Source organism: Ascaphus truei, chromosome 3 (genome assembly GCF_040206685.1).
Source record: "Ascaphus truei isolate aAscTru1 chromosome 3, aAscTru1.hap1, whole genome shotgun sequence".
Classification (NCBI taxonomy): domain Eukaryota; kingdom Metazoa; phylum Chordata; class Amphibia; order Anura; family Ascaphidae; genus Ascaphus; species Ascaphus truei.
Genome location: NC_134485.1, coordinates 99694991 through 99804897, shown reverse-complemented (window position 1 = coordinate 99804897; position 109907 = coordinate 99694991). Strand labels below are relative to the sequence as shown.

General features: G+C 45.0%; 1 protein-coding gene across 5 annotated transcripts; it reads right to left on the bottom strand.

Annotated features, from left to right (window-relative positions):
- Positions 1-5881: 5881 nt before the first annotated feature.
- Positions 5882-100334, bottom strand: LOC142491670 (arylsulfatase D-like). 5 transcript variants are annotated; one of them, XM_075594576.1, is made up of 11 exons: positions 95314-95451; positions 94667-94815; positions 60794-60940; positions 59525-59646; positions 53725-53847; positions 48454-48877; positions 35961-36097; positions 35012-35146; positions 27416-27578; positions 23341-23462; positions 5882-7241 (listed from the first exon to the last, which is right to left on the bottom strand). In XM_075594576.1, the coding sequence occupies exons 1-11, from the start codon at positions 95338-95340 to the stop codon at positions 6889-6891; spliced, it is 1902 nt and encodes a 633-aa protein (XP_075450691.1). In that variant the 5' UTR covers positions 95341-95451; the 3' UTR covers positions 5882-6888. The 5 variants fall into 5 exon arrangements, with proteins under 5 accessions (XP_075450691.1, XP_075450694.1, XP_075450693.1 ...); XM_075594579.1 differs by lacking the exons at positions 94667-94815; positions 95314-95451 and adding an exon at positions 100257-100334; XM_075594578.1 differs by lacking the exons at positions 94667-94815; positions 95314-95451 and adding an exon at positions 90356-90409.
- Between the last annotated feature and the right edge of the window lie 9573 nt (positions 100335-109907).

Sequence of the window (109907 nt, the reverse complement as noted above, 5' to 3'; positions counted from 1 at the left end):
GCGGCCGTGCGTGCGCGTGCCGCACACGTTTTGTGTGTATACTGTGCGCGAGTATATGAGTGTATGACTGTATGTATGTGTGTGTATGTGTATGTATACAGACATACCCCGGTTTATGCACACTCACTTTAAGTACACTTGCGAGTAAGGACATAGAGCCCAATAGGCAAACGGCAGCTCACGCATGTGCCTGTCAGCACGTCCTGAACAGCAATACCGGGTCCCTATCTGTACCGAAGCTGTACACAAGCGGGGAGACTATAGAGCCTGTTACAAATGTGTTATTTACATCAGTTATGCACGTATAGGACGATTGCAGTACAGTACATGCATCGATACGTGGAAAAAAGGTAGTGCTTCACTTTAAGTACATTTTCGCTTTAAATACATGCTCTGGTCCCATTGTGCAGGTTAATGCGGGTATGCCTGTATGTGTGTGTATGTGTATGTATATGTGTGTGTATATATGTGTGTGTGTTTAAATACGTTTTCAAATAAATAAATCCTTTAATAATTTTTTTAATAACATTGTACATACATACACACATATACACACATATACTTACATTTTCAGCGGCGGTAGCAGCGCGAATTCATTTTTTTACTTATCTTCCCCCCTGCCTAACCCTTCCCACTTTACTCAAACATCAATCCTTACACTTGTAGCTGTGACCCCTGATTCACCCCAAAGAGCGGGAGGTTGCGCTTGCAAAGAGTAGTTGCAAAAGTTCGCGAAGGAGGAGAGTGCATTTGGCGGGAGGGAGCAGTCCCTTGACCCAGCAGCCCTGCGGGGAGGGTCAGGTGAGAGAGTCGAGCCAATGGCTGAGGAGGTGCCGGAGATATAGGCAAGTGGTTGCGCGCACGTGGGGTTAGAGATGATTGGAGAGGAGACGGAGAGTCTGTGAGGGGAGGTAGAACCGCCCCGGCGCAGGCCAGGTGCCCCAGGCCCAGTTAGCCCTGAGTCACCTTAGAGACAAGCTGAGCTAGGGATCGCCTTAGTGAAGTTCCTGTTCCCATAGTATCTCTACGCCTTGACCGGGACTATACTGTCGAGAGGGAGGTCTGGGCTCAGACCCCCCCACTGGTGTTGCCGGAGTCCGGGTGGGAGCGCCCCGGACCCTAGAGAGAGAGAGATAGATCGGTTTCAACGTACCGAGACCCTTTTTGAAGATCGTAGCAGTCCCGAGCACCGGAGTGCTCGGCAGGTATTTCATCAGGTGCACCAACGGTACCATTCATTCACCCGAGACACAGTGGCTGCGCAGTCACCCCTATACACACATAGGGCCTGCTGTGAGCGGGAGGACTAATCCGTAAGGATCGGACACGGGGTGGGATCACCCGGTGGCGGGTGTGGGAAGCATTGTTGGCGTCCGCCGTGGCGCATGATATGGGGCGTCAGCCGTGGCGCTAGGTAATGTTGGCGTCCGCCGTGTCGTGCTATATAACGTATGTATATATATGTAGGAATGTTATGGCATGTTATGTACTGTGAGTTTGGTCTGCAAGTAAAAGAGATTGGTTTTAGAACTTCGCTGTGTAAGTGTAATTCTTGCATATACGTCTTGCGAAGACCCACTCCCCCTTTGGCGGGAGCTGTCGCAGGTGGAGGCGCTGCACCCGTTATAAATATTGCGCGCACCCCAGGATCTCTGTGGCAGAGACTTAGGCCCTGTGAGCCGGCAGGTAATACAGCACATAGTAGCGGCTTGCTAGTGATAGGAAGCAGGGCTACACACTCTATTACCACATTGAATATCACCACAATAAACCACAAACCCTCTCATCCTCTTGCACCTAGATGAATAGCATAGAATTGGAAACCAGAAATAAGACTTTGGCTGCGACCAAAGCACTGCCAGCTGTGCACCGCCTCTTGAAATCACCGGGCAGGTCGCCGCTTGACATTTCGCATCAGAAATGGATGTGTGGCTTCCCTGCCTGCAGTTGAAGCATTGTAAGCCGAGTGACTATGGGGAAAGGCAGGTTTGTGGTCCTGTCTGAGTAGGGTGACCAGATTTTCAAAATGAAAAACCGGGACACTTAAAAAAATTATTTATAAAACAATGTACATCACGTCACGCCCCCGTTGCCATGACAACGACACACTAACGTCAGGCGGTGACATGTTGAAATGACAAAGTGGCATCACGTGATGCCTCGTCACCATAATGCATCCTGTTGTCATGTCAACTTGGAAGTCGCTGGAAGTCACTTCAATTTGAATTCCAGTGACCACAGCATGACGTCAGCGTCGCCGGCACTATAAGCGCGGCCTTAGGCTGCGCTTATAGTGTTGGCGACGCGACAAAACAAATGTATTGCCGCCGTCGTGTGCGTTTATAGTAAGCACAACGGGAGCAACGCTGGTGGCGCAAATTTCTGAAGCCGGTCAAATTTGATTTTTCAGAGGTTGTCGCCACGTGACAGCCTATGAACCAATCAAGGACCTGGTCCTCGTGACGTCGCTGGAAAGCGAATTACAACTTTCGCTAGCGGTGACGGGTGATGTCAACCGTCGCGCGCACTATAATTGCGGACTTAGGTTAATTTCACACCTCAGGAGCCCCCTCTATTTCCCCCCCTCTACCCATGAATTTCTCTCTCCCCTCCGTCTCACTCACTCCCCCCCTCCCCCTCTCCCCTGTCTTACTCCCTCTTTCCCCAACTCACTCCCCCTCTCTCCTCTCACTCGCCCCTACCTTCCATCAACTACCCCACTCTGCTCACTCAATCCTCCCACAAAATAAATACCAAAAAACCCCACCCGCAATACATAATAAAAATTCCCGCCCCGTCAATACATATTAAAAAGACCCTCGCCACCTCAATAAATTTTTAAAAGATCCCCCCCCTCCACACATATTTTAAAAAATTGAGCCGCACAGGTAAAAACATCATCATCTTCATCCCCATATACCCACCCCCACATCTCCCATCTCTCTCCCCCCCAGCATCTCCCTACTCTCTGCCCCCCTGCATCTTCCATCTCTCCCCCCTTGCATCTTCCATCTCTCCCCCCTGCATCTCCCATCTCTCTCCCCCCCTGCATCTCCCATCTCTCTCCCCCCTGCATCTCCCATCTCTCTCCCCCCTGCATCTCCCATCTCTCTCCCCACCTGCATCTCCCATCTCCCCCCCCTGCATCTCCCATCTCTCTCCCCCCCTGCATCTCCCATCTCTCTCCCCCCTGCATCTCCCATCTCTCTCCCCCCCTGCATCTCCCATCACTCTCCCCCCCTGCATCTCCCATCTCTCTCCCCCCTGCATCTCCCATCTCTCTCCCCCCTGCATCTCCCATATCTCTCCCCCCTGCAGCTCCCATCTCTCTCCCCTGAAGCTCCCATCTCTCCCCCCCTCCTGCAGCTCCCATCTCTCTCCCCCCGAAGCTCCCATCTCTCCCCCCCTGCAGCTCTCATCTCTTCCCCCCCACCCCCAGCAGCTCATTTCTTCCCTCCCACCCCCTGCAGCTCTCATCTCTTCCCCCCACCCCCTGCAGCTCTCATCTCTTCCTCCCCTGCAGCTCTCATCTCTTCCCCCCCACCCCCTGCAGCTCTCATCTCTTCCCCCCTGCAACTCTCATCTCTTCCCCCCCACCCCCTGCAGCTCTCATCTCTTCCTCCCTGCAGCTTTCATCTCTTCCCCCCCTGCAGCTCTCATCTCTTCCCCCCCTGCAGCTCTCATCTCTTCCCCCCCTGCAGCTCTCATCTCTTCCCCCCGACCCCCTACAGCTCTAATCTCTTCCCCCCACCCCCTGCAGCTCTCATCTCTTCCCCCACACCCCTGCAGCTCTCATCTCTTCCCCCCACCCCCTGCAGCTCTCATCTCTTCCCCCCACCCACTGCAGCTCTCATCTCTTCCCCCCACCCCTGCAGCTCTCATCTCTTCCCCCCACCCCCTGCAGCTCTCATCTCTTCCCCCCCTTGCAGCTCCCATCTCTCCCCCCCCTTGCAGCTCCCATCTCCCCCCCCCTTGCAGCTCCCATCTCCCCCCCTTGCAGCTCCCATTTCTCCCCCCCCCTCCCTACCTTTGCAGCTCCCATCTCTCCTACCTCAGGTGGCTGCGGGTTCGGCGAAGGCAGCGCTCACTAGCAGCAGGCACAGGAAGTGCCGTGAGTGGCTGTGAGCGGGCTCTGGGTGGGGGAGAGTGAGCCGGGGACCGAGTGCCGGAGGGAGGGTGGAGGGAGTGCTGGCGTGCCAGAGGGAGTGCTGGGGTGCCGGATGGAGAGCCAGAGTGCTGGGGGGAGGGAGAGCCGGAGACTCGTGCCGGAGTGAGGAAGAGCCAGAGACTAGTGCCGGGGTGCCGGGAGGAGGGGAAGGGAGAGCCGGAGACTAGTACTGGGGTGCCGAGGGAGGGAAAGCCGAGGAGAATCTGAGACTGGTGCCGGAGGGAGGGCCGGGGTGCCGAGGGAGGGAAAGCTGGGGGGAGGGAAAGCTCCTACTTTTATCCAATCCCCTGATGGCCAGCATTCTAAAGCCCCGCCCCCGGCATCCTCCACCAATCCCCTGCGGCCCGGCATGTTCAACTAAGAAGCCCAACCCCTTGCATTCAGGCCGCCGCATCCTCCTCTTCACCGCCGCCGACTCGCGCACCGCCGCATCCGTGCACCGCCGCAGACCCAACTAAAAAACGGGGCCAGGGAGAAAATCCGGGACATTTCCGGGACAGACAGTCAACCGGGACAGGAACGAAAAACGGGACTGTCCCGGCAAAACCAGGACGGCTTGTCACCCTATGTCTGAGTAATGTGAATGTGCTCATATGTGCTTTTATATTTACTGTACAGTGGAGGGGTTGTGTCACTGTATGTGCTCACCATAACTTAGTTTGTGTACCTGCATTAAGACAAAAAAAATCGTATGAAATGTTTAAGAAATGTGCAAACTCACAAAACCTTAGCCTGCATTTAAATCTTATTTTAACATAAGGAAACTTTCACAGTATTTCAGAACTTTGGCGGCAATGGATATTTTGAAAACAAGCTAAATTGTGTGAAATGCAAAAAAAAAAAAACCCCTATTTAAAAACAAAAAGGTCACAAAGTTGCCATAAAACTAGCAAATTCACATACTGTAGCCATGTGGGCATATTTTAAGACATTAATGCCCCAAATGTCCAACATTCCGGTTCTGTGAATTTTCATGAATGTTTCACATCTGTATACAGTACATGAGCGTTCTAGAAATCAGTTCTCATCTAGACTCTAGACATACTAGGATTTTCTTCTTTGGGAATTTACAGGTGAAAATGTATATGCACTTTCCCAAGTTTCAGCCCCTCAATCCACAAGCGCTCCACGATAAGAAAACCAACAGATATGTGTTTCAAGTATCTGCAAAATGTATGAACCAGAGTTTTCCCACATTATGATTGAGTTCCTCAAAACATGGACATCAATGCACAATAATTTCCTGTCCACATTCAACAATGGTTTTAGAGTTTGCTATTTGCGGGGTGTGAGAACATTCTAGTTTAATATTGATATGAATGCTGGCATTCTTGAGTAGGCACAATGACAATACTTTATTCTTACATACCATTTCTAGTGAACGCAACATGTTACACTGCAAAACAATGAATACCCTGCCCAGATAGTTTACAAACAATTTTTTTGGAGTCAGATATAATGCTTTGCCCAAAGTCACATGAAACAGTCAATGAATGTTGACCTGTGGGTCTCCTAATTAGAATGAAGTAGCTAATATGCCGAGAAATGAATAATGTCATTCCCAAGTGAAAGCAAATCTGAAAATAAGGAGCAAACTTTTCCAAGGAGGTAGTAAATCTTCACAAAGTAAAGTTCTAACGTGATGCAGAGTGAAATTACCTTTTAACTATTCTTGAAGTCAGGAATCGTAATATGTCAATAAGCAAGATCGCATGGATCAAATTTTTTTTTATTTTTGTCTCATACAAAAACAGTACATGAACAATCATTTGTTTTCCCTTCCTGTTACAAAAACAAAACAAAATTACGTTAAGGATAATATCAGACATATTGCACGTAAAAACGTTTTCCTTTTTAATGCAGCTCTCTGAGGATTAGCGGTAATTACCTCCGTAATGCTTTGGTAAATTTGCAAACTGGAAATATTTAGCGCGGATTTAAAAATATATATTTTATGCATAAAGACTATGGGGGATATTCTCACAGCTACGAGAATAGGCCTCAGTGTCGTTATAACCTGATGTATTCCCGCGGGGAAGGACAAAAAGATGGAGGCTGGATCGCAAAGAAAGGTCATCTTTACTCTATCATAGCAACAGGATAAAAATCAGGGAACGCTTAGAACACTAACGCGTTTCACGCTGTCAAGTGCTTTGTCAAAGAGCTTGACAGCGCAAAACACATTAGGTGTTCTCTACCATTCCCTGATTATCGTGTTACCTTTCTTTGAGATCCAGTCTCCATCTTTTTTGGCAGTGCACCACCTTGTCCTTCCCCTGTGGGAATACATCTGGTTATTCGTTTCCTTCAGCCGTGTGCACACCTTCCAGAGAAGCATCAAGCCGAAACATGGAGGTCATGAGTTCTTGATTGCCATCAATAATATTTCCAAAGTTTACATATTAAAGACTGCCTATACTCCAGGTGACAGGGGCCTTTAGTCCAGTTGTGGTCTATCCTTGTCTCATGGCTGTGATTGAACGACATATCCACAGGGCAACTCAATGGGGCTGGTGTTCTACCCACAATAAGAGTTAACAGTGCATGTCATTACCAAACCACAAGTCTCTGGTACTACATTATTTACTTTTATTGCAGCAATATCTGCTTGGTTATACTATACAATATGATTGTGGACCCACAGTTTGTGAATCCTTCTGAGCACTGATTCTGGACTCATTTATTCTGGGACTTCCTCAGTGTCGTTATAGGTTAACAGATTAATTGTCAACTTCTTTGTCACACCAACACAATGGAAATGTCCCACAGCATAATTGTAACCAAGGATTCCACATGTTGTTTAACCCATATAACTGTTGTGGGACAGTATATAAAGTCATGTTATGTTCTGCCACAGCTTTCTCTATTATTTGCAGAACTCCATTATATGGTTCCAAATTATGTGAGAGAGTGTTTTTCTCTGAGGGATCTATGGAGAGATCAAAGAGGAGTGGTGGAACATGGTAGTTGACACGATCACCAGAACATTTACAAATTTTGGATCCATAACATGCTCCTGCTCCTTCTGGATTGAACTTTGGAGTTATATAGTGGACTTTCCAAATTGCACCACCTAAAATAATAGATACACAAGAATTAGTGGTTATATTGTTACATGACCGCATACATGGATGATCTTGACTATTCTCATTCATTTCAAAGCCAAATAAAAATAGTACACACACAAAAAAATCATACTGTACACATTAAAATCTCACTATCAACCTTAACAAATATTTTAAAAGATTGACCACTTACAAGCAGTAGAATTTCCAAGATGAATTAGGGCGTGGATAATCTCAGGGTATAGAAAAATGAGGAAGAGAAAAATATAGTGTAATACAGTATGTCACCACATAAAAAACTGTGATTGAAAACAATTTTCAGCTCACTCACAAGTGTAAGACCAAGTCAAGGCTTTTGAAGGGTCAAGAACATCACCTTGTCTGCAGCCTAAGGTATGTCTTCTATAAACACTTTTTTTTTAAAAATCAGAAAAGAAAGAAAAGTCCATAGTGTAGAACAGTTTATATGCGTAAACAAACATAAAACTCAAACTCAAAAGCATTGTGACGGACAAAGCCTCCAGTCGATTTAGTTGTGGTATCAGCATTTCTCTCCCGGGACTTGTTACAGTGCTTCCGCTCCGATCTCCTACAAATCCCTGGTCAGCGTCCACTGGCATTCTTGGTTTGAAATCCTCAGCGCCCCCTCAGAATTCTCATCCACTCTAATTGCCCTACGCATTTCACTGTGATTGGTCAGCTTCTTCAGGGCTTCCTGGCTCTCTTTAGTTACAGTCAAAGTTTTAAAAGAATTTGCCTTGAGGAAGCAGCAAAATGTCAGTGAAACACGTAGGGCGATTGGAGTGGAGTGGACGGGAATTCTGAGGCAGCATTGACACCGAAGATTCGATAAGACCCAGGAAGGCCAGTGTATGCTTACTGTGGAGTTCTAGGTTCCAGCGGAAGCACTAAACCGAGTGCCCGGAGAGCAAACACCGACACCACAACTACACAGATTGGAGGCCAAGAGCAACCTTGATCCATCCCAATGCTTTTGGCTCACATATGTTTGCGAATTTGTTACGCAAGTTTTATATACACGAATAAACTGTTCTACACTATGGGATTTTTTATTTTTTAAAGTGTTCATAGACATACCTCATGCTGTAGACAACGTGATGTCCTTCACCCTTGACAAGGCTCGACTTAAGTCCTACAGGTGAGTGAACTGAAAATTGCTTTCAAGCACAATTTTGTGGTGAAATTACACTATTTTTATCTCTCTCAAAATTTTCTATACCCAGAGATTATCCGCGCCTTAATTCATCTTGGACATTCTTCTACAGACCATTGGAAAATCTGACTATTTGGAGCTGCATTCAATCTATGGTTTGTATACTAATATTGATTATTCCAACACATGAGATATTCATGCTGGGAAGTCTATTTGCACTAAATCTTTCCTTTATAGTTACAAACATTACCGTAATATGTTTTGCAAAACAATATTTACACACACACACATTTAATCTTATTGATCATATCATGAAAACTTTGGAGGTAATTCTATATGTGCCAAAGGCAGTTTTTGTTGGGTGAAAAATCCATAGATTTCAAAGAAGATTTTAAGCCACGAACAACTCGAAAGGACACTCCGGTGTATATCGAATATGATCCTGTGCTGCTATCTCATCTATAAGAAACTTGACTATGAGCTTTCACTCCAAATTAAGGGCAGTGACCACATTAAACTGGAATTTAAATTACATCCGATTCCATTCGGATGTTTTCTAATGCAGGGCAGCAAAAAATTTTCAATGGAAGTTCTCACACTTGGTCAAGTTTAAGGAAGTTTGGGAAAGGTCTGCAATAAAATGTGAAGAAATTCTCTTTCAAAAGTTTAAAGGATTTTTTTCCTTCAATTTAAGGGCTTTGTACCTCTACCCCAATACTACAAATCAATGCATTTCTGTCCTCTCAGGCAGCAAATGGGATTAATGAATACACAAAGAAAAATGGTTCAAATAAAACAGACATACACCCATGATGGCAAAAATGTGTAGTCTGAGGCATACAACATGATCAGCAAGGACGTGTGACATGTACATGTGAAGATTTTTTTTTAATGATGGAAGATTGATTCATCTTACATTATACTATCAGCTTTGTTACTTGTGCTATGGGCAGTTTGGTTGTTTGCCTTTTAGGATATTATTGGATGGCCTTTTTGTATCATGTGTATTGCCGGTGGCATTCTCAACAAAGTCCAAAAGGAAAGAATACTGACCAACATGTAAAAACTCTTAAGGAGATTTGGTTGAAAATGTTGGAAATATTTTCAGTTCCCATAGTGGTGGATTCACAAAGCTCCTATACTGTAACTGGTATCGAAGTTTAAATCAGCATTAGCTACCACTGACTTGAATAACAGTTAATGGTGATCAATCGCCGATATCCATTATCATAGCTTTGCAAATCCCCCGTAGCCCCCCGCCACCCCTCCACCCCAAAGACTTGCATTAGGATGAAGGATTTTTATTTCAGGGAGAAAAGAAATATACATTTTCAGCATATTATAAAGGGAGTATCCCATACACATACGGATAGTTGGCCAGTATGAAAGTAAAGTATCTTTCTGAAATAAACTCTATAAACATCCTAACACAGTTCCAGTTTGAATGATTGCAATGTTCTGTATAGTAACAGAACTCCACTACACAAAGAATAGAAGTTGTGGGTAGGATAGGGGAACTACCATAGCTTCTCATTATCCCAAAAATGTATCTCCTTTCCCCTTTTTATGCGTTACTACCAAGAGAAATACACACGACAGACTCCATGCAAGAATTATTCACTTTCAATCCTTCCGATCTGTGTAAGAATCTACCAACTATTATTGTATTATACTTGTAGCGGATGTACCCCTGGGGTACGGTACTACTGGTACTGCTGTCACCTATGAGGCTAACAAGAGGCCTGAGCCTCTGCCATTGGGAGCCTGGGGTGTACTTACACTCGGTGCAGCGCCTCCACTGGTGAGGGATCCCAACATGGTGGGAGTGTGCCCCCACCAGACAACCATACAGTAAATACACACATGGCTGTATGAAACAATATTTACTAATCAGCATACTATCCTTGGCATATCAATGGCACAGCATCACATAACATTGCATAACATTACATAACATTGCATACACTGGCGACACACTTTATTCGAGCTCGGCTAGTCCCACGAATTCGGGTATACCCGGGTGTATTGAGGTTTGTGACTGTTTTCTGCCCGAGTGCATTGAGGTATTTTCCAGGCAGGGATTGAAGCATTTTATTCCCTCTGGCTGCAATACTGCACAGTATATATATATATACTGCATTACAATTCATGAATTTATGCCATCTGGTAGACACGCGAAGCATTGCAGCCTATTAAATCCTAATCATTATCATTTAACAGATCAGCCGCCCGTCAGCCAGGCATGAACCCAGGCTGGGAAGGCAAACGCAACGGGGCTTGTCAGAGGTGAGGAGCGGCGCATTCCAGGTATCTGCCAGGTACATACTGGGTATTTGCTCGAATAAAGTGTGTCGGTGCAGTAACATCCACACCAGCCCACGTGTCCATCCTGGCATCACCCTCTGTCCTTAGTGTACCAATGTGCCAGGGCACTTAACCTCTCAGTGTCCACCAGCTCTGAAGTTAGTGTGTGTGTAAGGGACAGCGCTTCCCTGTGTTGGGGCCCGTTGGTGCACTTATTATACTACCTCCCTGATCACTGCTCCTGATCAGCATTTTCCTTGGAACTCAGCAACACCGCACAGTGATCCCTCGCTGCAATGTGCTGCTCTGTGCAGAGATGAATCCCTTGTCTGTCTCCCCAGGGGAGGGATCTCCAGCCGGATGATCATTGACTGACTGTCTCTTTAAGGACTCAGCGTCTGTTTCAGCATTCAGGCTGCACAGCCCTCAGGCAATGTCCTGCAGCATACACTTCTCTAATGCTATATGAAAGGGTCCCTGCATTAAGGCCTTCCTTATAGCAAGTTCTCTCAGCACCTCTACAGTGACTCAGGGGACTAACTGGGCCCTGGGGGTTTGACCTCTAGCCTAGTCCCTGGAGCGCTGCTCCGTGGACCAACCTGCAACTTCAGGCTCATGGTCTTCACTGACTCCTTCCTCTCCCAGCAGGCAATAGTCCTTCCTGCTCCTTCGGCAGAATCCTGCAGCCTTACTGGCTCCCTGGTATCAGGTGGTGTCACTGCTCCTGAGCATCATGGGGATTGTAGTCCCGCCTGCAGCCTTTAACATAGGGAGCCTCGTGCTCTCCCTCTAATGGCCGCCGCTCCGCACCTCGCGCTATTGCAACTCCTGTAATGGCCGCTGTGTGTCTGCCCTGCGCAGGCGCAACCTCTCAGGCACTCTGCCGCTTCTCGCTGCTTCCGCGCATGCGCGATTCAGCATTCGTGCGCTCTCCCGCCCAACATGGCAGCGCCCTGCTGCGGGAGACGCCGGCAACTGTATCGCCCTGCCTGCACTCTGAAGGTAGGGGGGAAACCGGAACACGGGGAGCCTGATGGGGGTATCTGGCTACATCCTCCCCCTGGTGGAAAACTCAGCGACCCCGCTTGAACCAAAAATGCAGATCAACATTATATAATAAAATATAGTGTTAAAATACAACTTAACAATTACTCTAAACGAGATTGTATTGTATTGTATTGTATGTCTTTATTTATATAGCGCCATTAATGTACATAGCGCTTCACAGTAGTAATACACATGGTAATCAAATAAATAACAGATAATATAAATAAGAGATCATAGGAATAAGTGCTTTAGACAAAAAGTAACATTAAGCAAGAGGAGTCCCTGCCCCGAGGAGCTTACAGTTTAATTGGTAGGTAGGGAGAACGTACAGAGACAGTAGGAGGGAGTCCTGGTAAGTGCGTCTGCAGGGGGCCAAGCTTTATGTATCATGTGTTCAGAATATCCACAGTGCTATTCATATGCTTCTTTAAGCAAGTGTGTCTTAAGTTGGGTCTTAAAGGTGGATAGAGAGGGTGCTAGTCGGGTACTGAGGGGAAGGGAATTCCAGAGGTGTGGGGCAGTCAGTGAAAAAGGTTTAAGGCGGGAGAGGGCTTTAGATACAAAGGGGGTAGAAAGAAGACATCCTTGAGAAGAACGCAAGATTGTACATTTCAACAAACATATTTATAACTGAGGCTAGTTTGGCTTTAGCTTGCTGCTCAGACTCATAGTGAGGTGCCCCTAATAAATCATAAGCCACTCTGGTGGGAGGGCATCTCGCTCGCTGACTTCTGTGAGTCTCAGTCCCCAACTCTTCATCTTGAGAGATACCATCGTAGGCTTGAGGCCTAGACACTCTGGCAGAGGGTGAACCAGTTTGGGAAAAGTCTCTTTGTAATTGAACATTGTCTCTTTGGGGCACAAAACTCAGAGTGTTAGGATTTAACGGTTGATTACTTGGTGAACTTTCTGATGATGGTGCTTGAATCGCAGACCCATTACCCGTTGCTCCTTCAGGAGGTGCCCACCAATCTCTATTGGATGTACCCTCCGCAGGGTCTTGCATCATTTCATTGGTGGCCCCCGATGTCTCAGTGGACTCTTCAGTCCCACTGTCATTTGCTACTGTCTCTGTTTCTGGATCACCTTTGCCCAATTGTGGGATAGGTAACAAATGGTTTCGGTGCCAGACCTTTACCCTGCCATTCGCATCACGTATGTGATAGACAGGGAGACCCGGCATTTGGGACTCTACTTGAAAGGGTCCCTCTCTCCAGTGATCGGATAATTTGTGCTTGCCGGGGATCCCTAAGTTGCGTAGGAGAACTACGTCTCCCGGTTGGAGTTCTCGGTAACGTTCTTTGTGATCGTACCTCCTTTTGTTATTGGCGTTCAGTCTAGCGGTAGCTCTTTCTGCTAACTGATAGGCATGGTGCAGACTATCCTGGAGTCTTTTCACATAGCGATAGTGAGCCATCATATTGGGTACCCCATCGGTAGATACCCGCATGCATATGTCAATCAGCAATCTAGCTTCTCTTCCAAACATCATAAGGTATGGTGTGTACCCTGTGGACTCGTGCCTAGTGCAATTGTAGGCATGCATCACAAGGCCTCTACATGCTTGCTCCATTCTCCTTTTTGGGCGTCTTTCAGAGTACCTAACATGTCCAGCAATGTCCTATTAAATCTTTCAGGGAGCGCATCTCCCTCTGGATGATAGGGGGTAGTCCTTGATTTCTGAATATTCAACAGGGTCAACTTTGATCAGTTAACTCTCGAAATCTCGTCACTGGTCGGAGTGCATCCTATTGAGCAGACCATAATGCACAAAATACTTCTCCCACAGCACTTTAGCCACTGTGGTAGCTTTCTGATCTTTCGTGGGAAAGGCTTGAGAGTATCGAGTGTAGTGATCTGTCACTACTAGCACTTTTCCTATACCCTTTGAATCCGGCTCTATGCACAAAAAGTCCATACATACTAAATACATAGTCCCGGAGCTTTTGAGATGGCCCATTGGGGCAGCGCGGGTGGAAAGTGTCTGTCTATGGATGCACCGAAGACATTTCCTGCAGTGTTGTTCAATGGACTCCTCATTCTAGGCCAGAAAAATCGGTCTCTGACTAAACCCAGAGTCTTATCCACCCCCAAATGTTCATGATCATCATGTAGTGATCGTAAAACTAGGCCTTGCAAATGCTGGGGTAGAAATAGTTGTCGACGGTCAGGATCATTATGAAACTGAACAACCCTATAGAGTAAGCCGTTATCCATCTCAAACTTATCCCATTCACTCATGAGGAGACTCACATCATCGGGTGGCTTTCGTTTCACTTGAGACGAATCATTTTGTGTAGAGCTTCTAGGACAGCTTTGGCCACAGGATCATGTATCTGAGCTAGTACCAGTTCCTTCCTGGTGAAGATAACGTTTTGGGTTACCCCCATACCATCCGGGTGGCAGTAAGCTTGTGGGAGGGCTTGCGGCCGACACCCCAAGGAATCCGCAACTCGCAGCTCGGAGAATGCCACTCGATCGTTCACAATGGCAGCAGTGGAACACATAGCTCTCATCCCTGGCCCGGGAATCTCTTCCCAAGGACCATCGTCGGCGGTCTCACCCAGTCCTGATCTCCTAGATAGAGCATCGGCTCCTATATTGAGAGGTCCAGGCTTATATTTCAAAGAAAACTGGTAGTTGGCGAGGGTGGCCAACCATCTATGACCTGTCGCATCTAACTTGGCCGTGGTTTGTACATAGGTCAGCGGATTGTTGGCTGTTTGGACTTCGAAGGTGACCCCGTATACACTAGCGACACACTTTATTCGAGCTCGGCTAGTCCCACGAATTCGGGTATACCCGGGTGTATTGAGGTTTGTGACTGTTTTCTGCCCGAGTGCATTGAGGTATTTTCCAAGCAGGGATTGAAGCATTTTATTCCCGCTGGCTGCAATACTGCACAGTATATATATATATACTGCATTACAATTCATGAATTTATGCCATCTGGTAGACACGCGAAGCATTGCTGCCTATTAAATCCTAATCATTATCATTTAACAGATCAGCCGCCCGTCAGCCAGGCATGAACCCAGGCTGGGAAGGCAAACGCAACGGGGCTTGTCAGAGGTGAGGAGCGGCGCATTCCAGGTATCTGCCAGGTACATACTGGGTATTTGCTCGAATAAAGTGTGTCGGTGCAGTAGATAGTCATGTAGTTTTTCGGATATGGCCCATTTGAGGGCGAGGAACTCCAATTTGTGAACAGGATAGTTCTTTTCACTTGGAGTCAAACTGCTACTTGCATAGGCCACAGGCCGAAGTCCAGTTGAAATTGAATCAGAGATTATCTCTGTGTCTCGGCAACTGTACCTCGGCATCCTGCCTTCACTTCCCCTTACCTTTGGACCGAGTGGAGCGGCTACGGATGCGCACTGCAGTTTAAGCTAAGTGTAGTACCTCATTAGCCTTGCCGTGTGGATCCTCCACGGACACAGCGTGTCACTATGCTAGGTAGAGGCATTATGTCCTCTTTACACTGTTGTATCAGCTATTGCTCCACCGCGTGATTGGGCACCACTATGATTCATTAATATCTACATGTGGTACCACAGTGCTATTCCCATAGTCCTTACCAGTTAGGGGCTACTATTGATTTAAGAGTCTGGGCATTTATACTCGTGTTGACTATAAGATTATATTCACTGAGATATGTATGCATGATCCATTTATGGCGACATAATATTGTACCCTATTCAGTATACCGTATACACTGATTTTTACGCATTGTGACCAATAACATTTGTCACCTCAATACGCAGTATCATTAGCTATATTTGCCATGAGACTCTTTCTCAGCGGTCCTATGTAAGGAGATAATTTGTGATTTTTGTGCAACATATTATTGCATTGCAGAGGCCCTAACTGGATACGGTCACTGAACCGTGCCTCAGGGCATTAACATCGCACACTTTGTGCTTGCCCTCTACAGAAATCTATATTAACACGCTAGGAATTTTTTCCTCATCTGTAGCAACGTTTATTAATGAATATCGTTCTGCGTGTGGTAACATGTTCATTAAGTGCACTATTCAGTTCTTATTTGATTTTGTGATTTTCACACCATTTTGTTCTGTATTACATCCTCACATTGGGTGGGCCATTGACATTGTGTAGGTCTTTATCATTTGACCTTTTTGCTTTAAGCTATTCACCCCTTCAGATTCAGCATCAGCAGCCTTTATTATACTAAGACTGTTGATTTTTTAGTCAAAAGGGCATCCATAGTTTGGATGAGCACCTTACTCTGTAGGTATCTGTGTGTGATTTCCTTAGCAATTTGGCCCACGGCTAGTTGATGTATTATACTTTGTTTTATCTTCCGTTTATTAGTGTATAGGAAGATACTTTGGTTTGTCATTAGGGGCTGGCCCTGGACTTTTTTGTACCATGCCGTTCTTTACAAGTACTATTTTATAAGTATATGTGTGATTAAATTTTTTTTAATGTATCAATCATATCACATTCACTGATCCATCTGAGTGCATTCAAGGGGGAACCTTTTGTTTGTTTGTTTGTATTTACCTTAGTCCTCTTTTGCACCGGAATACGATCTTACTGACTTGTCCAAAATTGATTATTGTATTTTAGCTGATGCGGGAGCCTCCCTTGCCCCTTTCCCCTTCCCTCTTTCCCCTCCTTGATTTATATACTTCTGGTGTAGTACCGCTCCCAATCCGTTGAGGCTGGCATCCACGTGCAGGATGTTAGGCTTCTCCGGATCAGCATAAGCTAGGACGGGAGCCTCTGTCAGACTCTTTTTCAATCCCTTAAATGCTTCTTCACAAGCGGACGTCCATCGATCCCCGAAGGTTGTTTTTGGGGTGGTCTTCTTCTGTTTGGGTTCCTCGGGATAGATCTTCAACAGTTGGTTCAGCACCACAGCCTTCTTGGAGTACCCATCCACAAACTGCCTTTAGTATCCACGGAACCCGAGAAAGGACTTCAGCTCCATCACATTCTCCGGTCTTGGCCAATTCACCACCACCTCTACCTTAGCCGGGTCGGTGGCCACTCCATCTGCAGACACTATATGGCCCACATAAGTGACCGATGTTCGACAGAAGCGGCACTTATCCAGGGAAAGCTTCAGGCCTTCTTTCCCTAAGCGATCCAGCACTTTCATCAGCCAAGTCTCATGTTCTTCCAGTGTGGTTCCGAGTACAATTATGTCGTCTAGGTAGACCAGACACTCTCGAGGACACATATCTCCAATCGTCTTCTCCATAAGTGGTTGGAAAGTGGCCGGAGCACCGCAGATACCTCGGGGCATCCAGGTAAATTGATAAAATCCCAGAGGACAGACGAACGCCGTCTTCTCTTGATCAGCTGGGCTCATAGGAACCTGATAATACCCAGATCGAAGGTCCAGCACGCTAAACTACTGGCTTCCGGACAGTGCACTGAGGATGTCCTCTATTCGGGATAGCGTATATTCACATCTCAGGGGGCTATACGACGAGACCTTTCTCTAAACTGAGTCTCATCATTCAGACGAATGGTGTGCTGGGCGCTTCTACTGCATCCCACATCCATCTCACTAGTGGAGAACACTTCCCGTCGCTCTCTCAACTGAGCACGTAGCCTCTCCTTCCATTCTTCCTCCAGGGGAGACTCTCCAAAGTCAAATTGTAGGTCCTCGAGCTCTTCTCCCACACGGGCAGCATGGACTGTCACTGTGTCATCTACAGGATCCACCGGGTAAACTCTACCCAGCCGTTGTCCTCGTTCAAGCGACACTGTATGGAGCGACATGTTCTGGATAGACACCGTAACCTTCCTGGGGACTTTAGATGTCCACTCTTGTACTTCAAGTATCATCCGATATACCCAATGGAGCTCAGACTCGGGAAGGGTCTCTAGCGAAAAGTATCTGTCCTGTTCATACCGCTTGGGGTACGCGATCAGCGCCGTCACACAGTGCACTCTCCCTGGCGGAATCTCCAATAACCCTTGCTCTAGATTAAATATATCGCCATACTCTTCTTCATACGCCACTCTATAGCATTCCTCCCGTAGGCCAGGGGCTATATTCAGGGATGCCAACGGTAGCTCACCGGCTTCTTGCAGGAATGAGCGAATCACCGCCCTTACTATATCTGCATTCGTGCCCAATATGATGGGGGCACTGGGATGTTCTCGAGCCACCGGACAGACGAGGGCTTCCACCAACATGGGGTGTGACTTGTTGGTGTTCAACTGCAGGATGTCTTGCTTGACCGCCACTATTCCATCTATGGGGTAATCGTCCTTACTCAGCCCCCACAACGTCATCTTTCCGGCTGACTGCAAAGGAAGATGGCTGAGGTGCTGGTCATAGAATGGACGGTAGATGATGGTCACCTGTGACCCAGTGTCCATCAGTGCTGAAGAATATATCCCCTCCACGACGACTCTTATTATTGCGGTGGGCCCTACTCGGCAATAGGCGTCCGGTGATGGATTCTCCCTTGATTCTCCTTCTACATCCTCGGGTAGTGCCGGGAAGGAAGTGAGTGCTTGTTGTACTTGTGCCGTGTAAGTCTTGGCCACTGTATGAGGGTTCTTGGGGTTGGAGCAGACCCTGGCGACGTGTCCTAATTCACCACAATTGTAACAGCGTAGGTCCGGACGAGATCGAGAACTGCCAGGTGATCGGGGCGGGGACCTAGACACCTCAGTAGGGTACATATCTTTCTCTCTTTTGCTTTCTTTCTCTCGGGGCAATCCATTGCGGGAGTCCTTGTTCTTTGGAGACGTAGGTACTCTGGGACGGGCAGCCGTGTCAGGGGTCTTCACGGTTGAGTGCAGCAAAGTATGGGCTTCATGTACCTTCACCTGTTGTAGCAATCCGGTGAAAGTGGGAGGGGTCCCTTGCATAAGGTTGCTGCGTATCATGTTGGTAATAGGGTGGGTGGGGCTTGAGCCCCGTAAATACTGCTTGCGAAGAGCTTCGTTCATCTCGGCGACGGAAACCAACTTGCGATTGAGTAGGATCCCTAGGACCAGTTGTATGCAGTGGATAAACCCCGACAGCTCTTCTCCTTCCTTCTGATAGAGAGTATAGTACTTTGTCCAAAGGGTTCCAGCATCTTCCTGCAATCCATAAGCTTCCTGCAAGAAGTCCACCAATAGCCTAGAGGTCAGGTCGGGGTATTGTTCCCTATGAATACCTACGATAGTGGAAGCTGGAGGTCGAAGGCATTCCATAATGTGCTGTTTTTTCACTACATCCGTACATGGCCACTCCTCCAATACCTTCAGAGTATGTTCCTTCCATACGTCGATCCCTTCTTCTCCCACAGGAACTGGTAGCGTTCCGGAAAAGGCCTTCAGCTTCCTATAATTTTGGGATTGAGACGACATGGGTATGGTTTTCATTAACTGAGGAAAAGTCAGATTCAACGAAGGCCCTTCATTGACACGGCTATTATAAGGCCCAAGCTTAATGCTGGGAATGTGCGGGAGGTTCGTAGATAGTCTATTAGGAGCGGGAGTCATGGGTAAGCTCTCGGTCCAGTTGGTGGCTCCTTCTAAAGCACTTGGAGTAAAACCGCCACTCACTGGCAAGGGCCCCGTCCGAACCCAATTCAGCGGTCGGAGAGTTTGGGGAAGTAAACATCACTCTGATTACAGGTAATTCAGCTAATATTAAGGGGTAGCCCTCAGGTGGAGCATCCGGGGCTTGTAGAACTCTAGGAGCAGTTTCCCTACATATTTCCTTGCCTGCCGTAAATAGCATGGTACTCCAATGGTAAGTGGTATCATATTCCCTTCCTCTTGGCCACAGGGTTTTTAGGCCCAAGAGTTTCTCTAAGGAGTCCCGTATGTCACTCATGGAATCTAGTGCAGGAACATTCCCTATGGCTACCACATGACTGGGTGGTTCCCCGACATTGAAGGCCCAGGCCTGGACTTCCTGACTTGACGCGGTTAACATAATGGACAATTTGGATATTTTGTGATACAGAAATTCTTGGGCACCCCAGGTCTAATCTCAGCAGCGCCTCCAAATGTAGAGGGTGTAACCCTGGGGTACGGTACTACTGGTACTGCTGTCACTTGTGAGGATAACCTGAGGCCTGAGCCTCTGCCATTGGGAGCCTGGGGTGTACTTACACTCGGTGCAGCGCCTCCACTGGTGAGGGATCCCAACGTGGTGGGAGTGTGCCTCCACAGACAACCATACAGTAAATACACACACGGCTGTATGAAACAGTATTTACTAATCAGCATACTATCCTTGGCATATCAATGGCACAGCATCACATAACATTGCATAACATTACATAACATTGCATAACATCCACACCAGCCCACGTGTCCATCCTGGCATCACCCTCTGTCCTTAGTGTACCAATGTGCCAGGGCACTTAACCTCTCAGTGTCCACCAGCTCTGAAGTTAGTGTGTGTGTAAGGGACAGCGCTTCCCTGTGTTGGGGCCCGTTGATGCACTTATTATACTACCTCCCTGATCACTGCTCCTGATCAGGATTTTCCTTGGAACTCAGCAACACCGCACAGTGATCCCTCGCTGCAATATGCTGCTCTGTGCAGAGATGAATCCCTTGTCTGTCTCCCCAGGGGATGATCCAGCTGGATGATCCTTGACTGACTGTCTCTTTAAGGGCTCAGTGTCTGTTTCAGCATTCAGGCTGCACAGCCCTCAGGCAATGTCCTGCAGCATACACTTCTCTAATGCTATATGACTCAGGGGACTAACTGGGCCCTGGAGGTTTGACCTCTGGCCTAGTCCCTGGAGCACTGCTCCGTGGACAACCTGCAACTACAGGCTCCTGGTCTTCACTGACTCCTTCCTCTCCCAGCAGGCAATAGTCTCAATATGTGAAATTACATCTTAAGTGATATTAAAAAGAAGTACATCTATAAAATTAATAAGTGAAGTATAAGTATTAATAAGTAATAATAATCATAATAATAATAAGTGGCTCACCACTTTGTTAGCTATTTCGTTCTGCATATGTGTGGGAGTGAGCGGAGTATGCCTATGTGGGCTAAATGTATGAACCATAACAAGAGTTACCATTCTTTTAGCCATAATACTCACCAAGAAATGGACTGAGCAACTCCAAACCTGTACATCTGTACACTTCCAGAAGTTAAAGAAAATGTACATATACATATATATATATATATAATTATGGTAAGAGTTTTGTGTGTGTACTTTGGGATTTACGCTCTGTTTCTCTATGAGCATCTTAAGTTTGACAATGGGGGTGTCAGGCAATGTGCTTAAACAAATAACAAAATATCATATGTCACTGTTGCAAAGAGATATATGTCACTGTTCTGTGCCAAGAGGCACGTTTAGCATCTAAAAATAACAGGGCATTTGCTTGCGCTACTCTAGTATAATGCCGCATCCATAGTCCCTGCAACCATGATGAAGAGTGCGGCACGAACAAAAGGCTGTGTGTGAAGCGGCGTCTCCCCCACCCGGTGGGAGATTTGGCCATTACTACTGTACATGTGTGGTGCATGCTAACTGTTGGTAAACAGGAGGTCTGAGTCATCCACTGGTGTTTGTGGGGACACAAGACCAGGTTCTGGGGTACATACCCCACATGATTCTCTAGCAGTGCAGCTCCTCCATCTGCCGCAGGCTCCAGATAAAAATTTAAATTTTACCAGGAAGTAATACATTAAGAGTTGCCTCTCGTTTTCAAGTATGTCCTGGGCACAGAGTAGATGGATGGAGGAGATCTCCTACAGTAGAAACTTTCCCTCTCCTTCACCAGTAAGATCATACACCAGGCAAGAGGTATAAGAAACAGGAACAGCTTTATTCTGTCCAGTACAATGCAATCACAGACGGCATCTGCCCTATGTAGTCTATGGTGGTCTATTCAGCTGTAGGATGGTTCCTGGACATCCACTACATGTCAAGGGCACCCGCAGCAGTCCTAGCTCTTCCCAAACCCTCTATGAGGAGCCGAGGTATGGTCTACACTCACTCTCCCCCAAGGGGAAGAGGAACAGAGAAGGCCCCAATCTCAGACACTCTGCTGTGTGACCTGCCTCTCTCAAGTGGGGAGGGGCACTGCCAAAATTTGGGCGGAAATCTCTCAGTAAAACCAAGAGGAGGGTACCAGGTCTGACCCAGGATTGGACAGACAGGCCTAGTTCCACCTCCTCCCCTGTCACTCAAGGGCACTGCAGGGAGTGGGGAAAACCCATGATTAGTACTGGCAGGCCTGCTCTTACCTGGGCTTACTACCAGCGAGGGCAGACTGGCAGCCAAAAACCAGTGCTGGCTACATGTGTATATGCAACATATAAAATCGTGAAGTCATTTATTGTGCCTTTGTACCATGAAGTCCGTGTATTGTACAACAAAACGTGCATTGTGCAAAACTATTTTATAGGCTAGAAAACAAAAAAGTAACTTTTTTTATTGCAAAACAAATAACGCAATGGTGCATGATGTGCACTTTTGCCATATTTATTTTGATTTTACAGTTATTGAAAAACGCTGCGTATTTTATATCTTCATTCTAAAACATGATTTTCACGTTGATTATAAAAGGAATTTTTTTTAGTGCAGCTGTATCTGTTTCTTCTATTTTGAAGTGCAAAATAGTGGGTGCACAAATTGAAGTCAAATATTTGCACAGCATACTGGAGATAGATCTGAACATCAAATAGAATATGATGCCAACATTGTTGCACATACAATGAATTTCCAAATAGCAGCAGCTTCAAAGGGTGCCTCCTTATTTGTACAACTGTATGTCCTGAGGAACGTTGAATTTCTAGTTAACTAAAATTCATTAAGTAACATATATAAAAAGTCTATCAGCTGCAAAACTATGGTACGCAGTGCAAAAACATTTATTTTTTGAATAAAAGGAATGTAATTAAAAACACTTACATTAGAAAAGAGGAGAGTAAGAGGGGATATTATAACTATATACAAATATATTCGGGGACAATACAAGAAGCTTTCAAAATAACTATTCATCTCAAGGGCAGTACAAATACACAAGGACATCCCTTAAGGTTGGAGGAAAGGCGATTTCACCAGCAACAAAGGAAAGGGCTCTTTACACTAAGGGCAGTTAAAATGTGGAATTCATTACCCATGGAGACTGTGATGGCAGATACAATAGATATCTTCAAAAAAAGGCAGGACATCTTTTTAGAGAGGAAAGTTATACAGGGATATACCAAATAAGTAAACATGATGTTGATCCAGGGAGAAATCCGATTGCTATTACTGGAGACAGGAAGAAATTTAATTTTCCCCTTTACAAGACGGCATTTGATATTTTACGGAGGTTTTTGTTTGCCTTCCTCTGGATCAAAATACTGTAAATACAAATATAGGATAAGCATCTGGTCTAAATTTAGCTTAGAGATTGAACTTGGACATGTCTGTAACCCTAGTATGCGACAATTGGTTTTGGGTTTCCTTTGCTAAATCTGGTGCAATTCTTTTCCATTGGTATTGCAGTTGATAGGCTGTAGTAAATAACACAAACACTAAACAATAACACAAATAACTATCATCAAACACATTAAAAAAAGATTATGAGGCAAACCATACTTCTGAAATAATTCTTTTTACTGAAACACTTACTGTTCTTTTGATGCCAACGAACTGCATGCAAGTAATCCCCACAGTAATGAAACATGAACTCATGGTTTGAGTTTGAAACCATTCCTTGCATCAGAGGCATTAGGTCTTTGCCATCAATGATCCTAATATGATGAAACAGATAATGTTATATAAATTCTAGATATTCTGACTTTGAAATGCATATGTTTAAATTACTGTAATGCATATAAAGTAGAAGGTTGTAAATTAAATGACAAGCAAAAAAGTTCATAATTTGGATTTTTTTTTCTTTTAGTTTATTTTCTGACATAGTATCTAAACAAAAAAACCTAAATAACTGGTGAAAAGAAATTTAAAAAATGTTGTAGTTGCACGAGTTACTAGAAGAGCAATCACAAACTAGGACTTTCTGAAAGTTTTTTGATTCTTAGTACATGTATATTTCTATTACAGTGGTAAGGCTTCTTTTTTACATCAATTGCATCATAACTACTGTACTGTATACTGCCCACGAGCACAACAGATTTCCCAATAGTCTCAGCACAGTGGTAGAGGGAAAGCTTTAGCGAAATGCAGGTTCAATTCACTACTGAGAGAGCGTCTGATAAGACTCTTGATAAAGGGCAGTTTTCGTCCCGAAATATTGAGTCTCACTCACTCACTCACTCACTCACCAGGGTGTCCGCCCGTTATGCTTTCCTTATTTGTAGTAAGATTTTTGATATTATACCGTATGCATTACATTTTTCTATATACTGTACCTGTACACATATGTATACTATTGTTATCATTTGAGTCTACTATGATCTTACTGTTGTATTGGCATCAATATACATTTATCTTGGTCTTATTTATTCTACTGTTTATTGCTCATCCTTCCTGTTTATAGTATTTTTGGGTGGGAATTACATACCACCTTGAGAAATACATTATTTTTCATATATTTAAATGTAATTATTTTCTAGGTTTGTTCCTTTACATTTCTGTAGAGAACTCTGATGTTGCAGCTTATTTCTTATCTTAAGATTTGATGGCCAAGTACAGATGCCGCGTCCGTTATCCGAAAATTTTGCGGCTTATATTCCTTGGCATACCCAGTCATGGTGCGTGATTTCTTGAATTTTTCCCACGCTAGGACGCGAGTTTACTCGTGTTTTGATAGAGTGCAGAGAATTGCATTTTAGCATTGTCTGCAATACCGCCGAGAAACTCAAGTGGGCAATCGCAAGTTGTCTTAAAAATCTAATTGCAATTCAACCTGTATTTTATTGCCGTAGAGTACTTCAAGTGTGTGTAATTGTAATTTGAAGATTAACGTTACGAGTTTATACTGTATAGTGTACATGGGAAAAAAGTCCGGAGGCTCCTTAGCCATACACAAATACTCAAACTTTAGAAAATTAAAAATATGAACACAAACAACAAAAAGTATCTTTAACGAATTAAATGTTTTATTTGTACAGGATAATAAAGTTAAAATACAAAAATACAAAGTCGCCTGTTCTTCCGAATGTAAAATATTTATTCCGCGCATGCGTGTAAGTCAAATTGGAACATTTTTGTTGCGTGTCATCACATTTTTGCACGTGTGTCATTATGTTCCTAATTAAATGACTGTACAGTAAGATACAGTGCATTTCCTCACGGAGTCGCTAGATACTGTATCTGCTAGACAGTAGTAGTTAGTGTATCTACTGTAAATAGTAGAAACCACTTATTTTCTGTAGTGTCATTGGGAATTAAAGTTAATACTGTACTGTATAGTGTAATACAGTATAGTACATTATAGTTACCTTCATTATAAACTTTGCCAACTGAGTGGAGATGAGTAAATGTCAGGTGTGTTGTGTATGCAAGCTGGGGTCACTCCTGTAGTCTGCATTATAGTTGACAGGTGCCTGTTGAAGCTAGTAATCAAGCTGGTAATCAGGAGGGGCCAGGTAGCAAGGATTGCGGTTCACCAGGTTTTCAGTGGCGGTCAGCCCCGTTATTGGAAGTACGAATCTTAAATGGATTAAACCTGACCTTTCTCCATTTGAAGTTGCCATGAGCAAACATACCGGCAAAAGATGGGAGCAGAGACCAATAACCTCTGCTATCTCCCGAAGGAGGGGCTGTGTGAAAAATGCAATCCTCATTAGTTAAAGTTTGCCTTATCGAATGCTTCCACCCACAATGGTTTGGTGAAAATTAAAAAAAAAAAAAAAATCATAGTTCTGAATGATATGATGATATATCTCTGCTAAAGTCACCTTCTTATCCAGCATTAATTGCAGAAAATATTAAATATGCATAACTACAGTTTGGTTTAGTATAAGGACTTCACATGATGTTGAGTGTCTGTCTATTCAGCAATTGTGCGGGCATAGCAATTGAGAATAATGTACTAAACATTGTGCTTAGATACTTACATTAGGAAAACGCCTAAATTTGATAACGTCTTCAGCGACCAAGGTCAATTTACAATGGATCACTGTGGTAGACTGTTTTTATCTGGTTTTGAAACACCTGAAAATTGACTACAGTACATAACTGTATTATCCATCTGGCGGATACGCGAAGAACTGCACCAAACAAATCAGAATCCAAGTAATTCAAAGATATCAACAACAGTAAACACAGATGTAATTGGCAGCATTCACGGAAGAATAACAAGTGAATCCCGCAGACTTAACAAAAACGGCTCTGAGAAAAGGTTGGACAACGGCCTCTGCATCTGTACCACTCTGAACTATTGATATAGGTTCCTTCTTAAAAATCACAAAATAATAAGCATGTGCCAAATGGCAAAATGTTTGTTTTACATTTTGGGGGCAAACACTACTGATGATAACCAATTGAAATACAAACATTACATTGAAATACAAACATTGTATACTTTCACTTTTCTCCGCTCAAAGATTACAAAAGTTGGTAAATTAGGTCTCTATGGCATGTCACCCTTTGGAATTTCAGGCATGTGTAGAGACACACACACACAAACACACACACACACACCTTGTATATACAAATGTCGCTTCTCGTATCTCAAAGGACATTACCACATTACTTACACAGGGTAAACAAATGCAGAAAGTGCCAGTACAGCTTTATGGAAGTAAAGTACAAGTCTATAGAAGGTAAACCCAGATCAGGTGCATTAATCTGTTCCAGCCCTTGATGAATCTGCCCCAAAGTATGAGGTCAAAACTTGGGTTTCTTAGGTAACAGTTGTTATGGTAGACCAGGACAATTTACACGGGGTCGCAAAGGCCAGACAGAATGAAGGAGTTAAATAAAACAGGTTTCATTTAAGTTAGAACTAACAGGAGCAATACAATGAACATTTTCAGGATTATTCAACATAACAGGGATTATGGGGGAATTCTAGCCTTGCTAGGTGCCACTTCAGGAGGCTTACCCATGATGTCTTCTAAAAGCCACATTTCTGGCTACCATGGTACTGGAAGGATGCCATTTGCGTCCTAGTAAGTTTAAAAGTCCTGCTCGTCTATACTACCGAGACATTCTGAATTTGTATGTTTTCAGCAAAAACCCAGAGGAACACAAATGGTCTCCCAGAGTCTGGATCTAATCTGACCAATTGATCGGCTGGGGTTTACATAGTTTCCTGGCCTCTATCTGAAACCACTGGGTGCAGAGAAAATCAGAGCTCTGATGCAACATCGGCCAATCACAGAGCGAGAGAACGTCTGTGATGGGCCAATCAGGGCCGTGGGAGTCGGTTGGGGCTAGAACCCAGGCTTCAGTTTCCAATTTCAGCCTGATACCTAGATGTATAGACGGGTTGATATACTTCAATTGATTATCATCAATAGATCTTTTTTACCCACAAAAGTGAAAATGCATATTTTGCCATTTAGCACATTTGGATTCATTACTTTGTAATTTTTTGAGAAGGAATTTCTATCAATTGTTTGATATGTGGCCAAAAATGTTTAAAATGTACTATACTTAAAAAAAAAAAAAAAAAACCTTAAAAAAAAAAAAAAAAAAATTGTGGCAAATTTAAAAACAAGCCATTTTTCCTTTGACGCAATGGAGTTAGAAAAAAAGTACAGCTATTACAGGCATTATTCTATAAGCATAATCATACCTGTCTTGTGGTAGTTTGCCTCCTGAAAGCTGGATGACTGTGGTGAATATATCCATGAGACTTGTAGGTTCATCAATAATAGTGTTGGCAGGCAGCACACCTGGCCATCGAAATATTCCTGGCACTCTTATCCCACCTTCCAGGCCTCCCATGCCTTTCCCACCTGTAAGATGCAAACAGTAGAAAGAAAGCAAAGGATCATAAATGAACATTGTGATGGTAGGATCAGCCTGAAGAGCACATTAAAGGTTGAGCTCGCTGATTGTCCCCACCAGTCAAGATGGTGACTCGGGTATTGCGTCAGAATGGCCATCTAAGTGTAGCCAAAATGGCTGCCAGGTACTGTGTAGGTGCGTTCCCAAAATTAGTTCTCTAAATCCAGTTTATTTGGTGTTTGTGTTCACTATGTATTTTCTGTGGGATTCAGTCTATATTCTACCCTGGAGTCTCTTAACGAGGCCAGCATATAACTTCAAAGTCTGTATTATGTTGGGCCAGGTGCAGTGTGTTGAGACAAAGGGAAGTTGGATTGGGATGTGCCAGTCACTTGAAGGCAGAGTGTTCTCACCCCATCAGTGAGTCACCTCATCCTGCCAGTGCTGGATTAAGGGGCGGGCTGGCCAGGCACTTGTCCGGGCCACCAAGCAAAAAGGGGTGCCACCTTGAAATGTCCTGCACAGCCTCATCAATGACAAAGGATATTTAAAGATGTGTTGGAGTGGTGGGCACATGTGGGAGTCAGTGGCGGCAGCATCAGCAAAGGACATTGATGAGCGAGATCGGCCCTGCAGGACATTGATGTATCAATGACGCGGGACCGGTCCTGTGTGCCCTGTCCCGAACCATCAATTTCCTGTGTGACCAAGCTCCCTTGTCGATGACCCTTAATGCTTCTGCTGTGAGTCACACACGATCGCCACTCTGGCACCACCTTTAAATGTCCTGCAACATTGACAAGGCTGTGCAGGTCATTTAAAGATGGCACCGGGTCAGTGCACGCACATACACATTTTTTCACCTCCTCTTTCAACGTCCCTTGGTCCAGCACCGCACCATGAAGGAAATATGGAGCAATGCCTAGGTCCTAGCACCGTTGGCTCATTCCCGATTGGCCAGTTCATATTGCCCTCTCCTAGGGGTCTTGTCTACATCACTACCAGCCTCCAGTCCTTATTGCTCTGTCCAGGGCAAGCCCTCAGCCTCTGATCGGCACCTGGGTTTCCATGCTTTGAGATGCAAGCCGGGAGTTCTATGTAAACTGATGTCGACCAGAGTTCCACAGTTAGTCTCTAGTCACATGAACAACTGGAAATATGAACTTTGACCTGAGAAGCCATGATACCAAGTAATTGGGATACACTGAAATGGACGGATCATAGAGACATCCTGGTTAATCTTGCTCCAGCAGCACCAAGCACCAACTTTAGTTAGCTAGAAGTCTCTGGAACTTCTGTTTCCTAGCGAGATCAAACAGTGTTTTTATACCATGTTGCTCCCTCTAGGCTTCAGCCAAAATAAACCTTGTTTTAATCAACTCCTACATTCTGTCTGGTAATTTCAATCCTGGGGCAATATAGTCTTGTCTACCATGAGAAACTTATTATTCTGGTAGCAAAGGTGGGATACCTTGACTCAGTTCTGGAATTCTTGCTGGCCGTTCAGCACAGAGATGATTTAGAGATCCTAGAATGAGGAGTTACAGGAGCACCATGCCAAGCAAGCGTTCCAACTTTCCACCCCTCCAATCAGTTATAGTCTGACGATCGATGGCGAAATTGTAGCCGGGTATCGTATGTAGCTCAAAGAGCAAGACACCATTGCAGAGTTTGGATTGCCCACTGAGGGGCTCTGCAAACACGAGCTCGTCGAGGACCTCGTACAGTATGAGGACGAGGTGTGTGCAGAACCTAGGGAGCATCTAGTCACTGCATAATCCCCTTCAGCTGCTTCCATGTCATAGCTCCGGGAGTGAGCCTATGGGATGAGTGGCTCTGCAAAACCTTGGAGATGTTGGCCGCCCTCTGGCCCTCAGCTATGGCAAAGGAATGTATCCACTTTAGGGCTTCGAGGCTTGGCCTTAACAACCGCTGGATATCTGAGACTTAAGCAGAATTTCTCACAATAGAACATCCCAAATGCCCATTGTTTTATACCCTCCCAAAAATACATAAAAATCTCCAGTCACCTCCAGGGCGACCAATAATAGCAGCTATACATTCACTTAATCAACCATTAGCCATATATGTTGACACATTCCTCAACCCCATAGCACAGAAAGCACGCTCATACGTGAAGGATACCTTTGACTTTTTAACCAAACTCAAAGATATCCCACGCAATGGTACTGACCACATAATGGTCAGTATGGACGTCTACAGCTTGTATACAATTATACCTCACGAGGATGGCTTAAATATAGTAAAAACTGCTTTATCTGCCCACTACCAGGCGACAGTCCCCACTGAATATATTTTGCTCCTATTACATTTCATCCTTCATAAAAACTATTTTAAATTTGAAAAGGAGCATTTTTTGCAAATTAAGGGAACTGCGATGGGCAGCAACATGGCACCCACGTATGCCAACCTGTATATGGTAGATTTTGAGGAGAAGTATATATACGCATCATTATACTTTAAATACATAATTGGGTATTATAGGTATATTGACGATCTGTTCTTTGTGTGGACAGGTACTGAGGACCAGTTACTGTCATTTTTTGATTATTTACACAATCTCCCTTCTCCTGTACAGCTTACTAATGTCTGGAGCTCTAAGCAGTTAACCTTTCTAGATGTCCTGATTTCCCAAGAAAATGGTGAGTTCCACACAGACCTTTACAGAAAAGATACTGACAGTAATGCCCTGTTACGTGCTGACAGTCACCATCCCCCATCCCTCATCAATGCCCTGCCTTTCTCACAAAAAGTGAGGGTTTCTAGGATCACTAGTCGACAGGACAAACTAGCACCGGCTATGGATGACCTTCGTGAGAGGTTCACTAAAAGGGGATATACAGTACCCCGGCAGTGCTTGATGCAGCCCTTAACAAAGAGGTGATTCCTAATAGGGCAACTAAGGATAAGAAACGTATTGTATTTACCACCACATACAATAGGGCTAGTAATTTTGTTAGATTTACTATCAGGAAACATTGGCACCTGCTGCAGAATGATGAGGTGTTAGCAGATAGTTGTCAGACACCCCCCTTGGTTGCTTATAGGAGAGGGAGAAATCTGTCAGACAACTTGATACATGCTGACAACAAAGACAACTACCATACGCCCCACTTCCTAGAAGGCGGTAAACAGGGTAACTTCCGGTGTATGAATTGTTCTGTGTGTAACAGTCTTATTACCGGGGACGTATTTTGTCATGCACATAGTGGTAAAAAAATCACTATTCATAATCGTATAACATGTAGATCTACATTTGTGGTGTACATTATCAGGTTCCCATGTGGTCTTGTCTATGTAGGCAAGACTACACGCATGCTTAAAGTGAGATACATTGAACACAAAAGTGTGATACGTAAGGGTACGGACCCTACTGTACTGGTACAGCACTGTGTTGAATACAGACACACTGTGGCATCCCTTAGAGTGATGGGGATTGAACAAATAGCACCAAGACAGGGATACCCTGATAGAGAAACCTTTTTACTGAGGCGTGAGGCTTATTGGATCCAAACACTGCAGACAAGTAATGGCAGGGGTCTTAATGAACAACAAAATTTCAAATGCTTTCTCGACAGGAGGTAGCTGAAGAACATCTGTAAGGCTCTGTGCGTCTCGCCATGGACCCCTGCGAATCATTATGAACACTATGCTCCTCTAAGGATTGCTGTATATGCATTAATCTATATGTGTCATGTATCCTTTCAGGTTCTCATTCTATACATAATGCTGCTAGCATAAATACAGTTCTACACCATTTTTAGACACTTTATTAGGTGACACTGTGGTTATACAATTAGCTTGTACACTTTATTTACTTTTGTTCTTTTATAATATATTAAAGTCTCACTACACTTGTTTGTTTATGTAAGGGCTCTCACCCCTGCACGATCATTCAGGTCTCCTTGGGCATCAGGCTGTCTTTTTCCACTCCAGGGCAGGTCTGATGCCTGGGGCCCGCCCCCCCCCCCCCCGGACGTCTGACGTCATCGCGTCACGTCGTGAGGGCACTCTGACATCACCGGAGGAGCCTCTGCTGCCAGTAAGGGGGCTGCTCCCTGAGTGTCCAGCATCCTGCAGGACAGCATCTTTTCCTACTACAGGCATTGGGGAGGCTGTCTCCTCGTGGAGCCCTGGGATCCTCCCCTGGTGGCGCATGACGTCATCATGCCACGTCGGGCCGGTGCTCTGACGTCATGATGGGGGCGTCGACATCCAAGAGCAAGGCAGCAGTGATCGTGGAGGGGTGAGTACCCATTTGTGTATAAATAGTGGTATGTTTAGTATGTTCTGTAGCCCTCTCCTTGATAAAGGCAATCTATTGCCGAAACGTTGGACCTTTGGTGGCACAATAAACTGCACCTTTAGCAAGACCGTGTGCCTGCTTCCATTCCTTTGCTCAAGTACCTCTGGGATGTCTGGACCTCCCTGGACACAGCGCACCGGCAGATAAGTACCCCCCTCCAGCACCTACCAGCGGTGTGCATGTGCTTCTATATGTGACTGAGTACCAGTTTAGGCAGACGACGTACCACATCAATATACTGAAGGCATATTATTCGAGTGGGCCAGTGGTGATGGCAGTGTGTAACCCTCCACTGAAGGATCTGGCATGCCAAACTCTGAGCTACACCAGTAGTCCTGGTGCCCAAAGCTACTACATGGACTACAGGCAGCACAATGTCCAAACAGTCAATGATGCCTATCCTATGACTGGCATGGATAAACTCTTAAGATGAGCTTGCAGGGATAGCTATCTGACTGACGGATCTGGGCGTATCGACGACTTAGTCTATAGTTGGACTTTGGAATAACACCTGGGGCAACAACAGTAGGTACACGTTCCCCTTCTCCCCATTTTCTGGCAAGTTGTAACAGTTTTTTTTTTTACTGTGTTGCGCCCAATGTGCTTCAGTCGAAATAAACCTTTTGTTTTTTTCCCCACATTCTGTCTGGTGATTGTGATCCCAGTGTAACAGTCTGATCTACCGTTTCAAACACTATTAGCACAGATACAATGTAGTTGACTCATTGTTACATTTAATGCAAATAGAAATTTGAGCAAAGTGTTTCTTACATTTAGCTGCAAAATTATTAGCCAATAAAGTTTGCCACTTCAGACCTTGTGGATTTTTTAAAACCCAAAAACAAGATATACAGAAGAAGCCATTATGGGAGACGTAGAGTTTGATACTAGAGATAAGTGATTTAGTTTGGAAAATTTGAGCAGATCGGAAAAAATGCGCCCCCGCCAAAAATAAATAAATGTTCCTTTACACACATGCATCCATCTATCCATCTATCTCAATGTCTTGTCTCACGCCAAAGAGAGCAATCCCTGGTGCTATGAGCTTTTTAAAACGCCAAAAAGGTGGAACGAAGAATGTATCTGGATTCAGAAAGACTTTCAAATAATGAAGCCTTGAGCCGTATTCTGAAAGGTGGGATGGCTTTGATGTTTTTAATATGCAAAACATTATGTATTCTGGCTGTAGAATTTCACAGTTTACTCCAAACGCAGATTGAGGTTTCAACTTTAAGAGAAATAGGCCCAAATGCACTATGATCTGTGTGACTATTTAATCCAACATTAACGTAAATTAATATTAGGTTTATCATCATGCATATCACTAAATAGAATAACCAAGCTTTAACTCCGTGTTAACCCTTGAAATAACTTCTGGTTAAATTCTTCTGTCTGTAGATAACCTCTGTTAAATCAGAGCAAATAACATCAGGTTAGTAAATCTGGCCGTATGGGTTTATTTACTAGTGCCCTGGGTGTGGAACTGGGAGGAGGATCACAGAAAAAACAGTCCAATCTTAATGAAAAGGGTCTCGTATTGGAAGCAATCTTTTTCCTTTGATAACCATGGTGTTGCAACCACCAGAATTGAGTAAATAACCCTCCTCCGTATGGTAGTTGATTTGTTGAATTTAATCAGAAATTACAAGTTAAATAGGGAATCTCTCACAAGCTAAAACAATCCCTCCCAAACATTTTTTTTTTACCTTGTATGAGCCAGTCTCCTCTGAGCTAAACTATGGCACTCAAAGCTACAAGAACTACTCAAATTGAAGCAAGCCACTATGTACTGTAATCTCATGGCTTTCTATTTGTCGTCAGAGTGAAGCTGATCCCAGTGACCAAATTGTTTTACCTGGACAAGAATTCTTCTAAAGGAACCCAAACAACTATTTGTGCTACCACAATGTGCATTTGTTGTTGCTCTATACAGTTTTTAGGCAAGGTGAAAAAAAGATTTATATTGTCACCAAGAAATTAAAATGTAAAGGTGCGGTCATAAGAAAACATAACGAATGGCACTGATATATCTTGGACATTACAAAGTTTGGACCAATTTAACATATTTCATACATTCCTTTTTAAGACGTAAATATGTTCCTTTATTTACCGTTACAATCATGTTTCTCTGACCATACAGTAGGGGGGAAGGGTAGGTTCTAAGTTTTGTTTGCTTCATCCCACGACAAGATACTTAAAGTTGTGAATGCCAATACTGTCTTAGAGCCAATTACAATAGGGGACAGTGCTAAGAGCGAAATTGGGCTGCGACACCCACCGTGAATCTCAGATATTATTTTCAAACATTGGTTAAACTTTCAAAATATGGTATGAAATACTTACGTTTGACAATTTTTCTTTTAAGAGTTTCCGTAACATGGGAATAAATCCTTAAATAAATAGTTATCCTACTGTATACAATTAATCTAATGCTTACTGTGATATTTTATACACATATTTTCTATATAAGTAGGACAGCAATCAATATATAAACAATATATATATATTCAGCACTTAATAGGTTAAAATGTTTTAAGTTGCTTTTCTCACGAAGGATCTTATGGGCAGTTTGAAACAAATAGTATACAATGTTATTCGTATCAGGGGTGACTTGAAACTGAGTGACAGGATGTATGTATATATATTATTGATGAGAGTTGCTTTCCCAGTTTTAAACTCTTTCCCACACATTGTACTGTATTCTGCTGATACTACAGTATGCGCTAACTTATATTCCTGATAGGTGTGACCTGCTCTCGGCTTTGGTCCCAGGATTCATGTCTCTGCTTTACATCCTCTGATGTGTCTTTCTTCCTACCTTTAATATATATTTTTCTTATTTTCTTATCTTCATGAGAAACCAGTATGTTTAGTCAGCAAAGTTAGTCAAGACAAGTGATTTATATCTCTTTGTTCTGAGGGTATAAGTCACTACCTTCTTCAGATGATTTTTACATTGAATAGAAGCATCTAATAATCTAATATGTATCCTTGCTACATAAAATCTCTGAAGCGGATTGAAGAATAATAAAGACTGCCGATTTGGACATGAAACCTGATTCCTGAGTATTACATCGCAAAGACTTTCCAACATACTGGACCCTCAGTTCTCACCTCTATAAATTCCATTAGGGTTTACTACTTCAGAATTTCTTTCCATGCCTTCCAAATATCCACCATGGTCAGAAGTGAAATAAGTGAGTGTATTGTTCACCAAACCTTCCTGATCAATAGCATTAAGTATTTCTCCTGGAATTGCAATAAAAATATCCAATTATAAATGTTACACATCACCCTCCTCCACCCGCACATTCGAATTGGGAAGTGGGAACCTAAACAAAACCCAGGAAGTATGAAATTATGTATCAAGAGCAGTTATGCCTTTTTACTGTCAAAAGTCTGATTCCTGCAACTCTGCAAGTGCTGTAACATAATTTTCTCTGTAATAAATAGGCCAATAACAAGGACTTGGAGAAACCATAATGCATAATATATTTTGTGACTTTTGCTTTGCATTTTGCAATTAGGCTTAAAATTAGGATAGGAACCAACTCATAAAATATGTAGCAGATATGGCAGGTCACCCACACTATATGAGCAAAGGACATTACAGAGTGTAGATACTGCTTAAAACAGCAATACCCCCTCCCCCCCCCCATAATCAAAACCAGGGACCAACAGAGCTGAGTCATTCTATGCTCAACTCTGTGGACACCCCATTCCCAGAGAACAGTACCTTTCAATGTGCTGGTAGAAAATATAAAGATGACTGGCCTGGTCATCCAATAGAAAGCAGTGACATCATGCCTTGGCCTGTGGGGGTGAGGTACAGTGGCCATTTTGATTTCCCACAAAGGGAACAAAAAGAATGTCACATAAAAAAGTTAGATTCGGTTCAGCTCCAGAGGTACCCCCAGTCTGAATCCGGATTAAAATGCCAATTAAAAAAGTGGGGGGGCCGGGGAGAGGTACCTTGTTTACCGAGCTTCAAAGATTAGTGGAGCAGGTAAACTGTGGTCCATCTTTGACATTGTATGGTATGAAACATGGAAAATTCCCTTACCAACCATCCAGTCCATCTCTTCAACATTATCCCCATATAATCCAATCTTGCTCTTTCCAATAAAATTCGGTGAGGTAGCATGGGGAGTGTGGACATGTAGAAAAGATACAAAGAGAAGAAAAGGACCGTCTCTGTTCCTAAAATCAAACAAACATGCTTCTGTTGGTAACATACAGTATGACTGGTGTTTGCTTGGCAAGGTAAAAATGAGAGGAATTCAAATATAAAGTCACTTTATTATGTTCAATAGAAAACAAATGCATTATAAACTGGAAAAATATTGTGATAAGGCTTAGGATATTGAATCCATTACAAAAATAAACAAACATTTTATTTTGTGTTCTTAAATGGAAACAAGGGTGCTTTTTTACACAAAGACAAAAGATTGTAAGCTCTAACGAATGGGGTCCTAATTAGCTTTTTGTATCGATCTGTGAATGCAAGTTTATATATGTATGCAAGAGTTTATGTAATTAGCAAATTTCTGTACCATGTTGCAGAATATGTTGGTGCTTTACGAATAAAAAAAATAATAAGTTCATCCAAGTTAATTATAGCTATCATATTTACTGAGCATTTGAAACACATGTTAACAAGCAACCAAACGAAATACAAATGTAAAAAAATTTTTTTTTTTACTGAAACTTAGACTAAGAAAATTTACTGGTTGGTTAACCACAGAAAAACAAAGTTATTAGTGATGGCAAAGACATTAACATTCTTTTTTTTAAATGGTTTCTCACGTTTGAGAATAGATCAGTTTGTAGCTTTTTGTTATGTGTGCTATTAGTATAAAAAAAACTAATATTGAATACCATTGAATCAATCATTCTAAGGAAAATAAACCGATGCAAGAATGTCAATCAGCAGTAATACCTAATTTTCCTTTTAACTGTAATCCTATAAAGTGATGGTCAACGAGATGTGAAAGTCTTGCATATCCTCCTTAAACCGGTGTTCACATGATACAGTTACAACTTTGCCTTATCCTCTTCTCTTGATCTACATGCCCCACTTTCTCACTGCCGTTCTCGCCCTTCTAACCCCAGACCCTGGCTAAATTTCCACACACGCATGCTGTTCTCGTGCACTCGTTCCTCTGAACATCTCTGGAGGAAATCTCACACTCTCGCAGACTTCCTTCACTACAACTTTATATTATCCTGTTTCAATTCTGCCCTCTCAGGCTAAACAAACCTACTTTTCTTCACTAATCAACATGCACAAGTCTAACCCACACAGAATCTTCCCTGTCTTAGACTCCCATACACAAAAAGGAAACGCAAAAAAGGAAAAACCATCAGTCAAAATTGAAAAAACTCTTTTTTCACCCTGAAATTTTCCATATATAGTTCTGAAGGGGTTGTGAATTGGGAATACTCCTTTAGTGCATAGATAGTGTGGATCTTAGATCTGTTCGGATCTTTTTATTATATCATGTAATATATTTGTGTGATTTTTATGTACTATTTAGTCAATTTATAAAGTTTTTCAATTTTGACTGATGGTTTTTCCTTTTTGCGCTTCCTTTGTGTGTATGTATGCCGGTTTGACCCCGCTGATCACGGGAGAGTAGAAGCAGCAGAGGGATACCATCGTTTTCTGAATACAGAGGGATTTTTGGGACTGTGCATACTTTTCTTTTTGTCTTAAACTCCCTATTCAGACCACCCTCTGCTCCCTGTTCTTCCTCCATCTCACCGCAGGACTATTTCAAGGAAAAGGTTAAATCCATACGTCAGGACATTCCCACTGTACCCTTTCATCCTACTCCTCTTCCGAACTCTCCTTCTGCCTTCCTCGACTCTTTCCGCTGTCACAGGAGGATGATGTGTCGTTGCTTATTGCCTCTTCTCCCTCTACCACCTGCCCTCATGACCCCATTCCTTCCCATGTCTTAAAAAAACTCTTGGTCCTACTATAATCCCTACACTCGCACACATATTTAACACCTCCCTCTACTCTGATACCTTTCCCTCCTTCTTCAAACATGCAACAGTCATACCATTACTCAAAAACAGCAAGCTTGACACTACCGTTTTTTAACTATTGACCTGTCTCCCTCCTGCCTTTTGTCTCTAAACTCCTTAAATGTCTTGTATTCTCTCGCTTGCTCCATTTTCTAAACACCTATTCTCTCATAGACCCTCTACAATCTGGCTTCCGCACTGCTAACACCACTGAAACAGCCCTCACTAAAATAACTGACGACCTCCATGCTGCCAAATACAGGGGTCATTATACTCTGCTCATATTACTTGACCTCTCTGCAGCATTTGATAGTGTGGACCACCCGCTTTGCCTTCACATTCTCCAAACACTTGGTATGTGTAACAAAGCTCTATCCTGGATCTCCTCTTACCTTTCCCATCGTACTTTCAGTGTCTCTTTTGCCAACACATCCTCCTCTATCGATCTCTCTGTGGGGGCACCCAAGGGCTCTGGCCTGGGACCTCTCCTCTTTTCTCTTTACACACGCTCTCTAGGTGACCAAATCACATAACTTGGGTTCAAATATCACCTCCATAGTGATGACACACAAATTTACTTTTGAACCCCTGATCTTACACCTGATGTACATACCAAAGTTTCTGAATGTCTGCTATATCATCCTGGATGGCCCTCCAAAGATTAAACATGTCAAAAACAGAGCTCCTCATATTTCCTCCCAAACCTGGCCCTATTACCTCCTTCCACATTACTGCTGGAAGTACTATCATACACCCAGTACTATCATACACCCATACTCTTCTCCTCTCTCACATTCAAAAGGTAGCCAAAACCGGTAGTTTTTTCCTCTGCAATATTACAAAGATACACCCTCTTCTCTGTTGCTTTACTGCTAAAACTGACACAAGCCCCCATTCTCTCACGTCTCAATTATTGTAACTTCCTGATGTCTGACCTTCCTGCCTCTCCCCTACAATCTATCCGAAACACTGTTGCCAGAATCACTCTACTCTTTCCTAAATCTCACAAAACCGAAAAAGAATATACCACTGACTGATGAATATTTGAAATAAGTGTTAGTAAATATGGTTGTCGCCTAAAGTGTCTAGAGTGGCACTGGGTGCTACCTATGTGCTGGAATGAAATGTATTTTCAAAAATAGAGATAAGGTTGTGTTAAAAAACAATCTCTAGCAAGAAGCACATTATTGGTGCACACCTAGAGTTGTTTAAAACTTAGCATTTAAAATAACTACAGCTCAGCGCCACCCGATCCGACCGCTATAACCTGGGTCGCGTTAATTGTTTTTAAAAATGGCCGCCGTGCGCCCGATCGTGAGATGGGGGGGAGGAGGGGGGAAGAGGTGGAGTGAGGCGCCTTTAGCATTACACGTCCCCAAGCAGCCACGGTAATTCTCCCAGCATTCCCCTCGCAGCCTCACTTCCACCAGCAGCTCCACATTGATACCCCCCCAGCCCCGCACCGATCCCGATGCCCCACGATGCCCCAGCAGCTCCACATCGATCCCGATCCAGCAGCTTCACTTCCCCCAGCAGCTCCACATTGATCCCCCCCCCCAGCCCCGCACCAATCCCAATCCAACAGCCCCACGATGCCCCAGCAGCTGACACCAAAGGTAAGGGGGTGGGGGGGGCTGTGTGTGTGCAGTGTGCTGTGAGAGTGTGCTGTGTGTGCTGGTGCTGTGTGCGCACTGTGCTGCGAGTGTGTGAAGTGTGCTGTGAGTGTGTGCAGTGTGTGCAATGTGTGTGTGCACAAAAACACAACTTTAAATTTTTTTTTCGGGGTCCTCGCTCAAACCGCGTTATAAGTGGATCCGCGTTATAAGCGGATCCGCGTTATAGCGGATCGCGCTATAACGGGGTTGTGCTGTATAATTAATATAAATTTACACGTGCAAATAAGTTGTAATTTAATTATTGTGTATATTTGTATTTATTAAAAACTCAGTATATCAGGAGGGTGAGATACAAATTTATTATTATATATATATCTCCCACTTCTTATTAATTTTGTGATCTGCTATAACATTTCTGCGAGTGTGTACTTGAAATTACTTTGAGAAGCAGCTGGTTGCTTAATCTATGCAGCGTTCAAAGGGCACGTTAACATAGAACCCATTATCAATCCCTGCTATTATGGTCACTCATCCGCCCCTGATGAAGCTCCTAAATCTGTCTCAGCATCTTCCCTGCTGAAATTACTCTCCTGGCTTCCCATCAAATCCCGCATCACACATTCAATTCTCACTTAAAGCTTTACATTCTTCTGCTCCTCCTTACATCTCAGCTCTAATTTCTCGCTATACACCACCCCGACACTTGTGTTCTGCTCAAGGATATCTTATCTCTACTCCTTTTGTTTCTTAAGTCCTCTCCCGCATTAAACCTCTCTCCCTGCCCCACACATCTGGAATGCCCTTCATGTCAATATCCGACTAACACCCTCTCTATCGACCTTTAAGACCCACCTTAAAACACCTGCTTAATGAAGCATATGAGTAGCTCCGTGTCTAATACTATACACGATGCATGAAGCTCGGCCCCCTACAGACGCACTTACCAGAACACCCTCCTATGGTTTCTGTATGTTCTTCCTACTAATTAGATTGTAAGCTCTTCCGAGCAGGGGACTCCTTTTCCTAAATGTTACTTTTATTTCTGAAGCACTTCTTCCCTTTTTGTTATTTGTATTACTTGTTATTTATATGATTGTCATGTGTATTACTGCTGTGAAGCGCTATGTACATTAATGGCGCTATATAAAGACATACGTACCTATAGTAGGTACTACTTGAGGGTGTAATAAAATATGCCAAAGGAATGATTGGTGTACCATAGGTGAGGAGAAATAAATGACGATAAAATTGTTGATACAATGTACCACTATTGCACATTTCATAGGCATCTTTATTTGCTTTGCTAAAAGTTTCTTGCAGTTTATGTCTTTCTTTCAGATGACAATAAACAAAGGACCCTATTTACACCATATACAAGACCTATTGGTGCTGGAAAACATATGATAGCCTATTGACTTGAATGGGCTGTGCGGGTTCTTCCAGCCCTGGAAAGTGAATCAGAAAGGAGGGGGGGAAGGAGAACACAAATTGGGTGTGTCTCCTAAAAGAATTCACTATGCTGCACTCCTACATTACTTAAAATTTAACTTTTAATGGATTTACATAAAACATATATTACCAAAATGCCGTGTACTGTATGGTGAATTAAAAATAAATTTAATTGACAATACCACGCATCCTTGTCAATGAATAAGCGTTGGAATAGTCTCAAACAACTGAATATAGTTGAGACTGCAAGACAAAGGACGCTAGTAGTCAGGGTATGAACCCCTCTGGGACACCTATGAGACCAAGTTAGTATATATATATATATGTATGGCCTACTCAATGTGTGATCATATACTGGAAGTTCGGCAGTCCTGCTTTAACATATAAACCACATAGCACTTAAGGATAATAGTATATTACCATCCAGTAAATGTAATAGTGCAAATGATATTGTGGTATTGAGGGGAGGATGATTCACAGCATAGTGAAACAAATGTTCACAGCCTTTAAATCAGTGAATCATTATGCAGCACACTCCTCAATGCTGTATCATATAGAGAGCAGGAAAGCTGACACACAGAGTATTGATAAAATATATAGCCAGTGGTAGGTCTACATAGATAGAGCCAGGAGATTACAAAGCACTACATAAAAGCAGCTCCAAATAGGAGACTGACAACATTGTGCGTCCAACACGCGTTTCCCTCCAGCAAAGGAGCTTCCTCAGGGACAAATTTGTCCCTGAGGAAGCTCCTTTGCTGGAGGGAAACGCGTGTTGGACGCACAATGTTGTCAGTCTCCTATTTGGAGCTGCTTTTATGTAGTGCTTTGTAGTCTCCTGGCTCTATCTATGTAGATCTACTACTGGCTATATATTTTATCAATACTCTGTGTGTCAGCTTTCCTGCTCTCTATATGATACAGCATTGAGGAGTGTGCTGCATAATGATTCACTGATTTAAAGGCTGTGAACATTTGTTTCACTATGCTGTGAATCATCCTCCCCTCAATACCACAATATCATTTGCACTATTACATTTACTGGATAGTAATATACTATTATCCTTAAGTGCTATGTGGTTTATATGTTAAAGCAGGACTGCCGAACTTCCAGTATATGATCACACATTGAGTAGGCCATACATATATATATATATACTAACTTGGTCTCATAGGTGTCCCAGAGGGGTTCATACCCTGACTACTAGCGTCCTTTGTCTTGCAGTCTCAACTATATTCAGTTGTTTGAGACTATTCCAACGCTTATTCATTGACAAGGATGCGTGGTATTGTCAATTTAATTTATTTTTAATTCACCATACACGGCGTTTTGGTAATATATGTTTTATGTAAATCCATTAAAAGTTAAATTTTAAGTAATGTAGGAGTGCAGCATAGTGAATTCTTTTAGGAGACACACCCAATTTGTGTTCTCCTTCCCCCCCCTTTCTGATTCACTTTCAGTTCACAGTTTTGCACCCGCATATTTGATTACCATTATTATCCATTTATACCCTTTCAATTTGTGTGGCTCTGTGATCACTCCCTAACTCCCGCGTTTTCTCTAAGCCCTGGAAAGTGCCTTGTGATTGGATTACTTGTGACAAGAGACTTTCGTAAATATGGTACAAAATGTTTGGAGGTTTTACTACCAGAATTACTTGACAGCCTGCATCTGATAAAGGTCCTTCTGTGAGCCGAAATGTTGATCCATACTAATAGATCTTTTTATATATTTTGAGAAGAATTGATCCACATTAATATTTTTGTACATTCTAACTAACCTACGTATCTCAACAAATAACTACTGCACCGACACACTTTATTCGAGCAAATACCCGGTATGTACCTGGCAGATACCTGGAATGCGCCACTCCTCACCTCTGACAAGCCCCGTTGCATTTGCCTTCCCAGCCTGGGTTCATGCCTGGCTGATGGGCGGCTGATCTGTTAAATGATAATGATTAGGATTTAATAGGCTGCAATGCTTCGCGTGTCTACCAGATGGCATAAATTCATGAATTGTAATGCAGTATATATATATATACTGTGCAGTATTGCAGCCAGCGGGAATAAAATGCTTCAATCCCTGCTTGGAAAATAACTCAATGCACTCGGGCAGAAAACAGTCACAAACCTCAATACACCCGGGTATACCTGAATGCGTGGGACTAGCCAAGCTCGAATAAAGTGTGTCGCCAGTGTAGTATTGGAGTTCATTATCACCTTTTCAAAATATGCTGTATGTATATTATACATTGTGAGATCTCTTACCTTTTTAATATTTTTCTATGTGCACACATTTTGCTGCCTACATGTACGTAGGTCATAATATACGACTTTAATGGAAGCATGTCCACGGCACTACACACTTAGATAAAAAAAAAGTGGCTTTATTTAATCAATTAAAATACAAGGATACCTTGTGGGGGAATGGGTCAACTTGTGCCGTAATTATGGTGCCCAAATAAACACTGCTACCATCCCGACTATGAAAGCTTTAGACTGATGAACAAAAGGCCTACCTCGACCAATGGCTATGGTGTCCTATAGAGAAGAATTTAGTGTGCATGATGATCACTTATTTAGTGCAGACCATGATCCCTTTAGGTATGGTAAACAGCGGTAGTACAGTGGCTCCATGTGGAAAACCTGGAAAATATAGCGCATGCATCTGTCACTGTGGTTGCTATGGATGCTTTCGGGCATAGAAACTTGCATGCACTGTTTGACGCCAAGTTGACCTTGCCCTCATGAGCTATTTAGAGCAGTCTGAATCATGACAGCAATAGGTGCTTCACAAAGGGCATGTTCGATCCAAAACCATCACCGTAAACAATGGTTTATGCATCTCCTTGTGTGTTAATGGATTGAATCAAGCATCACTTTATCTACAGTACATGTGGAGTGCCATGGACATCCTTCCATTAAAGTTGTATTTTCCTCATAATTTTTGGTTGACCATGACTATCTATCTGGTACCTGGATAACATAAATTACACTTTTAATTTGAAGCACTAGATCTATTCCGCCCCCCTAAAGCCCCTCTACAATCCCTGACTGATATCACCCAGTTTCTTGGCTCCATTTCCTCTCTGAATGAGAAGAGTGAACTGCTAGTTCTTGGGGATTTCAACTTCAATTGGCTTGACCCTAAAAACCACAAAATCCAGATACAACTCAAGTCACTTAACCTATCGCAACTCATTTCCCAACCCACACGGATAAACCTGAAATCGCATAACCATTCCTTGCTAGACTGGATTCTCTCCTCAAACCCCAGCAGAATCCAATCCTCTAGCATCCTTCCTGATATTTTCAGTGACCATGCAATAGTGTACTGTGTAAGGAAAATTAAACCGCCCCATTCAAGCCCTAAAGTTCTCCTCACTAGAACATTTAGAAACTTTAACCCACAACAGTTTCTGGATGACCTTACCAACTGCCCATGGCACAGAATCGATTTAATTCCCGACCCTGATTCTGTGGTCGACTATTTCCAATCCGAGCTCTTAAAACTCTGTGATACCCATGCTCCACTACGCAAAATAAGGGTACGGGGGGCCCATCTTCCATGGGTTACAACTGACCTTATAGCACTGTACCAGTTCAGGGATACCTTATGGAAAAGCTACAAAGTAACTGGCACTACCAAGGATCTCAATCACTACAGATGCCTGCGAAACATGTGCACAAGGCAAACAAGGCACGCAAAAGCACAATATTACTCGGACAATCTCCACTAGAATACATCAAACCCAGCTAACTTCTAGAAGGTTATCAACAATATATTCCAGCCTTCTAACCATCAACAACCAAGTAATATCACTAAGGGGGATATTACTCTGACAAACCCCACTGACATTGCAAATGCATTCAATTATTACTTTATGGGGTGTGCCACTAACTTATTAGCGAAACGCAGCCCAAACCAGAAACCTTAATCTCATCCTGGGAGTACCCACATAGCCCCACTCCCTCCAAACACTGCCCACAATTTTCAATTTGGCCCAGTATCCAAAGAGGAGATTAAACAAGCGCTCCTCAAATTAAAACTAAGCAGCCAATGTGGACCTGACTTACTACAATCTAGGTTCCTACGATTTGGTGCCCCAGCCATTGCCAAACCAATTGCTTCCATAGTCAACTCTATCCTGTCTAAGACCTGGAAAACTGCCAGAGTTGTCCCAATCTTCAAAAGTGGGGACAAAAACACTGTCTCAAACTACAGGCCAATCTCCCTTCTCCCAATTCTATCCAAAGTCATGGAAAAATGTGTCCACTCCCAATTAAGCGATTACTATACCAAGACAAATTTCCCTAGCCAATTCCAATCTGGCTTTCGCCCCAAACACTCCACCGTAACTACCCTGCTAAAAGTTTGAAATGAAATCCAGTGTGGAATGGAACGGGGACAACTCACTGGTGCAGTATTCCTAGATTTTGCAAAGGCTTTTGATACTGTTGATCATGCTATCCTGCTATCATGCTATCCTGCTTAACAAACTCCAGAGCTCTGGAATAGGGAAGCATGCTTTAAACTGGATATCACCTGTGGTGTCCCGCAAGGCTCTGTTCTGGGGCCCCTACTCTTCTCAGTGTTCATCAATGATCTTCCCACAGCTTGTAAGGAAGCCTCAATACACATATATGCAGATGACACAATCCTATATGCACACAGCAATAGCCTCTCTGACCTTCAACACATACTTCAGTCTGACTTTTGAGACTCGAAAACTGGATTTCCCAAAACAAACTGTTTTTAAACACTGACAAGACTGTAACAATAGTATTTGGGACCAAGACTAAATTTTTAAAGCTTCCAGCGACTGAGCTCCAGATTAGAACCAACGCTACCACCACCCTAACCCCTGTCACTAGTTTTAAAAACGTGGGCATATGGTTTGACTCCAATTTAAAATTCGGGATGCACATTGATACCCTGACAACCAAGACCTATGCCAAACTAGGTGTACTTTATAGGAACCAATCCTCCCTAAGTCTCCTGGTCAGAAAGCGTATTGCACAGCAGATGCTAATGCCAATTATTGACTATGGAGACATAGTATATGGCTCGGCACCTCAAACCCATCTTAGCAAACTTGACACCCTCTACAATTCAATTTGTCGTTTTGTTCTCCAATGCAACTACACTGGCGACACACTTTATTCGAGCTTGGCTAGTGCCACGAATTCGGGTATACCCGGGTGTATTGAGGTTTGTGACTGTTTTCTGCCCGAGTACATTGAGTTATTTTCCAAGCAGGGATTGAAGCATTTTATTCCCGCTGGCTGCAATACTGCACAGTATATATATATAAACTGCATTACAATTCATGAATTTATGCCATCTGGTAGACACGCGAAGCATTGCAGCCTATTAAATCCTAATCATTATCATTTAACAGATCAGCCGCCCATCAGCCAGGCATGAACCCAGGCTGGGAAGGCAAATGCAACGGGGCTTGTCAGAGGTTAGGAGTGGCGCATTCCAGGTATCTGCCAGGTACATACCGGGTATTTGCTCGAATAAAGTGTGTCGGTGCAGTATAACACACATCACTGCGAAATGCTCAAAGAACTAGATTGGTCATCACTTGAGTCTAGGCGCAAAGTTCACCTTTCCTGTCTTGCCTTTAAATTCTTTATGGGCAAGCTACCCAGCTATCTGAACAAGCTCCTCACCCCTACCACAGGCAGCACTTATCATCTGAGATCAGATTCCAAAAGACTGTTCATGGTCCCAAGGCTCAACAAAGTATCCGGCCGTTCCTCCTTCTCTTACCGTGCACCCCAAAAGTGGAAAACTTACCGGAGACTCTCACATCCACCACCAGTTTAAGTTCTTTCAAATCTAAGGCTGTCTCACATTTTAATCTGGTTTGTAACTGTTTCATACGCCCATAAAATATATTTTCTTTAACTGTGCATGCAATGTCTTGTATATAATGTATACCCTGTTCATTTATGTAGCTGTATTTGTAACCATGTATTATTTGTCTTAACTCTGTGCCCAGGACATACTAGAAAACGAGAGGTAACTCTCAATGTATTACTTCCTGGTAAAATATTTTATAAATAAATAAATATTCCTCTGCCTCCGACCATTAGATGGTTTCCTTATTGGTTATACCAGCGGTGTGCAAACTGGGGTGCGTGAGATTTTTCTGGGGGAAGCGGGCAGTTGCAGAGGCCCCGCGCTCTTCCACAAGGCATTAAAATGAAATACCGTGGGATCGCGTGAGGCCTCTGGAACCTAAACTTACCTTGCTTCAGCCGGCGTCTGGAAATGTCTCCATAGCAACGCGGCATCAAATGACGCTGCGGGTCACGTGACATGACCCAGCCCGTCATCTGATGCCAGAGAACGAAGGGAGAGGGGGGGGAGCACGAGCACCAGAGAACAAGAAGCAGGGGGCGCAGGTGCAAAAATTGCGCACCCCTGGGTTATAACATTGTTAAAAGTCATATCATAACACAGGTTTTGAAATCTGTAAATGTAATGGTTTTAAGCCTACGAACTTTAGAAGTCATAACAAAATGGTAATGTTTGTTATTTAATAAGCATAAACCAATAATTAAATGTTGTCTAAATGGATTTTTTTTTTTTACAGCTTGTCAAAGATGCTAAACTGCACAGCAGCCTAGTTCAGAGAACTCGGTCATATATTAGAATAGGCAAAACATATTACTATGAGGCCTATGAAAGCATGACCTTTATTTTGACCATTTCCAAAATACTAAAAAAAAAAAATGGCTAAAGATATAGGTTTGTCCAAAACTATGCCACTCATGTGCAAAACAAAGATACGTGGCTGTGTAGCACACCAAAATAATGCAAATAGATGCAAACAAATGCGATACTTGCGCACAATGCCGGAGCACCTGGTTCAGGGATGGCCTATCTGCAGCAATCCAGGTATACAGCAATAATAGAGATGGCTCCACGGATTTTTAGCAAAAGAATTTATTCATTCTACACAACGTTTCGGCCTCACTTAGGCCTTTGTCATTACCAGTCACTTGACAAAGGCCTAAGTGAGGCCGAAACATTGTGTACTATGAATAAATTCTTTTGCTAAAAATACGTGGAGTCCTGGATCATCTCTATTGTTACTCATGTGCAAAAGCCATTTTTATAAAAACAAAAACAAATTGTATATCAAGTAACCGGTCAGAGTTGATTTTCCAGAAAGGCACAAAATGGAAACATACTTTGTATGTTCGGTACATTTACAAGAGCACCAAAAGTCAATATTTTCCAATCATTAATATAGGTCACACATGTCATGAAGACGAAAGGGGTGAAATGTCATGATAAAATACATGCTGTACTACATTTATTGACCCATAACTATTTCTACAAGATTGCAGTAGGTCAGATACTTTTTGCCTGCATCCATTATTAATCCCCCCCTAGTGAGTCCCTCACGGTAGTTACATTTATTCTACATTTACCTGTTAATGAAGGTCTTTGCTTCTCTTACTATGTGCCCAGCTGTTTTTTCTATGTTCATTGGCTGTTCAGTGATGTCATAGTTCCTCATCAATATGCAATTCCAGTATCTATAGAATCGATAAGCTGCATACCAGTACGTGAAAAAAATAATACCAAAAGAGGCAAAAATGATAATGATCTTCCAGGGAACTGGGATTAAATTGAATAGCTTTCCAGCAATGAGAGTTATCAGTGTGATCGCAAATAACTGTGCGTAAAACCACAGTTTTTCTTTAAAAACCAAATCCACTTCACTTACTATGGATAGCTGACAGTCATTTACAAGAGTTAAAGGCATACCATAAAAATAATCAAAGCCATGGTTTAATGGATGATGACAAAAATCACTGATTGATTCACAGTTTACACCAAGGTGCCATTTTCCTGGGAGGAAAAAAAAAAGAAAACAGTTATTGCTCAGTAGACTCGTTATGAGAGAAATTCACTATGCTCCAATAATGGGTATTGCATCGCGATAACTGCCATTCAAGTCAATGGCAGTTAATGCGAGACTAAATGGTCTCAGTGACCATTTAACAACGCCAAAAGATACTAACTAAATAAATCCTAGCTTCTGTACCAAAACCTGGCAATACATTCAATGTATGGCACAATGAATGACAGCAATGATATTTACTACATAATAATAATAAAAATAATAATAATAGCATGTTCTTGTATAGCGCTGCTAATTGTACGCTGCGCTTTACAGAGACATTTTGCAGGCACAGGTCCCTGTCCTGTAGAGCTTACAATCTATGTTTTTGGTGCCTGAGGCACAGGGAGATAAAGTGACTTGCCCAAGGTCACAAGGATCCGACACCGGGAATTGAACCAGGCTTCCCTGCAGCAATCTCAGTGTCAGTCAGTGTCTTTACTCACTTTAACTACATTTTTAATACTCAAAATATGCTAAAAATAGAGCGACTACTGACTTGCTGCCTACAGCACATTTACATAAACTGATTATAATGCAAAATGCTCCTAGAGGGCAACACTACTATGGTGTAATTTAATATATTTAGCCAATCACCTGCAACTGCTTATTGAGCAGTTTGTGGCAGGCCAGCCCCTCCTCTTCTAGGTATATAATCCCAAAGCAAGGTCCCATTATTTCACTTCACGTGCAGACATGTGAGTATCTGTACTGGTATTTACCAGTTTTTAACTGCACTTGGTTATATAAGCATATGCTTTGATATTTTAACCCCTTCTGGGCTTATTTCACATAACACTAGTATGGATTTAGCGTAGCGACCTGCTATTGAGACTTACCTTGACGTGGTTAGCAGGCTTGGCATTATTTGATGTATACCATCACCGTCAATGTGATGACGTCACTATAGCCCGACGATCGTTTTGCGCGATCAAGCGCTTCTTCTTCCCCCCCATGAAGAAGCGCGTGATCGCGTGAAACGATCGTCGGGCTATAGTGACGTCATCACGTTGACGGTCACGTGGGCAGCGACGGAGCGTGTTTGCATCTCCCATCATTGGGAGAACTTTAGGAACGCTGGACACATAACTATACACACTGGGCACCAACCATATTGCTGTTCTTGCAGCAGCAGCCACCAGGTTGTATTTTTCCTGCTTGTATTTGCAGGTTTTTTATCTCTGTATACTTTCCCTAAGATACTCGGTTACCAATGACATCAGATGCATTTTAAACTTACCCGATTCTACTTATAGTAATCACCATGGTTATAATACCAAGTATTTGAGTTGTGATATAGCAATATCATTTATCAATGTGTTCTGACTTCCTTAATGTGGGATTTTCCCATGCTCTATAGTCACTATTTTGCATGTAGGTAAGGTGAGGCTACTTAGCCGGGTAAACATATTTTGGACCTCTTCTCCATATATATACCTCATGGGGATATCAATATAGGTCATATTTACCCCTATTCTCACCGTACTGCTCCCAACTCGCCCACAAGGGGATCTTTTTAGTTTTTGTATATTATTTGTAATTTTATGCGTTTCGTCTTGTTTTAATATGTATTAAAGTTGTTATAATTGTTGTCTAGCTATAGATTAGATTTTGTGGTTATTCTCCTAGTTGGTCTACTTATTCATCACCATATTATTGGTACCAGTTATTTAATTGGTACTTTTGGATTTATATTTGACTATAGAATGAGTGCAATCATTAGGGACTTTTAGTGACCTCTATTGGCCACTTATGTGTTTTTGATTCAAACCATATGCCCAGATATTTAAAACTACAGCTCAACCCCGTTATAACGCGATCCGTTAAAACACGAATCCACTTATAACGCGATGCAAGCATGGCTCCCAATTTTCGTATTAATGAATACTTTACAACACGATTATTGGTATCTTAAATACTATGTTGTACAATGCATACAATTGTACATTATGTCTAACGCGATCCGCTTATAGCGCAATGTGATTCCTTGGACCCAAAGCACAGCGTTATAAGGGGATTGAGCTGTAGTAGCAGGGGCTAGGAGGGTATTGAGCTAGTTCTGATCTGAAGCTCTGTCATTGGTAGCTTTAGAAATGTAGCCTTGGTCCCAAATACCATTGTTACAGTCTTGTCATTGCTTAAAAAACAGTTTGTTTGGGGAATCCAATTTTCAAGTCTCCAAAAATCAAATTGAAGTATGTGTTGAAGGTCAGTGAGGCCAGGGTTGTGTGCATATAATATTGTGTCATCCGCATACATGTGTATTGAAGTTCACTTACAAGCTGTAGGAAGATCATTGATGAACACTGAGAAGAGCAGAGCCCCCAGAACAGAGCCTTGCGGGACACCACAGGTGAGATCCAAGGGGTTGTAGTTACTGTAGTGCCAGAGATAGACATGTTTGGATCTATCTGATAGGTAGGAAGGAAACCAGTTTGAAAACATGTTTCCCTATTCCAGAGCATTGAAGTTTGTTTAGCAAGATAGCATGAACAGTATCAAAATCCTTTTCAAAATCTAGGAATATTGCACCAGTAAATTGTCTATTCCACACTGGATTTCATTGCAAAGTTTTAGCAGGGTAGTTACCGTGGGGTGTTTGGGATGAAAGCCAGATTGGAATTGGCTAGGGAAATTGGTCTTGGTATAGTAATCGCTTAATGGAGAGTGAACACAATTTCCAGGACTTTGGATAGTATTGGGAGAAGAGAGATTGGCCTGTAGTTTGAGACAGTATTTTTGTCCCCACTTTTGAAGATTGGGAAAACTCTGGCAGTTTTCCAGGTCTCAACAGAGCAGAGTCCACAATTGTGGCTTGTAGCATATCCATTGATCTGCTGTATGATCAACAATTTACCCTCTTTGACTGGAGAGTGAATATTATTTTATGTATGCAACACCCTTTCTCCCGCCCCCCTCCTTAAGGGAGATTTGATAGTACATGAGACTGCCGTAGTGTTAGGCCGAGTTCAGGGTGGATGCTATGGGCGCGAGCTTCCATGCGCGCCTCCGCCGCGTGCTCCTGTAGGTCAGCTGTGACTTAGCTGCAGGAGTTGGGTCGCGGCCAACGTGTCACAGAGCTGGTTCGCTGAACCAGCTCACGTGATGCGACTGTAGCGGCAAAATGCAGCAGCGTCAAAGCTGAAATTGTGACGGACGTGCGCGCATCCATCCTGAACTCAGCCTTAGAGTGCTGTAGCTTAACTTGCAGTCTTCCAGGAGGCCTGAGTCTCCACAGATGGTAGAGGGAGCAGCAACAGGACAGGCTTTTGGGCTTATTGTTACAACGCCTCTCTCCAGCAGGGCTCTGTGAAAGGCAGGGAGTATGCCCTACAGGAACCTCTTCCATAAACTCACACGCAGGCAAGGAAACAGTTCACCATTTATTGGCAGGTCAGTCCTGATCCTTCCCTCATGCAAGAGAGGTACTTAACACATAGCACAGAACACTTCCCTCGCAGCTTGCATAGTGATCACTCCTTGACTAGGCCCCTCAGGGGTTTGAGGCCTCTGAGGCTAGTCTCAACCCCCTTAGCCCCCGATGGGGCAAGGTAGAAATATTGCCCTACTCCCTAAGGAGCAGGCTACACTGGAACACTCTCAATTTGATAGGGAGCCATCTTTTATACCAGGGGAGGGTCCCACTACTAAGCGCCAGTAACTGGGCAGCACTCCTCCAGTGAGCTTATCCCACCCTCCACCCCCCCCACCCCCCCGGCACATGCTCCAAATGTTTCCAAACGGCACCTGGAAACGATACAAATTAACTCCTTACTGAGGGAACTCACATGCTGGCCCATGAGAGAGGGACGGACGTAACCCTAAAACTGCCTGCTCCTTACCAGGACTTACAGTGCTAGGGCCAGGAAACACATAGCCAGGGGCACTGGGCTACATTTATATTTCTCCAGTTTAATAAATGTATGTACTTTTTTTGCTCTCTAGGTTTCGCTTTCCATAATGTATTTGAAGAATTCGTGTATTCTTGGGATTAGCCTTTTTTTTCCCTTTTATGGACGTTTGAGAAATTATATACATATATAGTTTTGTAATGTATGGAACACGAAGACATTTATTCTCCTGTAATCTTGTGGTTATTTGTATTTACTCTTTGGTCTTAAGTTTGTGCCTTCTTATCTTTGTCACAACTGTGGTTTTAACATTGGTATAATCTTCTAAGCCAGGGGAGTGCAAACTGCACCCCCTGCCTGCTCCCCACAGGTGCTTGCTCCCCCCTTACTTTTTTTTTTACCGGCGTCAAATGACACAGTGGGTGATATCACATGAACCTGTGGCCATGGCGACTGGCGTCAAATGACGCCACAAGGTCATGTGACATTACATGGCCCCATTGCCATGGCGATGCGGCCCAACAAGTCTTCTGAATCCCGGTAAGTAGGTCCCGGCATTTAATTTAAATGCCTTGGGGAAGAGTGTGGGGCCTCTGCAACCACCACACGTCCCACCCAACCCCCCTCCCCAATTTTTTTTTCTTTTTGCACCATTAAGAGCACAAGTTTTTCATCATAGATGCATTGGATATGTACAGTATATTCCTATGTATAAGGGATTTCTTTTAATTGTGCTATTGTGTTAGCTCAGGGTACCTGTCCAGCCTTCTGCTACAAAGCTAATGTATATCACTAAATTGTATTTAAAAAAAAAGCAGTTACAGTTTCAATTTTGAAAAGCTACACATCTGTCTAGTTAAATACTACATAGTTCATCCTGAGGAGAAACATCTATTATGTGTTAGAGTTGAAGAAATAATAAATATGCCCACATTAAAACATACCTATGATACCAGTGGTGTAACCTTGATCCTTCAATATTTTGGGAAATGTTGTTTCATTTGCTGGGAGGCCTCCAGATGCAGTAGTCCACAACAGTACATTATAGGGTGCAATACTATTCATGCCTAAATTAGGTCAAAGAATCAGAACAGAAGTAAATAGTATAGTTTAACCTTGTTCAGCACAATTCATGCAACAGGAGTGAATGCTATGCTGCACGATGACATTCCTAGTATCATTAACATTAGTAAAGCAAAACTGATAAGTTACTATTTTTTTCCCATTTTAACTTCCATTATTTGTATTTTTGCGTTATACTGTGTTTTACAGTGCAACATGTATGGTTTTGCAAAAATAAAAAAAAAGTGTATTAAAGGCCATATTTACTAAACCGTACTAACCAGTAATGCGCCTTACAGCCTACTCAAGTGAATTTCCAGTAACTGGCCATTGATTATGAGACTTTGCAGAACTTAATTAACATCATTCTTGTGTTTGGATGGCATATAAAAGGGAGAGAGATTGGTAGAAGGAAGACGAATGAGAAAGAATAAAAGAGAATTCAGTCTTTACTAGGAATGGGTAGAACAGTCCAAATCAGTTTCCCGCAATTCCGCGGATAATTGGAAAAAGCCATGGATTGGATGCTAAAAAATCCAGACGGATTCATTAAAATCAGTCAGTGAATACAATTCAGACAGATTTGTAAGATTCTGTTGCGGGATTGAGGGGAGTAGGGAAGGGGTGACTTAGAGTGTACTGTATATTATAAAACAAGACTTCTTTTTCCACGCTAAACCCAATTATAGGAGCAATCCATGCAATATTCACCATGAGATTTAAAAAAAATAAATGTATTAGATCAGGGCTGCACAACATACGGCCCACCCCGTGCGGCCCACGATGGACCCCCTTCACCCCCCCTTCTTCAACCCCCCTTCAACCGCCCTTCTTCACCCCCCTCAACGCGCTCCAGTAGGAGCGCGTTCCAGCCCTGTCTGTGCGCGCTCTCCCCTAACCTCCTTCCTCCCTCCTCCAGCACGGGGACGCGCTCTAGCAGGGTAGCGCGACCCGGAACTTCCGGGTTTGCTGCTAGAGCGCGCATCCCTCGCGCTTCCCTGCCATCACCAGGTAAGCATGGGGGAGGGAGGCTGCTGACATTGGGAGGGGGGTGGAGGGCTGCTGACATGGGAGGGGGTGGTGTGACGGGGAGGAAAGGGTTAATACCTGATTTGTCATGCATTACTGTTGTTGCCCTGTCAACGCCATTTTTATTCCCCATGTGCAGGCCATTCCCTGTCTGCGAGGGTAAAAGACAAGATGCATTGCTTGCCATACCCTCTAACCAACACATGATAGCAGATCTTAAATGTAAGGCAGGATGTATTTTTTTGTAAGTCCAAGCAGGAATTACTTGGACCTCCAGCTTTGATATGGGTGAATGAGCTTCGGTATTTTTATGACCAAGCCTCAAAGGGTTGTAATTATTTTTATGATGGAGCCTCAAAAGGCTCCCACAGATTGAGAGTCCCCCTGTCTAAAATTGCAAGGCTATGAGTTTCAGGGTGGGTTTGACAGAGAAACTCTTTACAGAGTGTGGCTATGTAGCGGGGTTCCCGAGTTACAGGATACCCCAAAGATGTATCCGGGAATCAGGTAAGATTCTCAGATACATGAAAGTACAATGCTCTGGTCAAACTCCTACCCTGAAAATGTTCTTGCGACTCATCACTAGGGTTCCTGCTGCAGCCCAGCCCAGAAAGGTAAATGGGGCATTGTGACGGTAAGGGGGTACTCAGGCCAGTAAATAAAGGTATTATGCTCGGCTGGGTGCCCCTGAGCCATATTGTGAAATTGTAGAGTGTCAGCTCTGCAGCCCAGTAATAGCTGCAACACTGTAAATGTATTAAAAATGTCTGTGTGTGTCCCGCTAGGTATAAGGGGACTACATCAATATCCTGAGTGGAAATGTATAAGTATTGCAACAGTTATGTACCAACTATGAGTATTGCAACAGTGTTTCCCTGCAGACCGCAGAAAGGAAAAAAGGTTTTTAAATTCCAGCGGCCCTCGTGCAAAGCAAATAAGCGGTAAGCTAACTTTGGCAAGGAATGCCCTAGCGCTTTGAATTTTACTGTGCGTGCGGCTGGGGGTAAATCATTAAAACGGTTATATTTTACTTTTTATAAACTTTCATGAAAAGTCATGAATGAAAGTCCCCCTCTTTTAAGTGTATTAATATTGTAAGAGCAGAGGAGTTTGCATTCATGCGGCTGGAGCAGCGTAAATACTTGTTTCACAAGTAGTGACCAAAAGGTGTATGGCAGGATATTCCTGTGAGTGAGTCATGAATAATGTAACCCTGTGACTTGCAAGGTATCACGCTGGCATGGTTCCAGCATGTCTGCAAAAGTCCAGCGTTAAAAAGGTTCCGACCGTTAAAGGTGTTAAGCGGGCAGAGGAAAAATAAGTGCTGGCATCCTAGCAGATGTCCAGGTGGAGTAGACTACCCGGCGCCAGGGAAGGGGGCTTGGCCGGGTATGCCAAGTGGCGAAGGTGCAAGTTTGCTCATGCCTTTGGCATACTATGAAGCCCCTGCCTGGTGCTGGGCGCTACTGGCAAGACCTGGGGATTGGTGGGCTGTTCAGTTCCCACGCAACGATTTGCTGCAGAGTATAGAGATAGGGGTTTTTATTGTTTAAAGGTCCCTGCAGCCGATCGGGAAAATAGTTTCATCATGCAGTGAAAGATTCATTGTGCGGTACAAAATTGTAACATCGTAACCAAGATTTGTATCCAGCTTCAAGGGTTCGTAAGAACTAAGGACTTCCAAACCAATTCTACAATGGTAGAACAAAGCGAGCAGTCCCGGTGGAGAAAAAGTGGTTGCGAGCGGCGCCACTAGCCAAAGACTGTTTTTGCAGCTTTGCGGTTGCACAATCCCAGCTCCTAGGAGATTGTGCTCAGACTATTTCTAAAGATTTCGTTCTGGAAGTAGAATATTTTGTTTTAACCCATCCCAGTAAGTGTATTTTCTTAATATTTTTTAAATCAAGCTGTGTATGTTCATTGTGTAAATGACAATTTATTTTATATCTCTTGCTTTGCTCAATCAAAGGATCTGGGTAATTGTGGTGTTAAAAGTTGTGGTCTCCCATGACATGCATAAGGGGTTAATGTATCCCTGCAACATACATGGGGCCCTTTGTAAAAAGGTGGGATGTAAGTTATATGCCCAGGTCACCCTGTATCCAGTATAGGGGTTCAGGGGGATACTCCAGCTAAGTTACAAAGCTGAGAGGTTTAGGTAAAATAACAGGTCAGGTTTTTACAGAGTGTTAGGGATAAAGCTAGTGAGTAAACCTTCTCATTCTATCCCTCGCACCAGAAAATACTTTGTTATTTTAGCCAAGTAAAGTGTAAAAGCATATCTTATTAAAGTGTACATTTAATAAAAGGTATATATGTTTGATTCACTTTATATGAGCTGAGGGATTTCCAAGTCACTGACCCCAGAGACCAGATGGCTACCATGCCACCCTGTCTGCTGAGGTCCGTACATGAGACCCAGAGGATGTCCCAGGTGTGAAAGCAATTTAGAAAGGAGGGTGTGATTCCAGTCCACATCCTCAGATCACACGGATACAATATGCATGTCAATTTGGTTGTCCTGCCTGGACGGAGCCCTCTCACCAAGGGGGGGGGAAGCAGGGGGGAGAGGCCATATGTCACCTGCCCCTGTGATCAGTTAGATGTTCAAGAAACCCCGTTTATGATACAGGGTTGTCTGAATGGTAGCTAGGGAAAACTCATGCTCCTGAAATGACACATACATGAGAGGTTTTAAAAACCCTTACTCAGCTCAGATTTTTTCAGTTCTTTACGTCCTCTGAGAGTTCTTTAAGTCTCTCTAAAAGTTTTTAAGGTTCTCTCAAGATTCTAAAGTGTTTCCAGCAAGAAAGAGGCAAGGCTCTGCTTCAGCAAAATGTGCCTGGAATCTTTGCAGTTTCAGGACTATTGAGGGTAAACTTTGTGATATTGTAGACTCTGCACCTAGGAAAGTATAGTTCTGTTCCCCTAGTCCCAAGTAAATGTGCTTGTATCTGTATTTTGTGTAACATTGTGTGTTTGCCTATTTTAAGTGAATAAATTACTATTTATTTCTTTACGCGTTTTGCTCAATGAAATGATCCTGGTTCTAAAGGTGTAATTGCCTGGTCTCCCGTGACAATGCATGTCGATTACATTTAGGGGTTTGGCAAACCCATATACTTTAGATTATTTTACTGCCAAATAGCAGCCTCTAAAGTTGCCAACGAATTTGAATTGCCTTTGTTTAAAAAAAAAGTTTTGTTATAGTTTAACATGCTCAGCAACTAAATGTTTGCTATAGGTAACTTATCTACTTTTAATAAGTAAGATGTTGCTGAAATACATGCATCTTTGGCTTCCTACCAGGTTGAAACATAGGATGAATAGAACGTTAAAGGAGCAGCTCCATCTGCTTTCTTTTCATTTTGATCCCCATCCCCTCTTTTTTTCCCTTTCACATTAGTGGGCAGCACCGGAGCCAGCGGCAGATTTTGAAATCCGCCGCCCCATGGCACTTACATATGCCGGCCGCCTCCTTTCCGCCAGCTCTCATCTTTCTCCTCCTCCTCCTCCTTCTGTTTAGCAGCGTCAAATGACGCCGTCACACGGTGTCTTGTTGCCATGGTAACGCGACATCACGAGGTAATTTGACGCCACATTGTCATAGCAACGTGACGTCGTGTGATGCCACGTTGGTGACGTCCGTGTGTCATTTGATGCAGCGAATCGAAAGGAGGAGGAGGGTGGCAGAAAGGAGAAAGCAAAGAGGCGCCCGGCTTATGCAAGCGACTTCCCATCAGACCCAAGAGCGCCGCAAATGTATATGGGGCGTACATTTTTGCCTCCCTCAAATTTTGCTGCCCTAGGCCCGGGCCACTGACCAGGTCTGAAAATCAGTAGTTTAAGCTTCGGCAACCCCCTAGTTCCTAACATGCATACCTGGAAAGATACCAGTACAGTCCCCTGCAGTGGAAACCTATCTCCCGTGTTACATGGGCCAATAGGAAGCAACGACATCGGTAGCAGCTTCAAATTGGCCAACATGATGCATGTGTTTTAAATATGCAGAAGTACCCGGTGTAATTTCCCAGTATGGGTCCCAGAAAAGAGGGAGTCCCCATAGCTGAAATTAATGCGGTCCAGATCTGGGGACCCCCGGCTTCCCATCCTATGTAAAAAAATAATAATAATAATTAGGGGCAGGGTAAGGACTGCTGCATTAAATGAATAAAAATATAGACCCTGAAAAAAAAAAGGTGCCACTTAGGTATGAAACGCGTGTGAGTTTTTGCTTGGACCATTACTATTTTGTATATGTTGTAATAAAGAACTTTCATATTCCGGGTTCCCGTACTATTTCCAGTATTGGATATCCGGCTTGCTGCTGTGCTTTCTATTCATGCTCTTTACTGTAATCCGGAAGCATGCACCTTGGGACACACAGAAGGCTATGTATAACTGTACTCATAGTTGCTATAAACCCCCATCAAGCAGATACAGTACTGTACTGTAGCTGCAAACACCAATAACCCTGGGTTCTTCACAGGAGAAAGATCATTACTTTCCTCATAGGGCCAGAGTAGGTGTTAAGGGTTAAATGTGATGTATCCATATCCCAACCTAATGATGTATACTTAAGTACATACAGTACCTACTACAACCCATCTCCTGAGCACAACAGTTTATTTTTTAATAATATAGAGATCCAACCTGATCTAATAGGGTATCGTCCGGTCAAAAAAGCTGCTCTACTTGGGGTGCATAACGGGGCAGCAGATATGTGTTGTGTAAGCATTACTCCGTCCTTTGCCAATCTATCAATGTTAGGAGTCCTGAAAAGGAATAAAAGATAAAAAAAAAAGTTATATTCACTTAATTAAAAATGTTAGTTCTTGAGTAGTAACAGAATAAGACGTATAGCCCATGCTCCCCCCCCTAATCGCAGATCAGGTCCCCTAAGGTGTTCTGGGGTCTGGCTATATGTCTCTGTGTGGTGCATACCAGCTGTCAACAGGATGGCCTGAGTCTCCCGCGATGACATGGGGGACAACAGGAACAGGTTACTGGGGTGGATGCCTTCGTCTTGGTTCAATGGTGCAGCGCCTCCATCTGCAGTAAGCCCCAGGGATGCGGGGTGGAATCCCTACCACAGAATCCCCTCCATAGGGATGAGAGATTCCAGTCTCACAACACTCAGTAGTTTTATCAGCAGGCTCTTTATTCTCGCAGCAACAGCAGGTACAGTTAATCAATATAGTACACTAGCTGTTCTCCCTTCAGATGTTCCCTGCTTCCACTCTGGACCCCAAGGGCCATCCAGAGTGGGGCTAACTCTTCCCTCACCCCCTAAGCAGGGTGAGAGGTATTTGGTCCACCTATAACTCACTAGGCCCTACTCCTCAGGAACCTAACTCACTCTAACTACTGTCAGACTGACAGAACACACACTTCTTGTGCTCCTTGTGCCCACTAAATAGGGAGTGCACTGCTCTTTTATGATATCAGCAGGCACTGCCCCTGTGTCTCTTGCTTTGACACAGGGTCAGGTGACCTACCTCCACCACTCAGGACAAGTGCTTGAAGTGGGGGAAACCCACGATAACTCCTGGCAACCTGCCCTTACCAGGGATTATACCAGGAGGAGGATAGAACTATAGCTCCATTTCTTACCAGGGCTACAGACGTGTTTAAATCTTGCTATGCAGAACCACTGGGATAAATATACAATTCTACTTTTCATTACTACATGTATGCACAGACAGTATGTAGGGTACTGTATATTAGCAGCATAATGGTTATATTTGTAACAATTATATGGTTCATTTACAGTAACTGGCAGAATTGGTTGTTCCATCAATAACAGTCTTTGAGCTCCTAGCCTGTGCTGTTATTTTGATGCAAAGGAAGGCAAAATAACTAGCAACAAGAATACAAATCAAATAAATTCATATTTTTACTTATTTAATTTATTCACATTACCTTATTATATCATTTCCATAACAACCAACATCTCCAATTCCAAGATCATCTGCCATTATAAGTACAATATTAGGCTTGGGGTCATTTATTGCACTTGTATATGACCAAAGTAGCAGAAGTAAAGCAGGATAAATGGCCATATAGTTTCTAAAATATAATATAAAAAGTGACATTAACACACCTTTATGAAACAAAATGATAAATTATTAATTATGTATTACATCGCTATGCTTGCCTTGGTAAATGGGTTGGAAGTCAAACTTTGAGTTCCTATCTAATGTGTACATACGTTTAGAATGAGAACCAAGTCTGTGTTTTTTTAAAAAGCAAGAGTTAGCATTTCATTCCTCTGCATTCCTCTTTCAAAAATACGATATTGAATAGGAGAGTCTGCAAATAATGTGTAACAGGTTGACATGACCTTGTTAATGATCTCTTAACTTCCAATCAGTTGTATTATTAACTGGATGTCATTGGCTTGCATAATATTGAAAAATTGCATTTTTTGTGGGCCTCCATTTTCACACTGGAGATATTGTGCAGAATTTGATGTACAATAAAATGATCAGTGTAACACATTTCAAAAGTAAAAATCAGATTGACGAATTGTAAAGATTCAAATGTAACGGAGGAGGAGGACGTTCCAATTTAGTAATGTCTAAATGTTATACGGTATATCCCCTCAAACCACCCTACAAATAAATTAAGGAAAGATGTCTGTACTGAAAAAGGAGCACAGCTGAGGTACTCAATGAGATACGGTAATGGCAATGCAAAGTATATTTAAATGAGCCACTTTCCACACTTCCTAAAAATGGTCAGACCTAATTTTTCCTCATTTTGTTATGTGTTGCGTGCACAGCCTCGCCTCATGTTGCCTCATGTTGCACGCCCACCCACCTGACCGGGCGTCGCACGTGCAGCCGCGCCACATTGTGTGTGTGTTATATTTTGTGTGTGGCAGGGGGGAGATTGTGAGGGCATCAGGGTGGGGAGAAGTGTGTGCTCAGTGGGGTAGGGGGGAATGAGTGTGAAGAGGGGGGGATTGAGGGAGCAGGTTGAAGGGGTAATTAAGTGATAGAGGTAGGAGAGAGAGGAGAGAAATACACGGGGAAAGGAGGGAGAATAGAGGAGGTGGCTAAAGTGTATGAAGGGGGGGTCTCGCAAGGTCGCCGACACGTGAGGGGGCCCCCGGTCAAAACTCTAGTTTTGGTCCCGAGGAAATCGGTCGGCAGCATGCCCCAGTCCATTACCTCTTTACAATATATCCCTCCCTCTGCTCATACCCACCCCTTTTCCCCCTCCCCCAGTGCACCAGGAGGACCCAGATTCTTAGATTTCTGTTGGCGACTCTATACAGGCAGTCCTCGGTTATCCGACACAATGCGTTACTCAAAATGGCATTGGATAGCAAAATGTCTTAAAGTGAAACACGTTTTCCCATAGGAACACTGTTTAAATGAAAGGTTCCATTCCTGAAGGCATTTTTAACACTAAAGTACACCAAATATTTTACGCAGGCAATAAGATATGCAACACACACAAATTATATAGTGAATGTACTGTATTATATATATAATATAACATAACATATAATATAATAAATTATATAGTATAATATAATATTATAATTATATTATATATACTATATACACAAACAACTTTGCACTTTGGATAAGCCGTTTTGACATTGTAAAAATGAACATAGGTATGCATTGCATAGTGTTGGATAAGCCATTCGTTGTAAAACTAAGCGTTGTAAAACGAGGACTGCCCATATATGATTACCTTGCCCTAGTCCCACCAAGCAGAAATAAGTGTATGGGCCATTCAGCATTGTACAGACTTTCTGTGATCGTGACCGCAAGGTGCGAGATCACAGCCACGTGAGCACTTTGTTCACTGCGTTTCAGTTACATTATTTGTGCGGTTATTTATGCAATTGTAAGGGGGTCACCCCCGGTTCCCCTGATCTTCCTTTGCCCCCTGCCTTACCCATGTGGCACTGGGGGAAGGGGACTGCAACTTCTCCCGGCGGGCACCGCCATCTTGGTTGCGGCGCGAGGTTCGCGCAATGCGCAGAGGTTGGTCAGGGTAGCGGTGGCCATCGCCAGTGGGCCGGATCTCTGGGAGGTTGCCCAAGCATAGTTAAGCGTAACGGCTGCCATTACAGCGTCGCACATGCGCAGTAAAGATCGCGCACGCGATCCCCATAGGAAAGAGCTGTGCCAAGGACTACAATTCCCAGCAGCCTCTGGGGACTGCACTTTCACCCTGGTCACAGGCAGCATTGAAGCCAATAGAGCTGGCAGATTCTTATGCTGCAGAGTTGCAACAATGTTGTGTGCAGACAGGGTTTTGTCAGTTGGATCCAGGAAGAGATTGGGGAAGGTAGTGTACACAGAGCAGGGCTCTGCTATTCTAGGCCAGAGAAACCCCAGACCCCAGGTAGGCCCCACTCCCCACTAGGTTAGTGGGTAAGTTCATAGGGAAGGCCCCTAGGTTAGGGACCCTGCCCTTAGGTGCGTGTGAGGTGCAGCCTTGTCAGTATCATGGCTGTCAGTGCTGTGAGTGCCGACAAGTAGGCATAGTGTGTGTGCAGCCGTTTGCTGCAGGTACCAAGCAGGTTGCAGTGCGTTGGTTGCAGTGCGTTGCTGCAGGTACAGTTAGTGCAGTGGGTTGCTGCAGGTGCTAGAAATATTAGTTAGCAGTCAGTACCGGGAGGAGCTAGGGGAACGGATTAGGCCAGTAACCCCCTAGGCCCCAGATAGGTCTTCACTCCCCAGCTTGTGGTGCTACAGGGACAGGCCCTAGGTTAGGGACCCTGTCACAGTAGTACTAGTGATAGATAGGGACACAGCGGACGCTGCGCTTCCTGAGAAGAGACTTGGGCTCAAGTCTGTGCCCCCAGAGACAGAGACTATCTCCAGGGTGGGATCGCCCCTGGTGGACCCATGCGAGGAAACATCGGATCAGACGGGATCACCAAGCGGCAGATCCTTTTTGAAGTCGCTTGCAGGCCTGAGTGCAGGAGCGCTCGGCAGGTACCCCCATAAGTGCACCAACGTATCCTAACATATCACAACTACACATTGTGGCAGCGCTGACCACGGGACAAGGGGGTTGGGCTATGGACCCAGTGTGGGGATATACGGTGACTGTGGAGTTACTCTCTAGGGGGGAGTGTTAGTAGTGTTTGTTATTAAGTGTGTTATTTCCTGCATATATAAACTGGTTATATACATTCCTGTGTATGTGGTTATTGTATATGCGGGTCCTGTGTAGGCAACCTTCTACATCCCTAGAACCCTACACAGGTGGAGGCGCTGAAACCGAGAAGCTCCAGAGGATTCACCCCAGGCTCTCACTGGCGGAGGCTCAGACCTCCTGTGAGCCTGTTAGGTATAACGCGCCACACCTGGTAACATATAGGGTTCCCCCACATTCACTGTAGCTGCGATTGGGGGTGGGGGTAAACCTGTTACATTTGGAGGCGCTGCTGAGATCAGACCTGGGGTGCCCTATTCTATTTTTGTGTCAAATTGTGCCAGTTAAGTCCCAACCATGTTGTGTGCCCTCAAGCCATGAGATCCACAAATGGGCCTGGTGGACAAAAGTATCCCCGCGACATGTGGTAGTAGTAGGGAATGTTCCCACTAGTGCAGTGAAGTTGAAGGAAATTTGTGAGGTCCTAAGAGAACTCCTGGGTCTAGATCAAAGGTGGAGGAGGATAGAGCAGCGGTACGACACCACTGAACAGTGGAGTAGACTATGGCTAGTGGCGGATCAGGAAATATGCCGGGAAAATGCCCCAATGACTTTACATTTCCCAGAGGCCCCACAAGAAGGCTACCCTCTTATATACGCAGAGAGCCCTAGTGAAATTAACAGAACTGTGATCAAAATGGAGGCTCCCTCATCCAGTGAGTCACACCTAAAATGGCATCTCCTGCCAAATCAGGAGAGCACACATGCTGCTGACTGCAAGCCTGCACTAAATTGTGTTGCAAAAATCTGCATAGGACTGGCGGGAAAACCAGAGCTCTGCCCCCACAATGTGAGTGACTCAGTGCAGAGCCAGAACCACTCAGTGATAGAGCGTGCCCCTCCATTAAATTCCACCAGGGGGAGCAAGCACAGTGAACAGCAATCAGCAACGGCTGTTCCCACTAAAGAAAGTACAGAATGCAGAGAAACTCACCCTCAGTTGTATGGAGTATGGCGATCAAAAGGAGGGAAAGTATCCTTTCTTGTGTGCCCGTGCCTACAAAAGGACTTGAATCTGTCTGGTGGTATGGACTTTGACCATATTAGGCTACCAATAGAATACTTGGTGGCAGTGGTGGATGAAGAGGGGTGCATAAGATGTGTTTGTAACCAGTGTGACTTCCCAGGTGGCAAACCGACCTGGGGTCCCAAGTGTGCCTGCTGCGTGGCACAGTTCCTAAAGCCCGTGCTGCTGTGGTCTGCAGAACCAGCAGAGACCGAGGATCCCGACCTATCCACTAAAGTGAGTCACACTGCTAATCAGTCTGCCTTAATCCCAGAGGCTCCATGGGGCCGGTGTGTCCAAAGTGATGTTCCAGACACTGTTGCAAAAACAGATTATTCTCCCCCTGGAAATGAAATAGACTGCAAGGGGTTACACTCTGAAGTGTATGTGGGCCGTCAATTGCCAGGAATAGAGGCACTCGTGCTAATGTGTCGCTGCCTTCAGGAAGCCTGTGACCTGGGAATCGACCTATTCCAGTTCTCGTTAGACTTCAAGACAACCGAGGTGGATGGAGAAACGTGTATACAATGTTTTAGTGCCATCTGTGACTGTTCTAGAGGCAAACTAGCGTGGGAGCCCGAATGTGCCTGCTGCGGGATATGTTTCTTGAAGCCTATTATGCCCCAGCCTGCAGAATCCGCCGGGGAAGAAGCGGTCAATTTTAATATGGAGCCGGTCAGTATATATAACCAATCTAACCTTCTCAATGAAATTTCAGAGGGCCCGTGCGCCCTAACCGCGGTTCCAGATTCGGTTATAATGCCGGAACCACAGATGGAATCACAGAGAACAAGTGAAGCTGAGGACAAAGAGTCGTTTGCCTCGCCTGCTGTGGGCCCGTGTGCCCTACTACGGCCAGTCCGGCCTAAGATGATGGTACCGTCAGTCCTAGGCTTGGGATCAGTACCTAACAGCGACAAGGGCGAGTTGACTGCCCCAGGGGTGTCAGGTGTGAGCCTCCAGGTGACCGCGGAGCACGGTAGCTCCTTAAGTCTGGCCACCAGGGCAATTGGCTCCACTCGGCATTGCGTCCTGGCGGAGGTGCTCCCCTTAGCAGACCGCTGTTCTGTAGTGCGAGTGGACCAGTACCCACCACCTATCGTCCAGGTGAAGAGGAAACACAGCAGCCAACCAGCCGTGGTGATGCGCCAGCCGGCGGACCACTCACGGGACGCTGAAGCATCAGCGACGGACCCTGCTGTGGACACGCTGCGCATCGACATCCATCGACAGCAAGTGCTGGTGCGGCCGGAACGCGGAAGAGTTTCCCGGCTGTGGCGACTCCCAGTGTGTCGGAGGGACATCCAGAGACAGGACCGGAGGAAGAGGAACCAATCGCAAGCCAGCAGAGTGGTGGGGAACCTCATAACTCCCCACAGGCTCCGATGGAGGTGGCCGTGAAAGAGGCCCGAACTAAGGCTCCTGACCTGAGTGTGAGCCTGTGCGCTCCAACCCAAATAGTCCCAGGACTGGGATCCAACGCTCCCGAGTTTCAAGACAGTGAGTGGACTGCCCCAGAAGTGTCGGGGACAGGTCTCCAGACTGTCGCGGTGGGAACTGACAGCGTCCCCGAGGACCTGTTGGCCACCATGAATCACCGCAGTGGTAAGGTATCAACCCTTTACCGCTTTCAGGATGAAACAGAGACATTGTCAATTGCTCACTTCCCAGTGGAAGCCTCGCAAGTACGTAGGGACAAGGACTGTGTGGTGAGGGATTTAGTAAAAATTGCCTCCTTTAAGCCCAAAAAGGAGCGCTCCATTCACCATGTGGTGGACCGCGGAAAAGGTTAAGGCCTCCTGGCCTACTGCATCCATGTCGTGGATGGCCTGGTAAAGGTCTGGCAAGAGACACTGTGCTATTCCTTCCACCAGGGGGAGGAAGTAGTACAGAACCGGTGACTGTTACCCCAGAGCGTGCTCGCCCAGAGATTCTCCTGGGGAGGCTCACAAACGTAAAAGTGAGGTACCCCCACATGATCAGTTAGGGGCACCCCGCCATTGGTCTCAGCAAACAGCTAAAATTCAGCTGGCCTCGGGTATTACTGTGTGTGATATGCCATGTATCAGTGATGTTAAAGTCAACATGTTAAGTTGTACAGTTTATGCAATGCATTTTTATTGTGTAACTTTCTGTAATGTGATGCTGTTCTCCAAGCGGGGTCGTTGGTATTTTCACCAGGGGGAGAGTGTAAGGTGGTCACCCCCGGTTCTCCTGATTTTCCTTTGCCCCCTGCCTTACCCCTGTGGCAGTGGGGAAACGGAAACGGCGACTTTTCCCGGCGGGCACCGCCATCTTGGTTGCGGCGCTAGGTTCGCGCAATGCGCAGAGGTTGGCCAGGGTAGCGGTGGCCATCGCCAGTGTGCTGGAGCTCTGGGAGGTTGCGCAGGTGCAGTTAAGCGTAGCGGCGGCCATTACAGCGTCGCACATGTACAGTAAAGATTGCGCACACGGTCCCCAAAGGAAAGAGCTGTGCCAAGGACTACAATTCCCAGCAGCCTCTGGGGACTGCACTTTCACCCTGGTCACAGACAGCATTTAAGCAATAGAGCTGGCAGATTCTCATACTGCAGAGTTGCAACAATGTTGTGTGCAGACAGGGTTTTTGTCAGTTGGATCCAGGAAGAGATTGGGGAAGGTAGTGTACACAGAGCAGGGCTCTGCTGTACTAGGCCAGAGAAACCCCAGGCCCCAGGTAGGCCCCACTCCCCACTAGGTTAGTGGGTAAGTTCATAGGGAAGGCCCCTAGGTTAGGGACCCTGCCCTTAGGTGTGTGTGAGGTGCAGCCTTGTCAGTGTCACGGCTGTCAGTGCTGTGAGTGCTGACAAGAAGGCATAGTGTGTGTGCAGCCATTTGCTGCAGGTACCAAGCAGGTTGCAGTGCGTTGGTTGCAGTGCGTTGCTGCAGGTACAGTTAGTGCAGTGGGTTGCTGCAGGTGATGGGAGTATTAGTTAACTTTCAGGACCGGGAAGAGCTAGGGGAATGGATTAGGCCAGTAACCCCCTAGGCCCCAGATAGGTCTTCACTCCCCAGCTTGTGGTGCAACAGGGACAGGCCCTAGGTTAGGGACCCTGTCACAGTAGTACTAGTGATAGATAGGGACACAGCGGATGCTGCGCTTCCTGAGAAGAGACTTGGGCTCAAGTCTGTGCCCCCAGAGACAGAGACTATCTCCAGGGTGGGATCGCCCCTGGTGGACCCATGCGAGGAAACATCGGATCAGACGTTATCACCAAGCGGCAGATCCTTTTTGAAGTCGCTTGCAGGCCCGAGTGCAGGAGCGCTCAGGCAGGTACCCCCATAAGTGCACCAACGTATCCTAACATATCACAACTACACCTAGTGGCAGCGCTGACCACGGGACAAGGGGGTTGGGCTTTGGACCCAGTGTGGGGATATACGGTGACTGTGGAGTTACTCTCTAGGGGGGAGTGTTAGTAGTGTACACTACCGACACACTTTATTAAAGTGTGGCCGGTACCGCAAGCCGGGAGATTTCCCGGCTTGCTAGTGGCCGCCCCTCGGCGTGCCGCGCGTCATAGACGCGCGGTCACGCGTCTTCGGGAGCCTGCGCCCCCTGCACGCGCGTCCAGGGCTCCCCGAGGGAGCCCTGGTGTCCCGCGATCGCGGGACGGCGGCAGGGGGTTCCGGGGGACCCGGCGGACCCGGCAGCGGTAGGGAGAGCGCCCCGATCGGAGGGCGCTCTTCCGCTGCTTCGGCGTGCGCCCGTCACCCTCGGGCGCGCGCCAGGCTACTGCTGCGGCCAAGAACGGGCAAATGCTCGAATAAACTTGGCCGCAGCAGTATGCTATTAAGTGTGTTATTTCCTGCATATATAAACTGGTTATATACATTCCTTTGTATGTGGTTATTGTATATGCGGGTCCTGTGTAGGCAACCTTCTACATCCCTAGAACCCTACACAGGTGGAGGCGCTGAAACCGAGAACGCTCCAGAGGATTCACCTCAGGCTCTCACTGGCGGAGGCTCAGACCTCCTGTGAGCCTGACACGTATAACGCACCACACCTGGTAACATATAGGTTTCCCCCACATTCACTGTATCTGCGATTGGAGGTGGGGGAATAGTAAAAATTAGTATGTGTGTGTTTGGCAGATGGCACACTGAATATGTTCACCTATGGTACTCCGTAGCAGTAAGGGTGCTGCAAGGGAGTTGCAAATTGCAAATAAATGCTGGAGATTTACCCTTTATTTTATGCAGCATGAAAAAAGTAAGGCTGAGTTTAGGGTGGATGCTACGGCCACGAGCGTCTGTGGGAGCCTCCGCCGTGCGCTCCTGCAGCCCAGCGATCTGTGCGTTGGCTGCAGGAGTTGGGACGCGGCGTTTGGGGGCGTGCAAACATGTCGCGGAGCTGGTTCGCTGAACCAGCTCACGTGACGCGACTGTAGCCCAAAATATCATTTTAGGTTGTAGCGGCAAAAAGTAGCAGCGTCAACGCTGCACTTTGCCGCCGGTGGAATTTTCAGTATGAAAACTCCCACCGAACAACCAGAAATTGCGACAGATGTGCGTGCACATGTAAGCGCACGTCGCATAGCATCCACTCTGAACTTGGCCATAGTCTTGCTACATTTGCACAGTAGGATTAATTTAATGCAAAAGGCATCCATTATTATTTAGATACATGCCAACTTCACACGTCTTTCAATACAAGATACAATGTAGAAATGTCTCGCATCAAACTCACCCTTTCATTGACCTTGTACTTTTCATAAAAAGTAGCAGGTTGACGCTTTATTCAGAACACTATGCATAAAGGAAATTTGTCTCAGGCTGTGTTTAAGATGGCACATAAATGCCAGGCGAGACCTCCTGCAGCTGTGTTTATTTTACAGTATATAATCTGCCATTCAAGACAGTACAGACAAGAGGGTAAATCTCTCGCAGATCTACAGTATCAGTATATCGCTACGAAGTACCCATTATACGACAACAGCAAAAAAGGCAGGAACAATTCTAATTTATACAACTTTAGCATTAATGATTACTTAATTAGAATAGCTCGCCCTGGCATGAGGAGCGGGAACTGGGCACTACACACGTCATGGATGTATGTTCGATTACTTCAACTTTCAAAAGGAGAAAGAGATTCAAGACACCTTTCCGAGCCCTCTGATCTGCTCACATCTGATTAGCTGCTCTCATGTCTGTATGGAGATCCATTGTAGGCTGGTATATTAAATAATCCCCATATTCTGAAATCATTCCTCAAACCAGCCATTACAATATATCAATTTAAACTGAATAAGGGAAGAGGTATTTTAAGAATATTTTTTGCATCAGAACCCCGATTGCCTTTTAAGAAATGTAATTTAATTTGCTTAGAATTTCAAAACCTCTTCAATTAGATGCATACTGTATAAATAAATATTTGTGAAAAACATTTTTAAGCCCGATATTTAATATAGGAGCAGTGTGTCATATACCTTTAAGTGTACATATCAAATTGAAAATGGATTATAGCAGCAGAGAAAGTTGATCTTTTAGCAGCTGTAATCTGAGCAAAAACCCTTTTGAAGTTTTATCTGCAAATCACAACAGAGTGTTCCTAAAAACATACCAAGTGTGATATTCAATATGCCTCTATAAATGCCTTCAACATGTCAAACTGCCCTGAAGATCCCTCAAATACAATTACTGCATAAATAATGCTGACAGACAGAACTTGCATTAACCCATGCAATAGGAGCCGGAACTACAGGTGCCCCTGTCAACCTGAAACTAATATATCAAACTTAAATGAATAAGGCTGAGTCCTCGCTGGCGCTGAGCGCACTCATGCTTGGAGAGTGCCAGGTGTCCTGCTTTTACGAGCGCGTGCGCAGTGGAGGGCGGGGGGGCATTGCGGGTATTTGAGCATGCGGATAAGTATAGTTTTTTTGTTTACCCGAGCGCGGGTGAGCATGTGTGTCCGCGCACGAGCGCCGCGCGCACCGTGTGAACGGGGAAGTACATATATCTATACATGTAAGTAACTGCCGCAAGAGAACAGCCTAAGGGAAGCCGCATTAAAAGGACAGTGTGCCATTTTTATAAGAAATTACTTTAATTTGCTTTAAGTCTCAACATTACTCCCTTTACATGAATATAAAGAAATATTTGGGGAAAAAGACTTTGTAAGCCCGACATTTAGTTAGTGAGCAGTGTGATCATAGCAGCAGAGGAAGAGGCTTATCTCTTAGGCTGAGCTCAAACAGAAGGCGCCCGTTGCAAATTTGGGTTGTGCAGTGGGAGTTTTCAAACCGAAAACTCCACCGGCGGCAAAGTGCAGCATTGTCGCTGCAACATTTTGCCGGCACAACCCAAATTGTAATTTGGGGCTACAGTCATGTGACGTGAGCTGGTTCAGCCAATAGAGGCGAACCAGCTCCGTGACGCGTTCGTTACACGCCCCCGCCACGACATCAAACGCCGCGATCTGGCTCCTTCTGTGTGAGCACAGATCGCTGTACTGCAGGAGCGCGTGGCGGGGCGCGAACGCTAGCAAGCTGCCATAGCAGCTTGTCTGAGCGAGCCCTTAGTGGCTGCACTCTGAACACTTGAGCAGTAAACAGTCTGAACTCTTACTTAACCCAAGTTATCCGCAAATCCCAACAGTGAAAAAACATACCCAATGTTAGACCCAAAATGTCTCTATAAATACCTTCAGCTTTTAAACTGCACCGAAGATCCCTCAAATGCACGAATAATGCTGCCATCCACAACCGGGATTAAACACAAGTGCCCCACTTAATGAGTGCTGAAACAAAATTACCCCTGCCACAATTAAGCGAATATACTGTATGTGTGTTAATGCTGTCTTATCTCCATCACCACAACCACAGCTCTTAACCTCCTGGTCCACTGTACTTACCCAGCTCGCCCATGGTACCCTGCATTGCTCATCAACCAGCTCATGGTAAGGAAGCTACTGCTGTTTTCTCCTCAGCTGTCAGTTTCAACAATGCCAACCAGATCTCTGAGCAACGAGTTCCCCCCCAACCTTGTTGGCAGTGTGGCTGAAGTGAAAGAACAACCTATTGTAGAACCACAGGCAAATGGAAAGGCCCCACATACCCCCAGGGCAAGCATGCAGTGCCTCCTTTATAACTTGCCTCACAAGCTCCCCTCCACTTTAGAAAGTAGGACATCCTCCAGGACTGCCCCTAAGCTACTATAACATTAACCCCCTCCCCCCCACTCCCTCTGACCAAGGGTTAGCTCCTTCTGGTCAAAGTCATGTGACCATTCACTGAAGGTTCAGGGGCTTATTTGATGGAGGTTTTTTTTTTTTGAGTACATCTGTAGTTCATTGACATTCAATACATTGCAAAAAATAAAACTAAATCAGAATCATCAAAGTTAGTTATTAACAGCAATACAACTACAGGTAAGACAAGTTATTGGAGGGAATAGGACAAAAGTGATTTCATCGTAGTGGTATGTTTAATAGGTTATATGTAGCTGACTGACACCATATAAGATAAAAATAAGTACTTTGAATTAATGTTTTATATCTAATTAATATTTTTTTACATATTGGAAAGAATAGATAGAAATGGTATTTCGGTATGAATGTAATTAAGACAGTATACTGTATGTACAGTACAAAGATTATATTAGCAGTTTACAACCAGACACAAAGTGTAGGGAAGGTATACCAAGAAAAATAGGTAGGAAAGCAAATCTGGGAGAATATATACAGTATATATAAAAGACAAAAAGAAGTGCAAGCTCCATAGCATAACCCTGTTAAGATTGAAGGTTTAATGTTAAGAAAGAGAGAAAGACACGGCCCATTGGACCTGCACTCACAAGAGTATAAAATTCAAGCATTTGAGAGAAATTCTCTACAGGGATGACATCACCAGATTGGAGCCAAGGTCTGAAGCTGGTACAGCTGGGCGCATGTAGAATGGGTTGTGTGGTCCATCGGTGCTTGCCTCTTTATAAATCCACCTCCCAGGTGGAGAACCATAGGCAGGCAAGCAGCACCTCCGATCCAGCAGCATGCGGAAGAATCCTTTTAAGTCCAGCGTCTGCTATCAGCAACTCTCATGCAGAGAGACTTCAGACCTCCTCACGTTGACTCCTTTATGCAATGACGTTAGCCAGCGTCCCGACGCGTTTCGTCAAGTGGTGATTTCTTCAGCCCCCTGAAGAAGTCATCACATGACGAAACACGTCTGATAGCAGACGCTGGACTTAAAAGGAATCTCCCACATGCTGTCGGATTGGAGTTGCTGCTCGCCTGCCTGTGGTTCCCCACCTGGGAGGTGGATTTACAAAGAGGCAAGCACCGATGGACCACACGACCCGCTCATCATGTGCCCAGCTGTACCAGCTTCAGACCCCGGCTCCTATCTGGTGACTTCACCTCTGAAGAGAATTTCTCTCAAATGCTTGCATTTTATACTCTCTTGCGAGTGCAGGTCCAATTGGCCGTGTCTTTCTCTCTTTTTTCACATTAAACCTTCAATCTTAACAGAGTTATACTATGGAGCTATGGTGTTTAGCTAGCCGCTAAGGTAATGAAGCTGCTTTAATCATTTTTTTTAATAGTGTGCAGGAGCAGGGTGTCTCCTGAGCTGAACCGCTTTGATTTCTGGCTCAGTGACCCCCTGCTTCCCGAGTTACAGGCCCCGGTATGGGGCATTGGATTCCAGTGTCGTCACCATTTTTAAATCGTCCGCGTCACATGATGCAAAACATTTAAATAATGGAGGAGATACCGGCACCTCATATCTGGGCCTGTAACTTGGGAAGCAGGGGGTCCCCGACGCTGAAATTAATGCGGTTCACCTCAGGAGACCCCCTGCTCCAGCACAATATTAATAAAAAGTATATTAATGCAGCTTCATTACCATAGCAGCTAGCCGCTACGGTAATGAATTATTGTTTATTGATGTGTGTGTTTGGCTACTAGTGTACATGAGCAGGGGGTCTCCTGAGCTGAACCACATTGGTTTCAGCCTTGGAGACACCCTACTTCATGATACAGGCCCAGTTATGAAGTACTGGTATCCCACAGCAGGATTTAAATCCCCCGGTCACAGAACGCGGGAGCTTTAAAAGCACAGGGGATACCGGCACCCCATAACGGGGGCCTGTATCTCATGAAGTAGGGGGTCCCCGAGGCTGAAACCAATGCGGTTCAGCTCAGGAGACCCTCTGCTCATGTACATTATGATCAAAATCAATATTCTTAATGCACAATCGCCTGTAAGAGCCGTGCATGGAGACGCAGCGGCTCCATCTAGCTCTTACAGGCTGTTTTTTTTTCCAATCAGCTATCGCGCTTTAGATTTTTAAGCACGATAGCAGGGGGAAAAAACAGCTTGCGCGATCGGGCATGTTTTTGCCCGCACCTAACCAAATGCCATCCCTTCTTAGTGAATCCCGCATCTGGCTTCATTTTTTTATCATGGGATTACAAATTTCCCAATCGGGTCCAAAAGCTCCCTGCTTAGTGAATCGCCCCCTAAAGTAATAGATCTACAGAGCTCTGTGAATTCAGGGAACATGCTGCTGTATGACATTAAGTACAAAATGTTCTCTAAATGATCAAGATAATTATATGCAGAAACAACATCGTAAGTACGTCTAGAATAGACTTAACATCATGTTATTGCAGTCCTACCTTAAAGATGGCAATTAAAAAACAAAATCCTTTATTAAATGTTTTAGTTTTTATTCTTCCCTACATGTCACCTTCTGCTTTTCCGGTACATACTCTCACCCTATATTTCCCCCACCCTGGTCACTCTCACTTCCTTCCCTTCTGCTCCCCATCCCTCTTCTTTTACTTACCCCCTCTTCTCATACTCGCCCACTCCTCTCACTCTCCCCTCCCCCTTATCTCCTATTCCACTCACTCTCCCCTTCTCCTTCTCCCCCCTTCCTGTCTTGCTCTCCCTTCCCCATCTCCCACTCCCCTCCCACTTTTCTTTCACTCGCCCACCCCCTCTATCATACTTTTCCACTCCTCTCTTATTCACCCCTTTCTCTTTCACTCTGCCCAGTTCTTTCATTCTTCCCCTTCCCTTCTATTTCACTCTCCCCTCCACTCTCTATCCCCTCACTCTCCTACCTTCTCTCATCTCACCCCCCCTTTCACCTCTCCCCCTCCACCTTCTCCCACTCACCCTCATCTCACTCTACCCCTCCTTTTTCTCTCCCATTTCGCTCTCTTGCCCTCCTCTCTCACCTTTCCCCTGCCTCTTCTCTTGCACTCTTCCACTCGTATTGCATTCTCGCCTCCTCCTAATCTCATCCTCCCTCACACCTCCCATCTCTTTCAATCCCCCCTCCTCTCAAATCCCAATCCTCTCTCACTCCTTCATATATCTCACTCTTGTCCCCCCCTTGTCACCCTCCTCCTCACTATTGCCCCCCTATCCTTTCACACTCTCCCCTTCCTCTCACACGCTCCCATTCACCCTTCTCTCACACTATCCCACTTATCTCCCTCCCCTTCCTCTTTCACTCCCCCCTCCTTTCTCCCTCTCCAACTATCTCCCCATTCTCTCACCTCTCCCCTTCTCTTGCACTCTCCCCCTCCCTATTCTGTTACATTCTACCCATCCCCCTTCTGTGACACTCCACCCTTCTCTCACTCTCACTCCCTCTCCCCCTCCTCTCCCTCTCCCCCACACCTCTCTCACTCCTTCCATATCTCTCTCACATCCCCCTTTCCCCCTCACTCCCCCATATCTCTCACTCCCCCATCTAAATCTCTCTCCTTCATCTCACTCTTCCCCTCCCCCTTACTATCTCCCTTCCAATATTACACTCCCATTCTCTCTCTCTCTCTCTCTCTCTCTCTCTCTCTCTCTCTCTCTCTCTCTCTCTCTCTCCCTCTCCCTCTCCCCTCCTCTCCCCTTCTCTTGCCCCTATCTCTCTCAGTGCCCCATCTCTGTTACTCTCCCCTTTCACCCTCACTCTCACCCTACTTTCTCAATCTCTCCCCTTCACCCTTCCCTCTCCCATTATCGCATCATCCACCTCTCAGGCTCTCCCCTCACACTTCCTCCCTCTCACTCTTGCTTTCCCCACACCCCACGCTCCTCCCATCTTCTCTCTCTCTCTCTCTCTCTCTCTCTCTCTCTCTCTCTCTCTCTCTCTCTCTCTCTCTCTCTCTCTCCCTCTCCCCTCCTCTCCCCTTCTCTTGCCCCTATCTCTCTCAGTGCCCCATCTCTGTTACTCTCCCCTTTCACCCTCACTCTCACCCTACTTTCTCAATCTCTCCCCTTCACCCTTCCCTCTCCCATTATCGCATCATCCACCTCTCAGGCTCTCCCCTCACACTTCCTCCCTCTCACTCTTGCTTTCCCCACACCCCACGCTCCTCCCATCTTCTCTCTCCTCTCTCTCATGCTCACTCCTCTTCTCTTTCATTCTCCCCCTCCTCTCAGACTCGCCTCATTGTCTCACTCTGCCCCTCCCCTTACCCTCTCCCCTTCCCTCACCATATAAATTGCCAAATAACCAACAGTTACATCTCAGACTCTACAGGCCTCAGTTAGCATGTTCAATGTTAAAGTTCATGACCGTACAATTAGAAAGACTGAACAAGTATGGTTTGTTTGGAAGTGTTGCCAGGAGAAAACCTCTTCTCTCTAACCATAATATGGCAGCACGGCTTAGGTTTGCAAAGTTGCATCTGAACAAACCACAAGACATCTGGAACATTGTCCTTTGGACAGACGAGACCAGAGTGGAGATGTTTGGCCATAATGCACAGCGCCACATTTGGCGAAAACCAAACACAGCATATCAGCACAAACACCTCATACCAACTGCCAAGCATGGTGGTGGAGGGGTGATGATTTGGGCTTGTTTTTGCAGCCACAGGACCTGGGAACCTTGCAGTTATTGAGTCGATCATGAAATCATCTGTATACCAAAGTATTCTAGAGTCAAATGTGAGGCCATCGGTCCGACAGATAAAGCTTGGCCAAAATTGGGTCATGCAACCGGACAATGATCCCAAGCACACTAGCAGATCTACAAAAGAATGGCTGAAAACAAAAAGAATCAAGGTGTTGCAATGGCCCAGTCAAAGTCCAGACCTCAACCCGATTGAAATGCTTTGGCTGGACCTTAAGAGAGCTGTCCATAAACAAATGCCCACAAACCTCAATGAACTGAAGCAACGTTGTAAAGAAGACCGGTCCAAAATTCCTCTACAACGATGTGAGAGACTGATAAAGTCATACAGAAAACGATTACTTCAAGTTATTGCTGCTAAAGGTGGTTCTACAAGCTATTGAATCATAAGGTGTACTTAGTTTTTCACACATGGCTTCTCCATTTTGGCTTTATTTTTGTTAAATAAATCCTGACATGGTGTAATATGTCATGTGTTGTTGTTCATCTGAGGTTGTATTTACCTAATTTTAAGACCTGCTAAGGAACAGAGGATTGTTATTACTGTATGTCCTGATATGTAAAACCATGGAATTGAAAGAGGGTATACTTTCTTTTTCACATGAAAAAAGAAAAAGGCAGTGTTACCAGCGCTAATGCTAAAATTAAATGTGTAAACAATTCTATTGTGAACAGTGATTACTAATAAACTTTACATATACTGCTGCGGCCAACTTTATTCTTACTAATCACCGGCTTGTACCTGGCATGTTCCTGGAATGCCACACTGTTCACCCAGAGCATGCCGGGCTCCTTTTGCCTTCCCAGCCAGGAGCATGCCCATCTGACGCGCGGTTGATGTGTTAATTGATAATGGTTCAGGATTTACTAGGCTGCAATGCTTCGCGTGTCCGCCAGATGGCATAAATTCATGAATTGTAATGCAGTATATATTTGTACTGTATATGTATGTTATATATATATATATATATATATATATATATATATATATATATATATACTGTATAACAACAACCCCTATAACCCCTAACATACAGTACTGTACACATACAGTACTGTATATGCACATCAATGATACTGTAGGCCGGCGGGGGCGAGATGTGTTTGCAGCAGAGACAGAACCGCTGCTCTCTCTGCGCAAACATCGGCACATTAAAAATGATTTAAAATACATTTTTATTGATAGTGTACATGTGCAGGGGGTCTCGGGAGCTGAACCTCGTTGGTTTCAGGTCCGGGGACCCCCTGCTCCCCGAGATACAGCCCCCTTTATGAGGTGCCGGTATCCCTCTGCGTTTAAAGGTCCCGATCACGTGACCGCGACCTGTAAACCAAGCAGAGGGATACCGGCACCCCCTAAAGGGGCCTGTATCTCGGGGAGCAGGGGGTCCCCGGATGTAAAACTACAGCGGTTCTGCTCCGGAGACTCTCTGCACATGTATAGTATAAATAAATAAACATATATAAATAAACACTCGTTCCTTACCTTAGCGGCTATGTGCTATGGTAACGAAGCAGCATTTCTGTATTTTAATAATATTGTACAGTGAGCAGGGTGTTCCCTGAGCCAGAAATTAATGCTCAGGGAACCCCCTGCTCCTGCACAATATTATTAAAAATACAGAAATGCTGCTTCATTACCATAGCGTATAGCCGCTAAGGCAATGAAGGGTTAAGGCAGAATAAACAATAAATACATTATACATATTTTTAATGTGTGTGTTATACCTCCCTGCCTTCACTGTAATCTATGTAAAAAACCCTCCCCCTATTGTGTGTTTTAAAATTCCCTGCCTTCACTGTAATCTATGTAAAAACCCCTCCCCCTATTGTGTGTGAAGCTTCCCTGCCTTCACTGTAATCTATGTAAAAAACCCTCCCCCTATTGTGTGTGAAGCTTCCCTGCTTTGACTAATCTGTGTAAGCCCTCCTCCCCCTATTGTGTCAGTTAAATCTGCCTGGCCTGTGTTTTCTGTGAGTGCAGTGTACTGTATGTAAATGTGGGGAGGGGGATCCCGTGTAAATAACCACATCCACTACCCACTACCCACCTGCACATGGCCCCTCCGCTGCTGCAAAAAGTGACAAAAATTAAAACATACAAAGTAATGTCCCCTAACCCCTTAATCACCATAGCGGTTATTAACCGCTACAGTCATTAAGGGGTTAACCCACCCTCACCCACCACTCGGGATGCCTACATACACTACCGACACACTTTATTGAAGTGTGGTCGGTACCGCAAGCCGGGAAATCTCCCGGATTGCTAGTGGCCGCCCCTCGGCGTGCCGCGCGTCATAGACGCGCGGTCACGCGTCATCGGGAGCGTGCGCCCCCTGCACGCGTGTCCAGGGGCTCCCCGAGGGAGCCCTGGTGTCCCGCGATCGCGGGACAGCGGCAGGGGGTTCCGGGGGACCCGGCGGACCCGGCAGCGGTAGGGAGAGCGCCCCGATCGGAGGGCGCTCTTCCGCTGCTTCGGCGTGCGCCCGTCACACTCGGGCGCGCGCCAGGCTACTGCTGCGGCACAGAACGGGCAAATGCTCGAATAAACTGTGCCGCAGCAGTACCCTCCCACACTAACCCCCCCCCATGTGGCCTAACCACCCAGTACCCACAAGGGAGGCCTACCCACATACCGTTGGGGAAACACCCCCCCACCCCCAAAACCCACAATAAAAACAGTACAGTGACCCACAATAAACAGCATTATATTTATTAAATACATTACCCACCCCCTGTGCCCCCCCATAAATACAAGATTTATCCTTTTAAATACAGGGTTCATAACGCAGCCCCACGCGAGTCCCCGGTGGGCTTGCGGGGCACCTGGACAGACCTACAGTTTACCAGCAGCCCTTTTTACACAGGTTCTGGAGGCCTGCTGGTGGATCCCGCCAGCACCATGGCCCCCAGGTGGTCTCCTTGAGTCACCGTGGGCCACAATTGGGCCCCACGGTAGGCCCGCGGATGTCTGGGAGCCCTGGGTCAGACCCACAGGTGTCTGCGGGGCCTCGGGTGGTTCCCTCGGGTGGTTCCCTCGGGGGTCTGGGGAACTCACGGGTGCTCACTACAGGTCCGCGGTGCCCCCCAGAAGTGGGACCACACATCATCATCCCCGCACCTATGGGTCGGCGGTGCCCCCACAGAAGTGGGACCACACATGATCATCCCCGCATGTGTCACCCGTGGAACCACCAGCCTGATACCCTTGGGATACCCGAGGATACCCGCAGGTGGTCTCCAGAGGTCCCACGCAGAACCACAGAACCAACCCTGAATGTAAAAAAAATAAACCTGGCCTATACATTCAATACATACACCCTCCCCCCCAACACCTACAGTACAATAACTATTATCCAGATATGGATAATAGATTAATTGCCCATTATTAAAAACATTAACTAGCATATTCAAATAAATAAAGTACTACTGACCTCATCAATACGAAGTGTCCGTCGCCAGTAACATCCTTGTCTTGCCCACAACATACATAGCAAATACAAAGTCAATAGATTGCAAGTACATTCAGATATCAATTAACCCCTTAAACACCTTATCAGATAATAACCGCAAAGGTGATTAAGGGGTTAAGCCACACAGGCCCGATACCCACCCTTCACCCATGAATTTGTACAGTGGCTTCATCATGCAACTATATATATATATACTATATATATATATATATACAGATATATATATATAGATATATATATATATATATATACAGTATATATATATACAGTATATATATATATATATATATATATATATATATATATATATATATATATATATATATATATATATATATATATATATACACAGTATATATACACACGATGAACCAATATACAAATAAATGTTGAAGGGTTATCAAAACCATACTGTCCTACAACCAAACACTTCTCCATACAGACACTACATTAAAATCAATTTCCTTTAATAATCCTAACTGATCTCACAATCTATATCATCACAAGCCAATGAAACACCTCACATTCCAATATTAATGATGCATAAAATCTATGCACCATATACATTCTGCAAATGAATCAACCAAGTAAACAAAAATCAATTAGCAATCATTATTTACATCCCTAAACAATTCACACTCCATCCTGAACAATGAAACAATTAACTAATTCATGCCTGGAGCAGAACAATTTAGCCTGTGAAAAAATATAGGTAAAAAAGTAGAATGCTTACGAGGTTACAGCACCTTCACTCAGCCAATCGTATGAATGTAAAAAACTTTATTAGCAACCAGCAATGTACAACAGCATGATCACTCTGACGCGTTTCGTCCAAGCCAGGACTTTTTCAAAGAGTGCTGTTCATGCAAAATGTCCCAATTCATATAGGGAGTGAGCCAGATCAACAGCCAATCATTTCTAAGGTCAAATTAACCTACACCTGTGTGAGTCAATCAGGTGATTCGCTATACTTATGTATATGATTACCTATATCACATCACTCACTACATGATGGGACATACAAAAATACAAATATTGCATACATTGTAAAAAATATAAAAATAAAAAATAGAAAAACAGCCTAATGCTGTATAATATTAAAACCATACAAAGCTTTATGTTCAAATACTGGTTTTAAATTAAATATTAATAGGATATTTAATAAGTAATTAATGATTTAATCTGGAAAGAAAGGAAAATGGATAGGAATCATAACATTCATAATCATAATAAAATAAATTCATTGTAACATAGAATTAAATTACATAACTTATGAGAGTATTACTATACACAGTGTGGATAATGTTGTATTTAGCATCATATAGGTGATAATTCCCTAAATAGGTAATAATCCCAAAATAGACATAATTTTCACAGAAAGCACACCTTGAATACCCCTCCACAATGGGCCATCACCCCACCAAGAAGTGCTTGAGCTCCCAGTCTTGGTTGATTCCGGCCGGATGGAGTGTGTTCAAGGTGTACATCCAGTACATTTCCTGTTTGTTCAATACACCTTCCCTATATCCTCCTCTAGCCTGACAAGGTATATGCTCAATAGCAGTATAGGAAAAATTGTTTATACCTCCTTTGGGGCATCTAGAAAAGTGTCTAGGGACAGGGTGGGAAGTATCATTTCTTTTGATAAGTCGTACATGCTCTGCTATGCGAGTTCTGACAGGTCTTATTGTGCGTCCTACATACATTTTGTTACAGCCACATCTTAAAAGATATATGGTGAAAGACGTATTGCAATTTAGAAACTCCTTAATAAAATATTTTTTACCATTAGATTCCAGACTTTACATATTTGGTACTGTGGACATACCTACACATAGAACAATTTCCACATGCAAAAAAGCCCTTAGGGATCCCTTTTATTTTAATAGAATCTGACTGAAAATGGCTAGGTGCAAGGTGCGATGCTAAAGTTTTAGCCTTCCGGAATGTGAATCTTGGCCCATTTTTTATATAATATTTTATATATAATACAACTAATATTATGCTCATAAGTAAATTTGATATTTTTATCATTTGAATTAATAAGTTGTAAAACTTTACATATTTGGTACTGTGGACATACCTACACATAGAACAATTTCCACATGCAAAAAAGCCCTTAGGGATCCCTTTTATTTTTATAGAATCTGACTGAAAATGGCTAGGTGCAAGGTGCGATGCTAAAGTTTTAGCCTTCCGGAATGTGAATCTTGGCCCATTTTTTATATAATCTGCAATATCCCTGTCAAGTGACAGCGTATGCCAATGTTTATGTACGATATCACATATTTGTTTAGACTGTCGATTATAAGTGGTAACAAAAAATGGACTCAAATCACTTAGCTTTGGGACAGTTTTTGATTGACCCATAAAGCATTTCTTTTTCTTGTATTTCTCCAGGAGTACAGAACGATCCAGGGATCTTGCATGTTCAAATGCCGCTTGGATATCCCTACTGTTATAGCCTCTGGCCTGAAATCTTTGAAATAATGCTTCTGATTGTGAATAAAAATTGTCATCATTTGAACATATACGCCTTAACCGTATAAAGTGAGCTTTGGGTATGCCTTTAAGTAATGACTGTGGGTGGCAGCTTTTTGCTGACAACAGTGTGTTCCTAGAATTGGGTTTGCGAAATATATCAGTTTGGATTTTTTGGTCATGGTCGATGTACAGGAGCAGGTCTAGATAGTTGATACAACTAATATTATGCTCATAAGTAAATTTGATATTTTTATCATTTGAATTAAGTATATTAATAAATGAAAGAAGTGATGATTCATCGCCGTCCCATACTATGATGAGATCGTCGATGAATCGTTTGAAATAGATAATTTGTGAACGATAAATATTATTACTGTGATAAATATATTGTGCTTCCCATAAACCCATAAATAAGTTTGCATATGATGGTGCAAAACTCGTGCCCATTGCAGTGCCTAATAATTGTAAATAAAATAATGAATCAAACATAAAATAATTGTGAGTTAATAAAAATTTTATAGATTCTAAAAGAAAAGTGCAAAGTGACGTGGAAAGTTGTGATAATTGTAAAAAATGTGCAATTGCTGTCAACCCGTGATCGTGATGAATAATTAAAGTTTTTTTCATCCAGAAGCCAATTTCATACTGTTAATGTGCCTGGTACAGATATCCCTGACATCTATGATATTGAGTTATCTAGTACTGTTTCTAATGTGGATAATGAGGTTATGTCTAATGTTTCACTTCATACTTTCCAGGAAACCTGTGTATTATCAGTCTTGGACGCATTGGGGGGAAAAAGGATGTGACGTACTACAGCCAATCAGAGTAGGGATGGAGTTTCCACGCTCTGATTGGCTCTAGTATCATGTGACAAGCTTTCAATGACGTCACATCCTTTTTTCCCCCAAGCCTCTGTCACATGGTATACTAGAGCCAATCAGAGTAGGGATGGAGTTCCCACGCTCTGATTGGCTACCATACCATGTGAGGGCGGCCATGTGTCTTTTCATGACGTCATCTTAAAGGCAATTGAAGCAAAGCCATTCTGATTGGCTGTGCTTTCATTGCCTATAAGTGACGTCATCATTTTTTTTTGTCGGCCAAAACACATGGTTTTCACGGCCCAATCAGGACCGTGGGAACCATGACGAAAAATGTGATGTCATAGGCCTTTAAAAGCCTATGTCGTCTCATTTTGAAGCCAGACGCCACGGAGGAAGGACCTCCGGGCAAGAAAGAAGACCAGGGCGTGGCTGCAGACGGGGAGAAGACCCCGCCCAACCCCGCTGGAAGGAGATAGAAGAAAGAAGAATACAGATGAAGATGGATTACAAATAGAAGACCCGTGGATTGATTTGGATTTTTAAGTTAATGTTTATTTTTTTATGATTTATTATTATATGGGTTCCTGATTGTGGATTGGTTCGTGAGTAAGCTGCGCAACGGGAATCGGTGGGGGCAAATAATGGTAAGTGAGCTAAAGAAATGTATTTTATTTAACTTGTTAATTTTTTTAAAAGCTTTTTTAACATGTGTATTTTTTTTTGTTGTGATATCTCATTTCTTGCCACTGTATGTATGTATATAAGTCTAGAGAGATATAAACATACAGGGTAAGAAATGATGTTGTTTTAAAAGCTTGATTTGATGTGTTTTAAATTAATTTGTCTATGCTGCTATGCTTTATTGTGAGTTTAAAGTATTTTAAAATTAGATAGATGTATTCCTTGGTATTGTATTGTGTGTTTGAGGGAGGTCAGCGATAGCCTTGGTTTTAAAGGTTGGATTTTGGTTGGTACTTATATTTTTTCACAGGCTAAATTGTTCTGCTCCAGGCGTGAATTAGTTAATTGTTTCATTGTTCAGGATGGAGTGTGAATTGTTTAGGGATGTAAATAATGATTGCTAATTGATTTTTGTTTACTTGGTTAATTCATTTGAAGAATGTATATGGTGCATAGATTTTATGCATCATTTATATTGGAATGTGAGGTGTTTCATTGGCTTGTGATGATATAGATTATGAGATCAGTTAGGATTATTAAAGGAAATTGATTTTAATGTAGTGTCTGTATGGAGAAGTGTTTGGTTGTAGGACAGTATGGTTTTGATAACCCTTCTACATTTATTTGTATATTGGTTCATCGTGTGTATATATACTGTGTATATATATATATATATATATATATATATATATATATATATACTGTATATATATATATATATATATATATATATATATATAGTATATATATATAGTTGCATGATGAAGCCACTGTACAAATTCATGTGTGAAGGGTGGGTATCGGGCCTGTGTGGCTTAACCCCTTAATCACCTTTGCGGTTATTATTTGATAAGGTGTTTAAGGGGTTAATTGATATCTGAATGTACTTGCAATCTATTGACTTTGTATTTGCTATGTATGTTGTGGGCAAGACAAGAATGTTGCTGGCGACGGACACTTCGTATTGATGAGGTCAGTAGTACTTTATTTATTTGAATATGCTAGTTAATGTTTTTAATAATGGGCAATTAATCTATTATCCATATCTGGATAATAGTTATTGTACTGTAGGTGTTGGGGGGGAGGGTGTATGTATTGAATGTATAGGCCAGGTTTATTTTTTTTACATTCAGGGTTGGTTCCGTGGTTCTGCGTGGGACCTCTGGAGACCACCTGCGGGTTTCCTCGGGTATCCCAAGGGTATCAGGCTGGTGGTTCCACGGGTGACACATGTGGGGATGATCATGTGTGGTCCCACTTCTGTGGGGGCACCGCGGACCCGTAGTCTGTGGGGATGACGATGTGTGGTCCCACTTCTGTGGGGGCACCGCTGACCCGTAGGTGCGGGGATGATGATGTGTGGTCCCACTTCTGTGGGGGCACCGCGGACCCGTAGTGAGCACCCGTGTGTTCCCCAGACCCCCGAGGGAACCACCCGAGGCCCCGCAGACACCTGTGGGTCTGACCCGGGGCTCCCAGACATCTGCGGGCCTACCGTGGGGACCCAATTGTGGCCCACAGTGACTCAAGGAGACCACCTGGGGGCCATGGTGCTGGCGGGATCCACCAGCAGGCCTCCAGAACCTGTGTAAAAAGGGCTGCTGGTAAACTGTAGGTCTGTCCAGGTGCCCCGCCAGCCCACCGGGGACTCGCGTGGGGCTGCGTTATGAACCCTGTATGTAAAAGGATAAATCTTGTATTTATGGGGGGGCACAGGGGGTGGGTAATGTATTTAATAAATATAATGCTGTTTATTGTGGGTCACTGTACTGTTTTTATTGTGGGTACTGGGGGTGGGGGGGGTGTTTCCCCAACGGTATGTGGGTAGGCCTCCCTTGTGGGTACTGGGTGGTTAGGCCTCACGGGGGGGAGGGGTTAGTGTGGGAGGGTATGTAGGCATCCCGAGTGGTGGGTGAGGGTGGGTTAACCCCTTAATGACTGTAGCGGTTAATAACCGCTATGGTGATTAAGGGGTTAGGGGACATTACTTTGTATGTTTTAATTTTTGTCTCTTTTTGCAGCAGCGGAGGGGCCATGTGCAGGTGGGTAGTGGGTAGCTTGGAACAGGAACATCTTTAGGGGTAAAATTAAAATCCTACTTACAGCAATGCTGATATATAAAAGCCCATAGAACAAATCTCTTGTATTTCCAAATGGAAAGCTTCCACCGGGAACGCCACACTAGACCTCTGAAGCTCCGTGCCACTGGGACAAACACCGCCGCCGTGATCGCAGATCTGCTGGTCACGCGGCGCGCTAATGACGTCACCGGCAGCGCCGATGCAAGAAGAGGTCCTGTTCCCACCTCAAGAGCGGAGGTTTTTGGAGGGCCCGTGCACCCGAACCTCGGTTCCCGATTTGGTTCAAATGCCAGAACCACAGATAATGGAACCCCAGATGGTGGAACCACAGAAGAGTAAAGTGACTGCATAGGGAGAATGGCGATCGCTGCTACTGGTGGTGCAAGAGTGCGACCGCTCACGGCCGATTGCCACCTGTGAATGCGAGGTGCCCCGACACTGTTCCCCTGCGGAGGTGTCCCTACCCCATCCTCTTCTACTGATGACAGTAGTAAACGATCCGTGGTGATGCGCCAGCCGGTGGACCACTCCAGTGAAGCTGGGGACAAAGAGCCTCGTCTACTACGGACCCTGCTGTGGGCCCGTTTGCCATACAACGGCCGGTCCGGCCTACCACGATGGTACCATCGGTCCTAGGCTTTGGACCAGTACCTAACGACGCCAAGGGTGAGTTGACTGCCCCAGGGGCGTCGGGTGTGAGTTCCCAGGTGACCGCGGAGCATGGTGGCTCCTTAAGCATGGTTACCGGGGCAATTGGCTTGCCCCGGCATTGCGTCCTAGTGGAGGTGTCCCCCTTAGAAGATCTCTACCAGACGATATGTGTGGATCATTGCTCACAGACTACCCGCCAAGTGGAGAGAAAATTCAGCCTCGTCGTGATGTCCACATGGCGAAAATGGGGGTACCCAGCGCATTAATAAAGGCAGTGTGCTCGGCTGGTTACCCCTATTTTGTATTATGCACTGTACATGTCTTATTTTTTCCTCTGTCCCATGTTGTCCCCATTTTGCAGGATTGTATGTGCTTGCAGTAGAGTACATCCCAAGCACACAAATATGAAAAATATAATTGTGAGATAAGGGGAACATGTATGAACATGTATGATCAATAAAGTGTATTTTTGCTGCAGGTTTTAAAAGAGACAAGCAGGAGGAAGGTTTTTATCTCCTGTCATTAAAATGCACATAACAACCAAATGTTTTGACACCTATGAATTGGGTCACTTTCCTATGCAAGCTTCAGAGACTACATGCTGGGGGCAATACCTGCGAGTCTCAGGAAGTGTTGCAAATGAAAGCCCTTGAGTCAGGAGGTGTGAAATTGGCCAGGATGGATGCTAAATAGGAAATCCTGTTGACCATTTGGGCTAGCTCACACCCTGAGTTTCCCTCCCAGCCTGAGAGGGGCCAGGTAAAGACGGGAGTGCACCTATGCTAAGTAGCCAAGGTGGTGTTGTCGCACAGACTCTGTGTACAGGAAATCCCTAGAGTGCTCACTCTCCAAACTGTGGGCAAGTAGGGGATTGGGGAATGAGAAAATTCCCACGAGGGGGATTGGGTGGGTATGTTGGAGATAGGCTTTCAAACCCTATATACATGCCACCCAGGCTATCCCCGTTGTCTTTCATTTTCCATTCTACAATGTGAGCGGATTTCCATCATGCTTCTAATAGCGGACAAGAGCAGCAGCACAATCCTGGAACGCAAAGAGTCTTATCACATCGGAACCAAGAACAGAACTCTGCATCAGGACTCTGTGAGTGCTGGGGGTTATCTATCAGACCCCAATGGACCAGAAAGGACTTTGCACTCTCACAAAAGGATTGGGTTGGCAATTTGCACCCTTGCAAAAGGACTACATTTTAAAGGACAATCTTCTGGTGCTTTGCACCTTTCTGGACATTATACCCCGTTTCTCTGTTCAGCACAAGTTTTTATTAAGTGTATTCTAAGGTTGTCGTGTGTCTGTCTAGTAAAGAAATAAATGATAATTTATTTTGCTCAACTTGTATGCTCAATCTAAACCCAAAATATAAATGTGTTGATAATAGTTGTGTCCACCGTGACAGGCATTATTTACTGGTGGCAGTGTGGTGGAATACTGAGTGAGCCTATATTGCAGTTTCCTGCAGGGTTCTGTAATATAGTGAGGACCTCGTGGCTTGCGAGCTCCTCAGACAAGTGGCAACTTACACACACTTCCAAAGAGCATGAGATTATTCACTGGTCTCTGGACCCATACCCCAGTTGCACCATGAGTCCACGCTCAGGAAGGTTTTGTACCTCGAACCGAGCGCAGATAGTGGAGAGATGTGTGGGGTATGGTTTCATGACAGGCGGTCATCCAAGAGTCAGCTGGAGGAGGACTTAGAAGAATATGAGGGCAGGATGGCCCCACAAGCTGCTGAAGCAGCAGACGTTACTCAGCCCGGAGTGCAGGAGGTCCCTCCAGCTCTAGGGCTGGAAGGACAGGGGGAGGATGTCTGTGACCACCTGGAAGAGGGTGGCGTGGTACCAGGGGGTGTAGATGGGTTAGTCGCTGCAGCGACCGGACTTGCTACCTCTGGACTCATTGCACTCCTCACCTCCTCGGGAGAAGGGGTTAGCTATGAAGAGCTGGTACAGCTCCTGTTGATAGCGCTGGGAAGGACCCCTCACTCCCACCTTGTCAGCAGGGAACAGGACGTTCCCAGAGTAACTGCTGTGGAAGCAGCAGAGCCAGAAAATTAATATGTAACCAGCAGAGCCTTGGTGAGCAACGCAGCAGTCCCCAGAGAGGTAGCCATTCCGGCTAGGGGGGACCAGTCTGCACCTCAGTGGACTCCCAAACATACAGTGGGCAGCAACACGCCCTATATTGGGGAGTTCAAGCTTGAGAGATGGTGCTATCATTGCCACAAGGGGGGCTACATCCGGCCACATTGCCCGGACCGTGAGCGGTCTGGGGAACCCCATCAGGGGCCACGTTCACAAGCTATGGGGCCAGTAGCCAGTGTCCAGCTGGCGCACACAGAGGAAGCAAGCACAGCCATGGAGCCAACCCCCAGAGAGACGTCCCATAGAGACCCTGCCCTTGTCTCCTCAGAACCAGCAGCAGTGAGCGGAGGATATCAAGTTGCACCAGACAAGGTGCAGCCTGCTGATGTCCTGAGCAGGCACCCACGGAGGGTTACCTTTGGTGACCAGCAAGCAGGCAGATTGCCAGATTTTGGGTGCTGCTATTATTCTGGCGCAACGTAACTTATGATTGTCCGCTCGCCAAAGTATAGAATAATATTTTAGATAGTCAACTGAATTGCAGTTGGTGCATAGGGATAATGTTATACATAAACATAAGTGAACTTAAAGTGATTTGTTACCGGCGCTAACCACACCCAATCTGTGATAAAATAGTGCACAAAATTAAAATTCAAAATAAAATGTGTCAAGGTGATCACTGATCAAATTCTCAACCTTCCAGGAATGTGTACAGATTCCTTTCAATAGTAGCTTGTCCGGGATGGGAAGGGAGCGAAGATAGCAGGGATACACCATGAAAAATAAAAAATAAATGCATACAATAGTGTAATAAGTTCTTTTCAATCTGGATAAAACATGTATGTCTTGGCTCTATAGCAATGCCTACTTACAGCAGGTCAAAAGGTAAAAAAGCATTGATCTACACAGCAGGTAGAAAGGTGTCAGGATCTTCAGGAACAACAGCCCAGGTTTACAGCATAAGAAATCAGCACCTCAGCTCAGACATCAGTAGATGTGAGTGGATCAGAGACATGCAAAAGAAAGGCAGACCATAGTGTCGATCGTGCATAAAATTTATATAAACAAACAACAAATTTTAGGAATTGTACTCACATTGTGTACATAATCATGGTTCACATAAGGCTTTACTTGAGGCAAATGGAGTGCCTTATGTGAACCATGATTATGTACACAATGTACACAATGTGAGTACAATTCCTAAAATTAGTTGTTTGTTTATATAAATTTTATGCACGATCGACACTATGGTCTGCCTTTCTTTTGCATGTCTCTGATCCACTCACATCTACTGACGTCTGAGCTGAGGTGCTGATTTCTTATGCTGTAAACCTGGGCTGTTGTTCCTGAAGATCCTGACACCTTTCTACCTGCTGTGTAGATCAATGCTTTTTTACCTTTTGACCTGCTGTAAGTAGGCATTGCTATAGAGCCAAGACATACATGTTTTATCCAGATTGAAAAGAACTTATTACACTATTGTATGCATTTATTTTTTATTTTTCATGGTGTATCCCTGCTATCTTCGCTCCCTTCCCATCCCGGACAAGATACATAAACATAAATCAGAAGATCACAGGTTCCCAAAGATCCCTAATAATTGCACTCTGTAGCTGCTATAATAGTGAGGGTTTCAAATACTCCTCAACATAATGTCAAGTTGGCTTATATAAGTATATAAAGTAACTGCTTCCAACACTGTGGAAGGACAGTAACCACTAAAAACCAAAAAGGTCAAAAATAATACAATTTTATTAAACCAAAAACAACGGCGCAAACTCATAAAATTCAGTTAACAAGATTGGGTGATACAGTAACTTCCACAGGAATCAAGGAGGAGTCTCCAAGTAGCCATACATGTAATCCTGTTAATAGCTACTAAGACGTTCCATGTAAATTACTCACTAGGGGGATAAGTATGTAAACGTTAATGTGGGTGTTCAATTGAACCCTTTAGATGCAGAGAATAGGGTTTATATCCAAAAATAGGAATAACTTTTGTGTCATTGGAAACTTATCCTCACTTTGCATGTAGGTAGTGGGTGATAGTATATATATATATACACAAAATATGCAGATTTGCATTCAGTCATATCAGGTTGTACAGAATGTAACATCAGTTATTAGACATTAGTATATATGGACATATTCCCACAGCCACAATATCACTGTGGGTGTATTCACATATATCTCAGACCCAGATATAAGGGTACAAGGTAGGTATAATATACTTTCTTCCTGCTTCCACAATTGTCTGTCACAGTAAATCACAGTAATCGCAATAATCACAATGTTATTGGTGGTGTATACATCAATACCTTCTATGATCGTAACCAATGCCCTTCTGATCCTACTCTGTGTGCGCTTCCAGAAGAGTTGCTCCCGGGCACTGGGTTGCAAGGAACCATGTCTGAGGGAGGGCTGCGGTCATTCTAGGGGGCCCCGATCGTTTTGGGGGGGGGAGGGGGGTGCCAATTATGGCATGAGGGAGGTGGGGGTTTTGTCCAGGGTAACTGCTGAGGTGCGCCTTAGCAATGACCTGGAACCTGTGTTCTGTATGTTTGCTGCGGAATTGCCTGCTGTGGCGGCGATTCATACGAGCCTGCCATCAGGGATCACAGCAGAAGCAGCCCCTGTCCACCCCTACGGTTCCAGCAGTCTCTGAGGAGACCAGACAGGTAAGCCAGACTACTGAGTCGTGACCAGTGACTGACTTACTGTTCCCTTTACCTGTTCCTGTTACCCCTGACTTAGAGGCTTAGGGGGGGTGGTTAGAATTGGGGACAGCAGATAGAGATGCGGTGAAAGCTGACCCCAGCTTAGAAGGTATGGGACTGCGGGCATCCGAGTCCTGGGAAAGCAGGGGGGTAGACCACTGGCTGTGGCACCGCGGGATCTGTGGTAGGGAGCCAGGGTCTACCGGGTTAGCCAGGGGCTGGACAGGTAGAAGACGGTTAGTGGGACCCGGAGAGGGTACGCAGCAAGTGTTGCAGGTAGCCTCCCCCAGTCCACTAGTGGGGCATCAGGGTGTCACTCACATGAGAACCCAGCTGTTGCAGCCTTACTTCTGGCCGGAGGCAGCAGCAAACTTTGGCTACCCCTGGGACGCCTGCCAGCCAGAGGGTAAAGCGGGTGATTATGTGCAGATGCTCCTGAACCTGTTACCAGGAATGGGGATCATGTTTCAGGAAGTATCTCAGGCAGTGCCAGGCATCTTAGGTAGGATAGGGTTTCCTAGGGGGGTCCTAGTTGAGCCAGGGGCTTGGTGAGGTAGGCAGGCAGGGGCAGAAGCCAGGGCTAGGGTAGAGCAGCCTAGGGTTCTGTTCCCAGACAAGCTGGGCAGGGCACATAGTACAGATCAGTCTGTGCTTCCAGGTGATCTGCATCCTCTGCATAAGAATACCTATGGAGTATCAGCAGAGTGGAAGACAGTGTAGAGAGGAAGGCAAAGGGGGGTCAGTCTTCATCCTTCAGAATGGCCTCTGTGAGTTTTTCATGTGCCATTCAGGATGAGGAATGCTCTGGCTACCTCCCACCGCCTGGTCAGGAGGGCACTAGAGAGAGTGCAGAAGTGTGTAGGGGCATACAAGGAGAAGATAATTGGCTTCAGGCAGATCTGGAGTTTGTATCCAGGACAGGTAGCCGCAGTGCTAGCCAGGGTTAGGGAGACAGGGCTTGCTATTATACCCACTCAGTGTTAAGTAGAGAGGGCAGAGGTATTTCCTCTAGGGCACAGGGTGCGTGGCAGACATCTGATTTCTCTAGGGCACCCTAGTTACTGTAGGCAGGTTACCTCACAGCCCATTAGTGGGACTGACTCTCTGACTGATTTGACCCAGAAGTGACTGTCTGTGCTGGTTGTCTGGTCTCCTGCCGGTGAGGCCTCATCCCAGGCCCTGCAGACTGCACTGGCCAGTGGCCCTGGCCTCGTTGCACCTGCTCCCTCCAAAGGTTTTTTTTGTGCAGCCTGATGCCTCGGACTATGGCATTGGGGCTGTGCTCAGCCAAGGGGAAGAGGAGGGACCCTTCACTGTGATCATGGACCATAACCCCCTAAGTTGGTTAAAGAGGGTATCGGGAGGGAAACACAAGCTATTGCGCTGGAGCCTTGCCTTGCAGGAGTTTGATTTTACCATTCAGCACAAGAAAGGCAATGAGCATGGGAATGCTGATGGCCTCTCCCGGCAGGACAATCACCAAGACCTAATGACTTCAAAAACCCTCAGGTCAGCCCGACCACCAGAGGAGGTGGCCAGGGCAAACCTTGTACTTTGAGTGGGGGAGGTGTGGCGGAAATGGGGGTACCCAGCGCATTAATAAAGGCAGTGTGTTCGGCTGGTTATCCCTGTTTCGTATTGGGGATGAAGGGGTTAATTTTTCATGCACTGTACAGTACATGTCTTATTTTTCCCTCTGTCCCTTGTTGTCCCAATTTTGCAGGATTTTATGTGCTTGCAGTAGAGAACATCCCAAGCACACACATATGAAAAATATAATTGTGAGATAAGGGGAACATGTATGATCATTAAAGTGTATTTTTGCTGCAGGTTTTAAAAGAGACAAGCAGGAGGAAGGTTTTTTTCTCCTGTCATTAAAATGCACACAAGAACCAAATGTTTTGACACCTATGAACTGGGTCACTTTCCTATGCATATCCAAAATGTAGTGTAAGGTGCACCGCACAAAGAGCTGGTCATGTGGCAATAAAATATGATTAATCATAATCATATTTTATTGCCACATGACCAGCTCTTTGTGCGGTGCACCTTACACTACATTTTGGATACGCTTGGATTTCGGACGTGGTTGCACACTTAAGGACCTACAGGGGAACAACAGTGAGTACCTTCATGCTCTTTATATGTTACCCGAATGAGAAGGAGAAGTGATGATACTCTCACTAGATATCTCCATGGAACAGTGCGTTATTATATGCGGAATTGAAATTGGAATTGGAGTTGGAATTGTACCTGAGTTTTCATTATTCCCCTGTATGGTTGCCTTTTCAAATACATGAACTGGAAAATTTAAAGGGACCAAGCATTTAAGCTCCTACAGAACCTTCGTACACTTTCCTATGCAAGCTTCAGAGACCACATGCTGGGGGCAATACCTGTGAGGCTCAGGAAGTGTTGCATATGAAAGCCCCAGAGTCAGGAGGTGTGAAATTGGCCAGGATGGATGCTAAATAGGAAATCCTGTTGACCATTTGGGCTAGCTCACAACCTGAGTTTCCCTCCCAGCCTGAGAGGGGCAAGGTAAAGAGGGGAGTGCACCTATGCTAAGTAGCCAAGGTGGCGTTGTCGCACAGACTCTGTGTGAACAGGAAATCCCTAGAGTGCCCACTCTAAAAACTGTGGGCAAGTAGGGGATTGGGGAATGAGAAACGTGCAGCAGAGATGGTACCTGACAGCGTTCCAGATGACCTGATAGCTGTCAGCAACCAGTGGAGCAGTGAGGCACCAACCCTTTACTCCCTGCAGGAAGAGAACCAACTTGTCTGTTGCTGCTACTGCATGTGCTGCTCTCTTCTGTAGAGCTACATTTCCTACAAACTTGCCAGATATTAAGACATAAATTAGTTTTATTAATACTGTTTATACTGAAATACATTATTGTGATCAAATCTATATGCACAAATGTATAATTTAGAGCAAGAGATGTTAAGTTGTCTGATCACACATTGATTTGTTTTCTGCCATTAAAGCCTCCATACATGTGCATATTGTAAATTGCGGACTTGCCCTTTAAGAATAATTACTGAGATTGACAACAGGTTGCCATGACAACACAAGAGTACTTTAGATGCGTTGTAGGGGTGGCACGCCATTTCCCCTGACGAAGCTCCGCAGAGGAGTGAAACATGTTGGGCGTACTCTGTGAGACGTCATGCTAGGCGTCTAGTTTGTAGGAAGTGTTGCAAAAAAAATTATTTATTACAAAAAAGTAAATGTACAAAAATCAATATAATCAAGGCAAATAACTCCACAATAAGTCTAATAGCAAGTTAAAAAATAAAAACTACAGGCATACCCCGGTTTAAGGACACTCACTTTAAGTACACTCGCTAGTACGGACATGTTGCCCAATAGGCAAATGGCAGCTCACGTCAGCACGTCCTGAACAGCAATACCGGCTCCCTACCTGTACCGAAGCTGTGCGCAAGCAGGGAGACTATAGAGCCTGTTACAAATGCATTATTTACATCAGTTATGCACATATATGACGATTGCAGTATAGTACATGCATTGATAAGTGGGAAAAAGGTAGTGCTTTACTTTAAGTACATATTCGCTTTACATACATGCTCTGGTCCCATTGCATACGTTAATGCGGGGTATACATATAGTGAGGTAGCAAGTTTTTATTTTTATGAGCGCTAGTCTGATCTACATTTTCTATGTATGTGTATTATACCTAATGGTGAAGGTACTGGACCTTTGCACCACTTACAATTATTAGCACAGGGTCAGTACAAGTTCTGCTTTTTTCCATTTTATGAGTCTTATCAGTCAAGTTCATAAATGTAGCGATGCTAAAATGATTACTCATTGGGTCAAAAGTGCACGTCCTTTTGAATGGGTGACTAATTCACTATCTAAATTTGTTTCTGTACTTTTGCTGAAGAAATCCTTAAGTTGGCAATGTAGTTTATAGAGTGTCACTTCCCATTCAAAAGGATCCTGTCTTTAAGTCGTTACAAATGTGGGTTCCTTGCTGTGAACACACATCTACGTTTCAGTCAGGGCGTGGGTAGATAATTTGTATGCTACTGCTGTAGGGCCACACTGCTGTAGGGCCAGTCTGTTGTCTCATCTGTTTAGTGGCTGTCTTATATTTTCTACCACCCCTTTTGTGATTGGTTCTGGTATTGGGAGTTCTGTGCCCCTGTTGCTCTGTAAGTGTGTCTAAAAAAGTAAAAGTCCCACCTAAAGCACCATCTTGTGTGTTAGGCCTTGAATATAGTAGGCGTGTGCGCGACGGAGCGCGTGGCGTTGTGCGTGCCTGCTGCACAGGCGATCCGTGGCCTGTGGGATCTGGAGGAGATGCAACAGGGAAGCAGCTGTGATTCACAGTTCCTTCCTTATGGAGGCGTGCCCATGACATCACGTGAGTGCTTCGCTCTCATTGGCTGAACCGCGCACGTGACTTGGTCATCGCGCACCAAAATAAAAAAAATTGACTCGCGAAAAATCGGCCGCTCTGTCGCTCTCGTGCACGCGCGCTCTATGGCCATCCTCATTGACTTGCGGCCTTTTGTTTGCAGTGCGCGATGTCGTAAGGGCTATGGACGTGGCATTAGAAAAGTCTATATCCATGGTTGTCACCTTCTATGGAAGGAGATATTTTTTTTTGCATTTAATCTTTTTCTTATAATGTATATTTATTTATCTTACCTTTGGCGGCATCTCCCGGCATTCTCCCCTACAAATTAAGTAAAAATATGGCTGCGCGACTAAAATGGTGCCGTGTTGCCATGACAACGGGACACTACGTGACATCACGGTGTCACGTTTCCATGACGACAGTATACCTTATTGCGCCGAGGCGTCACGTGACAGCACGTTATCATGGCCACGTGACGTCGCAACGTCATGTTATGGCAACGGGCATCACGTAGCGTCCCGTTGTCATGGCAATGTGGCACAATTTTAGCCACGCAGCCATGGTTTGACTTGATTTGTGGGGGTAGATGCCGGGAGGATACCGGGCGCCGCCGCCACCCGGAGATTTACCAGGTAAACCCGTAGCCCAGAGATACTTGGCCGAAACCTGTTGCCTCCGGGTCAAACCCGGTGTGGTAGCAACCCTGTCAGTATCTGACGTCTGTCTGGAACAGGCAGTATGTATTTGGCGTCTTCTTTTAGTAAAGTGTCAACATTGCTGCTGGTTTGGCTGGTTGTCGCTAAGACCCAGTAACCACATATATTCTTCATGTTCCTGTCACTTCTTACAATTTTTTTTTATTTTTTATATTTGACAATCCCTTCCCAGTAACTGTCTTCTAAAGTAATTCTAACCAATTGGTGTCTTTTCAACCAAGAAGTTCTGTTTGTATTTTAGTTCAAGTACTGTAACTATTTCAGCTGAGTTCAGTAGTGGTTTGCCCCATTGCCAACAAAATAAAGTCACATGAGCACTTCTCCTCCAAATCCTCTTTCATCTCCCAACTCCTTTGTCTCCTCCCCATCTGCTGTTTCCTCCCCCATGCTCTCTTTCCCCCCATCCTCTCTCTCCTCCCCTCAACCCTCTCTCTTCTCTTCCCCATCCCTCCTTTCTCCCCCATCCCTCCTCATCCTCTCTCTCTCCGCTCTCCCCATCCTCCCTCCTCAATTCTTTCCTCCTTCTCCCTCCTCTGCCCCCAATTCTTCAATTGCCCCTTCTCACCCGTCCTTTGCCCCCAATTCTTCCATCCCCCTCCACTTTACCCCCAGATCCTCACCCCCTTATCCTCTCTCTTCTCCCCTCAACCCTCTGTCCCCTCTTCCCCATCCCTCCTCTCTCCCCCCATCCCTCCCCTCTCCCCATCCCTCCCCTCTCCCCATCCCTCTCTCCTCCCATCTCCCTCTCTCCTCCCATCCCCCTCTTTCCTCCCCATTCTCTCCCCTCCCCCACCCTCTCTCTCCTCTCTCCCTCTCCCATCCTCTATCCCCTCCCCTCTCCACCCTCACTCCTCCCCCATCCTCAATTCCCTCCCCTATCCTCTCTCCCCTCATCTCCCTATCCTCTGTCTCCTCTCCCCTGATCCTCTCAATCCTCCCTGCATCCTCTCTCCTCCCCATCTCTCTCTCCTCCCTCCTCCGCCCCCAATTCTTCCCTCTCCCTCCTCCCTGCTTCCCCCTCTCCTGCTACCCTTCCTCCCCAGATCATCCCCCCTCATCCTCTCCCCTCCCCATCCTCTCTCCCCTCCCCATCCTCTCTTTTTCCTCCCCCCTTTCTCCCTTTCCCCTCTATCTCCTCCTCCCATCTTCTCCCCCTTCCCTCTCCCCCATCCTCTCTCTCCTCCCCGTATCCTCTCTCTCCTCCCACCCATTCTCTCTCTCCTCCCTCTCCTACTCCCCGCTTTCCCCTCTCCTCCTACCCTTCCCCCTAGATCCTCCCCCTCCTCTCTTCTCCCTCAACGCCTTTCTCCTCTCCCCATCCCTCCTCTTTCCGCCATCCTCTCTCCCCTCCCCCATCCTCTCTCCCCTTCCCCATCCTCTCTCCCCTCCCCATCATCTCTCCCCTCCTCATTCTCTCTCCTCTCCCCATCCCTCCTCTTTCTCCCATCCTCTCTCCCCTCCCCATCCTCTCTCCCCTTCCCCATCCTCTCTCCCCTCCCCATCCTCTCTCCCCTAATCATTCTCTCTCCCCTCTCCCATCCTCCCTCTCTTCTCTTCCCCCATCCCTCCTCTCTCCCCCATCCTTCCTCATCCTCTCTCTCTCTCTCTCCCCATCCTCCCTCCTCCGTCCCCAATTCTTTCCTCCTTCTCCCTCCTCTGCGCCCAATTCTTTCCTCCTCCCTCCTCTGCCCCCAATTCTTCAATTTCCCCCTTCTCCTCCCTCCTTTGCCCCCAATTCTTCCCTCTCCCTCCATCTCCTCCCTCCTCTGCCACTCATTATCCCCCCTTCTTCTCTCTCTCCTCTCCCCCATCCTCTCTTTTCTCCCTCCATCCTCGCTCTCTCCTCTCCCTCCACCCTCGCTCTCTCCTCTTCCCCATCCTCTCTCTCCTCTCCCCATCCTCTCTCTTCTCTCCCTCTCCTCTCCCCCATCCTCTCCCCCCATCCTCTCCCCATCTTCTCCCCATCCTCTCTTCTCTCCCTTCACCCTCGCTCTCTCCTCTCCCTCCACCTTCACTCTCTCCTCTTCCCCCACCCTCTCTCTCCTCTCCCATCCTCTCCCTCTCCTCTCCCCCATCCTCTCTCTCTCCTCGCCCCTGCGTCCTCTCTCTCTCCTCTGCCCCAATTCTTCCTTCCCTCTCCTTCTCCCTGCTTCCCCCTCTCCTCCTACCCTTCCCCCTAGATCCTCCCCCCTCCTCTCTTCTCCCCTCAATGTCTCTCTCCTCTCCCCATTCCTCCTCTCTTTCCCCCATCCTCTGTCCCCTCCCCCATCCTCTCTCCCCTTCCCCACCCTATCTCCCCTCCCCATCCTCTCTCCCCTCCTCATTCTCTCTCCCCTCCCCCATCCTCCCTCTCTTCTCTTCCCCCATCCCTCCTCTCTCCCCATCCCTCCTCATCCTCTCTCTCACTCCGCTCTCCTCATCCTCCCTCCTCCGCCCCCAATACTTTCCTCCTTCTCCCTCCTCTGCCCCCAATTCTTTCCTCCTTCTCCCTCCTCTGCCCCCAATTCTTCAATTGCCCCCTTCTCCTCCCTCCTTTGCCCCCAATTCTTCCCTCTCCCTCCATCTCCTCCGTCCTCTGCCCCTCATCCTCTCCCCCATCCTCTCTTCTCTGCCCCAACCTCTCTCTCTTCTCCCCCATCCTCCCACCTTCTTCTCTCTCTCCTCTCCCCCATCCTCTCTTCTCTCCCTCCACCCTCGCTCTCTCTTCGTTCCCCATCCTCTCTCCTCTCCCCATCCTCTCTCTTCTCTCCCTCTCCCCTATCCTCTCCCCCCATCATCTCCCCATCCTCTTCTCTCCCTCCACCCTCGCTCTCCTCTCCCTCCACCTTCACTCTCTCCTCTTCCTCCACCTTCACCCTCTCCTCTTCCCCCATCCTCTCTCTCCTCTCCCCCACCCTCTCTCTCCTCTCCCTCCCATCCTCTCCCTCTCCTCTCCCCCATCCTCTCTCTCTCCTCGCCCCCCCATCCTCCCTCTCTCCTCTGCCCTCAATTCTTCCCGCTGCCTCCTTCTCCCCCCTTTCCCCTCTCCTCCCCCCCAAGATCCTCTCCTATGCCCACATCCTCTCTCTCCTTCCCCAAAGCCTATCTCACCTCCCCCCACGACCTCTGTCTCCTCCCTGTCTCACTCTCTTTCCCCCCTCATATTGACAGACACTGACACACAGCATACTTACATATTCTTGTCCCTCTACAGTGCTGCTGCTGGGTCTGGGAGGAGTTCTAAACCAAGGGAGTGTCAACAAACTTTCAACCTCATTTCCAGTGCACAGCACAGCCAACACAAGGCAGCAAATGCATGGTGATGATCACCAATTGAGTTTAATCAGAAAACATTATCTTCACTAACTTCTGTAATCATCCTAATTGCATCAAAGGCTCATGATTTTCAATAGAAGATAAAGTTTAAAAGATGTAGATGGCCCCTACTTAGGCTGCGCTTATAGCGACAGCGACACGACGTCGCGTCAAAACAAATGCAAAGCCGCCGTCGCTGCGTGCGCTTATAGTAATGTGCCGGATGTGCCGGATCCTACTTACTGTAGATGTTGTTAGTGAAACAGGATCGGGCACGCTTTTTCCAGTCACTGCCGCAACAATGACTCCAGGGGGGATTTCTGCGTCTCCCATCAGGCTGCTCTCAGGGGCAGCTGCTAAAGTCGCCCGCCCTAGTTCCGCTTCTGACTGTATGTGTATATTTATGTGTTTATATATAACAATATGTACATCACGCAAACCATGCTTGGAGAGTAGACCCAGCTTCAGTAAATGTTCAAAAGCATGTATTTAGAGTCCATAGTAAAAAATTATGTTTTGGTGCACAAACAGACCTTCCTCGGTGTCTGTACAGATATGTGAGGATACAGCCTTTTATACAGTGTATGCTAGGCTGCGGCCATGCTAATGTAACCCATATTCCCCCCCACCCAGACACAGATACTATATCTAGGGTGTGTGAGGGCTGGCTACACGTGTTTGAGTGGTGCGTACCTGCCGGTAACAGGAGGGCCTGAGCTTCCCGCGATGATGTTGGGGACACAGGACCAGGCTTCTGGGGTAGTTGCCTCATTCTTTAGTGGTGGTGCAGCGCCTCCATCCTCTATACCTTCCCAGGGATATGGGGTAGGACCCGTATAGAAGAAATAACCCTGGTCCCAGGGTGGATGCTCCAGAATCACACACAGTCTCTGTGGTAAAATCAGCAAAGGTCTCTTTATTGACTCTAGCTCGAACACAGCAGCCTTGGCAGCACACAGCAGCAGCAGCAGCACACAATACACTCCCAAATGTGTACAGGCCTTCTCCTCTCCACTCCTTTCCTCCAAGATGCACTCCGACAGGATGGTCTGTGAGGGGCCTTAATACCCCAATGCCCACCTCAGAGGGTGTCCTCTGGGCGGGGATAGATCTTCCCCATCACCCCCTCATCAGGGTGAGGGGCATTGGTCCACCGGAGCTCTGCTCACTCTCCAACTGTATAGGCCAGCGTTCTGTCTCTCTCTCTCCCCTGCACAGGAGATGCTCGACCTAGACCTCGAACTCGACTGGACTGGGACCGACTCGCACCCACAGGAACTGGCTCCTAAATAGAGTCAGCCCCACCTCTCATGATGTCAGCAGACCTCCCCTCTGTCTCATGCCTGCAGCAGAGTCAGGGCCTGCATCTATCACTCAAGGCAGGGCGTGAAGGGGGAAAACCCATGATTACTACTGGCGCCTGTCCTTAACAGGACTTACCACAGTAGGAGAAAGATATGTATAGCTCGTGCTGTTTACAGGGGGCTACACTAACGTGATGCGCGCTTGGCGCACTGACTTTAATGTTTTCAAATGAGCATAGCCATGCTGACGCTATGTGCATGTTCGCTCGGCAATGCTCAGTGCTTGGGTAGACATATTGGGCAAGAGATCATAAGCCTGTAATGTTGCCCCTTACCATCGCGGCTACTCAGTTCTGCTGAAACAACATGTGTCAGCACCATACACACACAGACCATTTAGTAGACTGTAGTATCTCCCAGAGGAGGGGGGAAATAGGGCTACATAAACAAGATCCAATGCCATCCAAACAATAAGAAAATAAAAACAAATCAAGAAGTAAACAGAAATAAATTAACCAGAATTACAAATTTACAGAAGAAGAAAAAGGAAGAAGATAAAGACTGGGGATTTTTATTTACCTGGTTCCTGTTCGTGGATTGGTTCGTGAGCATGCGGTGTCCCCGGGATTCGGAGGGTGAAGTCATCTAAAGGTAAGTAAAAAAATGAAATGTATGTTATTTGTATTTTACAGTTTTTTTTGTGATTTAATTTTTTTTGATGCCCTTGTATTTACAGTGGCGGCCGCCTTTAGCCTAAATCGGCTTTATCCGCGGCTCTCTGATAATCTCGGTCAGATGCGTTTTTTTTTTTGGTCCGGAATGAATTGCGTTATTTTAGCTCTCGTGATATTAGCATTTTATTCTCACTGTCTGCAATACTGCAATGCCGTGTAAAAACTCAGGGGGGCGTTTGCGAGCTGTTGTCTTGGAAGTCTAATACCTTCGCGGTTCAACTTACGTCAGTACAGTCTGTGTGTGCGCGCGCAGTAATTGTAAATTTGCATATTTACAGTATACATGCATTTGAAGTGCTGTACTGTACAGTATGTCTCTATGTCTCATTTGAAAATTGTTGAAACGCATAGGCGTGTACAGTACTGTAACAGTGTCAAATTTCGGCATATACAGCGCTCTCCCCTCGCTCAGGATAATTTACTGCACTGCAGGGTATTTCAACTTCTTATCTTCTCTACAATGCAGTACATCTCTCCCACACCATTCCTTTGAACGTGTGTCTTTCTGGTTTCAATCACATTCCTGCTTGACAGAAGGTGATTACTGCGCATGCGCCTGTAACTTCACCCACCAGTGCTTGCTTGAGTGAGTGACCAAAAAAAATAAAATAAATTTTATTCTAGTTTTTTTATTTTCTCCACAAGCCTGCAAAAACCATCTTGATATTACGATATTCAATCTGTGCTGTAGCTTTTGGCTGCGCCCCTGTGCGTTTGACTGCACATGGTTGATTTGTGTGCTTTTTACGTACTGTATTTGTGAGTGTAGGGATCATATTATTATGATGAACTGCCTTTTGAAATTAAAGTATGTCATTATCTTTGAACTTCATGCAGCTGTACCCTGTAGCCCCCTCCCCCACGCACACACAGAAAGCTCGCTCAAGGATTTGAAACTCTTATCGACAGACACTTCCACAGAGTCATTCATTTTCTGAAGCTTGCCATTGTGTTCTAAATCCGTCCCTAGCCGAGCGTCACCTCACTGCGCCTGCGTGTAATCCTCTTTGAGATGGGAGCTAGCTGATTACTGCACATGACTCACCCAACCCCCCCCCCTCAACCCTTTGAGGCTTTGTTTACGGTAACGCTTTGAAAAATCCCTTCTCGAATTTGATATGTAAATCTGATTTGCACAGCATTGTGAGAATTGAGAGTTAAAAAAAACCATTAACTGATTCATGTTGTTTTGTCATTCATTCTTTTTCTTTGGTGTACTGTAGGTGTGGGGGGGGGGGGTTGTTGTCAATGATTATGATTATGATTAGCAGGAATGTAAATAAATATTTATTTTACCAGGAACAAAAAAAATAAATATAAAACGCTTGCCATTGTGTTTTTAATCAGTCCCTAGTAGAGCATCACCTCTCTATGCGCCTGCGTGTAGTCCTCTTTAAAATGGGAGCTAGTTGATTACAGCGCATGCGCCTGTAACTTCACCCACCACTGCTTGCTTGAGTGAGTGATCAGACCAAAAAAAAATTAAAAATTATTCTAATCTTTTAATTGTTATTTTCTCCACAAGCCTGCAAAAACCATCTTGATATTACGATATTCAATCTGTGCTGTAGATTTGACTGCGACCTTGTGCGTTTGACTGCACATGGTTGATTTGTGTGCTTTTTACGTACTGTATTTGGGGGTGTAGGGATCATATTATTATGATGAACTGTCTTTTGAAATTATGTCATTTCTTTGAACTGCTACACAGCTAATCCTTCATGCAGCTCCCTCCCCCATGCACACACACAAGGCTCGCTCAAGGATTTGAAACTCTTATCGACAGACACCTCCACAGAGTCATTCATTTTCTGAAGCTTGTCATTGTGTTTTTAATCCGTCCCTAACCAGTACATACATACATACATACATACATACATACATACATACATACATACATACATACATACATTCATACATACATATAGGGACAATCAATGGTTGTTTGTGCAAATGCTTGTTTTTATGTATTTTGAATGTATTTTGCTTGTTTGTTTAGAAATGTTGGTACAATTTAATTTTTATTTTGTAAGATATATTTTTTTAGTGGTGTTTTCAATAGTTTATTTCGCGGGGGGGTGCTTGCTTTGTAATAGTGACTTCATTTTGTTAGTTATATTCTGACTGATGGTGGTTACATTGAGCTTTCATTTATTTATTAATGGTTTGGTTTTGGTGTTTGAATTGTAAATTGTCGAATTGATTTTGGATTGGATTAATTGATTGTTGTTCATTTCTTTCTGTTTACTTCTTGATTTGTTTTATTTTCTTATTGTTTGGATGGCATTGGATCTTGTTTGTAATAGTTTCTTTGAGGTTGAGCATTGACTGGCATAGTGTTAAATGATGCACAGATTATATGCATCATGTACCGACTGTGCCATTCAATTGTCTGATTGACATTTGTTGTATATTTATTTTGCTATGTGTTGTAGTTGATTTTGAGATGTGCTGTGTTTTATTTTGCTATGTGTTTTATTTTGAGATGTGCTGTGTTTGATGTTTATATGTGCTGTATTTGATTTTGCAATGTGCTGTGTTTTATTTAGCTACAGTATGTTATGTTTTTATTTGGGCCTGTTTTTTTGAATCCTTACCCATTTCTTTGTATATTGGTTAATCATGCCCAATATTATATGGGCATGATGTACCAACTGTACAAATGAATGGGTGAAGGGTGGGGGTAGTTGCCTGGGGAGAGTGTTTAGGCCTCCCAGGTGGGTAGCGGGGCAGGGTGGGTTTACTCCTTAATTACTTTCGCGGTTATTAACCACTAAGGTGATTAAGGGGCTAGGGGACATTAGATTGTATTTTTGATATGTATTTTTCTGCCAACGGAGGACAGGGACCTGCAGATCCTGACGAGGACACCCATCATATTGTCAGGGGTAAGTAGAACGGTTTTATTTACTTTATTTATGCTGGCTAATGTGTTTAATAATGGGCAAATAATCTATTATCCATATCTGGATAATAGTTATTTTGCCCATTACTGTACTGCATGTGTTTTGGTGTGGGGAGGGGGGGTGGTGTATTGATTTAAATGTGTGACATGTTTTATTTTTTACATACAAGATTGGTACCGCAAGGCAGCGGGGACCCATGGAAACCACCTGAGGACCCCGGGATGCCCACGGCTACCACCCAAGGATCCCCAGATGCCCACAGGTACCCCCTGTGGACCTATGGGGGACACCTGCGGGGAAGAACCGGGGGCCCCACAGCTGTTGGGTCCCGCGGACCTACAGGGACCACCCAAGGGCCCCCAGACCCCCATGGGAACCACCCGAGGGCTACCAGACCCCCGTGGGAACCACCCGAGAGCCCCATGACACCTGTGGGGACAACCTGGGGACCCCCAGACACACGCGGGGACCACCCGTGAGCCCCATTGGACCCCCGGATGCCCACGGTACCACCTGCAGACCCACGGGGACATCTGCGGGAAAGAACCGGGGGAACCACAGCTGTTGGGGTCCGCAGACCTACAGGGACCACCCGAGGGCCCCCAGACTCCTGTGAGAACAACATGGAGGACCATGGAGCCTAGCGGGGACCACCCGGAGGCCCCCAGACACCTGTGGGCACCCCCTGGGGTGCTCTGTAGGGCCTGCGGACACCACCTGGGGTGCATTGTAGGGCCTGCGGACACCCGTCGGGCCCACTGGGGACCCCCGTCGGCCTGGGGTATTAATCCCATTTATAAAAAATAGATCATGTTTTTATGGAGGTGCACAGGGGGTGGGTGGGCAGTGTATTAATTTGTATTAAATATGGTAATGTTTATTGTGGGCCTAAGAGGTAGGTAGTGGGGCTGTTATAAAAGGGGAAAAAACCCGGGCGCTACCCCACAGTGTGGTGAATAAGAAGAACTTGTTTCCTTAATAAAACAACACAACCTTATGACTCCTAAACGGTTCTCATCTGTTTTTTGGTCTCCGTCTATGACTCTAACCCCATGAAGGATCTATCCAGGATCCTTAGGAAATACAGAAACAAAGAGAAAAAAGGGGGAGCACAGATGGAGAGACACTGAATGATAGTTTAACAGCTTCTGGGATATCGATCCCCAAGTTAATGGATGGGCTGATGGTAGAGTGTATAATATAAAAAAAACTTACACGGCCTTGTGTAAGTGTTATCTCATCAAGGTTTCTTTTCTTTATCTTCTTCCTGTATCTTCCTTCAACTTGATCTCGTTGCTTTTTCTTGAGTATTGATGGTAAATTCTTCTGATAACCAGCTGCTTTTCTCAAGTGGAGTGTCCCTCAAAAGGAATTGATAACAAAGAAAAGTATCAGGGTTGGTATAATACCTGAGGGGCCACAATGTGTAAGGTGATAACAGGGATATATTAAAATGCAGAGAATTAATACTGCATTCACTCACACGGACATGTGTGAGTGGACTCCTTGAAGAGGGTATCTGTAATCCCACACCACCCCAAATGTAGGGGAACGAAAATGGAGGATGATCAAAAATCCAATGTTCTTCCACCTACTTCTTCGGGCTGTCTCTTATGCAGTTTCACCTGGCCTGATCCGCAGAAGTGGCCTGCTTTAAGGCTGTTATGTATATTGTTTTTATTGTGTGTAGCATGAGTGGGTGAAGGGGTATTGTCCCCAAGGATGGGTGGTTAGGCCTCCCGGGTGGGTTAACCCCTTAATTACTCTAGCAGTTACAGGTGGACCAACCAAATGCACCTACGCGTTTCGTGACAATGCACTTTATCAAGGCCTTGACACGAAACGCGTAGGTGCGTTTGTTTGTTTGGTCCACCTGTTTCTTGAGCCTGCAATAAATTTGATCTGTTTATTTGGAGGTTGCTTTGGGATATTTTTGCTGACCAAGATTGGAGGTCCTTTCTTGGTTACTTCCCTGCATTATACCCTCTGCATGTCACTCACACATTGCTGTACACTGCTAATACTTGTTTTTGACTGGTTATTTAATAAATTCTTACTATTATACATATCATCATACGGAATTGGCGCTACTTTCTGTTTTGTTTATATATATATATATATATATATATATATATATATATATATATATTTATATATATATATATATAGAGCACAGCTGGCACTCCAAGCAAAAGAGTCAAATCATCAGGTGCATGTTCCATAAGACAAGTATATGCAACAGATTGCCTTCCCAGCAGGGAAAGCAAAGAAACAGCACTCAGTAGTACTGTATGTAGCAAAAAGATTGTATTCAAACAACATGACAGCACACGTGTAAACCAACATTTCGGTCCACTAAGGACCTTCTTCAGGTAGGTCCTAAGGGACACTGGGACCAGGAAGACATATATACCCCCACCCACCAAGTGTAGACAAATAGAAATCCATTAATCAGGTCATCAGGGAGCTCTACATCACCTTTGCATAGCACCGACAGGCGGTGGCCATCTTGGAAAAACAGAGCTTATGTTAACATTGCAAGTGAGCATGTGCATGCAGGACAGCCTCTGAAACAGCACCATAGAGAAGAGGCATCCTCAGTTATCCAGCACTGCCACCTAGAGCATCTCTGGGTCATGACAAGCAACACAAGCAACACAAAGTATAATGCTGCACATGTGTAGTCTTCCATCAGTCCAAATCAGACCTGGCCAGTCAGTGCAGCGTCATGGAAACACCACATGATGTTTGAACTCCCTGTAATGATAGAAAAAAGACAGTGAGGGAAAAGATACAGTGATGATCAAACACAAGGGTATTAAAAACATCAAATACGGATATGTGGGCAGTCAAATACAATGACACACAATGATGTATATGTTGCCCTGGTAAGAAATGGGACTATAGTCCTATCCTCCTCCTGTGTGTAAACTCTGCTAAAGACAGATTGTCAGGAGTTGACAAGGGTTTCCCCCGCTTATGACACTGGGTTGTATGAGTGAAGGTAGGTCACGTGACCCTGTGTCCAATCAAGAGACACAGGGGCGGTGCCTACTGGAGGTTACATAAAGCAGTGTCACTTCCTATTTAGTGCACAAGGTTGGAGTGTGTAGTGTTAGTGAGTTAGGAAGCAGAGGAGTGATCAGCTCATGAGTAGAGCTGATCTAACTATAGTTAGTAAGGTGGAACAAGTACCTCTCACCCTGCTTAGGGGGTGAGGGAAGCGCTGGCCCCACTCTGGATGACCGTTGATCCAGACTGGAGGCAGGACCATCACAAGGGAGAACAGTTAGTGGACTGTGCATCACTGTACCTGTCGGCTGCTGCTGCCCTGCTGTGAATAAAGAGACTGCTGTTTTTAAATATAACCCTGTGTGAGACTGGAATCTCTCATCCCTGGAGGGGAAACTCTGTGGTAAGGATTCCACCCCGCATTCCTGGGGCTTACTATAGATGGAGGCGCTGCACCTTTGAACCAGAACGAAGGTATCCACCCCAGTAACCTGTTCCTGTTATCCCCCATGTCATAGCAGGAGACTCAGGCTCTCCTTTTGCCAGCAGGTATGCACCACACAGAGACACCTAGCCAGACCCCAGAACACCTTAGGGGACCCTATCTGCGTTTGTGCGATTGGGAGGGGGAAGAGGGGCTAGATTTGGAGGCGCTGCTGTGATTGCTTAGAGCAACAGGACAGGTTTTCAGCAAAGCAGAGCTGAAAGATGTAGGTACACTTTCAGAACAAGTGCTGCAGAAGGAAGGGCATTTTTGCAGACTAGGGGTAGTCAGGAGAGACCGTCCTCTCGCACTGTACACCCTAGGTGCCCTAGGAGGGTGATGTAAATTTGAATAAAGAGGATATAGCTGTTCTAGTCCCTTGAGGCAGATAGTGTAGGATTCCTGTGGGGGTTAAGGACTTCAGCATAGGGTCTGCACTATGAGTGGCCAAAAGTAGGTTGACGCCCAGTACTTAGGAATGCCAAGTACCCTAGCCAGTATCCAGAAAAGACACCACAGAGTGCTTGTAACGAACCGTCAGCGAGTGCGGTGTACTAGGAGAGAGTTCTGCTTAGCCTGGGGTATGCCATGTGTTATATTCATTGGTTAGAGCACCATTAAGTATAGTAAGTGTCTAGGAGCGAGTTACACCATAGACACTGAGAGTAGCGCTATCGTGGGCTTAGAGGGCTCACTAAAGATGGCGTAAGCCGAAGCCACACCAACCTGTGCAGTGACTGGCCGACGGACGAAGCCACGTCACACAAAGAGAGAGAGTGCCCCTCCTCTTGTTTCCACCAGAGGGAGGGGGCACACCAAGAACCAATCCAAACAGTCCTCTCCAGCGGAAGGAGGGACAGGAAGTGGGGCTGAAGAAAATCACTTCTGTTTGACTGGAGAAGGAGAAGGAGCTAAGTGCGAGACCAGCAAGCTGAGCGAATCAACTCCCGCGCAAAAGATGGCTGACCTAAGCGTAACCACTTATCAGCTTCCAGGAGGCTTCCTGGTTGTGGAGGTTGATGGCCGAGAATATCTGCGGTGCCTGTGCGTCCAATGCAGGTCACCCGGACCGGCCCCCAGTACAACGTCA

Coding starts and splice junctions, on each gene's coding strand:
- LOC142491670 (XM_075594576.1), bottom strand. CDS start 95,340: ATGTCCGTACTAGCGAGTGTACTTAAA. Junction 35,147..35,960: donor AGAGATGGACTGGATGGTTG/GTAAGGGAATTT, acceptor TTGCAATTCCAG/GAGAAATACTTAATGCTATT. Junction 27,579..35,011: donor CCCTAATGGAATTTATAGAG/GTGAGAACTGAG, acceptor TGCATCTTACAG/GTGGGAAAGGCATGGGAGGC.